Source organism: Lepidochelys kempii, chromosome 2 (assembly GCF_965140285.1).
Source record: "Lepidochelys kempii isolate rLepKem1 chromosome 2, rLepKem1.hap1, whole genome shotgun sequence".
Taxonomy (NCBI): domain Eukaryota; kingdom Metazoa; phylum Chordata; order Testudines; family Cheloniidae; genus Lepidochelys; species Lepidochelys kempii.
Window position 1 is genome coordinate 55,940,554 of NC_136381.1, and position 144,179 is coordinate 56,084,732.

The window sequence follows — 144,179 nt, forward strand, 5'->3', positions numbered from 1 at the left end:
ATTATTCGTGCAACCTGTATGTATACAGCTGACCCACTGGAATAGAATGCAATCCCAGATTCTTCATCTGTTATCCTGCCTGACTCTAATGACAGAAGGTTGCAGTAAGAAATGAATTCCATTCTTCCCTTCCCCTGCTTCCCCTTTGAAAAGCTGAATATCACAGCATCATCTCCTGGCTCCCCACTTCATGTAGCCTTGCATAACGTAGGGAATGGAAAAGTGAGGCATGTGACCCATTAACTGTAGCTGCCTTGCATGCTACTGAAGCTAAACCTTAGATGTGATCCAGTGAAATGGACTTTTGATTAAGCTTTTCAAGGAATTTTCTATTTTTAGAAGGTCTGATGTCCTAAATACTAAACAAAAGAGACATACAAGTTACTGATCATATTGAAATGGGAAGAAAAAATATGAGGGAAAGACAAATTGTATTCATGGTTTCCTAAGAGTGTCACTTATGATGCAAATAAGTACCTTTTGACTAGTATTGCTATATCATTCATGCATCTTCTGCTGCCTGAGATAACTGATTACTTTTCAATAATAGAGAATGTGTGGAACAAATTTTGAAATAAATATATAGGACCTTGTGTGTGTCTAAACTAAAATGGTGACCATAGTCACAGAGTTAGGACACTTCAGAAAGCCATTGACTATTGGTGGGAATTGATCAATGAAGCCGATAAGACACTCTTCATCTCTCTGCCCAAAAAATGTAAAATTAAATCTAGGTTCATTTGGTGGACTTAAGTAGAAGAAACTACAGGAAGAAAAAATACACATTTTCCTAACACCATCCCTTTATATGCAGTAGCTTTGATAATGAAAAGTGACTTACTGTGCAATAATTTTCACATCTTATATTTTGCTATAGAGTATGCATAATATAAACTCTATTTTATTTCTCTGTAAATGTCAGGAAAGCATAAATCAATAATAGAGTGGTAACTATACAATTAACTCACGTCTCTCCTATACCTTCACATTAGCATCACTGAGAGCGGTATCATCTTTTCAGTGACCTCAGTGTAAGCAATAACATCCTTTTCTGTTAAAATTATTTTTTTTAAGTGAACGTAATGCTCCTGAAAGGGGATGGACTGACAGCCCTGGAAACTGAAGTTTGGGCAGTAGTAGTACACAATTCTCCAAGCTGTCCACCCAACTCTGTCTCAGAGGGCTGCAAATGAAGTTTACCATCCATTTTCCTTCAGTAAGACATAGAAGCATCACTGGCATCTTTGTTATGATATATCTATAGTCAATTAGTAACTAAAGTAAGAACTTTTAGATAGGCTCCCACATTCCTTTAATTAGTAGTGACATAAGTGATATTTGAACCATAGTCCTAGAGGTGAAAGAGTCTTTATCCCATTTCCAGTCCCCTGAGCCACAATTTGTAAGAAAGTGTTGTTTAACTAATACCAGTTCACAAGGACCTTGAATATGCAAAAGAATTAAGGAAGTTGTATGGTAAATATGATATAATGAGAGGCCTCTAACAGAGTAGTGAGATCCTAGAAGAGTTATGATTTCTATGGAAAGTGGAGGAAAAACTATTCAGTGAATAGTTCAAATAGAGTTTCTTAAAAAATAATATTATTAATATTACAAGTACGTTTTCATGTGTGTGTTTTTCAACATGGTACAGTACTAATGGAGTCACCGTGGGTCTAGTGAGGGAAGGATGGTCCAGGGATAGCCTATGATTCGGAGATTTGGGTTTAAATCCCTCACAGATTTGCCATCTGTCCTTGGGCAAGAGTCTCTGTACCTCAATCCCCCTCTCAAGTGGGAGATAATAGTACTTCTTTTTGTCACAAGGGTGTTCTGAAGATAAAGACTGCGAGGTGCTTGGACACAATGGTAACAGGAGAGCTGTACAAATACCTAAAATACGGTTGTTCCTGGATATTCCCCTAAGCATAAGTGTTTATAGGGTGCTTCCTTCTTCAAATATGGCTGCAGGAAAATGTTGGGCAATTTCTTAGAGGGGGGCTCCTATTCCGACTGTGATTTTTGATGTAAATGATCTACTACTGTAGGTCCTGATCCTACTTCCACTGAAGCAATGGCAAGAGCAAGTGGGGAGCAGTGATACATTTCCCCTTCTCCCTCTGCTTTGGGTACAGTGCTCCCCTACACGTCCTCCTTTGCATTGACTGGTACGAGGAAGGCGCCCCCTTCCATTTCAGTGTACTCTAAAACCAGACAAAACTGTTGCAGACTTGAATAGGAGCAGGGTTAAGTCCATAGGCATTTTGTAATGCTCCCCTCGCAATCATTTTAAAAAAGATAGACCTTGTGATCTGCAAATAGATTGTTAACTCCCATTCTCCCATGGCTGATACAGGATATTTTGTAATGTGCTGGCAGTACATAGTTAAATGACAGGAACAGGGATTAACATTTGCAATGCTGTTTAGGGGATTTAGACAGATATCCTTCATTAAAGCAATTGGAAGATGTGAGCTAAAGCCCCTGAATGGTTTTGGAAATCTCAGTTTTTCTTTGTTTTGATGTAACCTCCTTGTGACAGGGTGACACTCCTATCTTCTTCTCTGTCTACACAGACTCAAAGACCTTCAGTTGTTAGACACCCCAGTGCAGTTTTTTTTAAGCTGGCTCCTCCCACCACCTTATTGAACCATACACCATAATTATTGACAGTTTCAGTTTTACCGTGGTTCTCTGCCGAGAGAAGAAGAGGAAAGGAAAGAGCTATCTCTACCTAGAGATCTGTGCTGGCTCTGGCTCTACAAGCCTGCCTGCCTCTCCCCTGCACTTCCTTCCTTTGTAGGGTGGGGCAATCCCCTTTTTAACCTCTGTCCCGGGTGGCCAATTTTTTTTGGCAATGCCCAGTTTTGCCAAAAAAGTGGGGCATGCCCCCTTAGTGGGGCACAGAGAACCATTCGGGAGCGGGGAGAGTTGGCAGCACCAGCTCTGCATGGTGGGGTTCGGGCAAACCATGACACCAGGCAGCTTGGGCCAGCCCTTGTGGTGTGTGGGTGGGTCCCCTAAGGTCAGCCTCACATGTTGGAGGGGGCTCAGGCAAACAGCTTGTGCTAGCCCCATGCATGGGAGGGTGGGAGGATTGGGCAAGCAGCTTGAGCTGAGGAGGGCAGGGACTTGTGTGAGCCTCAAGTGGTTTTCCCTTTTTCCCTTTGGGAAATATGGTCACCCTATTCCTGGGTCTTCTTATACCTCCTTTGTTAATGGGACAATTTGCTCATTAGTCCTGCCCCAGCCCATTCTAATTCTCTAGTCAGGCCCTGTCAGGTTCACCCTGTGCAGAATTAATTGGTGTTTAAGTGACCAGAGTGGTGACTCAGCTATTGGTTCCCAGCACTTTGCCATACACCTCTATTTTGGAGAGGGAGAAAGTCTCTGTAAAGAAAGTCCTCTCTAAAATATACACGTTTCTTATACCCACTTTTCCATCCAAGGTAAGAACAGCCTGCCACATGAAGACCAAACCATTGTTATGTCTCCAGGTCTGCCTCAAATCACCTTTCTATACACCCAGATAATTGATCACATCCTGAAAAGCTCACTAGCACCATAGTCTAAAGTCACTATCCCATTAGCTATTAGTACTCCAGGCATCAAGTGCATCCAGTTAGGTCAATCTTCTGAAATACCTTTTGCTATGCCACCTGTATTTCCTCATTGTGGTCCAGCAAGGACACCACTCTGAGGCTTTCAGTTCCCCAGCCATTACCTCTCCTGAATGGAGACATGTAGCTCTCCCTTCTGATCGTGTTATTTCTAGGCTGCACAGTTCCCCTCCAACACTGTGATATTCCCCAGCAAGACAGACTTTCTAAGCTGAACTGCTTTGCCTTCTCTTCAGAGGCACTATACAGCATAATTACTACAGTTATAAGTTAGCACACAGCCCTTTCTAAGCAAGCACATTTATTTTTAAGGTAAAGCATTTCAGAGACATCATATTAAAATGAAGAGCCATAGACATGCTAATAAGCTTACCAGAGATCAGCCCAACCCTGAAAAGGGCTCTGGCAGGTGAACGGTCCTTCAAATCCCACCAAGGGATTTTTGTGTGGTTACAAGTACATAACTGCTTTGGCTCAGAACAAGCACCCTCCTCCCAGAGAATCTGTGAGTTCCTTCTTTATACAGTGGTGGTGAGGGGCGTTGATCTGTCCTCATGTAACAAGTGATCAGCAGAGAAAAGGTCCCCTCCTCATCCCCACTTTACTTTAAAAAGTTCACTTTGCTTAAATTAGTCTTTTAAAGATGATAACACTTCCCAGGGTTTACGTTAGTCAGGTCTCCTCCCTAGAGTGGTTACATATAATTCTACAATAATACATACACATTTTCATTCTTAATACAGTGAATTCCTAAGATATTTAAACTTAATTAAATAAGGTTTAATTTAATTCAATAAGGTTTGTTCAGGATATTGCAGGAAATTGCCATATCTGTCACACAGATTTCCTCCAAGGTATTCTCATGAGTTGCTATCTCCTCTTTCTTTTAAGTCTAACCACTGCTGAGTGTGTCATCTAACTAACAACATACAGGAAAACATAGGGTATATCTACACAGCAACTCGACATCGATGGCTGGCCCGTGCCAGCTGACTCAGGCTTGGTTTGTGGGGTTGTTTCATTGCTATGTAGACCTCTGGGCTCAGGTTGGAGCCTGAGCTCTGGGATCCTCCCACCTCACAGGGTCCAAGAGCCTGGGCTCCAGCCTGAGCCTGGAAGTCTACACAGCAGTGAAACAGCTCCGCAGCCGGAGCCCTGTGTGCCCAAGTTAGCTGGCATGGGCCAGCTGCAGGCGTTTAGTTGCTGGGTAGACATATCCAGAGAAGTGACAGCATAGTGATCTTTGTATGTTTTTTGCACTATTTAGTGATGACCTGGGAGATGACTCAATGAGCTAAAGCTCCTCAGATGTTTCTACTACCTTTTGAATAGTCCTCTGGATTCCACATCCTGCTACAGCTGCTGGGTTTGTCTGGGTTTTCATTTAATTTCATTTAACTTCATTCATCCCTATGTTAGAAACACTCCCCCTCAAACTTTGAGTTCATAAACATTCTGATACCATAACTAACAAATGTGGCAGATGTAGGTCAGGTAGGAGCACAAAGTGGGTCCATAGCAATGGCAGACAACATCATATTTTATTAAAAGACAGCAAGTTAGTGAACTCATTGGCAAAATGTCCTATAGGGACACATGTAATGCTGGCTAAACCTCAATAAGTTTAGAGGTTCAAATTCTGACAAGCACCCACAACTTCTCTGAGGCTCTTGGGGTCATCAAATGTTTTAAAAACATGCTCTCTTGTGAAATTTCTGCTCTTTTTGCTTCGAGTCAGTCCAGAAATGCCACAAGAGGTGCTGTCTCTCTCATCAGAACATCTGCTTCTGTCTGTAACCTGGAAGTGGAGAGGGGAATAGAAACACAATAATGAAAATAATAACGGGGGGATTTAACTATACATTTTTGAATCTGCAGAAAAGATCTGTTTCATGTTTCAGGTGAGGATGTAGACTGACTCTTACTATATTTAAACACATTTGCACCTACCTAATTAAAATCTTAGTATTCCAAAACATTAATAAGTATTGTAGCTAATCTGGGCCCAGTTCCTACTCCCACTAAAGTCAACGACAAAACTCTTATTGGTTGTATGGGGGGCAGGATAAATTCTTTTTTTCTGTGTGGAGGAACCTGAACTTGTCACATTGAATGCACTTACAAATTGTTTGCAGGCATATATTTCAACACATCAGCTATTGGTTTTTATAACCCAATCCTGAGGAATAAATCAAGGCGATTTGGGGCCTAATAAATCAAGGCGATTTGGGGCCTAATAAAAAATATTGGAGAATATGAGAATGTAGGATGTGATTTTTAATGTAGCCAAAGGGGGTTAGGCACCCAACTCCCATTGCAATTCAATGTACTCACCTAACTTCCTTAAATCTCTGCTGTAAGGTATCAATATCCATATTTCAAAAGCCTTCGGAGACCATAATGGTGAGTGTGGTCTGAAAGTCTAGACAGAGAGAGACACAGTTAATAGGAATAGAAATAACTGAAGCTATTAAATAAACCTGTTTTCTAGGAATTTCAGTGTTACAGTCAGGATGGTAGAAATATAAGGCACCATTAAAATATGTTCACAGTCACAGAAAAGCTATGAAAACACTATCAAATGGTAAATAATGTTAGTGAAAAGAAATTGCTGAGCTGTATTTCTCACAATAAGCACTAGATGGCCATATGGGCTTTTTCTTGCCTTTGTCATCTTTTAGAAGATAATGATTAGCAAGTCTTCAGGACGACCATAAATAATATTGTATTAGGAAATTCCTCTCAGGACATGTAATCCCTGTTGTGCTGATTGGTGATATAGCAGGAATTATACAATTGTATACTGGAGCTGAGTATTACATACTGTGTCCCACATGAAATCGAGCAGAAATCATTCTTACGAATATCCTAATATGGAGGGAAAAAAAAAGTTTAAAGAAATATCTATAATTAACCTTCCAAGGTACATCTTGTGCTGAGACATGACTGAGAGATAGTTTTATGGCATGAACAAATGTCCATAGCATATTGGTAATCTCTCTCCTGAAAGGCATCTTAGAACATTAACTCCATATCAGGAGCATGGATGCACTATGGTCATTGTAGTTCAAAATTAAGGGCATTCTTAACTGGTTTCATTATGCTTTATCACATTAAGCAGCCTGTATAATAAAACCAGCTTGCCCAACAACTGACAATACAAATTGGTTTTATTTTGAACGTCTCTTTTTTTTTTGTTTTTTCACAAAGACTGAATTCAATTATTTTAAATATTTCAAATGTCTCGCGTGATTATGTACTATGATCTTAAATATAGTTTTTAAAGTTAATTATTTTAAGATTAATTTAACATAACAAGCTGAAATCAAACAATGTCCTACTACTGTATCTAGAATTTCTCATAATGTTCAGTAAAAAGAAAACTGTTCCCTTGAGCACAAGGAAAAAGGTATCTAATCTGACATTTGACCTACTGTTATTTAACTCATAAAAACCAAATGCAAATAAACACCAAATAAAAACTGATTTAAAAATAAGGATGTATATCTATGAGAAGAGGAAATTAATGAAACGTGTTTTTTAAAATTTCTAACACACTGAGGGATAACAGGGAGAAAACCACCATGAGCTAACCTCCTGCTCCACAGAGTTTAAACAAGTCCTCAAGACATTAAGAAAGCACACTCGGTGTTACAGTTGATGGTTTATTTTTTCATGGGGTAACTGAGCTGTAGGGAATACTCAGGGGATGAAATTGGTTCTGCTGCACTTTTTTGTTTCTTTTATAATCAGGAAAAGAAGCATCATAAAATGCCATAACTTTGACCTTAGACTGGTCAGAAGCCTGGCTGCTCTAATTAAAAAGTGAATGTTCCCAATGTTTTACCGAATAAAGCCCTTTTATAACAAATAACCTTTTGATGGGGAAACCACACTGTTTGTACACCAAAAAGTAATTTCAAGGCTTATGTTGAGTCAGGGCCATGGTAAACACATGCTGGAGCTTCTTGCCCTTCCCCTCTCTTTACCAAAGAATCAAAACAGATGTATTTCAACAGCTTGTACAAATATTCTACTGTACATTTAACTATCGTTTGGAGAGACAACATCTCTTCTAATGATACATTTTTAGAAGTACTACACATGCTTACATTCTGGTGCAGTAGTTAAGAACTCCATAAGTAAGGTTGTGACACATTTACCACTATTAACCCAATTTTTTCACCCCTTTGTGTTTAAATTTCACAGAAAATCTCCCTTAGGCCTAAAATGTCTCATACTTATTCTTAAATCAGAGAGAAGCAATTTTTTAAAAGTTTGAGGTTCCTCAGTGGAGTTATTTTTGAGTTAAGAAACTCAAAAAATACATGGCTATAATCTTTTTTGAAGAAACAAACACACAAACAACTAATGCTAGTAATGGCTCTGGTCCTGCTCCAAAAGAAGCTAATGGAAATATCCAAACAGTATCAGTTCCTAGGTGCTGCTGTATTTATCCCAGTAACCAGGACAGTGCCAGTGCATTGTAACAAAGATTTCAATCCTCTGTACCATAGAAACTGCAGCATAGCAACTTGCAAGCCTTAGTAATGTAATATATATTATATTGCATATATTAATATAATGAACAAGCAAACCTATTTGAAATGGCTAGCCATGACTCTAGGTATTTTATACCATTAAAACATATTAATTTTTTTTAAATATATAAAGTTCTGTCTATAGTTTATTGTAATGGATATGTAACCCACACCCCTTCTGGGTGTGGTGTTCTGTCCCATCTAGTGGCACCAAGACCACTTAGAGATTAATGAGTGTGCTCTATACTACAGCCTTAGCTAAAGGCAATATAGCATTTAGCTCATGCAGTAGACAATAGAGGCACATGTATTTAACTGAAAAGTTCCCAGGGTTGATGCCGACAACTGGGGGTCTGTTGGTGTTACAAGTGCGGGCTGGTCCTTGTTATATTCAGCCCTGGGTTACACCAGAAAGAGCAAATACACCTCTCCATACCAGCACAGCTCCATCAGCTGATTTGGAAGAGCTCTATTTCTTTGTACCACATTTGAGGAGATGCTGGGATCTCCTGGAACTTGTGCTCTGGGAGGGCAATAACCAAGGACTGGGATTATAGTTAACCTCTGTGCAGAGGTGCCAGGGAACTAAAGGGTAATGCTGCATGTGTTCTTTCTCTACTCGTGCTCCTTTGCAGTGCATGGCAAAGTATGACATTTCAAGCCCCGTTCCACAGACATTCCCCCATTTGAATTGAATGAGACTACACTTGTGTGTAAAGTTATGGACAACTTATAGGTAAGCATTTGCAGAACAGGACTTACAGGCAAGGAACTATCACTATACATGGAATGTTATCTGTGCTCCTAAACTCCACTCAGTGGTGGGACGTCAGCCTTTCAGCTTGTAGTCCTCATTCATTGTAAATGTTGATATAATACATTGGGGATGCATGCAGACTTGTACTTTCACTGGGATCAGAAAGACCCAGAAAAAAATGATCCAGAAAATAACTAAAGAACAAGAAGGATTGTCACTGAAATTATTTTTTTTTCTTTTACGATAAAGTTCTCATCCCCTAGCAAAGGAAATTGAACACAAACTAAATTGTTAAAATAACAGTAAGGACCTTACTTAAACATACACACATATGCATAAAAATCAGAGTTAAGAAATTTGAGACCCTGTTGTTTGACCTTACATGCTATGTTATATGTAATCTTATTTTAATACTTGGAACAATAGTGTTAATTAGGGGCAGCTTGGGAAAATGTAACTACATTTCCTGGCTTATGGGAGACTTAAAATCAAATTCAATATACTTTCAGCTTTGTTTGCCTCTGCATATACTTGAGCTTAATTGATAGAAATGGTACTTTATGAGTTTTGTATATGAAAAGTTTGTACAAAGTAATGTAGTGGATCGCTGAAATACAAATATTTTAGTTACAGGCATTTACTAATGAGTATAGACATACTGTATAAACAAAAAGAAAAGGAGGACTTGTGGCACCTTAGAGACTAACCAATTTATTTGAGCATGAGCTTTCGTGAGCTACAGCTCACTTCATCAGATGTTTACCGTGGAAACTGCAGCAGACTTTATATACACACAGAAATCATGAAACAATACCTCCTCCCACCCCACTGTCCTGCTGGTAATAGCTTATCTAAAGTGATCAACAGGTGGGCCATTTCCAGCACAAATCCAGGTTTTCTCACCCTCCACCCCCCGACACAAATTCACTCTCCTGCTGGTGCTAGCCCATCCAAAGTGACAACTCTTTACATAATCAAGTCGGGCTATTTCCTGCATAGATCAAGGTTTTCTCACATCCCCCCCACCCCCATACACACACAAACTCACTCTCCTGCTGGTAATAGCTCATCTAAACTGACCATTCTCCAGGTTTAAATCCAAGTTAAACCAGAACATCTGGGGGGGGGGGGGTAGGAAAAAACAAGAGGAAACAGGCTACCTTGCATAATGACTTAGCCACTCCCAGTCTCTATTTAAGCCTAAATTAATAGTATCCAATTTGCAAATGAATTCCAATTCAGCAGTTTCTCGCTGGAGTCTGGATTTGAAGTTTTTTTGTTTTAAGATAGCGACCTTCATGTCTGTGATTGCGTGACCAGAGAGATTGAAGTGTTCTCCGACTGGTTTATGAATGTTATAATTCTTGACATCTGATTTGTGTCCATTTATTCTTTTACGTAGAGACTGTCCAGTTTGACCAATGTACATGGCAGAGGGGCATTGCTGGCACATGATGGACACACAGATTGCAACTACAGAGACTTAACATAAGTAATTATTCACTAAATAGACTTTTATTATAATTTTAGGGCTCAATTCTGCTCACTTTATGTACACTGAATAGTCTCATTGACCAGATTTCTAAAGGTATTTAGGCACCTAAATATGGAGATAAGAGCCTAGTGGGGTTTTCAGGTGTTAGAGACTAACTCCCACTGAAATTAATGTTGCACCAATGCCCTTCTAGGCGGTTTTCAAAAGCCTAATAGGCACCTATCTACACCAGGTGCCTAAGTACCTTTCAAAATCTGGCCCTTAAACTTCAATAATTTCAATGAAACTTGTGCTCATAAGTATTTTGGGCCAATTTTTTAGACGTATTTAGGTGGATAGGAACCTAGTGGAATTTTCAAAAGTGCATCGGCACCTAACTCCCATCAAAATTGATAGAACTTATATGCTTAGGTGTTTTGTTTTTTTTTTAATCTATTTAGGTCTAGCCGCATCATTAGGTACCTAAACACTTTTAAAAATCTAGCCCTTCGGAACTTATGATAATTTCACCTGTAGACACCTAAATATGGATTTAGGAGCCTAAATTTATGCTCCTATTTTTGAAAAATTTGGCCAGTATCAGGAAATACCTCCTGAGAGTGAGATCAATAAGACAGTGGAATAGTTTCCCAGCTGAAGTTATGCAATATTTAAAATTATATTGGGCAAAGCACTGTTTTGTAAGGAACAAACCTTTATCGTTAGGGGAATGGACTAACTCTAGAATTTAGAGATGGAAAAGACTGATGAGAGTGGGATAGGAAGATGTCATGGCCAACATTTCTCTTGAATGTTTACATTTGATATCTTCAATATTCTATGTCTCAGTTAGCTGGATATTATATTCTTTGTCCTTACAAGTTAGCAAAAGTGTAAGGGTCCAGTCAAGGTACTGACAGCCTCCTTGAGGTCCATGGAAGTCATCATCTTTTAAGAGGCACTCCGCACCTTGCAAGACTGAACTCTAGGTTAATTAAGGAGAGCAATGGTCATACCACTAAAACAGACTATTGCTAAGGTCAAGTGTACATCATTTCTAATTTGGTATGTTGGGGATACACTGCGAAGGTTTGGGTAGACCCAGACTTAGAGGTAGCCCACAACTCATAATATTTATATACTTCTCACCTTTCTGAAGAAGAGGTCCATTTCTCTTACAGAGCTGTAATGTAATTCCCAGAAACAAAAATGCAGTAGGCAATAGCGCCAGTGATGTTGATTTGGCAGCCTGGTGAGTACATGGGTATAAGGGAAGAGGTTGCAGCAGCAAGTATTTTAATATCCACACATCTTTATATGCTATTGGATTTCACAGGCTATACTGCACATTAAACTTCTGATGTCTTATTATCATGACAAGACAAAAATTGAAAATAGCACAGAACTGCAGGTAATCCATTTTCATGACAAGTTTGCAATGTGAATGAGGAATAGCAAACATGAGCCATTCTCATTACTGTCCCAAGTCTGTAATCTCGTTGTCCTCCATAGATGTCATACCTGGGGCAATCAGCTTAGTTATTTTTTTAAAAGGATCATATTTCATATTTCTAGATGTTCTTGAGCAGTCCAGTTATCAGTTCCAGCTACTTCAAAAGTGAATGTAAACTATTCTTGCCCAGACTGTTCAAGAAATGCTTGTCAACAGTGAATAACAGTTATGAATATTTATGATACATCTAAATACACCAGAAAAATTAAAGCTATTCTGTAAAAGTTAGATTATTCAGATCACATTTTGATGTACATGCAAATAAGTATATATCGATGCTATTGTAAAGCATGGTTTTTTTAATGAATTGCAGAATATACATATAAGCCATAATTAGAACTCTTGGGAGCTTCAATACCTAAATCTAATTTGCTGACATGCCAACCATAAGGTCAAATGAGTCTTTAAAAAAAATCCTCAAGTAACTTGAGGTCAGAGACTTGAATATTTTTTTTCAATTTTATACAATTACATATTCAATGAGACTTTGAGAAAGAAACTTATCACTTTTTTAAAATGACAAAGGTGGCTGCAAACACAAGTAAAACCACTGGCTGATGAGGGGTTTCTCATAAATTAATAGATATTTTAAATGTGGTCTTGGAGTTATTTTTGTCAAAACCCTAAAGAAAAATCAATTTCAGGATAAGAGAGAGAAACCTATAAATTGCTAGCTAGGCCCTGCTTCCGATCACTCTTCTGCACTGACAGTTATGAAGTAAATAATTCTCAAGGACATTTCTCATGCAGCTCTATTCAGTTCATAAAAAATTACTCATTTCCTTCTTGTGGTTGCTGTTTATACAGGTTTGTGTTGATAGTGATAACAACTATGGCTATTGAGTATGTAGATGCCTATGGCTATACTGTACAGTGACCACTTTTTGGCAGAGTTGCTTTTTCTTCTGATTGTGGGATCTCTTACTTCAGAAAACAAAACTTTGCAATGTAATTTTCCTTGATTTCCTGTGTGTTTTGCCTAACAAGTCTCTAGGTAAAGTCTGGAAAATTCTCTTTAGGAAAACATTAAGGAATCTAGGTCAAAAGTCTTTAAAAAAATGGTATTTTCCACAAACAATACCACAGAGGGTTGTAGTTCAATTTAGCAGCTGAAAAGGGAGCTCTGAGGTAAAGCATAGAATGCAATTACACAGAAATACTGCATGTTAACATTCCAATTGCACAACCAATAATTATGCTGAGAAATGCTGAGCTGGCTAAAGTCTAAAAAGATGTCAATAATACAAGTTTAAGATTTGGGATTAACAATAGTTCCAGATAGTGGTAGTGAATAAAAATAATGGACCCTTATGTTGTGTTGTTGAGGTATTCACAGCAGAAGATGTTCTTGATAACACATGGAATCAATTGGGTTTACCATTAATTTATTTATCTGGAATATACCGTGTAAATATCTGACATTCAGAATTCATTCACAGCCCTTTTGAATTTGGCAATTGTCACCAGTTTAGAACTTTAGTTTAATAGTTTTCTTTTTAGCATTTTATTTGTTTTACAAGAGTGCCTGTAGGGTCCAGCCAAGATCAAGTTCCCATTATGTAGGGACTGTACAAACACATAGTAAGAGAGAATCCCTGTCTCAAAGAGCTTACAATTTAAATTGGCAAGACAGACAATAGGTGGACGGAAGGAAGATAGTACTACCCCATTTTACAGGTGGGTAACTGAAGCCAAGAGAGATTAGGTGACTTACCTAAGACCACATAAGAAACTTGTGGCAGAGGGGGAGGCTGAAATGTGGAGACTAGCTCAGAGGTTCGAGCAGCCAGCAAAGCACCCCACAGAGAACACAAACAGTCTGGTAAGTTCTGTAAGGGATGTCTATTGTTTGTATTTTAAGTTTCATGGCTGAACATGTTAGCCAGTTGGGATAAAGACATTGCGAGCACTGTGATCTTCCCCATGTGGTCTTGCAAAATCCATGTATTATTTCATCTTTATTTAAAGGATTTTCTGTACTGTGAATGGTTTTTATTATGAATAAACCCCAATAAAAAGCCAATGATAAAGTTTTAATGAAACCAATTAAAAATAATTATCTTTATATTTGGAAATACATTTAACTAACCAATTGTGGTGGATAATCCTGCCCCACACTAGGCTGGAAAGGGTTAATCCCATACTAAGGACTGAGCAGGTCACACCCTTCTCCCCTGTGGGCATACTCCAAATGGAATCCAGTATAAAAGGGAGCAGCTCAGCTCAGTCCGCCGACTAGAGAGGAGAGAGAATGTATGTTGCAGGCTCCTGTCCAGGAGCTGTCAGAGCCCTAGACCACAGAGACCAGACACGCTGAGACCCAGGTGAATACCCAACTGTCCATGGAAACCCACGAAGGGAAGGAGTCGTCAGGAACTTTGCCTTGCGACTACCCCAGAGAACTAGAGGACCTGCAGACTACAGAGCAGGAAAGTAGGGTAGGAAGTTGCCCAGGGGAACCAGACATTGATCCAGTTGCGGTTCTGCGTACAGAGTCAGTGCGTTTCGGAGGGATCCCCACTGACCCAGTGGCAGCCCACCCCCTTTTTGGCCACTAGGCCATACTGCCCAGTGCTGAAGGGCTGGCCTACTGAATCTGGCCAGTAGGCCATACTGCCCGATGCTAAAGGGCCACCATACAGATGTAGGCCATTAAGCCTTGTTGCCCTGACTCTAAGGACAGACCCTCTGTCTCTGACCATTAGGTCATACCACGTTGAGGAGAAGAGCAGTTATTTGGAGTTGGCCGCAGAGCAATAATGACCCACAGGGGTGTTGGGGTATACCTAGGGCACAACACCAATCTATAAAATAACCAACTATATACAAACTTTTAATGAACACAGCAGTGCAAACAGAACTCCAAGTACAACAGTAAGAACATTTCAAATACACCATTTTGGGTGGGGGGAGAGTGGGGCATAAAGTTACAGGTGAGTTTACACCCTGCCTTTTCTTGTCCACATGGGTTCTGGGATAGAGTGCCATGGCTCAAAATTGTCAGGCGCACTGCAGAGCTCAAAGGAGCTGGACTCCCACATGCAAGTGTCCTCAGTGCCCAGAGGTTGGATCTGAGAGGTGAATGGGAGCCACTGATAGCACTGCTGGGTGTATGTGGCAGTTAGGGGTTGTTGCTGGTTCCAGTAGCTAGCATTGTCCAGGGGCTGAAAGACAAGTCTGGGCCCCAAATTACAGGGCCTGCTGGCCTTGCAGGAGCATGTTTTGCAGGACGGCATTCTGACTGAGGGTGGCATCCATGAGCTGCCTCAGCATCTCTCTCCTTTTCCATGCGCTCCTTCACCATGATGATGTTCTTAGTCACTGCCATGCTTTCCCTGTCCATCTAAAATTTTGGATACAGACCAATAAAGGATCACTGTAATAAACAGAGCATGCTGAAGAATTCTCTACCCTCCCTAAAATTAATCACATTACAATATCACTCAATCATTTCACATTTTGCAAGCTTGGCTGACTTTTACTTTGCTACCCCTGTAGCTATAGATCTAAGGGCAAAGTATTTCAATGGTTAAGGCCCTGACCCAAAGCAGACTGGAATGAATGGGAGACTTTCCATTGCCATCAGTGAGCTTCAGGAAGGCCCATGTTATAACTGTCCTGCCTACTATTTCAGTGTTTCATTTAACACGCTCACAACTTCTTGAGTGAAGCGCAGTTCCTTACTCTAATGTGTAGAAATATCTTTTCAAATCATGGAAATATATATAAGATGAGACACAACTTAGCAGTCTAAAAAGTTTTGACGATCAAGAAGAAATTGTTTTTAGATGGAAATGCTATCCCAAAAACAGTGTGGCTGCCTAATGAGTTCCTTAAGAGTAATTTTGACGGATTCAATTTGATTAAAACCAGCATTGTGAAACTAGCCGCATTGCTGAGATAATCACAGTGGTTGAAAGCTGCAGGCTTCCTGTTAAATTACTGTTCATTATTGTTACATAAAATATTTAGAAAAGGAATGCTGCTGAGCCACAGCATGGACCTGGGAATTCTCTGCAAAGCAAAGGTAAAATTCACCTCACCAACCCACAAATCTCCACCACGGTACTCCTCATTTCTTTATTCCAAAAGTATTTACATTAGCTGCACTGTATTTACTGGACTTGGGTACAATTAGGTATTTTTAAAATGGGTAGGCTGATGTGCTGTTTCGTTGAGCTGGTGTGTGCTGTCAGTATGTGGCTCCAAATAGTACCGAGGCTATTCAGCTAAAGGAAAAACTGACAAAACTCCCAGCAAGACAATTGGGACACTTTTCCATTTCTCTCCTCCTCCCACTGCCATCAGCATAACTGCTTTTTACACATCGTTTCAGGAGCACTGGAAAATTCTCCTCGCATAACTCCTGGCAATTGGATTCTCTGGTTGGTAGCATGGATAATTCTATTTGGATTGTGAACTCTGAGGCACTCAAGAAGATTCTTGTGAGGTGCTGTCAGAAGAATCTAAGGGAGATCTTGTTCTCAAAGAGAAAGTGGGGCAAATGCGACGTAGTACCTGTGATAGGACTAATATGGAAATCTATGTCTCTCAACAAAATATGGTGGGAGGAATAGTTCTCTGGGTGTATTTCAGAGAGTCCTTGTAGCATTGCTATAAATTTGGTTTATGCTTTACAGCAAGGGTGGTGGAGGTGGGAAATAAACTTTCTGGAGTTCTTTTTTTGTAAAAACTTACTGAAAAGAGAATTAGTGGGGGGCAAGTAGAACTTTGAAACGTTACTATGGACCATAAAATAAAGCACCATTCTAGGCCCCAATCCTGTGAATACTTACATATGTACTTGCCTACTGCGAACAGTCCCTTTACCCATGTAATCTGTGGGAGTAGAGAGTGTGCATTAAGAGGGAAGAATCTGACCTTTAGTAAGTATTATTTTAATGACATAATTGAAAAATGGCTATATCTTTAACACCGACATCTCTGACTTTTGTTTATGTCATTTTTTTTTATGGCCCAATCCCATCTCAAGGTTGCAGCAGCAACCCATGCATGACTTTCCTGGAAAACAGAACAAAAGTCCCAGATTTGCAGTCCTGTAGGCCAGCTATCTGAGGTGACAGTCAGGTTAAGTGTATTGTTTTAACAGCTTTAGTCGGAGAGAGAATTGTTTTATTAATAAACACAAAAATAGAAGTTTTTAGCAATTTAAAATGAGAATATTTCTGAAAAACAATCCTTATTCAGGGGGAAAAAGTACACTATCTGTTATACATGGCATATAACCTTAGAAAGGATGCTGTCAGATCAGGCCTGATAAAATATAGTTTATTATTCTTATTTGTTAGATGCCAACACTGTGCTTTTGATAGAACAAACGAAAAGGACACATAAAGATCTTACAGTTTAAACATGCAGACAAGATCAATCAATCCCAAAATGCACTCGGATATCCACAACAAAGATCTATCAAAGTATGCTAGTTATTATTTGAGTGGATGACAGGATTTTTACTGACATGGATTAGCATTAATGGACTTCCTGACGTGAGTTTTAAGAAGGTCACTGAATGAAGAGAAGCAAAATGGCACACAGGGCTAGTTCTAACGGCAGATGGCTGCATGGAGGGTGCAAAGAAGATTATACAAGCCACTGCCTTGCACAGAGATATTAAGTCAAGTCTTCAATTGTACCCTTGCATGCAAAATGGCACCCTCTGTACAGTGTGACTTTGTGTGCACCATATATGCGAGAACATGCTGTGTGGAGAACACCATTTTATTTGTGCAGTTAGGGACCAAACAGCATCATTGCATGTGCACAGCTAGTCCTGGGGCATGAATGCATGCCTTGCATATGATGACGGCATGCCACTGATGCAAGGGTGGTGAGGATTCACAGGTGAAACAAAGGAGCTGATATGAGTTACAAGGGAACAACAATGGAGAATAGGGTTGATGTTGAGGCTGAGAAGGTTGAGCTTGATGTGAAAGGCAAGAGGAAGCCAGTGAAGGGAATCCAAGGGGAGAGTGACAAGGGCCTAGATTCACAAAGGTACTTAGGATTGTGACACTCAGGAACATACTGCGATTCACAAAGCCTGAGTTGGGCACCTAAAATGAATGTGGAGAGACAGACATCTTAAATTGTGATTCATAAATACCAACATGCTTAGGGAGCCACCTAAGCTAGCTAGTGGGAAGAGTATTACCTAAGCCCCACTCCTGTCAGAGCTAGGTGTCTAAATCTGGGCTGCAGAGAGGCACCTATCTCTGCTAGCAATTCTCAACTGCAAACCCTCTTTGGAATGGGCACTGAAAGTATATTTTGCAAGAAGTCAGTGGGGAGGAGGAACTCCATCATCACTTTTATCCCAGTGGCCAAGGTACTCACCTGGGAGGTGGGAGCCCCTCCGGTTCAAGTCACCCCTCCACCTGATGAGAAGGGTGCTCTGCCACCTCTCAGATAAGAGCCCTCGCCATCAGGCTATGGGATATTCTGATGTGGGATTTCCTCAGTCTCTCCTGCTGAAACTGTTCCACTGTGGATAAATCATTGTAATGTTATTGGGGCAGGGAGACTGGATCCTGGTCCCAGGTGAGTGCTCAAACCATCAGGCTACAGAGTCATTCTCATACTTGTTCTCTCTCTGACCCAAAGGGCCAGTGTTTGTCCACAGAGGAACAGCTTCAACACGAGAGAGTGATGGGAGCCCCACATCAAAATATCCCATAGCTCAGTAGCTAGTGCACTCAATAGCGAGGTGGCAGAACTCTGTTCAAATCCCTTCTATCCCCTCAAGAGGAGGGGGGAGTTGAGCCAGAGGCCTCGCACATCCCCAGTGAGTACCCAAATGTTTGGGATAAAAGTTCTGATGGAGGGCCTTCCCACTCCCCTCAGCTGTTTCGTGTGACCCGAGGGGCCTGATACAGTGGATGGTCTCTGAGCACACCTTCTGGATTTCTCCCCTCTCCCGCCACCAGTTAGATATCCAAACACCTATCCTTCTCTGGTTCCTCTGGTTTGTGTTAGGCAGGTGTTAGGTGTTTAGATACCTGGAGTGAGGCAGCAGTGCACATGTCCAGAGGCAGAAACATAAGCACCTACAAAAATTTAGGCGCAAGTTTAGGCACCTACAGTGTTCAGCAGAGAGGAGCAGTGGCTCTGTTTGGGGTTCTTGCTCTGTGTTCCCTGATTTTCAACCTTTGACCTCACTCTCATTCCTATTTTTCTCCTCTGTTGTGCCCACTAATCAATAGTAGCCTGGGATTAGTGGTTCCTTTCTTTTAACTGAGGGGGCAGGTCTTTAGTCTTGGGTAGGCCTCGATCCACCTGACCCAGTGCTTCAAATAGTAGAGAGTGCAGCAGGAGTTCTGTGAATCACAAGGTAACCTAAAACTGGGGCTTAGCCACCCAAGTCTGGGGTTTATGTGAATCCAGGCCATAGTCTTTGTGCTGGATGAGAGATCTGATTTTAGTCACTGGATTCTGGATAGACTCGAGGGGAAGTTTATGGGGGAAAGAGAAGAAAGAAAGAGTAATCCTTGTAGATATTACCAAAATTCTCTGTAGATTTTGATAGTCTCTGGTAACGATCAAGTTATTTGAAGAATCGTGACAGTATAATATAGTTATAGGATGGTTAGCAGATGGTTTCTGTGTCAACAAGGAAGTAAAGTATTTGTTTTGTGTACCCTGTAAAATAAAATAATGCCAAGACATCTAACCTACGGCCACAACATTACTTAGGTAATGTTAGAAAAATGGCAGGGGGTTGTTTTTATTGGCTGCCATCATGGAGTGGTTCATGAAGTTATAATAAATTCTATCCCCAAATGCCTTGAAAAACTGAACTGTGGCTTAATCTAGTTTAAGGCCATTTTTCACTCCTGGTACATGAATTAAAACATTCTTCCAATTAGATAAATCTATTCCTTTTACTTTTCTTATGGAACCATAAGTTATAAACCTCCACTGGTTTTAATAATTAATATTATCTTTGAAAAGCTGCAGGTGAGCAGTCAAATAAAGCCAGTTTTATTAAGAAGAGAATTAATGATCAGTGATTACCACTGTTATAAACTATATGCCTGGGTCTATGCCATAACAACTATCATGTATTAAGTTTCTGTGGTATGACTAAGGCACCTAGTTTAGAAAACAGATTGTTCCCTAGCTATTAATAAACCTGGGGCCACTCTAATTGTTTTTGACTGTCATTACTGTAGTACTGAATGCCTGCTGTGTTACAGTCAATTTCATTTTAAGAACAAAACTACAATTGCTTAACTGAAACCCCAAAAGAAAACAGCAGTTTCAGGCTGAATCTTTGTTCTTAAAAAGTGGATTAAAAGGAAATAGCATGACATTGTACCACAATGGTGTAACAACATAGTGGGTTTACATCTATGTTGTCATGACAGATGAAGAGGATTTTCCCTGTCCAAATTAATGGGGCCAAACGAACTAACCCTTGCTCAGCTGAGTAGTCTAACTGAAGTCAATAAAGCTCCTTGTGTAAAGATTAAATCATGTGAGTAACTGTTGGATTAGGTTCTAAATTTGGGATTTAACAGTTTGCAAGCTTCAGTCTAGGAGAGTGAAGACAGACCAAAGTGTTGTAGCAGGCACTTAGTAGTGCCTGTTATATTTCAGGTTTCAGAGTAACAGCCGTGTTAGTCTGTATTCGCAAAAAGAAAAGGAGTACTTGTGGCACCTTAGAGACGAACCAATTTATTTGAGCATAAGCTTTCATGAGCTACAGCTCACTTCATCGGATGCATACTGTGGAAAGTTTAGAAGATCTTATTATATTATCATACACAATGTAAGGAGAGTGGTCACTTTGGATAACCTATTACCAGCAGGCGAGTGAGTTTGTGTGTGTGGGGGGGGGGGTGAGAAAACCTGGATTTGTGCTGGAAATGGCCCAACTTGATTATCATACACATTGTAAGGAGAGTGGTCACTTTAGATAAGCTATTACCAGCAGGAGAGTGGGGTGGGAGGAGGTATTTTTTCATGCTTTGTGTGTATATAATAAGATCTTCTAAACTTTCCACAGTATGCATCCGATGAAGTGAGCTGTAGCTCACGAAAGCTTATGCTCAAATAAATTGGTTAGTCTCTAAGGTGCCACAAGTACTCCTTTTCTTTTTGTTATATTTCAGATTACAGAACAGTTTTTCATTGTAGTTCCCTATATGAAACTTTCATATTAGGGGCCAGATTCTGATTTCACTTACACGGGTGTAAATCTGGGATGACTCAAATCAACACAGCTGCTTCAGATTTGTGGTCATGTAACTGAGATCACAATCTAGCTTTGCTCTCTGGTGGAAGGGAACATCTGTAGAGATGTTTAAGTTTCAGGAGGCCAGGCTGAACTATTTTTGAATGCATATTTGTATAGTGTTTATCATTGATTTCATTGCTGTCTTCTCTAGATTGTCAAATAAGATTTGGTTTATTAAGGTGCTTTTGGACCATTCCCCCTCCCTGGAGTGGAAGACACACTTTTGAGGACGCCACCAGCAGCCTACTTCTCCACTTCCTGTGGTGTGGGATGTCAGTGGCAAACATCTTTCCTGCTGGGAACCAGGTTTCTTCCTGCAAGATGCTCCCTGTAAATATTCCAATTAGAATGCTGCATTTGATTTCATTTTGTAACAGGACATTTTTAGTGTGATTTAATATTTATTAATTTTATCATCCTACATTGCAACTGCTGGTATTGGTTTAATTAGTTCTCTGAATGTCTGTATGTGAAATATACTTAAGCAAATCATCAAGTCCTGTGTATATTCTGGATTCAAAGGGGAGGATACTAAATGTATGAGTTTTTTGATAGAATGTAAGTCCTGAACTTATATCAAAGTATAAAATAATAAATTATAGAGTCAAAAAAGACTACTCGGATCAACTGTGTTCATCACTTGCATTTAGAAGGATTAAGTCCCTTTATAATTCCTTCTAATGTCTTCTAGATCATGTATACTAAGGCAAAATATCTCTTATGTCTTTGAAGTCCAGGGAGGACTTTTATGCTAGTTTGACTATCAAACTTCATTTTGTATTTGTTGCTATAGCTATATTTTCAACTAACGCTAAAAGCTTGCTTTGTCCACCTGATGCTTAAGGGTTGTGTTACCCTTAAGTGTGTGACCATTGCCCTACATAGTTTCTTTAAAAGGGTTTTTACATATGGTGCACATCTGAATCATCTGTTTACAGAGGTTTCACAGTTTAACCTGCTTAAACCCAAGAGAAACAGAGAGGCATTGTGGTGATGTGTGGCACAGTGTTATCAACTGAAATTTTAATCAAATCAAAGGTCATAGAGTTTCATTCCCTTATACGTATTAATTTATTTGGAAAGGGTGATGTCAGTGCTACGGAGCATGACTGCAGTGTTGAAAAGAAATGTAGATTGAGTGAAATATAATAAACCAACTATGTAACTTAAATATTTACAAATTAAGGGTGAATTTTCAAAGGCATATGATGTTGACTTAACTCTGGTCTCATTGATGGCAATGGTCAAACTCTGCTTGATTTCGATGAGAGCACAGTTAGGATCAATGCTGAGTACTTTTGAAATCCCTATGCTTAGGAATAATTACTACAGTTACTTTATAAATTCAAGCTTTCTGCTTTCCTAATTATTACATTTTTAGTTATTTAGTGCCTCATTGCCCACAATGTAGTTGGTTACTCATTTTCCATCTTCACTCTCATTTAACTAAGGGATAAGTCTGCAAATAGCAATCCATTATTTTCAGTTTTTTAATCTGGGGCTGAAATTTCCCATGCTTGAACTCAACCCAAAAGTGATATTTTGTCAAAAAAATGGTAGTATATTTTGAGGAAATATTAAATCATGCTGTTAAAGATCACACTGTAATGCACACATGCAGGGGGCAAGTGTAAAGACTGAACAAATGTTCATCCTGAAATCTGTGTTTGACTTTTGTACGTTCAACTGTACAACCTTAATTTTATGTTGTCATTGGGTTCTGATCTTGCTGCTGTTAAAGCCAATGGAAACCTTATAATTGATTTCCATGAGAGTCGGTGGATTTAACTGAAGGCAAGATTTGGCCTAATGGGTTAGGAGTGGAATAAGTGTTGGCAACAGTAATCAAATGAATTAGTACTATGCAAAGTGCAAGTAGATAGAATCATCATGCCTAGCATTTTCAGTGCTGTGTATAGACGGTATTAGACAGCAAAAGTGTGTTTATATTTCAACACCCAAATATTAAACATACATAAAAAGATTGCTGCTTTTCTTAGAAGATGACATGTCATTTATTTTCAAAGTTGGTGCATACACACTTTTATGAGGCACTATTTGGGACAATTCACATTTTATTTTTTAGCTATACTCATTTAGTAGAACCATTCTTGGTGTCCAATAGAACACAGAATTATAGGGTTTCCAAACTAATATTTACTTTTCTCCAACATAGATTTAAAAAAAAAATCCTCACAATATTATTGTACAACCTATGATTTAATTGGGGATTGGTCCTGCTTTGAGCAGGGGGTTGGACTAGATGACCTCCTGAGGTCCCTTCCAACCCTGATATTCTACGATTCTATGATTCTATCTCATGTAAAATAAATATTAGGTAATGAGCTACACTGTGGGGTACACCTAACCAAGTTTTATACTAAGAATATATATCTTGGGTCAAGAACTTCATTATAAGGACACCATATGTCAGTAGAGGATTTATTATCGCTTTCATGTTAGGAAAGGTTACAAATCAAGGTCCATCCCCAAAATTTGTTCTCACTTGCTCATAATTTTCTTCAAAATTTTCCTTTTAGAAAAAAGTTTCCATGGTTGATGTAAGCCCAAAGATGAACATTATTTGAAAGTTTGAGCAAAACTGAGTTAGTTTTAGTTAGCTGGAAGAGTACATTTTTCCAAATACATTTTTTCCTCCCACAAGACTTAAAATTAGTCCACATAAATAACACTAAAACAGCTGAATTTAACATCTCAAACTTTGTATGTGGCCTGCCATCAGTGAAGAATAATCATATGAAAACTTTGAAAAAAATCCATCCATCGATTCCCATAGGGCCTGATCCTGCATCACCCAGTGGAAGATGATGAGATTTTTGCCATTGTTTTCAGGTGAAGCAGTCACTCTGTTGTATGTCATTACTCCCAGATAAGGCCTGATCCTGATCCTGCTAAGTTTTAAACAAGCGCTTAACTTTAAGCATGTGTATTCTCACTGAAGTCAACTTTAAGTATTCTAAAAGTCCTATTGACTTCAGTGGGACAACTCATGTGCTTAAAGTTAAGTACCTATGTAAGTGCTCACAGTATTGGAGCCTACATTTGCACATAAGAGCTCTCTTTGTTGTCAAAAAGGAGGCTATGACACACAATAAAGTGGAATGAATGTTTTGAAATGCTTCAATGCCAGAGTCTCTAAATACCACAGACCTTGTAAGTGCAGGTATATCTGGGGGATGTGGTTCAAGTACTTTGTTCCCAACATTGTGCTGCCAGCAGATATCAACTTTTTTTGTCCTTTAGCTTATATAAAAATTCATGTACCATCTTCACATTAACAGAAAAGTGGAGTACTAGACTAGTCAGTCAATCTATCAATTTGCTTTCCTGTTAAACGAGAAGCACTCTCATAACTCTGATCCGGGAAGAAGGTTCCTTAAAAATATAGAGTTTATTGATAGGACAGCACAAGGGTCAGCTTGTATAATTTGAAATGGGGAGTGGAAGTGTAGATCTTTTAGGGGATCAGACTGTACTCTCCCCCAAGTTATTTTTGATAATATCATTCAGTACAATCTGGTGCATTCCAAAGGCAAAAAAAAAAAATTTTTTTTAGAAGAGTTTTTATGAGTATCAGGGACCAACTGCTGGTAAGAATAGTTTTTACTATCAAGGGAGTATAAATTCTACTGAAGCCAGTAAAATTGTCCCTATTTTTCTCTTCAATTTAGTGGCAGCATTTTAACAAGTTGCTTCCAGGAACCCCTGCGAGCTCCCTTCAGTCCACCATTCTGTTAAAGCCTTGGATGTATCCAAGCATGGACCACTGAATTTAAAAGAAAGTTATAAGCAATTTAAAATTATCCTTGGTGCATCCTCAGTGTACAATTTCTATTAGTTTTTGAGTTATGTAATTGCCCTATAGCACCATGGAGTTGCTTAATAATAAATTTGCCATTCTACAGTGCTCAGGGACGGGATAAGGCTGAGAATAGTAATATATGATAAAACTATATTCAATTGCTTGTTACTTTCTTAGAAAGTTTCCTTTTTGGCCTGTGTTGTTTTTCACATTAAGAGCAAACAGTGCTTGTATTCAATAGTCTTTTTAGTCAAACATCATATAACTTTAACCCCATGGAAACCAGAGCTACCTGGGAGTTGCAGCTCTCTACTCTGCCTCTGCTGCATGCAGCTCCCTCTTCTAATATGGAGGGTGACCTTTCTGTCTTCATGTTCAAGGCCCTTCATGGCTATCCCCATGCTACCTGTTATCTCTCACTGTGGAGATGCTGACATGTGCCTCTGATTTGTCAATTATGCCAGCTTTCGTTCTCCACTTATTACATTTTCCCACAAGCACCTTTGTGCTTTCTCTCATGCATGGTAGAAGTTCCAGTAAATTTACAAAGGGCCACCTCACTGTCCTCGTATAAATCCCTCCTTAAAACTTTCCACTGCTGTGATGCCTATAAAAGGGTTTGACAATGGTTAGGCAATTGATATCCTGAGACCACTGCAGATCATTCTGACCAACATTGTCTCATTGTGCTCTGCTACCTGTCTGTATCCTCCTGGTGTCTTGTCCCAAACTTAGATTGTAAACTGAGCTGTGCAGAAAAAGGGAACGTTGTTTCAGATTTTGATATTTTTGAAATTTGGTTTTGTTCAGCATCTGAATGAAAACCAAAAATTTCAAGTTTTCCAGGAAACAGAATGGAGCCCTGGCTCCAGAATGGTCCACTTAGTGAGCTACCCACAGTCACAGCCTTTGGAAGCTCTGGAATTCCTAACTCTGGGGCAATCCAAATACTGGACTGTGTAAGAGCTATGGATCCTGGAAGCCCTGGGGTCTCTGAATCCAAGGCAGTATGAGGGCTTCCGTGAGCTGGCAGGAAATGAGTCAGGTTTCCAATGATAATCTGGGTTCCAGAGGAACTTTGTTGAAAATGAATCACCTCGGCAAAAACCTTAGATTTTAAACAGATCAGCACATTTTGACAATGTTTAGTCAGAATTTCTCAGACCAGCTCTTGTAGTAGGAACTGTGTTTTATGTTTGTGCAGTGTGTTGCAAAGTAGAGTGGTTCTTTGTTCATGACTGAGGCTTACAGCGATTACCTGTCATATCTCAAATAAATAATTTTAACCTCTGCAGCCATGCCCCACATCCTTACATAATAATAGCTGCTCCCAACACAACCTAAAAGTGACATTTCCTGGGAAGGTTGAGAAGAATTTGTTGTATACTTTTTGCATGTTGCAGTGATACATCATGTTTGCGCATGCACAAGTAAGAGAAAACACAAGGGAGTAACTGGCAGGTATTGAATGGGAGCTGACGTTATGCTGCCCAATTCTGAGGCACTTTAAATTATGAATCTTAATGTCTGCCTTATTTATAAGCAGCGGATAAGAGGTATCTCATAGGCATGTTGAGGAACTTGACTTATTAATGTCTAAGATGCTTTGAAGCCTTTGGAGGAAAGTTGCTAGAGAGGACAGATGACTATCATCATGCCTAGCTATGTAGATAAAATGTTCTCTTTGCTAAGATAAGAAGGATTACTTATAAAGGGAAATACCTCTTACCTACCAAGTAAAATATAAAAGAAAACGTTGGGAGCAGATTGGCAGTTGGGAAGGAGGCATATACTGACTCTGTAACGGGATTCCTCTAGGCTGGGGAACCCCCAGCAGGGGCTTGTGGATGGCTTTCATTTCAAGTGGAGAGAAATGAGGCAGAGAATCTTCCTCATCAGCTATTCCCACTGGACAGTCATGAAGACATTATGAATAGCCAGGGTATATAGCCCTTCAGATGTATTGTAGTGGTCTAACGTTGTGGACGTCTTACTGTTTCTTAATCTTTCACTGGTCTGAGTAATAGTAAGAGCACACATAACTTTTTAGTTTAAGAGTTGAATTAGTGTCAGGATCAGAACTGCATTCCTTGTGCAGTTAAAACTTACATTTAATTTGTGGTACTTCGGTGCTGAAGGAATACCATATTAGCTCCAATGATGATAAAATTTGGACAGCTGGCAGATAAGGTTGAGGGCATAGAATTACATACTGATAGGTTAGAGAAATGAACTGAGGGAGGGGCAAGGAGAGGAATTACAGGCCAAGGAGGCAAAAATTGAGAAGGCCTTTACAAATGTTAAATGCATACTAAAAGAAAAGAAAAATCCTCAAGTCAGACTGGAATTCCTGGAAAAAAATCAGATTCAGGCTTATGTGTTGGTAGAGTGGTCCTTCTGCAGGGTGAAGAAGTTGCAAATCCATACAATTGGTGAGGTCAAGGCAAGAAAGAATGGCTTCCAAAGCTGGTGCATTCCAGTGTTATTATAGATACACAATTTGTAGAGTAGATAAAGAATTGGTTATTTGAAAGGATCTAAAAGGAGCTAGCAGAGCTATTATGTTTTGACTGTCAGATCTGAAGGGTACAGACAGTTCTTTCTAAAGCTCAGAAGAAAAAAGGAAGTCAAGTGTAAGAGGAAATCAGATATTTTTTTCCTGCAGTCTGGCCAAACATCCAGTTGAAGGGGCAGAACTTTATTCCAGTAAAGATTTTTTTCCTGCCAAAACTGGAGGTGGCTACCTAGCTCCCAGCCAAACTGAGGATGAATTATGAAAATAAAAAGACAGTATATCTACTGGGACTCTATGAGTCATTTGAAGATCTGTTGCAACATGTTGAAAGCAACTGAATTCAGGAAGATCTGGTTTCTAGCTCATGCTTAGAAGGAACCTGAGGACTTTATGGTTTCCTTTTCCCTGACTCCCAATCAAGTTTTATAGCCCCTATTCCTAGTAAAACAATGTTTTTTTAAGTTTGTATGTTTCATGGGAGTGTTGCCTTTAAGAAGCTATTTTAGTTAAATGGCAGCAGACAGAGTGTTCAGTTTGTGACAGGACTCCATTGTTTAGTTTGAAATTATGTTCTTCATTTGATGGCTTCATGGTATCAACAACTATTCAGCAGGCATATCTTCTTGTGCTCCCCCTCAAAAAAAAAAAAAAAAAAAGAAAAAGAAAAAAAGCAGGCAAAATGCATCTTGAATTGATTTTACAATTTACTAATATTAGATATCAACAGGAAGAGTTTCTTCAACCTGATGTTTATTATTATAGACAAGAGTATGACTTTGGCCCCTAACTGTGAAAACATTGGCTGGCTGGGTCCTTTTGACTATGTCACAGCCATGCACAAACTTCAAAGATGCAGGGGTAGAACCTCATCACAAAAAAAGGCTACATTTTATGAAATACTTAGTGTAACAGTTTGGGACACCTTTTAGTTTATGAATTCTTTTGTGTTTTATGAAATATAATTTATGATTATAACCTTTGTTTTTATTAATATTTCCATTATGTAGCAGAAACAGACTATGGCTGAAGATGACATGGGGCCATCTTCATTGAATAGTTCTACCTTGGAGAGACAGCCAGGGTTCTATCAGCAGAACTATTGACTTAACAACTCTCTGCTCAACAGCTGATGGGGGGTTGGAGCATGGAAAATCTGTTATGGAAGAAGAGAAACAGAAAAAGGTGTTAGACTGCTTTTAAAAGTAATATGCTCTAAACGGAAGAGGCAGTCAATCATCAGAAGTATAAGACACAGCTGAAGGAGTTTGTTTTGTATATTTTTGTAACTTGCTTGTGCTCTCGAAAAATAAAGTATGTGTTTAAGAAGTTCCTTTGCAAAGTCGTGTGACATAAGGGTGACCATACTGGGTCAGACCAATGGTCCATTTAGTCCAGGATCTTGCTTTGACAGTGGCCAATGCCAGACGCTTTAGAGGGAATGAACAGAATAGGACAATTATCTAATAATCTACTCCTTGTCAACCAGTCCCAGCAACTGGCAGAGAGAGGCTTAGGGATGCCCAGAGCATGGGGCTACCTTCCTTACCATTTTGGCTAATAGTCATTGATGGGCCTAACCTCCATGAACATATCAAGTTCTTTTTTGAACACAGTTATCATTTTGGGTTTCACAACATCCCCTGACAATTTGTTCCACAGGTTGACTTTATCACATGAAGAAGTACTTCCTTGTTTGTTTAATTTCATTAGGTGACCCGTGGTTCTTGTGGTATATAAAGGGGTAAATTACACTTCCTTATTCACTTTCTCCACACTATTCATTATTTTATAGACTTCTATCATATTTCCTTTAGTCTTCTCTTTTCTAAGATGAACATTATCGATTTAATCTCTTCTCATATGGAGGATGTCCCAGATCCCTAATCATTTTTGTTGCCCTTCAATATACCCTTTTGAAGTCTGATATATCTTTTTTGAGGTGAGGCAACCAGAACTGCACGCAGTATTCCAAGTGTGGGAATACCATGGATTTATATAGTGGCATTATAATATTTTCTCTTATTTTCTACCCATCTCCTCATGGTTCCTAGTATTCAGATATTAATTTTGACTGCAGCTGCACACGGAGCAGACGTTTTCAGAGAACTATCCACGATGACTCTAAGATCTTTCTTGAGTGGTAACGGGTAGTTTAGGCCCCACCATTTTGTATGTATAGTTGGAATTATGCTTTCCAATGTGCACTAATCAACATTGAATGTTATCTGCCATTTTGTTGCCCAGTCACCCATTTTTGTAATTTTTCACAGTCTGCTTTAGAAAGACAGCTAAAGCAAGGCACATAGGTCCCTGAGGCGCTAAACTGATTAATTAGAGAAGCTATCATCAGGTGTGACTTGGGGAGGGTGCACAAAAGCAGCTGGAGAGGCTTGGGAGGTCTCAGCAGTAGCTTTGGGGCCTACAGCAGATAGAATGGCAAATCTTTCATTCCACAAGGAGTGCTAGACAAGACCCTAGGACAGTGCCTTAGGAGTCCCACAACTGGAAGCAGTATCTGGACTCTGTCAAGACCGAGCTGGCTGGGATACATGTGGGAACACAGAGGTTGGGTCTGTTCAACACAGTTTGATGACTGTCCACTAGGGGGACTCAGGCAGGGCTTTGACACCTTTACTTCAGACTAGAGCCCTGCAGCAGGACTGAGATCCCATGGCTCCTGCAGGAGTCCGTCCCTGCCATAATAACGGGAGCGGGTAAAATATACTTTGTTGTGGGCAGGATTGGGTGGGCAAAAAAACCAGACTGGTAATTTGTGGGAAAACACTAAATCTTTTTTTTTTAAATAAAGGTATTCATACTTAAATTTAAGTGAGAGATAGAAAGATCTGATGTCTATTATAATAGGAGTTAAAGTATTTTTACGTGGTTTAAGCAAGATTTATTTTATTATTTTAGTGGTAAAAATTGTGTCTGATTTCCGTTACTATATATAATATATTAACCGACTGTTTTTTTTTTGTTTGTTTGTTTTTGTAGCATGGGGGAATCTGTCTCTCTTGTGGGATTTGTGGGATCTAAGGTTTTTGCAAGTGGGAGCAGGATACAAATGCAAGCAAAAATGGAGGACTGGTGGGAGCGGGTATTGCAGGGTGGGATGGGAGCAGAGGGCTCTATGTCAGAATGCTTTTCCAATATAAAGCAATCCTCACAAATCCCACTCTGCTGTACAGAACTATTATTAACCCTATTTTACAAACAGAGAAGATGAAGAATAATGGTTAAGTTATTTACATGTCCAAAGTCACAGAGACAGGATTGGAATTTAGGAGACCTTGTCTTCCAGTTCCAGAAGTGCTTCACTTAAACAAATGAGGTTGAAAAGCTAATAGATTCTCCCCCACCCACCCTCATTGATTTCAGTAGGAGTTAGACACTTAAATATCCTTGATGATCTGGGTCTTTTACCTTGCAATGTTGAGCAGAGCAATGCCTAAATGCCTTTAAAAAATCTGGGCCTAAGCCCTTTACGTCAATTTGAAAGTTCTACCTCGAAGCATTTGGGGCTTTTTTGAACAAAAACTAAAATTTTGTTTTGCAAGCAGAAACAAATTTGGCACAAGAAGCACTCTGAACCAAGTAAGCCACTGCATTCTGCAATAGTTTAGCTCAAGTTTCCAAGTCGTTTTCAAATGTGGCCCAATGTAGAGAGCAGTATTTATATGAATGTGTGACCGAGTTGCAGAAGTAGTTAACTTGTTTCTCTTCAGCTGTCTCCTTCTTGTCTCCAGGACCCTGTTTACATGTAAATTGAGGTAAACACACATTCCTTTGTTAGAGAGACCTGCCTAATCAGGGCTAAGTGGGTTTGAGCATGTGCTAGCAACATGATAAGGGGGAATTCATAACTTTACATATAATGTTGCTACATACATCTTACTATGATATTATTGGCCAAGTTATTAGTTGTCAAATGATACTTCATAAGGCATGTTTTGCTCAAAGATAGTTACAATAGTGTGTAGGGTGTAAATACACAAGTTCATTGGGTCACAATATCCTGTCTTTTTACAGGTATCCCTTAGCAAACCTACAAGAATCCTTACTGCAATGAAACATCATGGGAAGGATCTCCATGGGAAAACTGCACAGTCTGCATAATATTCTAGACCAGTAATTCTCAAAAGTTCTCTGGGTGGAGCACATTTTTATTGTGAGATTGTGCAGTCATGAATGGGAGAGGGAGGCTTGCCCTGTCATTCACTCTCACGTAGTATCCCTGTGATAACTACAGCAACTGCTCACAGGAGCATTGGAAAGTAGGTTTCGGAAAGTATTTCGAATATTTTAAACTATGGTTAAATGCAATATAATGGCTGGAAACAAAGAAGGAGCCACTACCATGTGACAACCTGCTGTGACCACAAGGAAGTGCTCCATGAATCACCAGTGGTCCAGAGACCACAGTTTGAAAACCATTGTATTAAATCAAGTCAAAGTTTTTCCAGCTACCTTTGAGGTAGCCCTTTCTGTTCAGATAGGAACATCAACTTATTAATGATTTATTTTTCAAGTTTAGGAATTTTTTAACCAATCTTTATTACTCCTGTTTGCTTTATTCTCGGCCATTCACCCGCATTGCATTCTGTCGTCTTCTGGTCCTGGAACTATGCACTGATCCTGTACTGCTTTCAACATTTTCTGGGTTAGGTCCTGACAGCCTTCCTTGGCTATCAGATTCTGGGAGTGTCTTTTCACCATGAGGTGGTACTGAGCCTTTCTAAGATGTTCTTTAAAGTCAGGCCCATTATAGTATTACATCAGCATCTACATGATAGCCATATACTGTACTATATAGGTAAATGAAAACAGTGGAACTAGAACAAATAGCACTGCTTATTTTATGTATTTATTGTTTACCATTCCCTCTTTTAATATCTCAGCTGTTTTTCCTCTTTCTTGCAACATAAGTAATCACCTTTCCCCATCTGAAACAAATTAACTCCTGGGGAGGAGATGTTCTGAGAGCTTTCTTATGGTCCCTGTTACCAGGGAAACTACTTCTTTTGTCAGTATGTGTTCTGTAGCTCACAGACAATGTAGATTGCTTTGTAACATCAGATGACAAGAGACAGCAAGGGCCAAATAGTTTGCATGTGGTTTTTGAGTGAAAAAAATAATTAAAGGATCCCACAACACAGGACATTACATATCCCAGATAGCTCTTCAAAACAAAGAGGTGTACAAAACAGTGTGATTTGTCTATGTATTCTGCTTACTGTAGGTTGGGGAAATAAATGTTTTCCTAATAGTATGCTGTGCAAAACATTGCCCAGTGCTGTGGGACCTCAGCTGGAGGATCATGTGTCATGAAAGTCCTGGGCACAACAGGGTGGAACTAAGGGTAATTTGGCAGCCCTCCTTTCCGCCCCAACAGGAGTAGTATGAAAGCAGCATGCCCAGATCCTGGGGGAAGATGGAGTGCCTCATCTCATTCATTTGAGCATAAGCTTTCGTGAGCTACAGCTCACTTCATCGGATGCATACTGTGGAAAGTGTAGAAGATCTTATTATATACACACAAAAAGCATGAAAAAATACCTCCTCCCACCCCACTCTCCTGCTGGTAATAGCTTATCTAAAGTGATCACTCTCCTTACAATGTGTATGATAATCAAGTTGGGCCTTTCCAGCACAAATGGCCCACCTTGATTATCATGCACATTGTAAGGAGAGTGGTCACTTTAGATAAGCTATTACCAGCAGGAGAGTGAGTTTGTGTGTGTGTGGGGGGGGGGGGGTGAGAAAACCTGGATTTGTGCTGGAAATGGCCCAACTTGATTATCATACACATTGTAAGGAGAGTGATCACTTTAGATAAGCTATTACCAGCAGGAGAGTGGGGTGGGAGGAGGTATTTTTTCATGCTTTGTGTGTATATAATAAGATCTTCTACACTTTCCACAGTATGCATCCGATGAAGTGAGCTGTAGCTCACGAAAGCTTATGCTCAAATAAATTGGTTAGTCTCTAAGGTGCCACAAGTACTCCTTTATTTTTGCGAATACAGACTAACACGGCTGTTACTCTGAAACCTGTCATCTCATTCAGTAGCAGCTTCCCTTGTCAGTTAAGGGATATCATTTACTGCTAGATAGGAGAGTTCTGTCAAGCCCTGGCAGTAAGGTGTCTTAAGGGTGGTGCAGATTAAAAAGATTGGGCAGTGGGGGAGGTGTGTGAAGAAAAAAAGACAGATGTTAGTGTATGAACTTGATGTATTGATTCACTCAAGAACTTCTGCCTTGATGTGTTTAATTTCAGAATTCTTTGCTGTTGTCATCACGATTAAACCCCACTCTTATTCATCTGTACACCAGTTTTCATAAAGAAAAAGTTGCCATATTGGGCTGGTAGAACCAGCCAGATTTTCTGATCTGAGCTTCAGTTTAAATCCAAGAAGACCATTAGATCATCTAGTCTGACCTCCTGTGTAACACAGGCCATTATATAGGGGTATCTAGATGAAATATTAGTCTAACAAAAGTCTTTGATCTTAAGGCATTTCAGTCCTCATGAGACTGAACTGTGTGCCGCAGGCAGAGAACAGGAGAGAGCAAGGTGTAACAATGGCCATTGAGTGGCAAGGAATTAGATGTCTTGTTTATATGAAATATACAAAATATTGCTTTTTAAAGTTCTGAACTATCCAGCAGAAACTACATAGTCAAGATCAGGTTGTTGAAGCCCAGTACTAGAGATTAGGAAATCTGGATTTTGTTTCCATGACACAGACAGCAGTGTTGCTATTGACTTGAATGCAGTCAGGATTTTTCCCTTGCTGTGCAACTTGGGGCTAGTCACTTTCACTTCACAGGGCCCTGGTGTACACTACAGAATTAAGTCAATGCAAGGCAGCTTATGTCGCTCTAACTCTGTAAGTGACTACACTAAAATGTTGCTCCTGACGATGTAACTGGCCTGCTTCGCTGACTTAATAACTCCATCTCCATGAGAGGCCTTAGCACTTAGGTCGATGTAGTTAGGTTACCGCAGTATCAGTGTAGACACTGCGTTGATTACATCGGCTGTTGCTGGCTTTCAGGAGCCTTCCCACAATGCCCCACACTGACAGTTAAATTGCTGCAAGTGCTCCTGGGGAGGACACGCACTGCTGACACAAGAAGTGTAGTGTGGACATGCAAAAGCAATTTAACTAGTGCGGTGGCTGTATGTTGATGTAACTTAGCTCAACATAATTTTGTAATGTAGACATACCCTAAGTGTTGCATTAGGCCAGATGTCTCCAGAATCATTCCACTCATGTGGTGGAACAAGAGAGTCAACAACAAAAAATAGGTTAAAAAAAGAAATAAAAATCAGTCAAAGCAGACCTAGCAAAGTAGGAAGTGGATAGCCATGCTGCATGGTACAAAGCTATCCTACTAATAGCAATATTCCTATGTTTTGCTGCTGCTGAGGCTTTTGAAGCATAAGGACAGCAAGATGGCTCCTGAATGTCCGGGAGGCATTAAATTGAGAAGAGGGAAGCTGTTAGAGACAGTCAGCTTTCCTAATCTGTGCCCGCCACCCCAGTTAATGGGAAGCAGAGAAATCCTTTGCCCAGGCACATTCCCATGTGGTTTTTGAGACACAAATAGGGTCTAGCATGTCTGAGCATGAACTCTCCCCTCCCCCCACCCGAGAGCTGACCCACTTCCTGCTGGTCGGGCTAAACTTCTCCCCACACTGAAGTAGGGAGAGACATTTAGAGGGCTTTGTATCTGGATTTACACCACATGAAATTAGCTAGGTGAAAATGTCAATGAATTTGCAGTGCAAGCTTCAGACTCTCTATTTTACTTCCTAACCAAAAGATGGTGCCTCCACTAGAAAAATAACCCCTAACATCATACCAGGGTATTGGGTCAGAACTGAGTGAATGCAGAGTGCCTTCCAGTCAGTTATCAAAGTCACTGCCTGAAGTAACTATAGGTTCTTTAGAACACCTGCCCAATGCCCTTGTAACAGCAAGAGGGTCCCATCCCTCCTTAGCTTGTGAGAGCTGTGGGGAATCATCAGAGCACCGGGTGGCATGACCTGTCTGTGCACAAGTCTATGAAATAGCCATGCCAGGTGGGTCTGCTTTGGTGATTTCTCACTGAAAATTCAATAGGAGCCATTCCACTGCCATTCAGTAGGTGCTGGATTAATATTGTATATAAAAGAACATAACCTATTTTACTCTTTTGGCCTTCTAAATGTTTTCTCCAAAGAGTTACTTAAAGAAAATGGAAGAAAAAAGTAAGTGCCAACATCATATGAGAATTAATACAAAAGAGAATCAAAAAGTTGTTAACAGTGACTAATTGTGCACTATTACCTCTTCATCAAAATATGGCATGGAAATCAGTGCAGAGAAAACCAAGCTGATGATAAACAAATGTGATGGCATCAGCTCACATATCACTGTCAGTGGACAAGAGCTGGAACTGGTGAAACAGTTCAATTATTTGGGAGCAATCATCACTGATGAAGGATCCAAGGCAGAAATTCGGGCAAGAACTACACAAACAACAGCAGCGGTGGCAAAGCTAAAGCCAATTTGGAGGAATAAGAATATCCCCCTGGAATCCAAACTGAAACTGCTGCACGCATTGGTCATCTCCATTTTTCTGTATGCGTGCGAGACATGGACCATTATGGCAGAACTTGAAAGGAAAATACAGATAGTAGAGACGAGATGCTTCTGTAAAATCCTGGGCATCTCCTACTTCAACCATGTAACTAATGAAGAGGTCCACAACATCATCACGCAATGCGCTGGGTCATATGAAGACCTCCTGACGACCGTGAAAAAGTGCAAGCTGAAGTGGTATGGCCATGTAACAAGATCATCGTCCAAGGGACAGTACAGGGGAAGAGAAGAAGAGGCTGAGAGAAGAAGAGATGGATTGACAACATAAAAGAGAGGACAGGAATGGACATCATGGAGACTCAAGCACTGATACACAATCATCAGAGGTGGAGACAACTGGTTGATTGCTCATCACTGATGGTGCGCCAACAACCAGTGTGGTTGTGGGAGTGATGATGATGATGATGACTTCTTCATCAACATTAACTTTGTCTTGAAAGAAACAGGAAAAAAAAGCAAACATGTTGCTCCAAGCCATACTTTAACAAATAAAGTGACACTGAACTAAATAAAATTAATTCTAAGAAGTCTTCTGAATCCCCGCCCCCCACATACTTTACCTTTTTGGTTTTTGAAAGTATGAACATGTAAAATTTTAACCTTCTCAAGACAGAAAAAAAAGATATTTTTCCCCTATACTTTTTGTTTTGCAACTGGATGACAATTGTGCATCAAACTCATGTATAATATAAGGGGGATGTATGTTTTACTTCCTGATATAATTTAGAAATGGTTCTTACATTTCATTAAAGTCTTCCATTTTATCCCCTATGTAATTGTGAAAGTGAGCCACCAACCAGGGTCTCCCCTGGTGGCTGGGCTTGGCATTGAGGGTCTTCTTGTCTGGCATCCTCTGCCTACAACTGCTCAAGCACAGAAGTGGTCGACTACTTCTCATGACTCGGCCCTCCAGCCAGGTCATGTGCACTGCTTCCGTGGTAACAGAGTCCCACAAAACAATAGCCCAGTGATCCAATGCCATGTCCACAGCCCAGTTCTGGGATAAATGGTCCTTATGCTCATACTTTCATGGCACCTTCCTTGGTGGCAGTTAAGGGAACCTACCACAAGGGACCCCTATAACAAGTAATTAAGGTCTGCTCCCTCATACTCCTTGCTATCTCCCTGGACTACTTCCTATCTCAGCCTGTCTCAAGGCCCTTTTCTCCAGCTGCTTCCTAGGCTTACTCCTTCTCAGACTCTTTAACCCTTCCTAGACTCTACAGAGTTTCTTTCTGCTCTTGAACTGAGCAACTCCTCCCAGGGCTTTCTCCCTGGAAACCCAGTTCCTACCTGCCTCTCCCCAGGCTCTCTGCATGTCTCTTTCCTCCAGAAACCCAACCCTGAGCTGCCTCACTGAGGTCTTACCCTGTTATCAAGGGTGCTTAATCCACTCCTTTGCTCAGTCAATCACAGGTACTCAATCCACTACTGTGGCTTCCCAGTGTCTCTCCAAGGCCTTTGCCAACACTCCCTTTGTGAGAGAAGACCCTCCCACATCATACAATTCTCCTGAGCATCCTTCCTCCCTTCCAAACCCCTGAAGTCACCCCTCTTCTCTCATGTGAAATCCATCCTTAACTCAAACATTCGTCTTCTCCTCAACTGGGTCTAATCCAGTCTCAACTGGGCCTGGCACACCCTCCAAAAGTACTGGATGAACTAATTGTTCTCCAGCTCCAGGTAATTCTTTCTTTGCCTGTGTGGAGTACACACGCCATCACAGCTATGTATTATTTTTTGCGTGATGCAACATTTGTTAGATCGGAAATGTACTCATTCTCTGTTATTTCGTTTATGTCCTTCCAGCATTCAAGGAAAATTCTTTTTGCCATCTTTAATGCTAGAAGTGATTCTTTTTTCTAACAAGGCTCTGCAATTTTCTGTTTAACAAGAAAAAGTAACACCCTGTAAGCCCTTACTAAAAATACAAACTTGCCTTATTTCTAAAATATTTCCTCTTCATAGCACTGTACTTTTGTCACTTTAAACTGCAAACATTCTCACACATTTGAACAATTTTCAGAGGCTGTATCTGCAACAAAGAATAACTTCAGTGAATTAATGTAAATGCCCATTTATTGTATAAGCTATTTCACCACTGGTTCTTATACACCTTGCTAAATATTTTCAAATGCTTTCAAGAGCCCTGTTTAAGGGCTTGATCCTGCATTGTAAATATGGGAGTTTAAAATTAATTTCAGTGGGAGTAGGACATGCCCTTTAATGCTTCCATACAACCTTAAGCCCCTTTTCTGCCTTGTGACCCATACAAATTGACAGCTTCATCCCCCCACAGATTCATGGACTGCAGGGAGGCTCTATTCTGGTGCAACAGTACACCTATATGGACCACAGTACTGATCAAGACCTTATTTTTGGAGTCCCAAAAATCTGACTCCTTTGTTAAAAGCAATCAAAAAAAATCTCCCCCAAAACAGCACAATCTCCATGCCATATAAAGATGTTGCTAAAGGAGGACAACTCAATATTTTCCCTTATTTCAGCCTGGATGGTAACGACACAATGAGTATATGTAGTATTTCTGAATAGCACATATGGGTTACAGGAAATAAACCTATTCTAATTGTACAGTAGCTTGTCCAAAGATATACCTCTATAGTTATGTGATAAGCAAAAAATGATCTACTTCTGATCTGGTCTTCGATTTTCTTGCTCACAAATCAGTTAGCTTCAAGTGACTCTCTTGCAAATAAAACAGTGGTCCTGACTTTGATCTCACTCCCACCAGTGTAAATCAGTGGATTTAGACTTACAAAAAGGAGAACAGAATCCGGCACTTAAATAAATTTAGTGGGAAATCTTGGCTCCATTGAAGTCCATGGCAAAACTCCATACAATGGGGCCTGGATTTCACCCAGGATCTAGATGTGTAGATCTCATTAAACTCCACTATGTTTTATCAGCATTTGGTAAAAAAATGGCAAGTACTATCTGTGACATTCTGTTCCTTGGGGGAGCACCTGTAACCCCCACATTACTCATTTATATACAATTGTGATATTGCATATAAAGCGTGCCATGTGAGGTATCAGGGGAAAGGTCATGATCTGCTGAAAGTCACTGTTCTATCTAAATATGTATATCATTAATGTATATGAAATTATAAGAATGTGTTGTGTGGTTGCCACTAAAATATGTTGTGAGTTTGGGAAGCCCCCAGATACTAGGTCTCCAGAGAAAATGACAAGGGAGGGCACCAATGCCTGGGTGGGTGCTGAACAGACATCACCAGCTGTTATCCAGGAGAGGAGTTACAATTCAGTGATTCACTCACAGGAGACACGCTGAAGTATTGTATCAGGGGATAGCTGTGTTAGTCTGTATCCACAAAAACAACAAGGAGTCTGGTGGCACCTTAAAGACTAACAGATTTATTTGGGCATAAGCTTTCGTGGGTAAAAAAACACTTCTTCAGATGCAACTGGAGTATTGCTTCACCTTGTGACTCAGCAATGCCCACCAGACATGCCTGGACTTGTGTTCTCCAAGCACATTGACTAAAGGTATAAAACAGAACACTGTGGCCCCACGCTTGGCCTTTCACCCTTCCCCACCTTTGCTGCAAGCAACAAGGATGCTCAGAAGACTGAAGACTCCAACAGAGGAGACTGGCCCAGGTTTCAAGGGTGAAACCTGTGTACTCTGAACTGCAATATACAGTGGGATGAGAAAAGCCGCTTAATCTAGATGTTGCCCAGTCTAATAGGGTTGAGAGTTTAGACTGAGTACTTATATTTTATTTTGGTAACTAACTCTAACTTTTTGCCTATCACTTACAATCACTTTAAAATCTTTTGTAGTCAACAAACTTGTCTTACTGTTTATCTTTACCAGTGAGTTTGCCTGAAGTGTTTGGTAAATCTTCTCAGGTTTACAAAGGCTGGTGTATATCCACTTTCCATTGATGAAGTGGTGAACCAATTAATAAACTTGCATTGCTCGCCTTGAGCAGTGAAAGATGGTATATTCCTGAGGTACAGTGCTGGAAGTTGGGGGAATTCAGCTGGTGCCTTTCTCTGTGTAATTCATGAGTGGCTCTGATAGCATTCATGCAATCTAGCTGGGTGTGGCGCTCCACTTGCTATTGTGCTGAGTGGAGGGGTTTGCTGCTGTCACTAGCAACGCATTGTGAGAGACAGCTCAGGCTGGAGAGTTAAGGTAGCACAGTGGTCCCAAGGTCCAGGCTGCACCCTCGGGATCCCGTCACACTGTCATAAGGAATGAGTACCTACTCTTTGTATTTTTGGTGCTCTAGGAAAGACTTATTGGAAAGAGAAAAAAGGGTATTTTTTAAAATATTCAACGCTGGACCTATCCTTGCAACAAAGCCCGTTGCCAACTGTGTCCACATATCTATTCAGAGGACACCATCATAGGGCCTAATCACATCAGCCACACTATCAGAGACTTGTTCACCTGCTCATCTACCAATGTGATATATGCCATCATGTGCCAGCAATGCCCCTCTGCCATGTACATTGGTCAAACTGGACAGTCTCTACGCAAAAGACTAAATGGACACAAATCAGACGTCAAGAATTATAACATTCAAAAACCAGTTGGAGAACACTTCAATCTCTTTGGTCACTCGATTACAGACCTAAAAGTGGCAATTCTTCAACAAAAAAACTTCAAAAACAGACTCCAGCGAGAGACTGCTGAATTGGAATTAACTTGCAAACAACTTAGGCTTGAATAGAGACTGGGAGTGGATGTGTCATTACACAAAGTAAACTATTTCCCCATGTTTATTTCCCCACTCCCCTCCCGACTGTTCCTCAGACGTTCTTTCAACTGCTGGAAATGGCCCACCTTGATTATCACTACAAAAGGTGTCCCCCTCCCCCCCCCAGCTCTCCTGCTGGTAATAGCTCACCTTAAGTGATCACTCTCGTTACAGTGTGTATGGTAACACCCATTGTTTCATGTTCTCTATGTATATAAATCTCCCCACCGCATTTTCCACTGAATGTATCCGATGAAGTGAGCTGTAGCTCACGAAAGCTTATACTCAAATAAATTTGTTAGTCTCTAAGGTGCCACAAGTACTCCTTTTCTTTTTGCGAATACAGACTAACATGGCTGCTACTCTGAAACCTGGTTTAAGATTGACATTGTCAAACTTCTGCTGTATTGAAAAACAAATTGCAATCCAGTTATGAGCTAAAGGAGTTTGGATACCTTTAAATGCTTACTGTACTGAAGAGAGGCTGATCACCAATAGTTACCACATAGTGGTATATGAGATATTTCAGTATTCCCCTAATTTAAAAAATGATATAACTGTGGTGTCTCAGTGTTTTGCTGTTGATTTCATTGGGTGCAGGATCAGGCTTCTGTGTAGTAACTATGGGTAAATGTTGACTTCTTTATGGTGACTACTCTAGGTTGAGTCAGATTATGTTCTGCATGAGAGAGAGAGTGAAAGCGAGAGAGGGAGAGCTCATGCTTTGCTGAATTTTAAACAGGTTCCTAGCCTATTTGTACAGTCCATACTATATTTACAATTTTTGTGAGCTTTGTCATTCTACCTCCCAGCCCTTTGTGAACTTTCCACAATATGACCGTTGGTTTCACTTACTCACTGTGGGTCAGACATCCCAAAGATATTTTGTTGATGTTTTCTTAGGTATGTGGTCTAAAATTTCACTACCTGCCCATCTTTACTGTACCACTGCAGTCTAACCACTAACACTAGGTGTCAGTATAGGGCCATGCATCGCAATTATATCCAGTGTGATAATGCAGTAATTAGGCAAATGTTTTTTAAATTGTTTTTCTTTTCCTTTTTAATGCCTTTGCACCATTTTCTTATTGTTCTCCTGCCAACCCCAGTCTTCTTTATTTTCAGTATTCAGTACTGATGCAAAGTGGCACCCATTGTGTTTTTCTATGTCCCATATGTTGTCAGAGGCAAAAGCCAAGTTGCCAGTGATCAGACTTTCCTTTCACTTGAACTGTATTTTATTACATAAAACTTTCAGCAGTAGGACATGAAAAGGAGACGAGTTAAGTAGACACAAAGAATCCCACTGAAACATATTTCCTGGAAAATATAGGTATACATTCTTCTTTTTTGATTTGGTGTAATAATCTGTTATCTTTTGCCATTCATGTTAAAATGATTTTATGCATGAAAGACTAGATGATTTATTAAGGGAGCTCAATTCATCTTGCAGAGTAGGCTTTGGTTTGAAATTGACATGTTTTTTAAAGAAATACAAATATTTTAGATCACAGTTGTGAAAATATCTGCCAGGTTGCAGCTTTATTAATGGTACTCTTTTAAGAAAACTACAAAAGACCACTTAGTGCTGCTTTATTCACATACTACATAAAAGATTACACTAATGAATGATTCAACCAGGATCATTTTCTGTAGCTCCTGTTCCAGCCTTTGTATTGATTTCCATTATTCAACTGTAATTATGGTACAGAGCATTATTAAACAAGATTTGATTTTGAAACATTGCCTGAAACTGTCTACCCTTCAAAGTTTGAAAAAGTGAGAGTCAATTTAACTACATCAACCTGTCATCAAACTTTTATGTAGATATTTTTGTAGAATTTTTAAACTCATTAAAATATTACTATATTGTGACACCTATGGTTCTGCTCTAATTAACTCCCTTTGCAGTAATGATAAATCACCATTCAGTGCAGTGGTGAGGATATTTCTAAATTGTTAGCCCTGAGTAATTTGAATGCTGCTGCCAAGATACAGCCACACATATTAATGGAAAGCTGATTAATGATGCTTGCTCTGAATAGAAATGGTGAGAGTAGTGGCACAAACCTCTGTGAGTTAATGAGATGGCCTATCTTATTTCATAAAAGTCTTACAATGCCAAAGTCAGAGGTTTTCTCAAGGAACTGGTTAAGATGAAAATAGTGTGTTCCTCTTAAAGAATAGGTCACTGTAAGACGCTAAAACTTAATCCAGCTGCTTTTCTTTTCCTTTTTTAATATTGGGTAGATTTCAGAACAACATGAGTATGAATTGGAAGCTCAAGTGGAAAGGTTGGGTAGTTGTTATGACTCACCCAACCTATACACTTAATTTGTCTCCGTGGGTGGTTGGAAATCCTCAGTCCTCACCTCTACTGCGGTGAAATACAACAGCTGAACTAAGGAAAAGAAACTGCTTTTCATTATTCTATATATTGGACATAGGATGATATTATTTCAAACCCATTTTTGCAAAAAACCAAAACAAAGACTGTTTTTTTCCCTTTCAGTGCATCTAAATTAATCCACAAAGATTTCAACATTTTAAAAATGGCAGGTTTTTGAAAAAAGGATATTTAAGCCAAAGGGAAAAAAAACAAAAATTCTAGGGTTCTAGAGTATGAGCTTTCTAGGATTCCAAAACCCACCCATGAGAGCTCTGAGTGAACAAAGTGGAATAACTGTAAATAACAATAATGGTAATGAATGTAGTGTCTAACAAGTTTTATGAAAGATCACTTTATATAACTGAATTCTTTTTCTAACTTGACTGTTCAGATGTAAGAAATGGTTAATTTATATTTATTCACTGGATAACTGGAATCTGATGAAAATCCAGCTGTCTGGAGTCCATCCCAGCAGGCCAAATTCATCCTTGGTGTAGGCCCATACAAGCTTTAATTTACTTGCACCAGAGATAAATTTTATGGCACCAACATGACTTTTACAGCATCAGCATGCCTTTCATTATTAAATATGATCAGTTCTAAAATAGAAAAATATAAGCCTTTAATCTTAAAGGCTTTATAACTCCACCTCATCTTATACACACACAGACCTATTATCCTACCAATTTAATTGATCTACAAGACATTCAAAAGCCTTTCCAAGGAAATACACCTGGAGCATGCCAAGTGTGAGTCCTGGAAGACTGCTGGAGGGAGCAGAGGCATGGGTCCTGTTCCACTGAGAATATCCTGCCATCAGCCCTAGAGAAGTCCACCTGAACTGGCAGCGAGAGTGATCCAGTGGTTCCTAACTCCTGAAATGGGACAGAGTCAGAGATGAACTTTTACATAACTGGCAATCAGGCAACTGGGGTTTTTAATAACCAGCATCTTGAATTGCGGTTGGACATGAACAGGTGCCAAGAGTACACCACAGAACATTTGTGTTTTACACTTATAGTGAATTGCCCCAGTGAAGAGAAGGGTCACTACATTCTGCGCTAGTGGAAGCTTTTAGATACTTTTCATGAGTAGTCTGCAAATAGGGTGTTTGCAGTCCTCTGGCCTGGAGGATATAAAATCCTGGATCCAAGTGAGGTTAGCATCGGAAAGGTATGGTTGAAGTCCCTACACCAATGATATATTAAAAAAGAGACACTGTGCCACAAGCTGATACTTGAAGTTTCACTCTGACCTCAAGGTGGCACGCTGAACTGACAAAGGCTGAATATACACTATAACACAAGGTGTATGCACCCCTGAATGCAGGTATAAAGGGTGTAGCTGCTCCCAACCACCTTCAGTTCCTTCTTATTGGATAGACTCCAGCAGAGAGGGGAAGGAGGGAGGGCCACGGAATGGACATGTGCAACACTCCTCGAAGAACAACAGTTACAGAAAGGTCGGTAAGCATTTCTTCTTCCTCAAGTGATCATACATGTCCATGCCACTGTAGGTGACTCAGAAGCAGATTGATCTGGTGGTGGTCCCTTTGTCTATTTGAACAACACGCCCGAATCTGGCATCATCCCTCGATTAATGGGCTATAGTTTAAAGAGAAGCAAACATGTGCACTGACAACCCAAATGGGTGCTTTGTAAATGTCCAGAACAGGAATTTGAGCCAGGAAAGCTGCAGATGATGAATGTACATGAATGGACACAAATCAGATGTCAAGAATTATAACATTCATAAACCAGTCGCAGAACACTTCAATCTCTCTGGTCACGCAATCACAGACATGAAGGTCGCTATCTTAAAACAAAAAAACTTCAAATCCAGACTCCAGCGAGAAACTGCTGAATTGGAATTCATTTGCAAATTGAATACTATTAATTTAGGCTTAAATAGAGACTGGGAGTGGCTAAGTCATTATGCAAGGTAGCCTATTTCCCCTTGTTTTTTCCTACTTCCCCCCCCCCCCCGACGTTCTGGTTAAACTTGGATTTAAACTTGGAGAGTGGTCAGTTTGGATGAGCTATTGCCAGCAGGAGAGTGAGTTTGTATGTGTGTGTGTGTCCCCGAAAAAAAAAAGGGGGGGGGTGAGAAAGCCTGGATTTGTGCTGGAAATGGCCCAACTTGATGATCACTTTTGATAAGCTATTACCAGCAGGAGAGTGAGTTTGTGTGTGTATGGGGGGGGGGGGGTGAGAAAACCTGGATTTGTGCTGGAAATGGCCCACCTTGATTACCATGCACATTGTAGGGAGAGTGGTCACTTTGGATGGGCTATTACCAGTAGGAGAGTGAGTTTGTGTGTGCGGGGGGGAGGGTGAGAAAACCTGGATTTGTGCTGGAAATGGCCCAACTTGATGATCACTTTAGATAAGCTATTACCAGCAGGACAGTGGGGTGTGAGGAGGTATTATTTCATGGTCTCTGTGTGTATATAATGTCTTCTGCAGTTTCCACGGTATGCATCCGATGAAGTAAGCTGTAGCTCACGAAAACTCATGCTCAAATAAATTGGTTAGTCTCTAAGGTGCCACAAGTACTCCTTTTCTTATTTGAATGGGCTAGCCCTCTAGCTGATGGAGTGATATTACCCAAATGGTAACACAAACTAATACACGAAGAAATCCAGGAGGTATACCAGGTGACCTTTCATTCTCTCTGCCACCACAACGAACAATTATGATGATGACCTAAATTATTTAGTCTCATTCAGATAAAAGGCTAAACCTCTTCTGACATCTAAAGAGTGGAGCTTTTCTTCATGTCTTTGAGCATGAGGTTTCGTGATGAAAGTCAGCAAATAGATTGTCTAATTGATATGAAAGTTGGAAACCACTTTTCTCATGAACTTTGGCTGAGGGCAAACGTAAACCTTGTCCTCATAGAAAACCATATATGGAGCCTCTCTTACCAGAGTTCTCAACTCACCCATTCTCCTCACCAGAGTAATTGTGATAAAAAGTGCCACCTTCGCAGAGAGGTGGAGTAAAGAACAAGTCATGAGTGGTTTGGAGGGTGGCCCCATTAACTTTGCTAATACCAAGTTGAGATCCCACAGGTTCTTATACTTCTGAGTATATTCTGTCCAGCCCCTTCAAAAACCTGATAGCGATGAGGTTGCAAAAAGGAGATCTGTTATTCACTGATGAATGGAAAACTGAGAGAGCTGCCAAATGAACCTTGTTACAGCTCACTGCTATACCTTCATGCTTTTTCAGTACAGGAGATAGTCCAACATGTGAAGGATGGGGGCTTGCTCTGGATGAACACCTTTCTGGCAGAACCAGGTGGGGAAAAGCTTCCATTTAGCCAGGTATATACTTCTAGTTGAAAAGGCTTCCATTTAGCCAGGTATATACTCTCTACTATTTAGAAATACTTCTTGCTTGTCCTATTAGCCAGGATGGGCAGGGATGGTGTCCGTAGCCTTGGTTTTGCCAGAAGCTGGGAATGAGCAACAAAGAATGGATCACTTGATGATTACCTGTACTGTTCATTCCCTCTGAAGCACGTGGCATTTGCCACTGTTGGAAGGTAGGATACTGGGCTAGATGGACCTTTCGTATGACCCAGTATGGCCATTATAATATCATTATGTTCCTATGTTCCTTGAAGCAAGCCTTTTCTAATAGTGTTAGCCAAGAGGCATCCATGCTGTCAATGGTGGGACTACAGGCTCAGGTGGAGGAGGCGGCCATGGTCCTGGGATGGACCCATCTGGATCCAGTGGGAGAGAGTGGAGATCTTACTGACAGGCGAGGAGGGTTGAGATCCAGTGCTGCTTAGGTCACACAGATGTTATAAGTATAAGGTGAGCATGGTTTTGATTGATCTTAGATAAGACTCTGGAGAGCAACAGGATCAGAAGGAAAGCTTAGAGTAGGGTGTTCTTCCAGGGAAGCAGGAATGCTTTTTTCAGTGAACCTGGGCTGACTTTCTGTTCATCCTTGTTGTAAACAGGTCCACTTGGGGAATCCCCCACAGTCGGAAAATGAATCTGGTCATATCCGGATGTAGTGACCATTCATGGTGATTGGTGAAGGACCTGCTCAACTGAGATTCTGCATACTTTGTGCCCCTGAAAGGCAAGCAGCTCTGAGGTGAATGGAGTTGACTATGCAGAACTCCCACAGGAGAATTGTCTCCTGGCACAACTGGGTGGAACACACTCCTCCGTGTCTGTTTACATAAAAAATAGTTGCTGTGATGTCTGTTAACACTAGCAGATTTTTTTTTACTCGATATGTGGAAGGAAGGCTGAACACACAAGATGGACAGTTCTCAGTTCGCCGACATTTATATGAGCCTTCAGATACTGGGAAGACCAAAGACCCGGAGTCTGCAGTGACCTCATGTCTGCACCCAACCAAGGGAAGGAGGATACACCTGTGACTAAAATGAGCATTGGTTGCAGGGGAGTGAAATGAACCCCCATACAATCTTTCAGAGGGTCTGTTCACCAGTCAAGGGAGGACAATACTAGCATTGGTAATTGAACCACCATGTCTAGGCGATGTCAGCCTGGGGAATACACCTAAACTAACCATCCTAGTAGCCTTTTGAGGTGCAGTCTGGCATGCTGCATTACATAGGAGCATGTTCCCATGTGCCCTAGGTGCTTGAGGCAGCTACATTCTGTGATGACAGGATGTGTTTTTTGTTCCCAAATTAAGCCCCACAGCATTTTGAACCTTGATTGTGGCAGAAATGCTATAACCTTTGTAGATGCCAGGACTGCTCCAATAAATTATATTCTCTGTACTGGTTTCAGAATTGATTTGTACACATTCACTACGACAGGGGCAGTCAATAGGCAGACCAGGGCCAAATCCAGACCACCAGACACTTTTGAATGGACCATGAAATCTTTTTATTTACGTATTATTATTATTATTACTGTTATTGTGGTGTGAAAAATGTTTCTCTGGATTCTGGACCCTTTACTATACCTTGACAAAGAAATCAAGACTTGAGAAAAAATAATTGACTACACCTAGAATAGAAGCCCCAGATTGTAGAAGGTAGACTGGATCATGGCTACACTGGACAGTACCTGAGACTTGGACCAGCCTCTCACCAGCAAGTCTTCAGGTAAGGAAATACTTCAGGTAAGGGCCTGTCAGCAGCTCCTTATATTTTCACCAAGTGCAGGGATGCTGGACATTTGAAGGAACACTGTGACTACCACCATGCACTTGGTGAAAATATAAGGAGCTGCTGACAGGCCCAAAGGAAGCACTGTAAATTGGTTGCAGATCCCCATTGACCATGAACCTGAGAAACTTCCAGTGGTTCTGGTGGATTGCCATGTGAAAGTAAGCATCTTTTAAGCTGAGGGCAGCATACCATTCCTCTTGCTCCGGGAAATGAATAATAGAATCTAGGATAACCATAAGGAGTTCTATTTTCTTCAGGAATTTGTTTCACTCTTTTAGATTGAAGATAGACTTGAGATTGCCTTTTGCTTTCAGAATAAAGATTCCCCTCCCCTAGAGGAACTTCCTCTATGTCCCCCACTTGAAGGAGAGATTGGCTCTCCCAATGATGGATGGTCTTATGAGATTGGTCCCTGAGGAGGGATGGGAAAGAGGAAAAGAAACAAACGACTCCGTATCCCAAATCCACCATACTTAAGACCCACTAATCTGACGTGATGTGGGACCAAGCACTTAGAAACTGGGATGAATAGGGGGGTAGGAACAGATAGTAATCTGTGGACTGGTAGATTGGATTTGATCTATGCATCAAAACTCTTGTTTGGATGAAGTCACTGGATGGGAGGAATCTGCGGTTACAGAAGAGGAGGGAGGTGGTGGTGACCTCCTATAATTTCTGCCCCTTTTCTCAACAGATCTTAGGATCGAGGTCTAAAACCAGATATCAGTGGGTCTACTGTGGCTGGAGCTTCTTGCATTTTGTCAATGGTGTATAGATTCCAAGCATTTCAGCATTTCCATGGAATCCTTTAGACTATGGTGACTATCAATTGTCTTGTCTGAAATAAGAGAAACATTTTCAAATGGGAGGTCTTGGACGATCTGCAGGCCTTTGGAGGTAGGCTGGACAACTGCAGCTGTGAACTTCTTCTCATAGTTATGGCTTGAGCTGCTGACTCAGCTGCATCCAAGCTGGCTGGAAGAGCTGTTCTGGCCACTAGCTTGCCCTCTTCCACCATCGTAGTGAATTCCGGTCTGCAATCATTCAGTAATCTGTCCCTGAACTTCAATACGTTATTGCACAAAGGGAAGTCATAGTGACCAACGAGTTCCTACTAATTTGCAATCGGAAAATGCAATCCCCATGTAGAACAAAGTTTTCTACCAAAAAGGTCCAGATTCTTTGAGTCCTGTTCTCTTGGTGCCAATGCCTGGTGCCCCTGCCTTTCCTGCTCATTAGCTGTGGCAACTGCTCAAGAGCCCGGAGGGGGATGTGTATATATGTGCTCAAATCCCTTAGAGGAGACATAGTATCTCCTCTCGCCCTTTTTGCTGTGGTGGGGAGGGAAGATGGGGTCCCAGTACTGAATCTTATAACTACTATTACCTTAACTATAGACTATCTAAAACTCTACCTATGAGACTACTCTAAATAAAACTGGGTATATTTTACAAGAAATGAGGAAAGACCTTGCAGTAACAAGGCTGTAATTACTCCAACAACTGTTCCAGGCTGTAAGAATGAACTGAGGGAGAGCAGCAGGGAGTGGCTCCACCCTTTATACCTGCACACAATGGGACACGGAAGCAGATGGCACTCAAACCATCCTGATGGGTACCTCTGAGGGAAAAAATCTCTGACAACCATCCACTGGACATGCACTCACTTGCAGTGGAATGGACATGTGCAATCACTCAACGAAGAATTTGATATTCACTGGAAAGCCACGGCAGTGTGTGGAGCACTGTGCTGATGTGCTCACCTAGACAGGTGTTGCTTTCAAGGAAGACCACAATCCTGTCTGAAACCTCTTCAGGGACATCACATTCATTCCAAGATACACATTAAGCCTGAAGATCACAGAAGTGTTAGACTCTGTGACCAGGTCAGAGTCTGTTAGGATGAGGTGCTGTCTTTTAGCTAGCCTTAAGTAGAAGGCAGCATTTTTGACAGCTTTTGCCAGATGGTACAGTGAAGAGTTCAGAAGAACCCTAACTGCACCCTATCTTGAAAATGGAGGGAGTCTGTCCCTTAATCAAGGTTGACATCATAGTGTTTTCCTTTGCCTACCAACATCACCTTCGTTCTCACCATGTTTAGTTCAGCCAGCTGTTCCGAGTCCTAGTGTGAATCTCTCTTAGGCTCTCAGACAGATGAAATGATACTATATTATTGTATGAAAAGTAGATGTAGAGCTGAGTGGCATCATGTCTTGCTAGCATTTCACAATTTCCCACAGCAGTTTCCCATAAATGTTGAATATAACAAGAGGGAAGACAGAGCCTTGCAGATTTCCACATGTGAAAGCTCTAGAGATGCTTCTGTATTTCCACTCCACCATCTTGGAACTGATGGGCAGTTGCGGCTATACTTCTGGCAGACAGTGATGACTAATAGATTGGCAAGATTTTTGGCATCTTCCTCGTCTGGTCCCAGAGAAGTTTCATATGCTGTAGCATTATTTAATTAATTATCCTTCAGTTTTTGTATTTACATTGATAACTAGAACGTATAATATAATTACAATAAAATAGGCTTCTTAAATTTCCCTGTATAAACACAACTTAATGAAAGAACATTCTCTAGATGGCACATCAAGTCGATAGAGGTTAAGTGCCAGGGAGGTTTAGCATCATCACTAAGAAGAGATTTCTGCTTTCTTCATCCACAGACGCAATAAATTCAGAATTAACAGGAGATGAATTGCAATTCCTTCACATGCCATCTAAATTACATCATCAGCTTAGGTTTGTCCTCTCCTGGCTCAGGATGAGGTCTGAACCCAAGCAGAGTAATCTTTAAACATGACAGAGCCAAGAATTGCCCCCACTGTGTAAGATTCAGTAGCATTCTCATAATACCCTGGATCTGAAACTGCCTTAAAGATAGGTTGCAATTATCTTGCTATGAAGCCTGATTTCTGTGAAGGAATTTGGTGCTATGACAAAACAGTATAATACACCTCTGCCAACTCCCTGGTATTGAAACCTTTTACCTAGTTGTTAAATTGTATTGCCTGTGCAAGTGTATGGACTGAACCATGTCACTGACTTACACTGATTAGCAAATGAAAACACTCCACGGAGTTGCTGCTTCTTTTATTAGCGAACGCTTTAAGTCACTGTGCATTCTTTGTTTAGCTTTGTTCTTCTCTTCAAATTACGCATGAAATGTAAAGCTGCTATGCAACCAGATATATTCTGCAAGACAGTGTCCTGCTTATAGCTCTGTGCAACCCAGCGGGATGATGTAATGTTGTTGGATTGTCTCGTTTCACTAGAGTGAGACAGGCTGGAACTGCCCCAGCTTTCAAAGATTTTTGGCCCTTTGAAATGCACAGACAGGACAGACTCATTTGGAGACCAATGGCCAGTGCCTCAGTATTGTCTGGAACAATTTGTTTCAGTTGTTTGACGAGCAAAAATTAATAGCTACCCAAATTCTAAGTGTAACCAATGCCTCAAAACTATATGATAGTCTATACTAGCAGAAAAAAATACTGGATAAGGGGCAGTGCACATCTGCACAGCCCCAAGAGTGGACTAAGGTGAGAAAGCAATTGTGGCTCTGAAAGTGGAGGAAGTAATTGCCACCGATCTTTACCAGTAACGGATTCCTTCCCCTCTGGTGCTGGCTCAGCACTCTCTAGTCCCTGTAGATGCCCACTCCAAATCCACTTCTGGGGGTCAGGGATTAGTGGCCCCACAGAGGCTGCTCTCCCTTTCTGCCTGTCCTATGACCTATAGTGAAACTTTTGCCCCCTTACTTCCCTCCACAGGTGAATAGGCCATCAACAACTTTGCCCTTAGACACTGAATATATGAAACCACTATACACTTCTCATCTCCAAGGGGAACAAGGCATGTGGATGGGAATTCTATCAAATGGTATTTTCAGAGAAGCAGGTAAGTAACTATTCCTCTCAAAGATGCCGTATCAACTGGATTCAGATTGTTGGAGGCAAGAAGCTAAAGGGGAGATTCCACAAACCCACTGGTAATCTCCAGTCATGGAGGGAGACAAAGTTACTGCAGAAATCTGAAGTTTATTCTAAAAAGACTTTACACGAACAAATGATTAGGATCTTCAAGAAAAAACTATAAGAGCCATGGGCTGTGTTCCATTCTCCAGTCCTGAGTGTTCCATTTCCAGGTGTCCAAAGTCAGCCTGCCAAATATCAGGAGACATAAGAGACTGAGAGACGCCGTATCAGAGATTTGAAAGGACTGAGACACAACATCAACAGCATACTCAGAAGAATTTGCTTGTCTGGCAAATGTAAAGGGAAGCTTCTAGCTTTCTCTCTGGATCCCAACAATAATGTTCTTAATAATACACTGTGAGTGTATGTTAACTTTCTCAGTCAGTCTCTCGAAGAATGGAGGCAGAGGCTTGTGTCAGCAACAAATACGAACTGAATTTGCTGGAATAAGCACATTTTTAATAATCGAAAGAAAGGCTGTGTAGAACAGTTTATGCCATTGTTTTGAAACTCAATAGCATCTTATCTATGTTTACATTTAGGGAGCATAATGGCTACCTGCTAGTCAGCTGGAAAATCAGTCCATGAGCATAGCCTACTGGATTTTAGAGAAATTGCACTGAAAGAAATTGATTTTTAAAAGATTTTTGGTCTATAGACACTGATATGAAGTGTTATTTTTTTCCCTCTTGATTCATTTTTCACGTTATCCTAATATAAAATAAAAAATGAGCTGCCGAACACCCAATTAGCAAGCCAGCTCCATCAATAATTACTATACCTTAAATAAAAAAAAAAGTAAGTGTGGTTTAAATGAAATTTGCTTGTTTTATTAGAACAAATAACAGCATGATTTGAGTAATGCATCTATACCAAAGCATCTTCCAATGACCCTATGAGCTCAAAGATCAACTCAACTGTTCTGTCACAGTGCCTATTAAAATAAACTAAGAATGGTAGAGTGATCCACAAACCAAGATTCAGGATGAGAGCAGTAAAAGTCAGACCAATATAATCTAAATAAATTCATTATTAAAGGGAAGTGAAATTGTTAACGGAACCCTAATTCTATTATGTGGCCAAGACTGTAACTAAATTCACTGTCTATGATACTTAAATACAAACACAGAGTATGGAATATAGTGATGTTAGTTCAGAAGTTAGGGATCTGCCAGGATCAGCCTTTGATTTAGAAAGACCCCTTTCTTCTGTGCATGTTTTCTGGGATCCTTCAACTTTGGACATTTCTTAATTCATCCCCTGGGTGAAGCTTGCACTCAGGTAGAGCAAGCTTAGAAATTAGCAAGAAAAGAAACTTCTTCTGCTTTTGAGATGCAGTTTGACCCATCTTGCCTTTGTGATCACGGGTCCTTGTGTTACCCACTATTATCTCTCAGTAACTCCTTGTTTCTGTCTTAACAAACACAATTTAAGGGCCCTATTACCTGTAAGAGATTCCATTGTCTGTTTTAACACTTCTGGAAATTTCTCAGGTGCATCTCAGCTACTGTTTAATGAATATATTGTCTGCTGAGGTGGACATCGTGTACTGTGGGAAGCACAGCCTCAGAAGGCATGCAAATAAAAAGGCAATGGAGGCAGGGGCGATGTGGGCCTCACTGCACCAAACACTAAGAAGACAAAAGAACAGGAGTACTTGTGGCACCTTAGAGACTAACAATTTTATTTCAGTATAAGCTTTCGTGGGCTACAGCCCACTTCATCTGATTTATAGAATGGAACATATAATAAGAAGAAATATATATACATACAAATAAGTTGGAAGTTGCCATACAAACTGTTTTAGAGTAGCAGCCATGTTAGTCTGTATCCGCAAAAAGAAAAGAAGTATTTGTGGCACCTTAGAGACTAACAAATTTATTTGAGCATAAGCTTTCATGAGCTACAGCTCACTTCATTGGATGTATTCAATGGAAAATACAATGGGGAGATTTATATACACAGAGAACATAAAACAATGGGTGTTACCATAGGCACTGTAACGAGAGTGATCAGGTAAGGTGAGCTATTACCAGCAGGAGAGTGGGGTGGAGGAGGGAAACCTTTTATAGTGATAATCAGGGTGGGCCATTTCCAGCAGTTGACAAGAATGTGTGAGGAACAGTAGAGGGGGAAATAAACATGGGGAAACAGTTTTACTTTGTGTAATTACACATCCACTCCCAGTCTTTATTCAAGCCTAAGCTAATTGTTCATATGAACTGTGAGACGCTAATTAGTTAAGATGAGCTATTATCAGCAGGAGAAAAAAACTTTTGTAGTGATAATCCAGATGGCCCATTTAGACAGTTGACAAGAAGGTGTGAGGATACTTAACTTTAGGGAAATAGATTCAATATGTGTAATGACCCAGCCACTCCCTGTCTCTATTCAAACCCAAGTTAATGGTATCTAGTTTGCATATTAATTCAAGCTCAGCAGTTTCTCATTGGAGTCTGTATTTGAAGCTTTTCTGTTGCAAAATTGCCACCCTTAAATCTTTTACCGAGTGGCCAGAGAGGTTGAAGTGTTCTCCTACCGGTTTTTGAATGTTATGATTCCTGATGTCAGATTTGTGTCCATTTATTCTTTTGCAATAGAGACTGGGAGTGGTTGGCAACTTCCAACTTATCTGTATGTATATATATTTCTTCTTACTATATGTTCCATTCTATGCAGCCGATGAAGTGGGCTGTAGCCCACAAAAGCTCATGCTCAAATAAATTTGTTAGTCTCTAAGGTGCCACAAGTACTCCTTTTCTTTTTGCGGATACAGACTAACTCGGCTGCTACTCTGAAAACTAAGAAGACAGTGTAGGCTGAGGGAGCCAGACATATCAGGGAGAGGAGGTATGTGTGAAAAGGGAGACCCATCCTATGTGTGGGGGTTATCAAAAGGTTTGAATAGCTCATCTAAACAGCTAGATGTTTGGGGTGGTTGTCTGAATTGAGCTAGTTTAACATATGACATTTTGTAGAGTTACTAATGCTTAAGCCTAAGAGAGCTATAGTGAATTTTATTTCATTCACAGAGTACTTACTTGAACCTTAAAGTTGTTCATATACTATAGAAGTAAGGACATATGCTTATAAAAATAAACCGTCTCTAGATGTTAAGGGACAGAATTACATACTAACTAAAGGACATTCACAGCTTATCAAAACTCTCAGATTGGATGGGAGGCTGATAACATGCTGGTTGTCTCTGGCTTGTTTTATTTTCCTTAGTTTCAATCTTGTCGCTGATCTCCAGCAGCTTCTCTGCTTGCAATTCTTATTTGACCTTTTTGTTGCGAAGTTATTGTGGAGGCTTTAAATAGTTCTTTATGAGATCTCAGTGGGCATTTCAATCTGAAATTCAGGAAGAGTTCTTGTTATAATCCTAAGAATCAGCATATACAAGCTGACCTGCAGTTTAGTGTTCATTTCAGTCCCAAATGTCTATTGTCTCTCACAGCAGGTACAGAAGAGCACAGTATAAGGAAAAATACTGTTTATTAAAACTGCTGTGAAACAAGAATTAGGGGTTTAGCATGAAACTTCAAATTCTTAAACCAAGATGTCCTTGCCATCATTTTAAACTTTTCAGCTAGTACTAATGCTGTAAAGATGAGGATTCTTTCTTTCAAACCTTTTGCCTATCTCAGTTAATACGATATATTTTAAATCTTTTATGCAATTGTTTCTAAATCCTTGCAATTTTGGTAACTGAAAAACATGAATGGATCCTGATTTTGCTTATAGAATAGGGATTATTCTGTATATTGAAAATGAATTTGTGCTAAGTGGTAAACTAAACATATCCACAAATATCCAATAAGAATCCTGCTTTTATTTTATTTTGCTCACAGTGGGCCAGATTCTGTCCCTCGTACTCCCATTGAGTAGTAATTTACTGGGCTTGATTCTGAGATTTTTACTCATGTTCAGTAACACCTTACTCTGTCCTCACTATGAACAAGGTTATTAGAATCTGGTCCATCGATTTCAGTGGGCCTACTCATAGAGAAAGGTATTACTCAGCCTGAGTAAAGGTGGAGGAAGAATATAATCATAAATAACAATATCAAATATTAGTCAAAGAAAAAGAAAAGACACAAGAAGACCCAGATATTGGTCTACATTTTCAATGGAGACTGCTAAAATTAGCATATATTGTGAGAGTTTGTTCTTTTAGCAAAAAGATTCTGAAAACCCATATTTCTGCACAGCAAGGTAGATGAGCTCTGTTATACAAATAATTGTTGTTGTTGTCACTCTCACCATGTTCCCACTTTTATTTTTATTTTTAAATTGACACCTTTGCTTTTATGTTTCATTCTGTTTCATCTACAGCTCATAATTGCTTCCAATTTAACAGAAAGAGAGAGAAAAAAAATTGTTGTCCATAACAAAAAGTTAAGCTACAGGGATTTGTACTTCTGTTTTGCTCAGTATCGCTTAGACAGAGGCTCAAAGAAATAAAACACAATTTGTATAGAAACATGTATTAGCTCAATATCAGGATGGGATGCAGTAAATATGCTTTCTTAAAGAGCCTTTAGTTCCAGTAGCAACAATGTGAGGATTTCCTTTGCTTTAAAGACCTTCTGCTCTAAGTTTTTCTTTTAGAATTTCTCCCACATATTAACTTAGAAGAGTAAAAACCTTTATTTAACGATTTGCAATGACACAGTGGCAGTGACCCAGGTGCATTGCCCATCAGCTGTGAAATCTCAAATGATTTCAGGGACGATGATGTAATAGGTTGTATTAGCAATGGTCCTTTTTTCCCTGATAATTCATGCTATCACACTTTAAATAGCATTGGGTTATCCAGTGGCAACCACACCCTTAATCGCCATTGTTTTAGCTGCTACAAGTAGGGGTTCTATAACTTTACCAACCATTTCACTTTGTGTTCAAAGAACTCACAGCACTCATCTCATAGTTAAGACCCTCTGATCTATAACCTGGTGCCAAGAAGTTTGAAACTGAAATGCATGCTGCACCCCTTCCCACACATTGTCTTCCTTTCTCCAAATGAGATTGAAAGCACCACCTTTGTGACTTTCTCATTTCTAGCTCCAGACCTGAATTTCCTGAATGGCAGTGCATAATATTATCTGATAGACTTACAGGACAGATTTTATATAGTCTTTAAAATCACTGTACTTTGCAGTTCATTTCTACAGTGATGACCAAAGGGCTCAAAACAGTCTTTGTATACTATAAATTAGCACAAGCTGCCCAAATTTTGGTGCAGAAATGTATGACTAGCAGTAGTGTTTAAACTGAATGACATAAATCACTGGGGATGAGCTTATCAAAACAGGACCATGTGTTCTGCATTATTAACTAAGGGCTGTTTACTCTGATAAGTCAATAGGTAGAAAAAATTCTAAAAACATTTTGTGACATGAAAAGACTTGAACTGAAAATATATTCAAGCTTTAGCTTTCATATTGGTCAACCTTTTGTTTTCATCTTGCATATCAGCAGGGTGGTGGAAATCCCATTTCCCAGATAGCACAAGCTGGCTGAGAGAAATCATTTTCTTCATTTCATTTAATTTCTTGTGCAGAGTGGGCTAAGGATATAGCCTGGAGGCACCCTAGGGTTCAATGTACTAAGATGCCAAAATTGAACAGGAAATTCAGAATGAAAACAAATAGCCACAAAAAAACTATGTGAAATGCACAGACAGTAATTCAGGTATCTTGGAGTACTCAATATTATCTTCTTTCTACCTGATAATAATGTACAAAAAGAAAACATTTCAGCAGCATGAAGGTGGTGAGTTACACCAATCAAAATAATTAAAGATAGTCAAAGGTTATGCTGACACTCACTACTTGTTCTGTTAGATCTACATATTCACCTATATATCAAATAAAATCTCCTATGCTTGGAGATCTCTGCAATCATAGAATCATAAAAATATGGGGATGGAAGGGACCTTGAGAGATCTAGTCCAGTCCCCTATGCTAAGTTGGGACCGAGTATACTTAGATCATTCCTGACAGGTGTTTGTCTAACCTGTTCTTTAAAACCTCCTGTCATGGGGATTCCACAGCCTCCCCTGGGAGTCTATTCCAGTGCTTATAGTTTGAAAGTTTTTTTCCTAATATCAAACCTAAATCTCCCTTGCTGCAGATTATTTCTTGTCCTACCTTCAGTGGCCATGGAGAACAATTGATCACAGTCCTCTTTATAACACCCTGTAAAATATTTGAAGATTGTTATCAAGTCCCTCCTTTTCTCAGGACTAAACATACTCTTTTTTAATCTTTCCTCATAAGTCAGGTTTTCAAAATCTTTTATAATTTTTGTTGCTCTCATCTTGACTCTCCAATTTTTCGTACAATGTAGCACCCAGAAATTGACATAGTACTCCAGATGAGGCCACACCCTGGGTGGAGAAGGTGGTAAGAAGGCACCTTACTCACACTGCTACCCAGGCACTCACTCATCAGCTCCTTTCCACCAACTGTCCTATCACCACACCCCACTCCTCTCCACCAGTCACCCTGCTGACCAATTGCCAGGATGTCTTCAGGTTCCACCACTTAAAACAGCTCTCAGTGACTTCAGCTGTTAGTGGGGAGCCTCACTGCTGTGCACACTAGGCAGTCTCTTGCATCAGAGACACTGTCCCAAAGCAGGTCCAACACTTAGACCTAGATATCAGTGATTTCAGCTCTGCAATGTCTCAGGATGAATCATAGAATATCAAGGTTGGAAGGGACCTCAGGAGATCATCTAGTCCAACCCCCTGCTCAAAGCAGGACCAGTCCCCAATGTTTGCCCCAGATCCCTAAATGGCCCCCTTGAGGACTGAACTGTGTAACAAGACTCTCAATTGAGTCTAAATTAGCTCTTATATTATATAGTGGAGATTGAAATGGTCAAATAGTATCTAGGGCCCAAACATACAAGTACTTATCCCGACCCTCTCTCAACTCACTGGGCTTTAGAAGCAATGTCCCCTGACTAGCGAGTGCTGTTTACTTGAGGGTGAGTCCCTCAATAAGGGTATGCCAAGTACAGTTTGGTTATTAATTAAGATATTGAATAGTATCAGACCCAGGACAGAGTCCTCCCAGATCCCGCTTGATATGTCTCCCCAGTTTGACAGGAAACCATCAGTAACTACTCTTTGAGTATTGTCTTCCAACCAGTTTTGTATCCACCCTATAGTAACTTCATCTAGACTGTATTTCCCTAGATGCTTACACAAATATCATGTGGGACCATATCAAAATCATTTCAAAAATCTATATCACATCTACAGCTTCCCCCTATCCACTTGGCATGATTTGTTCTTGACCAACCCATGTTGGCTATTACTTATAACCCTGTTATGATTTAGATGCTTTCAAACTGATTGTTTCCAGTATCTTTCCAGGTATCCAAGTTAGGCTAACTAGCCTATAATTCCCTGGGTCCTCTTTGTTCCCCTTTTTAAACACATGTACTATATTTGCCCTTCTCCAGTCAGCTGGGACCTCACCCGTCCTCTATAAGTTTTCAAAGATAATTGCTAATATTTCCAAGATTGTTTCAGCTAGTTCCTTAAGTACCCTAGGATGAATTTCATCAGGACTTGCCAACTTGAATACAATCTGAATTTTTAAAAATATTTTAACTTGTTCTTTCCCTAATCTAGCTTCTGTTCCTCCCCCTTTTTGGAATATTAATTGCGCTAAGCATCTGGTCACAGTTAAATTTTTAGAGAAGACTGAAATCTCCCTGATGTCATCCATTACTAGCTCTCCTTCCCTGCTAAGTAGAGAACAATGAGAACATTTTGGCAGAACAGGGATGGAGTGTCACCTTTAACTGAGGGCCTGATTCTCTAACTCTTTCCACCTGTGCAAAATGAGTGTAAAATACTACCAGATTAGACCAGTAATGTTTTACACATACTTTGAATTCATTTTTCACAATATAAATGATGACACGAAGTGTATGGCAGTGGAGAAGCAGGCTGTGAGTGTTCTTGCTTCCATCAACTGGTGTCATATAAACTTGTACTATGATGTAGTTGTGCATTTAACAGTAGCCCTTGCAACACTACCATTTTCTAGGTAGATGACATTTGGAAACAGTGTATTCTGAGGCCAGTCAGTGTATTGGATGAGGGCTCACATCATGGATCTATTGGATGGTTTTGGAAGCTAGGAGGAAAATATTAATCAGGGCACATGTCCAAAGTAGGGGAATAGAAGATGGTTTTGGCAGCTGTGTGGTGGGTGAGATATACATGCTTGGGAAGACAGTGCAGGGACTGGGAAGTTCTGAAGTGGTTTGGGTGCATGGACATTGGAAATCTTTAGCACAGACCAGTCAGGTTACAGCCAAGGGATAAATGAAGATTCCAGGATCTGGAAGTCAGGCAAAATAGGAGTGTATATTTGGGCTGGTAGAAGGAGAATTCTAGCAGCTGAGATGACACCTGGGCCAGGCCAGAATGCAAGTCTATAAAATAGGCATGCTCCAGCAGGAATACACTTGCTGTTTATTGGCATGAATTCAGACAGCTAGGAATGGTCTCACTCACCTATTGGAAGTAGAAGTAATTGGAAATAGGAGAAACTGGAAGATCAGACAACTGAGAGGGAGTGCTCTATGTAAATTTATGATTCTCCTAAGGTGGGAATCCTTAGCTTCTTTCTCATGGTAGCTTCAGAAAGAGGTCTTGAATGGGTAGAAAAAGATAATTTAAAATTGTTTTTTCCAATGTAAAATGATTCGCTCATCAAAATGAAAATGTATGTGGAAAGTCAATCTTCAACTCTATTTTTGGGTTTTCATCAAAAACTTTTGGACCTGGGCTTTTCTGACACAAACCCCCAAAACATTTGAAGACATATTTTGATGAAAGCAAAATCTTCTTTGTTTTCTTTAAAACATTGCACAGGAACAAATCATTTTTTTCCACATGGCTTGATGTAGGCCCCAGTCTAGCAAAGCACTTAAACAAATGCATCATTTTAAGTGTGTAAGGATTCCCATAGACTTCAAGGGGATTTTTGACATGCCTAAAGTGACGCAAATGCTTTAAGTGCTTTGCTGGATCAGGGCCTTAGCATAGACTAGCTTCTGGCCTCATAGTCCACAGGGGATCCAATATTAGTTGAGAACGGATTTCTGATGTATTTAATCTATGTTGTCATTCAATAATATAATGTACTGACAATTAGAATATTATCTATGATTTATTAAAAATATGTGCAATTCCTTCAACAAATCTGTTACAAATATATTGAAAATACATGGTTTTTCATATGGAGGCTAAACCAAAATGTTCTGACAATGTGTTTTTGTTTAAAGGTTTAGCAAAGTTAGGGTTTGTGATAGTAAGTACATCCAGGTACTTTTCAGGCAACCATTGCACAAGCTTCATCACACAGCTGTACCAATGTACATCTACCCTCAACACCACCCCTGTTTTACTTCTACACTGGTGAGCAGTTTCTCACGGGAGTAAATGGAACTATGCTTCTGAGTAACTGCTCACCAAGCCGATAAATGTCCTAGTGCTGTGGTGGTGACAAGAGCCACCTTAATTCTGAATTCTCTGCTGCAATACTCAAAGTTGTTTCATAAAATTTTCTTCAAAGTTTGCTTTTCTTTTTCTTGGAATAATTTTAAATAATTTTTGTGGCACTTTGTTTGGTGATTTTTTCCTGTTATTACAGACAAATTTTTGAAACAAAATTTTGTTGTTTTATCAATGCGAAAGGGAGCAAATCTAATGGCAAAATGAAATCAAGAGGTTTTCATCACCCTTCTTGTTTATTTTCTATTCAATGTCTCAGCATTATTCTAGTAATAAACACTCCCCTAGTCCCTCTTCTATGTGGAATATACGTTTCAACAAATAGTGGATATGAATGTCTCTCTTTGTTTCTGTGAAGTTTTTGTTTCTTGATGTTTACTTTTCCAGTAAGTTATAATTTATTACCATGGTCACGACTGTACAAACCATTCATCAACTAAGAAAGTCCTATTTATCATAGCAAGAATGAATGTTGAGGTAGTTATGAATGGTAAAGATGAGAAGAATTTTTAGAAAGCATGGAAAATAACTTATTATATCTTATACACATGAATACTCTAAGGGTATTCGATGAGGAAAGCAAAAATCGAGAGACGACAGGGATTTGCATGGGGTTGTAAAGGAAGAAATGATTAACTAGTTCCACTCTGTAAGGAGACTATGGAATATGACACTTGCTTACTCATCAGATCTGTTGCCTGTGTGTATGCAAAGTTGCACCTGCTATCTTTAGGGATAATTATCCATTTTTTGCTCCTCCTAGCCCTGTAGACCCAACGCAGCCATGACAGTGTGAACGGGACACAGAAACAATTCACTAAGTAGTTATTTGCTGTTCACTGAATGCACTGGGAAGCCTTTTCAGGATGCAAAGTCCTATATAATTGACAAACAATGCTTTCAAAACTTAAAAGGTGTGCATTAGTAACAGTATTCATTTAATTACTAATGACCCTGTGATGTGATTTCATATAACCTAGCTGTGTCCCCAGCCATCTATACTCAGTGTAAGGAAGTTAAATTAGAAAGAGCTGACACTGGGGCAGACTAGTGTTGTTTTCCCCCTGCTGATTTGCTATGCTTATCTGAGCTAAGGGCAATAGGGCTCAAATAGCAGATGTAGCCAAGAATGGCTTTATTCAATGCACTCTCAGTTCTCATAGCCGCATGAACCATTCAGGGAGAAGAATTAAATCATGGGCAATAACAAGTGTGCTGCGCTGCTTTGAAGTCTTAGGGAAACAGAGGACTTTTTACCTTTACGTTTCCTTGTTTGATTTTTTTTTATTCCTCCCCATCCCTACAGAAAGGCTTCATAAAGCACACAGCATTTGAAACGTTTCTGTGCTTTACAGCCTAAATCAATGCTAACATTAACTGTAAAGTATTATGTCAAGCAAATTCTTTCTAACACCCTTTAAAATTTCTAGAACTCCGGAGCTGTGCTGTCCCCATCCCAGCCCACCCACCCCCACCCTCTTAGAGAGGGAGGTTGGGAAATAAGTACAAGGTAACTGCCCCATGACAGCTTGACTCCTGAAGAAGGACAAGGGAGGGCAGAGAAAGAGTGCAGAAGGGCCAGCCTCTCTTGGGGCAGAGTGTTCCTTTCCCTGGAGGCCTCCCCAGATGCCAGTCAGAGAACACATATTGTGCCACCTTTATGTCTGTACAGCATAATGGAGTCCTGACCTGTTTGGAACTTCAAGGTCCTACAGTAATACAAGTAACTATAGTGAGGCATGCACACTCATTACACTCCCTGGAACTAGCTGAAGGATTGTGACTTGGAAGCACAAATCCTTCCACTGGGGAGGGCCTATCACATGCTGGTACATCTGCACTGGCATAATTCCTTCTGCACTGACTGTATGAAGTAAAATGTATATTGCACACACAATACTGATAACAGAGAAATAGATTCACACAATGAAAAGACTTACTGGATTGCAATTACTATGTGAGGGTTTAGCTCTTTGCTGCTTCTGACTCAGATTATGTTGTGATTTACCTTAAATGATAGAGGAGAAACAGCTGTCCAGTGTGTGCCCACACATGTCATAGAAAGGGAGGATTCGAACCAAGACTGATTTTTTTCATATTTGCAATTTAATACCTTCCTTGTAAAAATAAAATGACCTTTGGTATAATTGTAAAGGATATAAAGGAACTCACTCGTGGATACTTTTTCTTGGATGTGAGAACATTTCAGAAGTAGGAAGATTTCTTGATAGCCATACCCATGGTACTTGTATTCATTATAGCTGCAGAGATTCAAACTGTGGTGAACAAGGTTTCCATCATTTTCCATCTTTTTCCTTGATTTTTTTCCCATTTCCTTTTAAACCCCACCATGCTCAGGGAAGACACTGTCCTCCAAAAACCAAACAACAACAACAAAAACCCCACCCTCTTTTCTGGTACAAAGGGTAAAAAGAATATTCTGTCTCTGTGTGTCTAACCCTTGTAAAATATATGTGAGAAGATTCTGCCCTGCCATGCACTTACCACCATTAAAAATAAGTCAGTGTTTGATGAGAGAAACCACATCATCCTAAAGAGAATAACATGGTTATATCAGATATCACTTGGTGGTTAGCTGTTAGAAAGTGCTCACTTTTTTTTTTTTTTAATTAAAGTAACTACACTGCAGATTCTGCCACTGGAAAAGTAGCACAACACCATTTACTCTATGCTACCTCTGAGGGGAGCAAAGAGGATCAGACTTAAAACAAAGCTACTGCTGAAAGGCAGTGACTTTGGGCTCAGTGCCTTGGACTTACAGGCAAGGGGTGAGGAAGAATATTTTCTCTGAACCCCTCTCCAGTGCAACAAAGTAGGCATGTCGCTCCAGGGCCCTTTGCTTCAGGGCCTATAAGTGCCATCCAACTTCTGACCTCCTTCACTGGGAGAAATGCAAAGAAGTAGCAGTGGCCCAGTGACTTGGAGTGTGGGAGTGCTGACAGCTTCTCCCTGTAGGTACGTGTGGGAGTTAAATCAGTCATATAATCATTGCCAAGGAGCATACAAAGGGTTTTAAGTTTATATTAAAGTTTTGTTTTAATAAAAGATATTTTCAAGCTATAGGTGCACTGAAAAAAAGATGGGATCCTGTTAACATTTTTAATCTAGGCTATATTTACTTATCTCTACCACAAACATTTTTAACCAATTTCCTTCAAACTGAAGGGAAAAAAAATCTCCTTGAGCTCAAGAATGATCTTGCCAATTTTCAGTCCAAAAAGAAGAATTCTAGCCAAAGTTATACTGTATGGCTGATGTAGGCCTTATAAATAGGACCTGAGCTGTCACCTTAATTATGTTGCTGTAACTGGAGTCTCTATTACTTTGGTCTAGATTGTGCTTATAGCTTTTATGTACAGCCCAGAGCAGGAGGTGGTGTCTAAGATGACCCCCCACCAAGGAGATAGCCCTCTGAGACTTTGTGACTCAGAGACAATTCCTCTTCCCCCTCCTTTCTTGCCTTGTCTGCAGATTTTATCCCCATCCACTTTCTCAACCTCAGCTCTGGGAAATATTCAGTAGAAATGTAACCCATCATCCAAGCTCTCCTTTGTGCCAGTTTTTATTTTCCATAGATACCAACTTGTAAAAACAATGAGCAGGGGGTATAACCACTAGAGCTGGCAGAAGGATGTGACAATTCAGTTTCACAGCAACTTTCACAGCTTCAAATTGGTTTTAGTTACACATGGTACCAAAACCAATGCCTTTGAATGTTGTGACAAAAACAGAATTGTGTTGAAATACCCATTTTTGGACCTACGTGTGTGTGTGCGCACACCTGGGATATGGGAGATCCAGGTTCAAATCCCTGCTCTGCCTCATTCAAAGCCAAATTTAGCATGTGATACAATTTTTTCCTCTCTTCCTCTCTTTTTTCCTGACTAAAACGTTGTTGAAGCTGATGTGTTTCAGCAAAACACTGTGGCTTCAGTGAAACAGTATATTTCAAACCAGGTCCAAGAACTACAGACATACCCTAACTTTTGTTGAGCTGCAATGAACTATTTAAGCCTTTTGTGAATCAACATTTTGACTTAAAAATAGGGAACATGCCCCCTGGTTGGTATACATCTGCTGTACCTTCAGAGTAGGATTAGACCAGATCGGTCAGTGCTTAAGCAGTGTCGCTGCTGTCACACTTCCGTTAAAATGATAAGATAAATGTAGCTAAAAAGTCCAAAAATGAGCCTTGCTTATCATGAAGTCTTCCAAGGGCTTCTTCAGTAGAGGTCAAAAATCTAGTCTTGCTTTTTTTTTTTTTTTTTTGCTACTTGTGATCTACCTAGTCTAATCTATGTATTTATACCTTGCTTATTTCAGTGGCATGTGGAGTGGACTACTAATATAGTAATATTTATCACCTTTACCACTTATTTATCACTTTCATCCAGGAATCTCAGCTTTTTGATAAACATAAATTAAGGCTCACCTGTTATTTTTGGTTATATATCTAACAGATGCATAAGTTGAGGAACAGAAAAGTTTGCAGGGTTGAGATTTATAAAGCCAAATACAAGAGGATCAGAGTTGTATAGAAAAATCCCTATATCAGCTTTGAAAATCTCAGCCTGGATCACTTGCCCAACAAACAACTGGTATACAACCAGAGCCAGGAATAGACCCTACCCCAAATCCACTATTCTACCCCCCAGAAAAAATTAACTTCTCATACAAAGTAGAGGTTCAGATTTCATAGTTTACACTTTACTGCCTTCTATAGAGTTGCAAAGGGTGTAATTCAGCATGGAATTTTACTGAATCACAGAGTTCAAGTTTAAGGCCAGAAGGGCCACCGGATCATCTAGTCTGACCTCCTGTATATTACAGGCCACCAACACTACCCAGCACCCACACAATAAAGCCAACAACCAAAACTGGACCAAAGTATTACAGCCCACAGGATGGAAGGATAGCACACACGCATAATTCATATTGTACGAGGCTAGTGAGGCCAATGCACAAAATAGGAGGATATTTTTTCTACTAAAAGCAGGCAGAGTAGATAATTGTCTGTGAAATATTTTTACACTCCTCAGAGGTTGCTGCTATCACTTATCACTAATTAGGCTATAATGACCAATGAACTAGCAACAGACACATAATAGAGTGGCATATGAGCATGTTTGTTGAGTTTCTTAGCAATCACATTGAAATAGAAATTATGAAGTGACATATGGATGAGATTCAAAATACATAACTTATTGGTTAAATTAGCATATGCTTACTTGACAGGTTTACTTGACTATGTTTACTTGACAGGTTAGCACACACGGTTATATAAGAAAATATATCAAACCCAAGTTGGCAGTATGGAGTCTAATTTGTTTTGACTAAGCAGTAATGCATAATGCTATCAGGGAAACCTTCCAAAACTTGACCAAAATACCACTACTAATACAAGTCACCAGTTTTGTTTCAGGAGAAGTTGAATGAATACAAATGAGAGATATAAGATTCCTTTTTTGTTTAGTTTCTAGTAGCCAAGATATATTTTTCCTCAACCTATCTTAAAATATTGTGTTTATTATTCAGAGGAAGTGGCTTTGAATCTTTGTGTCCAGGCAAGATTCCAGATGAATTTCAGCCTTTTAATATAGTCAGTCAGTTTTACAAACCAAAAAGTTTACGTACTGAATTGTTTTTGTGCCCAGATTTATTTGATAAATATGCCTTGTAACTATAGATTATACTGTCACATTTCTAAGCATTATTTGTTAGTTACAGAGAAGAGTCCTATAGTAATTAAGATGTAGTTATGCAGTTTTAAGAAAAATGAATTGGTCATATAATATAGGGCCTTTTGTATGCAGAGGAGCCGATTCAGTATCTTTATTTATAAGCCACATATAACAGTGTACTATCTTTTAGACTATAAGCTCTTTGGCCCGTGTCTTTCATTTACTATATGTTTAAAGAACATTTAACAGAATGGGGCCCAAGACCTGGCTGGCCACTAGGTACTACTGCAATATAAATATTAAAGAACAAAAACAGTAAGAAAATACATATTGCTTTGTGAATATTTTCCTTCATTTGTAATGAATTTCAGTTCTGGTGCTGTTTGGCCTTGACGCTGCAGTCCTTCTACAGACTGACTGGAATGTGAGTCCCACATTCAGAACAAATGCACAACTGGGCCCTAGTGAATTCTGGAGAGAGATGGATCTAGCTGCCCGAAGGAGCAAAGGGTACCGGGGACAGAGCAGTGCTGGGGAAGGGGCAGGCTGAGCTGGGGAGCTCAGGCCTGGTGACTTCCAGGCTGTGGCCTGACAGGAAGGCCTTGAGAGGAACTGGGTTGCAGGGAAAGGCAGCAGGTCCAAACACTCTTTGCTAGTGATGAGTGGTTTATAGATTGCAGTCTGCCCCCGTGAGCGGGGGCTAGATGATGACTAGCAGTAGCCCCTGAGGCAAGGTGGGTTTAGAGGGTTGGGGGCTCCCCTGGGAGGGGAGACCCAGAGTGTGGGGCTACTGCTGGGGCAGAACCCCAGGGCAAAGGGCACTGGGGTCTGGGAGGGACATGGGGCCAGCAGCAGGCAAGACACAGGCCAGTAGGAGGTGCTCTGTATGCTGGAGAGCTAATTCCTGAGACGACCAGCAGGAAGCGCTGTACCGGTGAGTCTTCGCGTCACTACCTGAGACATGATGGAATATATAAGCATTGGACACAGACCTCTGATTTTTTTTCTATTGTATGTAGTGAAAATGTATACATGGAAATGATGCTTCCATTTCAAACTGATAATTGAAAACATTTTGCAATATTGTGACAGTCTGTACCACCAGGTTTACCCCTTGGTTAAATTTTGTGCAAAGCATACACAATTTGAAAACTCATGATTTGCTACGTAGGGCTGGTATAGATTGGGTATGCCGTGACTCAGGAGCAGCAGCACAGTTTTATTTTGATGCTCTTTATTTTAGGGGATAATATTGTTCAGTGTTTTTAGGGTTATCAGTCTTTAAAATCAACAAGTTGACTATTTAATTAAGGGGTTTAGATCAGTTCAAAGCTAGTCTGGGATTGTCTCCAATTTTGGACCATTCAATATTTAATCTTTATATCCTTTAAACTACTGATATGATTTTCTTCAAATTTGGACTATTTTATAGAACTTCATCATTCTGAAACTCACGTCTTATCTTTTGGTCTTTAGACTTTTTTGTGTACTCTGGGCTGACTAATGCCATAGCATCTATATCACCTTACGTAGGGAGCTTGAGCCTGAGCCCAAACATCTACACTACAGTTTTTTAGCTTCACAGCCAGAACCCTGCAAGACTGTCACCTGATACACATCAGCCATGGGTGTTTTATTGCAGTGTAGACATACCCTATATTATATGCCACTGTAATCCCCAGGTCCTTTTCTGTAGAACTGCCGCTTAGCCAGTTGGTCCCCAGCCTGTAGTAGTGCATGGGATTCTTCCTTGAGGACCTGCTCCATGATTTTTCTGGGGACAGAGGTGATGCTGACTAGTCTGTAGTTCCCCGGATTCTCCTTTTTCCCCTTTTTAAAGATGGGCACTATATTTGCCTTTTTTTCAGTCGTCCAGGACCTCCCCCAATTGCCATGAGTTTTCAAAGATAATGGCCAATGGCTCTGCAATCACATCAGCCAGCTCCCTCAGCACCCTCAGATGCAGTGCATCCAGCCCCATGGACTTGTGCATTTAGCTTTTCTAAATAGTCCTTAACCTTTTTCACCACTGAGGACTGCTACCTCCTCCCCATACTGTGCTGCCCAGTGCAGCAGTTTGGGAGCTGACCTTGTCTGTGAAGACTGAGCCAAAAAAAGCATTGAGTACTTGAGCTTTTTCCACATCATCTGTCACTGGGTTGCCTACCACATTCAGTAAGGATCCCACACTTTCCCTGACCTCCTTCTTGTCACTAACATACCTGTAGAAACCCTTCTTTTTACCCTTCACATCCCTTGCTAGCTGCAACTCCAATTGTGCTTTGGCCTTCCTGATTACGTCCCTGCATGCTCGAGAAATAATTTCATACTCCTCCTTAGTCATCTGTCCAAGTTTCCACTTCTTGTAAGCTTCTTTTTTGTGTTTAAGCTCACCGAAGATTTCACTGTTAAGTCAAGCTGGTCGCCTGCCATATTTGCTATTCTGCACATTGGGATGATTTGTTCATGTGCCCACAATAATGCTTCTTTAAAATACAGCCAGCTTTCCTGGACTCCTTCCCCCCTCATATTAGCCTCCCAGGGGATCCTGAGGGAGTCAAAGTCTGCTTTCCTGAAGTCCAGGGTCCGTATTCTGCTGCTCTCCTTTCTTCCTTTTGTCAGGACCCTGAACTTGACTATTTCATGGTCACTGCTGCCCAGGTTGCCACCCACTTCTACTTCCCCTACCAATTCTTCCCTGCTTGTGAGCAGCAGGTCAAGAGGAGCATGGCCCCTAGTTGGTTCCTCCAGCACTTGCACCAAGTTGTCCCTAATACTCTCCAAAAACTTCCTGGATTATCTGTGCACTGCTGTATTGCTCTCCCTGTAGATATCAGGGTGATTGAAGACGCCATGAGAACCAGGGCCCATGGTCTGGCAACTTCTGTTAGTTGTCTGAAGAAAGCCTTGTCTACCTCATCCTCCTGGTCTGGTGGTCTAAAGCAGATGCCCATCACGACATCCCTTGTTTCTCTTGCCTCTAAACTTAACCCAAAGACACTCAACAGGCTTTTCTCCAGTTTCATACAGGAGCTCTGATGCTCACTTCTCTATAGTTCTGTGCCTGTCATTTTCTCTCTGCATCTATCCCTGACGTCTCACATCAGCCCCTTGCATCAGGTTCCCTTTTCCATTGGAGGCTGCTCAGGCTATGTCTACACTACAGCCAGATCGACACTCTGGTGATCAATGCACTGGGGGTCGATTTAGCAGGTCCAATTTAGTGCCAAATTGACTACAGATTGCTCTCAGGTTGACCCCAGTTCTTCACCCCGAATGAGAAGAGTAAGAAAAGTTGACAGGAGAGTGTCTCCTGTCGACCCAGCGTGGTGTAGACATTGCAGTAAATCAACCTAAGCTACATCGAGTCCAGCTACTTTATCCACGTAGCTGGAGTAGCGTAACTTGGGTTGATTTACTGTGATATAATCTCAGTTACTCCTCCAGGTTCTTTTTATGTGATCAGGTATCAACTTGTTCATAAAAGCAGGAAAGCTATGGTTAGCATTATTGTATGAAGAATAATGTTTATGCAGGAGTACTATTTTGGGTAGTGGACTAATCTATGTTCCTATCCTGGCACAATTGCAACTTGAGATCTACTAGAATGATAGGCTACCTTCCAAATTTTACTAGCCTGTAAAACTTCCCTGTAGTCTTGTTGTATGTGGTTGGCTGCCTTCCCCACAGAATGGTTTCTTGCCTGCTGGGTCTGCTTTAATAAATATTATTTAACCTAGATGGAAGTTTGTTTCTGTTTCTTTTCCCATCCCTCCCAAGGTGACTGCCTTCCTGCTTTGTTAAGGGACCTTTCAAATGCTAATTAGGTGTTCTCTGTCCTGGCTTAAGTGTTAAACAAGATACAATTGTTCAGTATCTCTCTCTCTGTGGGTCATAGTTTTATAAAGGACTGTACTTACTTAACAATTCTAGGTTTCAGAGTAACAGCCGTGTTAGTCTGTCTTCGCAAAAAGAAAAGGAGTACTTGTGGCACCTTAGAGACTAACCAATTTATTTGAGCATGAGCTTTCGTGAGCTACAGCTCACTTCATCGGATGCATACCGTGGAAACTGCAAAAGACATTATATACACAGAGAGACCATGAAACAATACCTCCTCCCACCCCACTGTCCTGCTGGTAATAGCTTATCTAAAAAGAAAAGGAGTACTTGTGGCACCTTAGAGACTAACCAATTTATTTGAGCATGAGCTTTCGTGAGCTACAGCTCACTTCATCGGATGCATACCGTGGAAACTGCAGCAGACTTTATATACACACAATAAAGTCTGCTGCAGTTTCCACGGTATGCATCCGATGAAGTGAGCTGTAGCTCACGAAAGCTCATGCTCAAATAAATTGGTTAGTCTCTAAGGTGCCACAAGTACTCTTTTTCTTTTTGCGAATACAGACTAACACGGCTGTTACTCTGAAGCTTATCTAAAGTGATCATCAAGTTGGGCCATTTCCAGCACAAATCCAGGTTTTCTCACCCTCCGCCCCCCCCCCCACACACACACAAACTCACTCTCCTGATGGTAATAGCCCATCCAAAGTGACCACTCTCTTCACAATGTGTATGATAATCAAGGTGGGCCATTTCCTGCACAAATCCAGGTTCTCTCACCCCCTCACCCCCCTCCAAAAAACACACACACAAACTCACTCTCCTGCTGGTAATAGCTCATCCAAAGTGACCACTCTCCCTACAATGTGCATGATAATCAAGGTGGGCCATTTCCAGTACAAATCCAGGTTTTCTCACCCCCCCCCACCCCCATACACACACAAACTCACTCTCCTGCTGGTAATAGCTCATCCAAAGTGACCACTCTCCCTACAATGTGTATGGTAATCAAGGTGGGCCATTTCCAGCATAAATCCAGGTTTTCTCACCCCCCCCCACACCCATACACACTCAAACTCACTCTCCTGCTGGTAATAGCTCATCCAAAGTGCCACTCTCCCTACAATGTGCATGGTAATCAAGGTGGGCCATTTCCAGCACAAATCCAGGTTTTCTCACCCCCCACCCCCATACACACACAAGCTCACTCTCTTGCTGGTAATAGTTCATCCAAAGTGACCACTCTCCCTACAATGTGCATGGTGATCAAGGTGGGCCATTTCCAGTACAAATCCAGGCTTTCTCACACACCCCCCGCGGGAACACACACACACAAACTCACTCTCCTGCTGGCAATAGCTCATCCAAACTGACCACTCTCCAAGTTTAACCAGAACGTCGGGGGGGGGGTAGGAAAAAACAAGGGGAAATAGGCTACCTTGCATAATGGCTTAGCCACTCCCAGTCTCTATTTAAGCCTAAATTAATAGTATCCAATTTGCAAATGAATTCCAATTCAGCAGTTTCTCGCTGGAGTCTGGATTTGAAGTTTTTTTGTTGTAAGATAGCGACCTTCATGTCTGTGATTGCGTGACCAGAGAGCTTGAAATGTTCTCCGACTGGTTTATGAATGTTATAATTCTTGACATCTGATTTGTGTCCATTTATTCTTTTACGTAGAGACTGTCCAGTTTGACCAATGTAAATGGCAGAGGAGCATTGCTGGCACATGATGGCATATATCACATTGGTGGATGTGCAATTCTAGTCTATCAATTTTCCAAGCCAGGGTGAACTATGATTCCTGGGTGGATGACATTCTATCCATTCCCTTACTGTGACTTAAAAATCAAGCCAAAGTCTGAAAAGTGTATTATGTTGTAATAACTGGGCCTAAAAATTTACCCTAACTGTAAATTCAACTGTAAAAAGTATGTATAAATTCATAAAATGCCCCAATAACTAATAATAAATGTTAATGGAAAAAAGTACAAAAAAATCCCCCAAAAAGCAAACCCCCCAAATTAAATTAGTTTAAACAAAAAAGCATACTAATAACTCAATGTTAAAATCATGCTTAGTGATTTTTGGTTTTAATCTTTTGTTTACTAAACCAAAATTAGCATGCCAGAAACTAAGCCTAATTTATGAACAAAATAATAAGGTGGATGGGCTATTCCAGTGGTTCTCAAGCAGTGGTACGAGTAGGGTTGCCAACTCTCCAGGATTGTCCTGGAATCTCCAGGAAATTAAAGATCAATCTCTAATTAAAGATTATGTCAGGTGATGAAACCTCCAGGAACACGTCCAACCAAAATTGGCAATCCTAGGTATGAGTACCTGGGGGCATGCAGCGGGTCTTCCAGGGGATACATCAACTCATCTAGATAAGTGTTTCTCAACCTGGGGGGTCACAAGATGGGTTTAGGGGGGATCACAAGTGCAGGGGTGGCATTAGGGGGTGGCAAGCAGGGCTACTGCCTGGGGCCCCACATACAGGGGGCCCCATGAAATTAAGTTATATGCTTCAGCCCTGGGCGGCAGGGCTTGAGCTTCAGAATTCTGAAAGAGGTACAGTAGTCTGGAAAGGTTGAGAACCAATGGGCTATTCCACCCACCATTGCCCTTGAAGAAAGAGACTTCAGGGAGAAAAACTGGCTCCTGGAGCTAGTTTCAGCATTATGGCTGCCACCCTCACCATCTTGGGTGTCTTGGGTCTTTGTCATCCTGAGCAGACTAGGCCAGAGAGGGACCCAAATGACATCAACTAATGTCTGTTTTCCCCCGAAAGGACAGTTATTACCATCTTTAGTACGGTCTAAAAAGACTACCAGAGGACGGAGTTTTTCCTTTTTTAAAAACTCTCTCTAACTAAAGAGAAACAAACAAGGGAACAAATACCTTATTTAATATTTTAAATTTCAAATTATTTAACTGTTTTTCCTCGTTAAGCAGGGTGAGATCTCTGCTTGTTTAATGCTGAACAGTAACAAAATCATGTCAATACCTTTGGCCCATTTACTCCATCTAAATCACATACTATTTCTGGTGCCCAATGAAAAAGGAGCAGTCCTGTACTGTGACTTACTGTATGCAAAGCTAATGAAAGAAATTCTAGTTTGGATTATAATATATATGTATTAGATGTCAAATAATTTATGATATAAAGAGAAACTATATTTTAAGGCATAATCACAAGAGGGTAGTCTGAAGGTTAAAAGCTCACCTTAATGATATTTGAGTACTTGATTTCTCAATCGTTGTTATTTCTAGGGGTTTTTTGTATGATCAATTTTTTGTGTTGACAGTAATTAGAAAAGGAATGAGATTTTGGCTAGTCTCATCTTCTCACTCATCTGTGTTATGTATGCTGTTCCTAATTTGGATGTATTTTGTTAATGGTATTCTTAGTTTATTATTGTGGTTCACTTTATTATTTAGTCAAAAAATAAAAACTTATTTATTATTTGCAGGGCTCCTATCTTCCCATGCCACAATCTGTTTTGTTGGGCTATATTTCCATTTACACATGAGCCAATGGAAAGTTCATTAACCAGTTTTAAAAAATGTATGTATACAATGAAACCATCAAGATTTGTATTTCACCATATTGGGAAACTCTATTGTCTTATTACACTTAACCCTTTTCTTTTTTCTTCTTTTACCAGCCCCTCTCCTTTATTTGTTCCTCTCTCATCAAACCCACAATTGCCTTGTAATCTGTTAGGGACAAATACTTTGGATCTGTTTGCCCTGTACACCAGTTTTGCATAAGTGCAACTCCATTGACCTGAGTGTATACTTTGTTTACATCATTATATGTGATATCAGAATGAAACAGCTGGTCTTTTAGTCATACTGTAAATTGACTAACACTGTTGGCTGCTGTAAAAAAGAATAATATCATCATTACTCGTAATACTTTGAAGGACAAGCATTGGGCACATCTGAAATAACTCCAAGGTTCATACTGGACAACTATTCAAATTTCTTAAATTGCAAACTGGCTGAACATTTCACAAGAACAGGCTCTGTCATGAGATTTCTGGTATTTCCTGATTACATTTGGGCAGCCTTTCTCAGCATGTTCTATGAACAAAAGAGTTCTGGGATCATGATTTACAAATATTACAAAGAGAGCCACCTATCCATTGTTGTGCTACTGCTGGAGATATAATGAAGACCCCTATGATTGCTGAAAAAGACACCTACAAATTAGTCCTTTCTTATTCCATAGATCTAAAGAATTTCAGCAGCAAAATAATTATTCAACGTGTGAGCTACACCGAATCACGCCCTTTTTCTTAAGATGAATTCAGTTACAATTAACATCTGTATTAAAAATACACAGTACATTGTAATGATTTAGTTCACCCACAAAAAAGTGCAGGCTTCCACACTGAATAAGTCAGTGGAAGAAACTTTATTTGGCTTCTGCAATCTCTGTGGTGCAGAGATTAGGGATTTTTCCCCTCAACTCAGTTCCTAAGAAATTAAATAGCCCTCAAAAATTTAGACTCACTTAGCTTGTTACTATAAAATTTTGACATAAAATGCCACCTGAATTACTCTCCTATTGCAGAGCATTCAGCAAAATCAGCAACATTTTCCTCATAAACGTTACTGAGTATTTTTATAAAGGAGCACATTTGCTTTTTACGTGAATTCTTAAACCAGAATGATAGGTTTTTTTCAGAACCAGTGATTTACCTCAAGTATAAGCAAAGAACATAGAAACTTGACATGATCATTTAGAAAGTTTGCCCTGAGAAACTTAAACCAGTCCAGAAGGTATGGGCTTGATGCAAGAATCATTGGGTGAAATTCTATGGCTTGTGCTATGCATGGATAACACATAATGGATCATCATAATGACATTGTAACATCTGGATTATCATAAAGACATTGTAACATCTGGCTATAACATCTTAAAATCTATGAATCTATACACTTTCAGAAGTGCTGGGTGACAAGGTTGGTGAAAGGGGTATTGAGATAGATATTTTACATGGTGCTTGATGAGGAAGGGGTTAAAACCCTCTCCTGAAATAAGGGCTTGATCCTGCAACATCCTGACCCTGATCCAGCAAAGACCTTAAGCATATGAGCAGCCACACTGAAGTCAGTGTTTTTTAATGGTTTCAGCACATGTGCCCTTCTAACCTAGAGATCAGCCGAAAGCTACTCTTTGCTCCTGCCAGGCAAAGAGAAGAAAACTAGTTGCTCATTTGACTGAAGACTTGCCATTCCCATCCTATATTAAAGTCAAACCAAGAAGTAGAGAAGCCTCCCACTCTCCCCTTGACTTTGCAGTTATGTGGGGGAGAGGCCCATATCTAGATACAAAGAGGTTCTGAAGCACATGCTGAAATTTTAGGTATATTAACTGTCCCACTGGCTTCAGTTTAGTCATAAGTGCCTTATGGAGTCAGGGCTCTAGCGATCAAGGCAAGGAACTCACCTTTCGATTAGCCTCTGCTCTTTCAAGTATTACACAAACCAAATACTTTTGAATTAACCTGCCAATGGTTCAGGCTTGAAATGTTTCTTTTTTACCTTTTTAAGACTTGCCATTGGAATTACTTCCACCTTTGGGCTGTACAAACACACATAGGCTACAGAGTCCTTATAGACGGATATTGACTGAACCGGAATAGGGGTCTGAGGGTCACCATGACATAAAGCAGAGACAAGAGTTCTTCTTTCCAAGAACAACTCTGCGACTCCCAGCCATAAGCATTCTTTCTTTCTCCCCCTCCCATTCTCCTTGGCACACTCTGCAGCCAGCATCCATGGCGTTCCAGGGTTTAAATGACATCGAAGGCCACAGATATTTTTTGTTGGACTGGGCCCAACATTTTGAAATTTATTTTAACAAGGGTATTGATCATATAATTCAATAGAGAGCAAATACCTTGGAACTTTTTTCATTTAATTGAAATAATATGTTTTCTAAATTTGCTAAAGCCCTCATTCCAACATCCAGTACCATGCTACAGTATTAAGGCCATCTGTATTTGTTTATATTCCATATGAAGGAATGTCAAGTTCACAGAGTTAACAGTCAACAGTCAGGAAATGCCAAGTTAAGTTCCATGCATAAACCAAGATGTCTATTCATTATGTTTGTCTTTAATTTCATGATCACACACTATTTTTCAAATAATACAGTATCATATTTTATCTATATCCTTAGATAAACATGTATAGTGAGGTGAAACTTTTTTCATTGTTTTATGTTTACACTAATTTCATTGTCATAAATACTGGATATATCTTTACTGACTTAGGTCAAGATTTTCAAAGTTGGGTGCCTCAAGTTAGACACCTAAATCCATGTTAAGGAACCTACATGAAAGTGCCTGATTTCCAAAGCTCTGAGCATTCACAGCTCATACTGGCATGCCACTTCAATGGTCTTAGTGGACTAGGCTGTGCACATATACATTTAAAATTCATGAATACTTGTGTATGCAGTTTTGAAATTTGCAAAATCAATAGGGCCATGAGCACAGCTGAAGCAAGTTCATTTAAAACTTCACAAGGATATTCAGTTAAAATTGTGAAAAGTCATCCAGTTCTGGTTATTATGCAGCTGTTTTAAATCATACTTTTATCCTATGTGGCTACATGCATTAGTATCAAAGCAAAAGTCTGTACAGAAAGGCTGCAGTGGTAGTTTACCTATTTATGCCTGCCTGTGCTTCATAGTTAGAAGTGTTTAGTGTTTTATGTCTCCAGTTGAAAGGGCCCTCTCATACATTTGCATATTGCATCATTCTGTCTAATTACAAGTTAAGGAAGGTCAATTGTCCTTAGCAATAAAATATGTGGGAAAGAAAGAAAAATATCACACACAAGCAAAATTCTTTCTTCATAAGATTTTACATGAGTCATCAGAAACTCTTTAAAATTCATTCCAGATTAAAACTCGTAAAGTTCCCTTAAAATGTTCAAAAGAAGGGCAATCCCTCTGTCAGGGTAGAAATTACACACTCAGATATATAATTCACTTATCTCCACCCAAATTCCAGTAGCTAGAGGCTTATTGGAAATTTTCTTTTTTGTTAAATATTGTGTTGTCAATGCACTCATCCAGCTATAAAGAAAAATTATCTGTCAGTGGCAAGATGTTCACAAAAGTCAAATAGTTGTGAGGCAAATCCTAACCCCACACTCCGCTCTATGGCATGGAGCTGTCTGGAGTTCCGTAACCCAGTTGAACTCTCTGTTCTTGGCCTGTGTCACATAACAGTCTAGTCTCCTGAGGGCTGTAATACTTTGGTCTAATTCTGCCTGGTGGGCTGGCTGTAGGGGTAGCTGGATGATTTTAGTGGCCTGTGATACACGGGAGGTCAGTCTAGATGATCTGGTGGTCCCTTCTGGCCACGCTTCTATGACTCTAACTCTGCATTTAAGGCCCTGTCTATACAACAAACTGGTATCATGTTTCTGACAGGGCTAGGGGACAACTATACAACGCCATATTGCCCATGTGCAGTAATTTGCTAATTTATGAGAGATGCACATGCAAATTATTTGGACAAACATGTATCCGGTAATATTTTAGATAAGTGGTTCCAACCTTTCTAAAATGCCATCAGGCAGATCATAGATTGTATTAATCTCACACTGGTATGAAAGAGTGTTTGTATTTCTTGATTTACTTTTCCTCATTTATTAGCTGTGTCTAAATTAGAAGAGTTTCTAAAATGGACTCTATGGGCTGATCCAAAGCCCATCAGAGTCACCTGGAGTCTCTCTATTGACTCCAATGGGCCTCGAATCAGGCTCTAAGTGAATTAAGTTTGATTTTAGTAGAATGTGGCCCCTTTAAAAATTCTTTTTTTTATAAAATAGATTAAATAGTTAATAGTAATTAGTAAATAATGGTAAAACATGAGGTTACTCCATTTCTTTCCCCTCGCCTTCAGGCATAATTACTTTAAATCAATGTTCAAATCTAGGATGGCAACTCAAGTCTACTGGCATGTACCTCTTAAATCTCACTTAAAATAGGGTATAAGTGGGATTTACTTGCTGGCCCTCTGCCCAAGGATGAATTTAATCTCTCACAGTTAAGATATTGTAATATATCTTCATAAGAAAACAACCACCTCCGCCCTCAAAGAACTGAGAGAAAACTCCTAAAACCTCTCTCACTCCAGTTTAAGTTATTGGAATTTTTAAAGCAGAACATTTTTCAAGAGACATATTAATTTATCACGATTTGAAAAAAAATCACAATCTTAGTTCAAAATCTCTTCCATTCTAGGAAAAGTCATTCCTTTTAGAACATTTCTTGTAAGCATGATGGGAAAACTGAAAGGCAACTGGCAGCTTGATATAGTTCCTTATATGTGGAAATATTTCTGAATCAGCTTTTCTTTTTAAACTTTGAAACTGAAAAGCAAGCCTTTTGAGCTATATTTTAACACTGCACAAACAAGAGATAACAAAAGTTAACTTTGAAAAAACAGCTGCAAATAAATTTAAAATATTTAAAAGAAACATGATCATATATGGAAAAAGATTATATGCTAAGACTTTTTTCAAATCTAAGGGCCTGATGCTCTTCTGACTTATACCAGGCTGAATAGGAGCAGTCAATGGAGGTATCAGTGTAGAACTGGTGTAAATAAGAGGAGAATCAAGCTCAAAATGTGGTACATTTGCCAACTTCTGATGTACTACGATGTTAGCAACAAAAGCAACATGCTTTTAAACTGTTAAAGACTCAGTTTCCTTTATCTACTTTATGCTTTCCCGAGGATGAAGTAGTCCTAAGAATCCCAAAACCGGAGTCTTTTTCTTTTGATCTTCTGAGAGAGGTAGAATAGGTTTGTTGTAGGCTTTTCTATTGCAGAGCTCGAACAACAAGCCAAAATACTCTCCAGTCTCTGTTTCTTCAGTTAAAGAACTCTAGAAGCTAGGCAAACAAGGTATCATTTTGGAGGTAAATGATTTCCTCATTAAGAAGAAAGCCCCCATGCCAGCAGTACTGAGGTGAGAAATTCTTCTTGGAATGATGTTCTGATTCTGCTGGCACTCAGACTATGAACCCCAGGAGAGAATCACAAGCCTGGCAGTTTTTTATAGGAACAAAAAAAGATGCTTGTCCAACTCTCACATATATTAATAAACAGTCTGTTTGAGAAGCAGGAAGAAGAAGGGAAGTAAAAGAGAAAGCCCCATCCTGGATGCAAAGGTTGCCATGAGAATGGATACATTTTCCAGCCTTTTCTGTATTGGCAACTTTTTTCACAAGAATGAAATCAGGTTTTGGATACATATTAAGTTGACAGAGTGCACAATGCAATCTTTCTCCTTTTCATAGTTAGTGTTTGCATTGGCTGGTGTTTCTCCACCTCTGTGTTACAAGTTCTTGACACTGTACTGCAGTTTTGAGTGGAAAGGTCAATCAAATGCAGAGTATTGTAAGGCTAACATAACATTGCACATTATAGTGATACAATGGGGATTTGGCAGGGAATTCAATTCCTGCATCCCATTCTTAGTTCTTTTAGTACAAATCCTAAGGACAAATTGGAAAATCTGCAGACTTAACTGACTCCCGTAAGAAATTTCTGAATTGAGAGCCTTATCCTCCTCCCATGGAAGTCTTTGGAAAAAACAACAACTGACTTCAATGGTTTAAAACTAAACCCTCAATGTTACTGTTCTTTCTTTCTTAGATGACCATCTCCTGGGTTAAGTTCTTTATGCAAACAGGAGATGTCCTGTTACAAGAATATGGCAAATGAATTGTTTTGATTACAGATAGGTTCAAACTTTTCCATCACAGAGTTTGGGATAGAAGCAGGACTGGTGGTCACATCAATGGGTTTTGACTTGACCCAATTACAGATGGGGGCCAGATCAAGATCCAACATTTTCCTAAGTTTGGGCAATTTAGACTGGGGGCTTCGGTTGGACCCTCTCTCTAAATCCTCATGATCAAGGGGAAAATTAAGGAATACTTTAACCTAACTATTGGCCCCCTCACTCTTCCTATCTTAACCTGGGCAACCTGCAGTTTTCCAGATCTGCGGTCTCATACTCACATGCTTAATTTTAAGCACTTATCTTATAGTAGGATGGGGCTTAGAACAGAAGCTAGCATTGTGGCATTCTCAGAAGCTGTTCTGTATGCAGATCCATTGCTTTTGAAGTTCTAGATACAATATATTTAGGAATAAAAGGTTTGGGAAACAAACAAGCAAGAAAGAACAGGGAGGATGTTCTGAATGTTTTCCTGGTTCTATAGATTGCTTTGTGCATTCAGTTACAGCACAGAAGTTACAGTTTCTTATGCTACTGTAAAGAATAACGGTTGTAACTATTTAGAGTAGACCCAAAAATATACATTGACAGACTGGAACTGTTTCCAGTGAAGGAAAAATGGCAATTTATGCCGCAGTTACTACACCTACTGTAGGCTATTACTGGAAAAAAGTAACTTCTACCCTATTTTCCTTCACTTCTTGTTAATTTTCTATTTTTTAAAAAAATCTATTTGGAAGCAAGTAAAATAAACAAGTTGATCAGCCAAGCGAGGTTCAGTGTTCCTGCTGACACTGGCATATGGAGGAAAAATGATGGAAAAACTAAAAAGGCTAAATGCTGTCTAAAGCAGCACAGGGAAAATAATATGGACAACTGATGTACTTCAAGTAGTTATTTAACATGTGCACCAGTGGTAAGTGTATCGGTGTCAATTAATACTACAAAGAGAGAAGTGTTCAGATCCTATTGATTTTATGTGGAGGGCACTCACATATTACAGTGATGGGTGGCAGTGTAAAACCAATAGATAACACCTAGAGCTTTTCATCAGAGGATCTCAAAGTGCTTTAGAAAAGGAGGTCAGTATCATTACCCCCAACTTGCAGATGGGGAAACTGAGATACAGAGAGAGGAAGGTCAGGCTGCAGGCCAGCCTGCAGGCCAGTGGCAGAATCCCAGTCCTAAGACCCAGTTCAGTGCTTTAGCCAGTTGCCACAGTGTCTAGATTTATCAACACATAGATAGTTAATTTTGGTGATATCATTCATAATGAAGGCAATGGCTTCACTCATAGCAAAAAGTTCAACAAGAATAGCCATTCTTACCTTTTAGAAAAGTGAACCATGACAGTTGTGTCTACCGTGGAGCTATTTCTGTCTGAAAAGGAAAATGTTATTAATATACCATTTGATATTTTCATTAGTTACTTTGAGAATGCAGTGTAGCATATGCTTACAAAATTTGCAGATGACATCATGGTGGAAGGAGTGTCAAGCACTTTGGAAAGCAGGAATAGAATTCAAAATGACCTTGACAAATTGGAGAATTGGTCTGGAATCAACAAGATGAAATTCAATCAAGACAAGTGTAAAGTACTATATTTAGGAAGGAAAAATCAAATGTATAACTAAAAAATGGGGAATAACTGGCTAGGAAGTAGTAGTCCTGAAAAGAATCTAGGAGCCATAGTAGATCACAAATTGAACATGAGTCAACAATGTGATGCAGTTGCTGAAAAGGCCAATATCATGCTGGGGTGTATTAACAGAAGCATCCTCTGTAAGATACACTTTATTCAGCACTGGTGAGGTTTCAGCTAGAGTACTGTGTCCAGTTGTGGATGCCACACTTGAAGAAGATGTGGACAAATTGGAGAGCGCCCAGAGGAGAGCGACAAAAATGATAAAAGATTTAGAAAACCTGACCTATGTGGAAATGTTTAAAAAAAACTTCTCAAGACTAAACATGCCAAGAAGACTGAGGAGGCAATCTCATAACACTCTTTAAATATGTTAATAGCTGTTATAAAGAGGACTGTAGTCAATTGTTCTCCATGTCCACTGAAAGTAGAAGAAGTAATTGGCTTGGTTTGATATCAGAAAACTCTTTCTAACTAAGGATAGTTTAGCTCTGGAATTAGGCTTCCAGGGGAGGCTGTGGAATCCACCATCACTGGAAGTTTTTAAGAACAGGCTAGACAAACACTTATCAGGGATGGTCTAGGTTTACTTAGTCCCACCTCAGCATAGGGTCTGAACTAGACACCTCTCATGGTCTTGACCAGCCCCATCATTCTATAGGTTTTATATGTTTGTTTGAATTTGGCCTTCAGCCATACCACTTTGAGCTCAGGTTGCATCCATTCTCAAAAGCTGAATAGGATGGTTCTTATGTTTGGACTGAAGATCTCCAAGGAAAATACAGGTGCTGATGGTGATTCAGTAGGTGGCACCTTTCTTTTGAGCCAGTACTGAATCAATACCCCAGCAGGGCATTATAGACACAGTTCTTGCTACCAAACCCTACATTTTAAAGGCTAACTTTGCAAGAAAATGAGCTAGCAACTCCCCGCCCCGCCAAAAAAAAAAAAAGAGTGTACTAAGATTAGGACTGAAGGGGGCAAAAGGGGTCAGGTGCAAGTTTTCAAAATTGGCCTTTAAGTCTATTTTATTTTTTGGGTGCCCAAAGCCTGATTCCCTAAGTATCCACACGTGGCCTTGATTTCACTGGAATGGTAAATGCTCTGCACCTCTGAAAATTAGGCCATAGAAGTCAAAAGTTGGACACCCAAACACTGACCCACCCCACTGGCTAGTTTTTAGTGAAATCTTTCCCCGCCAGAGCTGCTCATATTGAGCGAGTGATTTCACAAGAAAATCTTTAAATACCTTCTAATTTTTAGGGCAGTCAGCAGACTATGTTTTTTGAGACAGGGACTGTGCTCATTTCATGCTTTGTGCAGGCACAAGCATATTGTCAGCACTTAATAATGAAATAATAATACTATGGTTTTGTTCAAAACAAGCCTACATGCTATTTTTATTTTATTTATTTATTTATTAGGAAAGTTTATATGTACTTGAGAAGACTTAACTCAGAAAACTAACCTATCTTTTAAGGTATAGAACCTCCCCCCAAAAAGTTAGACCTATTTGCAGAAGTCAGCAATAGGTTACATTTTCACTGCCCTGTAATTCAAAAACATCTGGGCAGATTTGCTTGTGGAAATAAATCCAAGTATACACATTCACACGGAGATAACATATGTTTTTTTTATTAGCAGAATTCCAGCAATTTGCTCCACATTCCAACAGCTGTTTTCTAGAATCATTTTCCATAGTTCTGGGGTTCTCAGGTTACAATGTTCAGATAGCCTTACATGGACATATCAGTACATTCCTCCTGGAACGCTTTACAAGTCCATCAAAGGCTAACAAACAAACCACTCCAGTCTCATCGTCATAAAAAAAATAATCATCATCAGGTTTTACAGTCTTGTAAACCTTCCTCACTGGTCGTCTTCTTACTGCAATTACATATCCTCTTTTATCTTAAATGAAGTTAAGGAAGCCTGCTTTTTGAAAGTTTCTAATGGACTGCTACGACTTGAGAACATTTTTAATATCAGCACTGTCCCTGGAATTTTGGTGTATCTATATTAAAATATCTAGAAGGCAAGATATATTGGTCTTTTCTCCTTTGTTATACTGTCAAAATGCATCCGGAGTTCCTCTGACAAGTTTAATTTCTTCTTTGCCTGTGTTTGCCACCAAAATTCCACTTGCTATTTGAGTTTCACCATTTTTACTCCTTCCTTCTGTAAATCCATCAGTTCGTTCCTGTGCCTTTTTTAAACTTCTTTCAGTCATTCCTTTTCAGTCTCAACTGCTTGAAGTCTTGACTCTGCTTTTGCAGCATGTGTTCCAGCTTCCTCACTTTGGCTGTTAGCTACCTCCTCCCAGCATCACATTTTGTACAATATTGCACAATTTTCAGGTTGATTTTATGATCCAAGTCATCCAACTCAGATCTGAGTGCCAGCTGGGATAATCTTGCATTACAGCTGGTCAGTGTTTCAGCTACTTCCTGCACCAGTTTTCTGAAGACAAACGTTTCATTTATCACATTTTTTAAAAACAAAAAAAGTCAGAACAAAAAGGGATTTTTCAAATGGATCTACGTCTCTGCTGGGTTATTTTTAGGGGGCAGAAGCAGTGAATCAGAAGCATAATTTACTTCCTCACCCACATAGTGTAGCTGAACAGCAACTTGTCATTTTAAGTTTCCAGTTTCAAATACAGCCAAAAGATTTCTGACTCTCCTTGACCATTTTTGCCCCTATTAAACACCTTATCCATCCTCATGGATACTCCCTCACTGGGCATACGTGTAATGCAAACACCCTTTGCACTTGCACATGTGTGCTCTTTTTTCGCTTTGTCTTTTTAAATTATTGTATTTTTTTTTACTAGCTGTTCCTGTACATTCTTTTCTTTCAGCTTTTTATCTAAGTTATGGCTGCTTTTTCCCCCCCTCTCTTTCTCTATGTACCTTTATTCCAGCAGATTTTATGATCTATTCTCCTTTAACTGTTTCCAGTAACTTTAGTATATGCACTATTATCTACAAAGATGGCTGCCTCATATTTCCTGTTAGTTTCTCTTATTCTCAGTAAAGACGGCCACTGCACTTTCAGCTCTGCCATTGGAGACATACAGCAGGAAGCTTTTCTTTGGTATTGCAAATATAACAAGCTCTGTGTAGCTCAAAAGCTTCTCTCTCTCTCTCACCAACAGAAGTTGATCCAATAAAAGATATTAGCTCACCCACCTTGTCTCTCTAGAAAATGTACATATTGCACAGAACAGCTAGGAGCAATCAGTGCAGTTCAACCAATGCTGAGCACTGCATAGTTGGAAATCCGGGCAAGGCCAAAATGCATTCAATGATGGTTTCAGAAAAAGTGCTTGTTTCCTCTCAGATTTTTATTTAAGTAATGGATGCTTTTCTCGTTTTAGTTCCAGGAGCCTGTGTCACTACAGTTTTATAGACTATCGGTTTTGAAATGGTGCTGAACATGATTTGTCCTGGGCTATGCATGTGGTGCTTCACCCAAAACACTTCTAATTTCCCTGCTCAAGGCACTCACTCATCACCCACACTCACCTAACAATTGCCCAAGGCAACCTCTTTCCCAGTCCTGCTAGTTCTCCAGTTCAGCAATCTCGGATACTCATTCCTTCACACAGCTGTGCCAGGCACCCTGTTTCTACCACCCTTCCTAGAGATAACTTCTCTATGGGCATGGCAGCCCTCCCACTGGAGGGAATAGGCTGCTGTGTCTCACTGTCATCCATACTTGCTTCCAGTGTTCTGGGGAGAAAGGGGTGTAAAGCCCTCTCCCTGTCAGCTGCACAAAATCTCATCTATAGACAGTTCCCCCTCTGAGGTAGGTAAATATTATTAAGGACTTAAATATTATGTTATTTATGTAATAGTCAGACACAAGAAAAAACTCCTTTTCACTTATTTATGTAATAGTCAGACACAAGAAAAAACTCCTTTTCACTTTAATGAGCATTTTGTTTGAGAAAGGGCTAAGAAATATTACCATTGATTTCAATGAGCCCAGGATTTCACCCTGAGTGAGTATATCAGGATTCAGCCTGTAATGCCTTTGATCCAAAGCACTGATTATGCTTGACCCAAAGTGATGAGTATGTGAAGAACACAATCAAACCGATCATGAAAAATAACCAATCAATAATTCAAAAATGAGTGGTCCCAAATAAGAACAAAAGCTGACATGTCAAAAAAGAAGCATCGTATTATTATAAGAACAGGAGGAATCCGGGAGAAAATAACATGCTACAATATACTTATTGAAAGCGAAGTTCATTGGGGGAGCAACAACTCTAGGGATATATATATATTTAATGGGTATTCTCACTTTGTCATAATTCTGATACTCAAAGGTCTGATCTCAGAAGTGCACAACTGGCCAACGAATTACACAAGTGTAAGCAAGAGGGAGATCCTGGACCAGTGGCTATAATTATTTAAGAATGATAAAGAAAGAGCAGTTTTATTAAGCTCAGTTATTCCTTGGAAGTTGTATTATCATCATTTCACATTGGATTCTTTAGTTTTGTTTTTCAGTCAAACCTGAAGTCCTAAGGTAGGTCATTTTTGTTTGGCCAAAACTTTGCAATCTTTGCAGATTTATTGTTCCAATGCATGTGGCAATGCACCAAAACAAAACTATTTTTGATTAGATATTTAATTAAACAGCAAGTCCTCATCAACAATGTGAACTACTATATGTGCAGAAAGCCATTTGTTTGCATAAGCAAGAAATAGTCTTTTGAATTCAACACTGCCCAGAGTACAAGTCACCTAATCACACATGAAGCCAACCCCTACAGGTCAGTTTAAATCCTTGCCTTTTTAAAATATGTGAAATGTCTGGCTCTAGTACAAACTTCTAAAACTAAATTTAAAACTGCTGAAAAACAGCATGAAGTTTTGTCTCTTCATTTTATATTTCTTGTCCCAGAGTAATGATTGAGTAGAAGGTCGTGAGGGCTAATGAACACATGGTGGGACTTTATACAGGATATCAAAGCTGAAATGACCCACATACATCTCACTGTAGTACTGTAACTAAGATCAGAAAAGATATTTGATGCTGTCTTGTTCAATAGCTATAAACGTAAAACTCAAAAGCAGTCAGTGAAAGACTCTCTTCTGCTCTCTAACAAAACAGCCTTTCTGTACAGATGACTGTGCATCTGGAAATGTCAGACTATCTGTGGGAGATTCAGATAACTCTAGTCATAGGAAATGTGGAGTATCAATATGATCTTCACACTATTATAATGTGACAACTCTTTCCTCAGTAGGTCACAGTAGGTATGTTAAAAGATTAAAACTTTGTTTCAAAATAATGTAAATTTTACCATCCATTTGACTATCTACTGTATAATTCTGAATTTGGTATTAATGGTTAGCATTCATCTTCCTTAGAAGAATCTTTTGATCCAGCAAGGAGTGCTTCCACTATCTTCAGGTAATGGTGGGTTTCTGCCTATAGAACATGGGCGTGTGTCATGGTAGCTTGCAGAGGACAAAGCCCAGTTTGTTAACACAACACATTAGGGTCTAATTGAACTCCACTGATTGCAATGGGAGTCTCTTCACTGTCTTTAATGGAACTTCCCTGAGGCCCTCAGTTCTTCGGAGCATTCTTATAGTCATCTCAGTGTTTTTCTCTACCACCATTAGCTGATGCAAACTGCGGTATATTTGTATGAGCTTCTCCAAAAGCAGTTGCTGTTGCTAGCTGAAGTTAAGGTAATGAAGAGACAGCTCCTCCATCTTCCAGTAGAAAATGATGTTTCATGGGAGAAAGGTCCAGACTTTGGCTATGTTCAGAGAGAAACTCAGAGAAGGGGGAAATGCATCAGAAATGTAAGGTGGGTTGAGATGTCATCAAGTCCAGCCCCTGGAGCTGAGGCAGGACCAAGTGAGCCTGGACCATCCCTGAAGGGCATTTGTCTAACCTGTTCTTAAAAACCTCCAATGATTGGGATTTCACAGCCTCCCTTGGAAGCTCTCCTCTGGACTCTTCCAATTTGTCCACATCTTTCCTGGAGTGTGGATTCCACAATTGGACACAGAACACACCAGTGTTGAGTAGAGCAGGACAGTTATCTCCTGTGTCTTACATACAACATACTTGTTAGTAATCCTCACAATGCAGTTTTTGCAACTGTATCACATTGTTGACTCATATTTAAGTCTACGAATCTGTCACGGAGGTCATGGGAGCTGTGATTTTACGAGACTTCTGTGACTTCTTGAAAATTCCAATAATTTAGCCTTGGGTAGCAGTGCTTGGGCTTGGGCTTCAGTCCCAGGCAGCAGGGCTCGGCCTTTGGCTTCAATAGATCCATGATTTATTGCTTGTTGCCCGCATCCTGTCTGTAATTTTTAATAAAAATATTCATGGCAAAATCATAGCCTTACTCATGTTCAATTTGTGATCCACTATAGCCCCCAGATCCTTTTCAGCAGTGCTACTGCCATGCCAGTTATTCTCCATTTTGTAGCTGTGCATTTTCCTTCATAAGTGAAGGATTTTGCATTTGTCTTTATTTTAATTTCATCTTGTTGAATTCAGACTAATTCTCCAATTCATCAAGGTCATTTTGAATTCTAATCCTGTCGTCCAAAGTGCTTGCAACCCCTCCCAGCCTGGAGTCATCTGCAAATTTTATATACATACTCTCCACTCCATTATCTGTTTAATTAGTACATTTAAAGAAAAATACTGAATAGTACCAGACCAGGAGTGACTCCTGTGGAAGCCCACAAGATACGCTCTCCCAGTTTGACAACAAACCATTGATAACCACTCTGAGTATGGTCTTTCAACCAGTTGTGCACCCACCTTGTAGTAAAATCATTCAGACTGTATTTCCCTAGTTTGCTTATGAGAATGTCATGTGGGACTTCAAAAGCTTTAATAAAATTAAGATATGTTATGTCTACTGCTTCCCCCATCTGCTAGACCAGTAATATTGTCAAACCTCTCCTCTGAGGGAGGGATCTCAAAGTTTCTTTCAAATTCTTCCATTGTAAGTGTGAGTTAACCATCATGGCTCTCACATGCAGGGATTTGACAACCCAAACTCAGGAGATCTTCAAAGAGACTTGTGGAGGAGCCAGCTGGAGGCTTCCCCTTTGCCCCCCCCCTTACCCCACCCCGCACCCACAAAAAACCCACTAATGAAACAAGACAGAATTTTATGTAAAATGCTATACATTCTCTAAGGACCAGTCCTGACTCTGGAAAGCTTTCATTGGCATTGGGAAGTCTTTCCTTAATATAGGCTGCAGGATTGGATCCTAAGGCACACTCAGAGACTTTAAGATCAGAGGAGACCATAATGATCATCTAGTCTGACCTCCTGCACAGTGTAGGCCACAGAGACTCACTGACCCTTCCTCTATCTGATTTAAAGACTTCAAGCTACAGAGAATCCATTTAACATTAGTTTAAATTTGAAAGTGACCCATGGCCCATGCTACAGAGGAGGGCAAAAAAACCCCAGGGTCTCTGCCAATCTGACATGGGGGAAAATTCCTTCCCAACCCCAAATATGGCAATCAGTTAGACCCTGAGCATGTGGGCAGCACTGACCAGCCCGACACCTGGGAAAGAATCATCTGTAGTAACTCAGAGCCCTCTCCATCTAGTGTCCCATCACCAGCCATTAGAGATGTTTGCTGCTCGCAGCCACAGATCAACTACATGCCATTGTAGGCAGTCTCATCATATGATCCTCTCCATAAACTTATCAAGCTCAGTCTTGAAGCCAGTTAGGTTTTTTGCTCCCACAACTCACCTTGGAAGTCTGCTCCAGAACTTAACTCCTCTAATGGTTAGAAACTTTTGTCTAATTTCAAGCCTAAACTTGTTGATGGCCAATTTATATCCACATTTTGTGTTCGCTTTGGCACTTAATTTAAATAACTCCTCTCCCTCCCTGGTATTTATCTCTCTGATGTCTTTTTAGAGAGGAATCATATCACCCCTCAGCCTTCTTTTGGTTACATAGGTGCCAACTCCAAGGGTGCTCTGGGGATAGAACTCCCACGGAAAAAAAATTGTGAGTGCTCAGCACCCACCAGCCACAGCAGTTCGGTGGCTGGGGGAAGTGCTTGGGGGAGGGCAGAAAGCAGGGAGTGGTGAGTGGGCAGGGCCATGTGGGAGGGGGTTGGAGCAGGGCAGGAAGAGACAGATTGAGGGTGGGGCCCCAGGGTGGAGCAGGGGTGAGCACCCCTGGGGAAAATAAAACTCAGCACCTATGTTTGGCTAGGCTGAATAGGCCAAGCTTTTGAGTTTCCTCTCCTAAGGTAAGCTTTCCATTCCTTGGATCATCCTAGTAGCCCTTCTCTGCAGCTGTTCCAGTTTGAATTCATCTTTCTTACACACAAGGCGAGAACTGCACACAGTATTCCAGATAAGGTCTCACCAGTGTCTTGTATAATGGTATTAACACTTCCCTGTCTCTATTGGAAATACCTTGCCTGATGCATCCTAGGACTGCAATAGCCTTTTTCATAGCCACATCACATTGGTGGTTCATAGTCATCCTGGGATCAACCAATACACTCAGATCTTTCTCTTTCTCCATCACTTCCAACTGATATGTCCCTAACTTATAGCAAACATTCTTGTTGTTAGTCCCAAATTCATGCATGACCTTGCACTTTGCACTATTAAATTTCATCCCATTTCTATTACTCCAGTTTACAAGGTCATCCAGATCATTTTGTGTGATATTCTGGTCCTCCTCCATATTGGCAATACCTCCCAACTTTGTGTCATCCTCAAATTTTATTAGCACACTCCCACTTTTTGTGCCAAGGTCAGTAATAAAAATGTTAATTGGTCCCAAGATCAATTCCTGAGGAACTCCACTAGTAACCTCCCTCCAGCCTGACCGTTCACCTTTCAGTATGACCTGTTGTAGTCTCTCCTATCCACCTTTCAATTCTCATATTAATCCTCATCTTCTCCAATTTAACTAATAATTTCCCATGTGTACCTGTATCAAATGCTTTACTGAAATGCATGTAGATTAGTTCTACTGCATTTCCTTTGTTTAAAAAGTCAGTTATCTTCCAGGTTACTTTTGGTTTGTTTTTTGTTTCTTGTTTCTTTTCTGCCATCAATAGATGGCTGATTATTGATTTACACTTGTTCCTTCCCATCCCTGTAGTTCTATAACCTCAAATATAAATCTCCCTGCTCTCAAAGCACTAGGGTTCATTTTCTTGAAAAACTGTTAAATTATTATTATGGCCTCACTAATTGTCAACATACTTGTATGTGTAATTGAGATTTTGGTTCCTCTCTTCCTTCTGTTGGCCTAGGCTAATAGAAAGCTGTTGGATAATTCATAACCTAGATCAGTTAAGCTTTGAATTGTGTGCAAGAAAAGCTAAGGTGAGTCTGCAAATACTAACAGGATAGTGTAGAATCAAGTCCCTGTTTTGATCTGAATTGAGGCTAGATCATGGCTGGTCCCTGCACAAGTCCAAAAGGGGAAGTGGGAGCATACAACGAATATCCACACACCTACTTTTGCCTCCCCCCTATAGGCTGGTCACAACTGTGACCCTCTGATCCCCTAATTGTAAGGATGGCTCGAAACTAGGAGCACTAGTTAGGTGAACTATGGTCTTGCCCACCCCACACACACACACACACACACACTATGTTTTCAGTGGTAGAAGAGGTAATTAGTGGATAGAAACCTCAGATGGGATTTAAGAGACTTGCGTTCAGTTCCTGCTTCAACTACAGATGTTTTGTGACCTTAAGCAAATCACAAGCTACACAGTGCCTCAGATCCACATTTGTAAATAAGGATAACTTCCCTACTGCACAGGGATTCATAGATATTAAGGTCAGAAGGGACCATTATGATCATCTAGTCTGACCTCCTGCATAATGCAGGCCACAGAATCTCACCCACCCACTCCTGCGATAAACCTCTCACCTATGTCTGAGCTATTGAAGTCCTCAAATCATGGCTTAAAGACTTCAAGGACCAGAGAATCCTCCAGCAAGTGACCCATGCCCCATGCTACAGAGGAAGGCGAAAAACCTGCAGGGCCTCTTCCAATCTGCCCTGGAGGAAAATTGCTTCCCGACCCCAAATATGGCTAACAGCTGAACCTTGAGCATATGGGCAAGATTCACCAGCCAGATACCCAGGAAAGAATTCTCTGTAGTAACTCAGATCCCACCCCATCTAACATCCCATCACAGGCCATTGGGCCTATTTACCATGAATATTTGAAGATCAATTAATTGCCAAAATCATGTTATCCCATCATACCATCTCCTCCATAAACTTATCGAGTTTAATCTTAAAGCCAGATAGGTCTTTTGCCCCCACTGTTTCCCTTGGAAGGCTATTCCAGAACTTCACTCATCTGATGGTTAGAAACCTTCATCTAATTTCAAGTCTAAACTTCCCAATGACCAGTTTATATCCATTTGTTCTTGTGTCCACATTGGTACTGAGCTTAAATAATTCCTCTCCCTCTCCGGTATTTATCCTTCTGATATATTTATAGAGAGCAATCATATCTCCCCTCAATCTTCTTTTGGTTAGGCTAAACAAGCTAAGCTCCTTGAGTCTCCTTTCATAAGACAGGTTTTCCATTCTTCGAATCATCCTAGGATCTTTAGTTAAAATCCATTATGGTTTTGAGGTGTTCAGATACTATTTTGATGAGGGTCAGAGGATAGCTAGAGAGGTAGATGACTAGCTGTCGAGCACATATTCATATTCATGGATTGCAAGGACAGAAGGGACCATTGTTACAATCTCATCTGACCTCATGTATAACACAGGCCATTGACCTTCCTCAAAATCTGAATCTTCTTAGAGGGTGGTGCTGTCATAATGTTTGCTTGTGTACCTCTCTACTGTCCCAAATGCACTGCGGTTACTTAACTGCACTCTTTAGACATACATAAGGCAATGAAAGGCACATGTTTGTAACCTAATAATTTCACTCCTTTCCTGAGTTATGGTGCTGCACTAGTTTGTTTGTTTTTCCAGCTAGGAGAAATATAACAGAGTTACATGCAAACCCCTATATAAATGTAACATGATGGCTGAAACTTTAAATGCACAAGAGTTAAGAAACAGAGTTGCTGTGAGAACATAAATTCAACACTTCTCTTATTCATATGTACAGTATATTGTATTACTACATGTTGTGATAACTTTTATTCCTCAGTATAAAGTGTACGTATAGTATTGGCCAAGTTATAGCTACTGTGAAAGTGAATAGCATTGAATTTCCTGACTTTTGTGGGTACAAAACATCAGATATAACACTGCTTGTCTTTAACATAGCTTTTGGATTTCATTTCCTTAGCAGAGGAAAAAGAAAAATGTGATTGATTTTTGTGCAACCTTCAATTAAGATAGGCACATGGGCCTTTTTGTTTGAATATTAGTGTATTGAAATACAAGTTAATATAAAAAACCTACTGTTATGAAGAGCAAGATTGAGTTAAGCTCACTGAGCAATAATGTTTATGCTTTGACATATGTAAGATCTGTCATTTAAACTAAGGCAGTGTTTCCTAATGGATAGAGCACTAGACAGCCTGAAGACCTGGGTTCTGTTCCTGGCTCTACCACTAGCCTGCTGGGTGATCTTTGACAAGCCCTGTCACATCTCTGTGCCTCAGTTTCTCCATCTGTGAAATGTGGCTAGCAATACTGACTTCCTTTGTCAAGCATTTGAGAGCTACTGATGAAAAACATTATATAAAAGCTTGTTTTTTTCACAATAATACCTATCTGAATATTATTTATTTCTGAAGTAAGTACTTGAAATTGAAAGTACGTGTTTTGCTCTGTGTATATAGGAAAACATAACAAAAATGCCTTCATATTCCTAACTCTAGTAATGTTAAATTAATGATCAAATGATCTGCGTGCAGGGAGTTCCACAAGTTACTTATTCCTTTCCTTCAGAGTGCCAGATCCTACCCGCTGTTCTACGTGGGCAAGTGCTTGTATCCACACAGAGCCCTCTTGATGTCAGTGGGTTTCCACACAAGGGCAGGTGTTTGCCCACATGAAAAAACAAGATCGGGACCCATGCAAGATCGGGACCCGAATCATCATCCTTCTCTATCAACTAATACCCCTCCTCTGATTCTCCTGTCACTCATTTTCACGCTTTCTATCTCTTACCTTAACCCTTCTCCCTCATTCTATTGATATATGTATACCAGAGCACTATTGGACTGGCCTACTCCCACAGAGCTGATTGGACACTTTAAGAAAGCCCTGATCCTAACAGATAAGGTTTCCTTCAGCGATAGGTGGGCTCAAGAGAAAAGAAAAGGCCAACAATTGAGCCTAAGACACAACTTCAAATTACATAAATGTGAAACTGCTAACGTGATGGTTGAGTGGAAGAGTATATACAGAATTAGAGTGCAATTTGCCATTGAGCTCTCTCCATAGCATGAAGTACTTACAAGGGACAGTATGATGCCAAAAAAATAAAAGGAATGACAGAAAACAACTCTGTTTTTAAAAAGTTATTTAAAACTCTTTCAGGGAAAATCTTAATATTTTTCTCTTGAATAAATAATGCAATATGGCAAAGGAACCTCAAAACAGAAGTAAAACTATAACCAACCAGAAAACACATCCTGCCCCATCAAAGATACCCATCCACAGACAGCAATAGTAACAACCTGTAAAACAAAACTTGGGCTCATAAAACACATAATTTCAGTCACAGTTAGTTATAGAAGTTGAAACAGAAAAAATGCTTGAATCAGGGCAGCGAGAACTTCCATTCCCTCTCAACATATGTGTTATAAAAGGCTCCCACATACTAATTAAATGCAGTATTTCTATGGTTATTTTCCATACAGGAGAGGCTCATTTCTTTTGTAAGCTGTATTTGGTCCCTTTGGTTCAGCAATCTTATGAATGAGCCAATTTACCAGGTACCCCTTCACTGCCACAGTAGTCCAGCATATTGTTTATTATTTTATATTTTCATCTAGAAACATGGTGTGGGTGGCATGATACAGAGGGAATAAAGACTCAGAGCTAGTTTCAGATGCAAGTCTAAGGAACACTAAAGCTGATGTAATTTACAACTTCCCCAGCCCTTACGTGTGCCACACATTATAACTTTGTTTTCTTCCCTTAGGCTTAGACTCACACTCACTTACCCACAGCCACTTACAAACCACCTGAGAGTGCAACTGAGGCTAACGGAGCCTAAAATGTGATTATTCTCATGTCAAGGTGACAGAATAGAGGAGTGCTGTAAGAAAAGGAACTAAGAGGAGGGTGTAAGAATGTGAAAGTAGCTTCACTTCCTACTTTACTCCTCCTTACCCCATTTTCAGGCTCTTCATGTGTGACTCACACCAGAGCCAGATCATGACCCTGGCTGTACATTCATGCAGGACACTAATAAGGAGCTCCCTTACTCTTCTGTGTTTGTTACCTGCATATAGCAGCACAGGGGGTTGGACGAGATCAACCACCACAGGGTTGATACTCACCCTCCTGCATAGTTTTGACTTCTCCCTAAATGCATTGGTCAGTACAGCTAAGCTAGCACTAATAGTGAGGGGGAAAGTAAGTTGCACCAGGAAAAGGGCTAGCACAGCTCAATCCTCCATCAAGCAATGGGGAACCAAAAATCAAACTGTGACTCTACATCAGAGTTTGGTCCTTGCTTAACTACACATTGCCCCTTACTCAGGGAAGACTGTAAGTTTCCATTGCCTTGCACACTATACCATCTCTGAATTCAGGGCATGGTTCCTGCCTCTGACCGTCCAGGAGCTCATGGGAGTTGTCCCTAGTGTGCTATATGGATGAAAGCCCACTTCGTATCTTAAAATAGGGGTACACCACTTTAAATTTTCCATCAGGAGTTATAGCATTTTGTTATTAAAATGCATGCCATTGTTCCATTCAGCATTGAAAATAAGATCCCTATTAGCACAGTAGGTGGAATATTCCAAAGTAAACTTTTTTTAAAAAATTGAGACCTGCAGTATATTTTGTAAAGTTTGCTTATCCTGGCTTTCACTAAATGGAGAAAGTGGTTGATGAAGCAGTGGCATGCTATTCATGGTTTGAGCTTGTTACACAACAAGAAGCTTGATTTAAAACCATGCAACTGCCACTAAACCTAACTAGAATCAAAGCTATTAAATATATTATGGCTAACAAACTTACCATGTTGGTTATTATTCCTCCTTTCATGTTGCTTATTCCTCTTTGCCATTCTATATCCCTTACTCCATTTCTAAAGGAAAGCAATCAAGCCTTAGACAATAACTGTGGATTCCTGTATTCTCAAATGTAAAAACCTCTCTGCCTCTTCCAGAGCTAGCATGGTTAAGTGATATGAACATGGAAATGTGAGATAGATTTTACAAATGGAAATATTTTTCATAAAATCAAGAACACTAGAAATTTGCTTGCCTCAATTTTTTTTCACAGTAACATAATGCTATGTCTACCCTTTGAGCTTGGGGTTGATTCCCAGAGCAAGGAGACATACTTGTCCTAGATCTGATCAAGCTAGCACATTATAAAGAAAAAGGGTAGTCATGGCAGCACTAGCAAGGGGTTGGAGTGGGGGACTAGCTGTTCAGACTACCTGCTGTCCCAATGCTAGGCACCTCCTTTGGCAGCTAGCCAGGATGCCATTTCAGATTTTGGTGAGGGGGGGCAACTTTAACCATGATTCCCAGAGCTATTTGCTACTGCGTCAATAGTCCACAGTCACTTAAAAACTAGCCCAAAAGTAGCCCAATCTATTTATTTAAACAATTTTCTTTATTAACACTATGGTCTATACCAGGGTTGGCCAACCTGAGCCTGAGAAGGACCCAGAATTTACCAATGTACATTGCCAAAGAGCCACAGTAATATGTCAACAGTTCCCCCGCATCAGTTTCCCTGCTCCCAGTGCCTCCTGCGCACCAGCAGCCCCACTGATCAGCACCTCCCTCTCCCTCCCAGATCAGCTATTTTGTGGCAGGCAGGAGGCTCTGGGGAGGAGGAGGGAGGAGCGAGGGCACGGCAGGCTCAGGGGCGGGGGTGGGAAGGGGTGGAGTGGGGGCAGCCCTGACCCTGCTCTTCCACCTCGGACCCTTCCCTTTTGCGGCAGGACCCTCCACCAGCACAGGGGGTCCCCCGCTTGCAGTCACCACTCCTGCCCCACGCTGGGCAAGGGACAACCCCATCCCTCACCTCAACCCTCTGCCCTAGCCCTGAGCCCCTCCCACACCACAAACCCCTCATCCCCACCCACACCCCACAGCCCTCACCCCTGCACCTCAACCCTCTGCCTGAGCCCCTCCCACACCCCAAACCCTTCATCCCCAGCCAGAGCCCTCATTCCCCTGAGCCCTAGCCCTGAGCCCCTCCCACACCCCAAACCCCTCATCACCAGCCCCATCCCACAGCCCTCACATTTTTACATTATTTTAAAAAATATAGAAATTGGCTTACAAGGCAGGCGTGGCGGGGGGACAGGACTTGGACCTGTTCTGGGCACCACCAAAAATTATACAAACCCCCCGCCCCTAGGAGCCGCATATTAACTTCTGAAGAGTCGCATGTGGCTCCGGAGCCACAGGTTGGCCACCCCGGTCTATACTTTTTAGAAGAATCACTATTTAGAGTATAATTAAATGACAGATGTTAGCAGCATAGATCTATAACAAACAATTTTTGGCAGCCAAATCATACAAATTGTTCAAATTGGCTTAGGTTTATGTTCACTGAAGGCTTTATACAAATAGTTATGATAAATACAAAGGATTAAGTTGGAAGGAGGTTTCTAGTGTGTTGCTATAAGGATTGGTAGAGTAAACATCACCTCCATGAAATTCACTGATCGTACTCAAGTTTGTGATACTCTGCCACACTAAGAGATGTTAAACAGTAAGTACCATGGGAGATAAGAATATTTACTAGCTGGAAGAGGAAATATAGGAGAAAGCTGCAAAATGGCTGCTTGAGGGCAGCAGTTGAGGGGCAGCAGCTCCTCAAAAGGTATCTGGGAAAGAGGTCCTAAAAAAGTGCAACCCCACTCTGGGGAGATTTGCTAAAAATCCAGGCAGTCACAGAGGAATTGGTGTTTCTGTGTCACAGCCTATGGACCTGACCCAAAGCCCACTGTTGGCAAAGGAAAGACTCCCACAGACAAGTGGGACTAAAAACGGTAGAATAAATGGCCACACTGTGTATTGCCATTCCCTGCAAAGTTAGAGAGTTGGAAAAAAATGTAAAGTTTTAAGTGTAATTTAAACAATATTTGTGGTGGTGGCAGCTCATGCTTGTTTCTTCACAGCAGGGAAAAGATTACAAGTTTTCTATTCTGCAGCACTGCTCTTGCAGCCTGGCTGTGCTTTACTTTCTCCATTTATCTAAGTGTAGACACTGACAAAAAATCAGTTCTACAACTTTTAATTCATTTCAATGTAAATATCCTAGTGCTCCAATGTTTGGCTTTCAAACATTGCCCAGGAATCTTGGTCTAAGAACTATTTTCTATCAGATACATAGCCTTTTTTAAAAGGTTCTGGAACCTTTTTTGTAGTCTATGGTTTTATAACTTAGTTTTTTAAAAAAACTAAGTTATAAATGCTGGAACTAGGGATGCTGGGGGTGCAGCACCCCTGGCTTGAAGTGGTTTCTACAATATACAGGGACACACAGTGGTTGCATGATCTAGATTATTTTTGGGCAGGATATTTTTGGAGATATTTCTAATTCATCACGAAAGAATTTTTCAGATTATGTGTTGTAACTTGATCTTTCACCACTAACATAAATGAGCTGATGCTCAACTATAGGTGTTAAGATGAATATTTAAAAGTTTGTCAAGGGGGAAAGTAGTATTAGAGACAAAGTATGTGCATAAATTAACAAATGAAGGGGGGATGAAATTAATGATGGCTCAAAAGGAGCTGAGGTACCAAATTTTTTTTAAAATCTCTTAAAAAGTCACTATATAGCATGTAATTAAAGGATGGATGTTAGCAGCATGGATCTATAATAAATTTTGGGTTCCAGATTGTTCAGACTGGTTTGGCTTTATGTGCACTGAAGGGTTTAAACAAATAGTTATGATAAATATGTAACCCTTCTGCCCGTCAGAGTTGGCAGCAACAAGGGCCGGGTTCAGTATCTAGGGGTTCCATTCCAATACACAATGCAAAACCGGCTCAAGCCCCCACCCAGTGACCTGGGACAAATATATACCATCCCCGCTGGGCGCCTCTAAGAGGCAATACTTCCCCTCTTGCAAGCACAGAGTCTGAGTGTAGGAAAAGCCTTTTAATAACAGAAAGAAACAATGTGGCATTATGTTGGGGAAACACCACCAACAGGATTCATAACACAACCCATGAGCAAAAAAACCACCCCAAGCAATTTGGGGTGTGTCCTTTCCCTTTAGTTCTTGAGTCCAGCAACCCAAAGTCACCCAAAGTCCAACAACACAAAAGTCTCTGTCCCTGGTCAGTGAAGCACCAGAGCTCAACAGTTTATCTGCAGAGTTTTACCTCCCAACCTGGGTGGAGATGGGCGAGGGGGTTAAGGGGCACCTTACGTGGTCCAAAGTCCATTGCCCCACCTCTCCATGGGGCTCCACTCCACCAGCCATCCCACAAATCGCTCCTCTCTGCCAGCCATGCCCCATGACCTGCTCCAGCCATCCCACAAACCACTCTGTTCTGTCAGCTGTCCCACAAACTGCTCCACAATATATCTTCAGGCTCCCCCACTACTTAACAAAACACTCAGTGATTTCAGCTCTTAGTAAGTTTAGCTCTTTTGTGATTTCAGCCTGTAGTAGGGGACCCTCAGTGCTGGTGCACCATTATCCCAAAGTGAATTCAGCTCAGCAGCCTGTAACTAGACTCCTAATAGAATCAAAACTAGCTCTGAGATTCCACAGTACAAAGAGGAGACAATGCAATTAGCATGTAAAACCCTCCCCAGAAACCCCATACCTGCCCCCAGCCTCTCTCTATTCACTGAGTTTAGGAACCCATGTCCCTTCCCTAGCGAGTGCTCCGTAGTTGATGGTGAGTCCCTCCATCATAACGAAAGGCCAAGTACAGTTCCACTGTCCTTGATTCACATAATCAGGATAATTACAATTTATTCTTCCTGCCCCAATAACAGAGAAACTGGGGATCCCACAGCAGCCAAAGTGACCATTTGGGCAGCTATGGGCTCATGCTAGGTGGGGTGGGTGTGCCTATGCAAATGAGATCAGCCCTGAAGTTCTTTTCCACAACTTGCCACAACTCACCACCAGATGTCAGGGTGGAGCTCATCCTGACTACTTACAAATACAAAGGATTAAGTTGGAAGGATTTGAGAGAGTAAACATCACTTCAGAGAAATTCATGGATGACTCTCAATTGTGTAAGACTCTACCACCCTCAGAAATATTAAAGAGTAAGTAAACAGGAGCTAAGATTACTTACCATTGCGAGGAGAAGGAGATACAGCCCAGCAGAACACAGCTATAAAATGGCTGCTTAAGGGAAGCAGTTGCTTGTATCATTCTGCACATGTAAAGGAGCAGCAGCTCCTCAAAAGGTTTTCTAGGGAAAAGATCCTAGAAAAGTGCCACCCTGAGGAGATTTGGTATAATCAAGGCATTCACAGAGGAATCAGCATTTGTGTGTTACAGCCTATATGGCCCTACCTGGTAACCTGACCCAAAGCCCATTATAGGCAAAGGAAAGACTCACAGACAAGTGGGACTAAATGGTAAAATAAATTGGCATACTGGGGTACTGTCATTCCCCCCAAAACTGGAAAAAATGGGAAAGTTTTAAGTTTAATTTAAACAATATTTGTGGTGTGACAGCATATGGTTGTTTCTTGACAGCAGGGAAAGCTCTCAGGTGGTCATTCTCCAGCACTGCTCTTGCAGCCTGAAACTTCCAAAGCTGGGCTATCCATGGGGATAATTATCCCGAATGTGCCTGAGGCAGCAGCAGCCCCCTCCCCTTCCCAAGCAGTCCTGTGTCTACTGGCGTCACACGGGGCTTGCTCCTGCCTTTGTAACATGTTACCATGTGAAGGTGAATGGCAGATCGTGATGAAATCTTTTTTAAATATGTTTCAGAGTAACAGCCGTGTTAGTCTGTATTCGCAAAAAGAAAAGGAGTACTTGTGGCACCTTAGAGACTAACCAATTTATTTGAGCATGAGCTTTCGTGAGCTACAGCTCACTTCATCGGATGCATACCGTGGAAACTGCAGCAGACTTTATATACACACAGAGATCATGAAACAATACCTCCTCCCACCCCACTGTCCTGCCAAACTTTGGATGGGCTATTACCAGCAGGAGAGTGAGTTTGTGCGTGGGGGGGGGTGGAGGGTGAGAAAACCTGGATTTGTGCTGAAAATAGCCCAACTTGATGATCACTTTAGATAAGCTATTACCAGCAGGACAGTGGGTGGGAGGAGGTATTGTTTCATGATCTCTGTGTGTATATAAAGTCTGCTGCAGTTTCCACGGTATGCATCCGATGAAGTGAGCTGTAGCTCACGAAAGCTCATGCTCAAATAAATTGGTTAGTCTCTAAGGTGCCACAAGTACTCCTTTTTTTTAAATATGTCTCCAGGAATGTTTAGGGAATATCAGTTAAAATATACCACCTCCCCAGAATACACCATCTCCCCAGTAATAAGAAAAGAAAAGCATAACAGATTCCAAGTAAAAGAGACAAAGATGCAGCCAGTCAATGCAAGTTCCAAAATTGTCGTTTTAGCACCACAGCTGCTTGGCTCTTCTAAATTTAAATGGAAAACCCCAGAAAGGCATGCAGGATGAAAATTTCCTATAAGAGGGAAACCCTGCACTGGGGAGAGCTAGTAGGTACCAGGAATTCACCACATGCTCCTGGGGAAGGAGCTGCTTTAGAGTTGTGTCTATCCTGGTTGTATCACATTTGTATTTCCCTAAGAAGAAAACGTTTCTCAAACTGTTTGTAAAATTGAACTGAAAAAAAAGAAAGGATGTCACACAACTTTCCAGAAAAACTGACTTTAAATTTGAACACCACTTTCTGCTCTCTGAACTATCTTTAGAAAGATATAGAAGAGATGAATCTCTTAAGTTATTTGTAGTTCAGTTTTTTCCTTTCCTACAAACATACCTTTTAAACAAACAATGCCAGAAACATAGACCCAAACATGATCTTTCTTAACCCTATCATGAACTTTTTAAATTTAAAGTGTCTGCTATGGGAAGGGCTCAGGATTTCTGACTAAAGTTTCTGCAACATGAGAAAACAGATATTGTGTTGGAAACATATGGTTAGCTTCACCCATGACTGTGAAATTCTTTGCTTTCATTGTTCTTTGTCGGAACCTTAACATTCTTTTCAAATTGTGTGTGTGTGTGTGTGTGCAGATTTATTTTTTTCTTCCCTTTCTAACTAAAAGGATTCATTTTAAAAAAAGAAAAGAAAGGTCAAACTACAACCTGTCCAAATATTACCTTACTTCTCAGTGTGGACATATATATATATATATATATATATATATATATATATATATAATTGAAAAATGGGGTATGGGATGATTCTGAGGGTTATTAATGGATACAGAACTTTTCCCTACTGGCTCAAAAGCTAAAATTCTACTCCAGATTAGCAACCAAGTGTTGTTACCATTTAACAGATGTCAAATGGACCGCCTAAAGTTGGCACCAACTCATTTCTTGGTAGACTAGTGTTCATATCACCATAACTGGCAAGAACTGACAGTTTAGTACAAAACCCAAGGACTGAATAGATGTTAATTGAATTAATTACCCTACAACTCCTAAATATGAGGCTTTCCCCCCATTCTTCCTTCCCAGAAGCACATCCTTGCATCACTGGAAGTCTCAGCTGCTTTATGGCTTTCCTGTTCCTGAGCCTCAGCCATTGTCTTCACTGTCTAGTAACCTAGCAGGCACAGCTGTCAGCAACCCTTTCCAGAATCAATACATCAAGCTTTCTGGACTCTTCCTCCCAGCATAGGAAAAAGATTTAAATCCTTCCTGGTTCAGTCAGACATAGGGGATACACACCATATCACAGGAAGCAAATTGGTTAAGTAACCAGGACCTGAAAGTGGGGGGAGGGGGAAGCATTTTTCAATGAGGCCAATTCTTAACTGAAGCCTAAATCTAACTGAAAAAGGAGAGAAAAATACTTACCAGGCTCTCAAGGAAATCAGAGTTAATTGCAGTTACCAGGGGGTGGAGCACAGCACTAGTTAATTAAAACTAAAGAGTCCTTAAGTTCAACTTCTGTAGAATCTATTGTAACCTGACCTCTAGACATATTTAAAGAAAAAAACACTTAACTATGTTCTGGAATCTTTCTGTGCTTGTACCTCTTGAGACAGAAGTTATTTAAAAAAAAGTGAAGTGGGGATTTAAAATTGAAATCTGATGGGGGCCTCAAGCTTGGTTCTAAGGGCCTGAGTATACTGACATATTCTGACCAAATTGCTGAGGTAAAACTTTTGTTACCTGGTGTGACAGAAAGTGATTGGTATAGATCCAAGTCTATGTAGCATTCAAACTAACAGGCAAAATACCTGATATATTTATCTGACCACTTGAGCCACAACAGCTTTCATTCACTAGACACATTATTTCCAAATAACTTGGCCCATTTGACTAAAATAGTTTTGTGAGATTAAAGTAGTAAATCTTTGGTCTTGAAAGGTCTAGGTGAAGCTGACACGTGCTCTGTACATATGGACCTACATATTGTCCTTTCTAACACAGAAAACTGAGTTTGCAATACTTCAAGAATCAGGAAATAAAAACACCTGGTTACAATTTATCACTGTTTTCTTTGGCTAGGCTAAATTGCTAGTCTTGTGATCTTTTATTACTGTTGAATTCCCTCATTAACTCTTTCAAATATACTTTTTATTGCATTTTTTGAAACCATGACAATATACGTCTGATATTATACGTCTGATATTATCACTGATTTATAAGAGCAATGTTTATTATGGGGGACCAGACACCCCAGTTTTTCCATAACAATATTCTAACCAAAAACAATATTCCAAGTAAATTAGGCCCAGGCTGTGCATTGTCCAGTGTTGTTTCTTACTGGGAGGTCATATACAATGGGATTGTGTTTTTTGAATACCAGGGGCAAAGAGAGCATAGTCCAAGTGACCTCTCTTTTTCCCAGGGCCTATAGGAAACTTTGAGAAACAAAGCGTAAGTTAAAGCAGACCTGAAGCTACTAAAATTTACATTGGGTATTAGGCAGACCCCTGGCTGCTCCAGAATATCGGGAAATGTGAAGGTGGCTTACCATTACCTTGCCCTCCTCCCCCCCCCCTGCTTGTTCCTGCACTAGTCGCAGAATTGGACCATTGGCATACTGGACGGACAGTCAGTCTAACCTAGTTCAGAATCAGCTGCTTTCAGATGAACGTGCAAGATAACCCAAAATGGACAAACCTGGAATTGTAGTATCTTATGGATGCAGACTGGTTTCATGATAAGCCTTGGCTGAGAATGGAAGCTACGTACAGAAGTAAGGTAACAGAACTTCCTACTGTTCTCTAGCTGTAGCCTGTGACCATCCTGTTTCTATCCCAGGATGCACCACCCCCCAGGAAACAAATAACTACATTAAAAGAAAAGGAGTACTTGTGTCACCTTAGAGACTAGCAAATATATTTGAGCATAAGCTTTTGTGAGCTACATGCATCCGATGAAGTGAGCTGTAGCTCACGAAAAGCTTATGCTCAAATAAATTTGTTAGTCTCTAAGGTGCCACAAGTACTCCTTTTCTTTTTGCAAATACAGACTAACACGGCTGCTACTCTGAAACCTACATAAAAAGAGTACAGGAAATGTGGCATCTCTACACTTCCTGAAGAACTTACTCTTAGTAAACGGAATGACCGGCCCATAGGAGTACTTTCTTCCTAACCTCATCATTTAGCAGTTGCATTATGTTCTGAGGTCTAAAGATTCATAATCTTATCTGGTCTAATGTAACTGTAGATCCTCTCATTATCTATATACCACATATACTTGTTCATAAGCCGAATTTTTTTGGTAAAAAAGTGAAGCATCAAAGAGTGAGGGTCGGCTGATCAACAGGTCTACACCAAAATTTGATGATTTTAAGCTCTATTGAATTGAATATCTAATACATTGTCATTGTAGATCAGGGGTCAGCAAACTTTGGCTCCCAGCCCACCAGGGTAAGCTGCTAGCAGGCCGGGACGTTTTGTTTACCTGGAGTGTTTGCAGGCATGGAGCCCTCAGCTCTGAGTGGCCGCAGTTTGCCGTTCCCAGCCAAGGGGAGCTGCAGGAAATGGTGCAGACTGAGGGATGTGCTGGCCGCCACTTCCCGCAGCTCCCCCTGAAATATAGGGTCAGTTTATGAAAAGGTCATACAGTTTTTGCCATTTTTACCTATCCATCTTCGGGGGTTGGCTTATAAACGAATGAGCTAATGAACGAGTATATACAGTAAATATCACGTCCTTTTATGAATCTTACTAAGGTCTCAGCCTCAATGTAAATCATATGACAGTGAGTTCCACGGGTTAAATATGTGTTGTATAAAAACTATTTCCAAATTTTTCCCTACATATTTCACTGAATATGTCTTCCTTCTTGCATTATGAGAGAGTAAATATGGAAGCAACTATTTATCTTTCCTATGCTATTCATTATTGTGTATAACTGTTATGTTCCGTGTCATTAATTTCCTGTGTACACTAACCAGTTCCAACCTTTTCAGTTTTTCCATTATTCTTATCGTCAATCTCTGGACTCCTATTTTTCCTATATTCTTTAGAGACAAGAATATCAGAACTGAACATAGCAGTCCAGGTGAAAGCACACCATTTATTATAGAATGGCATAAAATATTTTCAGCATTTTCTACCTGATTTTTCATATGTATATAGAGCTGCCCACAATATCGCCTTGTTCTTTTCCCTGAAAGGTTATATATAATTTAGAATCCAGCAGTGTGGAGGCTAATTCAAATTATTCTTCTCAATATGCACAATCTTGCATTTCTCAGCAATGACACTGAATTCCATCTGCCTTTATGTTATCTGTTCACCTAACTTTGTCCCTCCGCAGTTCCTCACAATTAGTGCTGTCTTTTATAATGTAAATACTTTTGGGTCATTGACAAGAGTTGCCAACTGGCTGCTCTCCTTGTTTTCCAGATCATAAATATATTAAACAACCTCAGTCCGAGTACAGAATCTTGTGGCACTGCACTGTTAACGTTTTGCCATATTGAAATTTGACTATTTATTCCTCCCCTTTGTCTTCTCTCCCTTAGTTTCTAATCTTAGATGTTACTTTGCCTGTCACCCCATGACCCTGGTTTCATTAACAGCCATTTATGAGGATTTTATAACACCACCCTCCATCTCCAAAAAGACTAAGTAAATTACATCAACCAGTTTACCATTATCAACTCTTTTGTTTAACTCCTGAAAGGATTCTAATAGATTACAGAAACTGTGATGGTTTGTCCCTATCATATCATGTTCACATTGGTGTTTTACAGCTATAATATTAGTATATACATATAGCTAGTATATTATTGCACCAAGAGGGTGCAATGCACATTATAGCATTTTAACTCCTTAAAATATCTAAGCTTATATCAAATAATATTTTTCCTCATGAGTAACACAAAAATAATGCACCTTGCAATGAAGTTAGTCTGTATACAATAGTCTGACATATTCCTTACAATTATATTTTCCCTTACATATGACATGCACTGAAGCCAGCTGGCAATGCACTTATTTGCTATTGGGACCTCTGAAGTTCAAAGTTAGCTTTGTATGTTTCTCCACAATGGAAGTTCTCTCCCACTTCTGTCTAGATCTTATAATTACCACTGTATCATTTCAAAACCTATAGGCTCCTTATTAAGGAGATGGAGAGTTCTCCTACCAATAATGATCCTTGGAGTGAGTTATCTATCACATGATGAATGGGGAAAAAGTGGCCTTATTTTACAGAAATAATTGGAAGTAAATATAATGCTGTTTGGCCACTTATGGTAAAGTTGCATTCCATAAATATTTTGCTGCACATGATCTATTCCGTTTGTTTCCAATTATGTTCCTGAGGCCCGGCTTACCTATATTTTATGGAGGTTGCTTCAGAGAGTCCCTAAATAATGCTTAATAAATTATTTTCAATAAACCTAATTTGTTTTTGTCAGTGGGAAGCCAATTTGATATTGAGAAACTCTGTTTAATGCTCACTTGATTTTCACATGCAGAATGGTTTCTGGTGTAACCCTTCTGCCAGGGCCGGGTTCAATATCTAGAGGTTCCTTTTCAACAAAACAACACAGAACCGGCTCAAGTACCCACCCAGTAACCTTGGAAAATTACACACCACCCCTGTGTGCCTCTGAGAGGCAATACTTCCCCTCTCGCCAGCAGAGTCTGAGTGTAGAAAAGAAACTTTTAATGAAAGAAGGGAAGTCAACCAACATAAATTAGAGAAAACGCCACAAGCAGGATTCATAAATATAAAACTGTGAGCAGGGCACCCACCTCAGAGTGCCTGGGACGGAGTCTTCTACCTCATGTTCTTAAGTTCTACAACCCAAAGTTCCTTTACTGTGTCCCACTCTGCTCCCTCACCACACCCCACTCACAGTGGTGGTCCTCAGTCAGTAAGGATCCGAGGTTCCAAGATGCATATGTGTGAGTTCACCTCCCACCTGGGGAAGAATGCACCTTGCTTGCTCTGCCATCTGAGCACTTGCTCTGTTCCTTGCTGCCTGTCCGCCCCACCAGCTGCTGTTCTTTGCTGCCTGTCCGCTCTGCCAGCTGCTGTTCTTCGCCTCCTGGCCGCTCCACCAGCCGACTGCTTGCCAGTTTCGCCACCTGCCACTCTGCTGTGACCTCTGTAGGTCAGTCTCTTAGTGATTTTTTTGACAGGTTTCAGAGTAGCAGCCGTGTTAGTCTGTATCTGCAAAAAGAACAGGAGTACTTGTGGCACCTTAGAGACTAACCAATTTATTAGAGCATAAGCTTTCATGGGCTACAGTGATTTTTAGCTCTCAGCAGGCTGGGCAGAAACACGGCCCTCACCACAAGAGAAATCACTTACTGAGTGCTTGAAATAACAAAGGGCTCCTAATAAAGCCCCTTTATCTCTATCTTTGAACAGTGGGGAGGAACAGGTTAAACCCGACCAGGGACTCTTAGGGAGAGTCCACACCTCCTGGCTGGGACATCTGTCCCTGTCCCTGTCCCGCCCTTACTTTCACAGGAGTCTGGCATTCGAGCCCCTGGTTTAACAAGGTCCTTTCAGCTGAGGGTGACCCGCTCATTTGGCACAGATTAAGCACAGTTCTGCTCTCCTTTATTCATACAATAAAGACAACAACACTGATAACAACATTTCACTACCCCTGCATTCAGTAATTTGTAACCCAACAGCAGCCAAAGTTGATCAATTTGAGCAACACCGCTCTATCTGCTGGATATCCTGGCAGAGTAGGTGTGTTTGCTCCTGATGTCTCTCCCCCGCCCCAGCTAGCTGTCAGAGGAGAGTTCATTCAGGCCCTGCTTACACTGGTTTGGTAGCAAAGGTTACAGTTCAAAGGCATAGCTCTCCCCCGCTAAGAAGCTCAGCAAAAGCATCTGAGCTTGAACACTGTCAGCCACCCAAGCAGAAGTTTTTTTCACTCTGTTGTTTCTCTCAAGACACTGTTGTCAAAATTGCCGTGTATCCCTGTCTCTTACCATCACCCACAAATGTCAGACTCTTCATGTTAAAGCTGTCACTCAGTCACTTTGCTTATCACAGGCCCTGGGGGGCTCAAAACCATCTCAGTGCAGGGCCTGATTCTGTGTTGCCTTGCACCCGGTATAGATGTTTGCACAAGTGCAAAGTGGAAACAAAACCTGTGTAACAACTATGGTGGGAATGCCCTAAGATAACAGCATTTTGGAGGAAAATAATAAACAGAATAATAAAGGTTATTGTCTTGGGAAAGGAACCATTGATATCACAATTCCTAATCTCACCCCTCCTGACTTCCTGTCTCAGTTTCCTCCCACCTCCAGTCTCTTTGCCCAGCTAGTCCCAGTTCCCCTCTTCCCAGCTCATGATTTTATTTTTCTATATCCCCCAACCTGGCTTCTAGCCTCTTCCTCTCCCATCTATGTTTCCCATCCCCACTGGGTCCTAGTCCCAATCTCAATGTCCCTTCAAGATCTTTGTCCCTGTCTCAACTCTTTGCTTGTACTCCGACTTCTCATCAAATGTATCTCCCCTTCTTTCTACCCTCCCCCTTCCTCACTAGTCCTCAGTCCTAGTCTCTGCCCAGCTAGTCTAGGCTCTCCCTCCTCAGCTTCTCATCCAATCTCAGACTCCCTCCCCCCTCACCAATTGGCTCCCAATCTACCCCAATTCCCTTAACTTTCAGTCCCACTTTCCCCCACCCTCATCTCCTTGCCCCAGTCTGCTCTCCTATAGGTCCATAAGTTTCTTTACCTTTTTTCTCAGAAAGGGCTGAACTCTTTTGGCTAAAATTTTTCAAGGAAGCAACCAAAAAATTCAGCCTGTGTCAGACCATCCAGCATGGAAAGTTTCAGCCCAAACAATTAAAGGTTGGCAGAGTTATATGCAACTGAAAACAGGGCCTTACCATGGGAAGAGTCAGGCAACATTTATAATAGGCCGTGCTATTAGCCCCAACTATAATAACCTATGAGAACACCTACTGGACCAGATACTCGCTTATATAAATCAGTGTTGCAACATTGACTTCATTAGCGCTCCTCTGATTTATACCAGTTAGGAATCTGACCCTTTAAATCTAAATAAAATTATTCTTTGAGACCTTTATTTGAAAGTATATCCTGTAAAATTTATTCTTGTACTTTTTGAGAGTGCCAGTGGGCTTACTAAAGATAATACTCATAGCAATTCTCCTTGGACTGTAAAGCAAGTCTCACAAAAGGCATCATAATCCATGTCGTTATTGTACTTCTCAGTCCTACCATGGTGTAGCCATTAAAATATAAAATAGTGAAATACAATTTTATATACTACATCCTGCAAATGGAGAATGTTTTTTTAAAAAAGACTAAAGAAATTCTCCAGAATGAGCTTCTTAAATCTATGTATGGCTATTTTTATGAAAATTAGACCTGTAAGGTCAAGAGTACAAAAGCTGAACTGAAAATATTCAATTTTTAAAATCTAAGCAAGAGAGTACAACAGACTTCTCTTGCTGGGGGCATATAGTCTTTTATAAATTATACGGAAAAACATCCCAAACAAAAAGATTTAAAAAAAAATATTCACACATTTTGATCTAGTAACTTTTGTACAAAAGATGGTCAAAGGGTTCAATCTATGGACACAGTCCTACAAGTATTCATACCGAAATGGAGCGCTCACTTGCTACCTTCATTAGTCCCAGTGAAGTCACTGGGCTCAGGAGCTGAAACAATAAAATCACAAGTGAATGAGTTGGGGCCCCAAACTCTTAAGCAGACCAACCATCCATTACTAATGTAGTAATTACTTATTATTCACATTGCTAAGGTAATAGCAAGATGCAGTAAGGGAGCTGAGGGGACAGTATTTAGTTAGGGGTCAGGAATGGGAGCTCCATACTAAATATCACAATTTAATGTGTTCTTAGAACTTTTTTCTATCTCATTATTCAGTTATACTCCCTAAGCAATTCCCATCCCTCTTTATTGTTTACAACTTTCAAATAACTGTAAACAGATTCTGACATACCTATACTGGTAACTCCCCATTGTGCTAAGCACTGTACAAACAAAGTGATGGTCCCTGCCTTGAACTGCTTGCAGTCGAAGTATAAGACAAGATATCTAACCAAGATTTACCCATTGTATACAATTTGATTTATCATTTCCTGTTTTAACATAAATGACTATTTTTGAGGGAGAAGCCAGAGTTTTTCATGACACTGGACTATCTCTGAAAATTCTAAACAAAGTGCAAAACTTGTTTGCACACTTCAACTATCCCCTTAGTGTTGGTAGCGAGGAACTGGTTGCTTGTGAGCTTCCCTCCTCCATTTGGATTGAGGCCGAGGTGCTATCTGCAGAACTAGATGATTACTGCCAAAATTATTCAAAGCATATTTTAAATGATTTCACTTCAGATATGATAACACTTCTTTGGTCTTTGGCTTCTCTGAGCATTTGTGCAATCGAAGTTGACAAACCATGAAGACTGAATTTTAAGTGTGTGCTCAAATACTCCTGTTTTCCATGAATATTCACAGCAACAGTCTTGTTAGAATGATGCTCATCCAGTCAGAGAACAAAAAAAATGCCATACGAGTTATGTAACTGTCCCCTAAACCCACCATCAGCTCTCAATTCTTTCTGGTCATGTTGGCATCTGTCCAGGTGTTTGCCCTTTTGTAACACATCTCATTGAGCATGCATCCCTTTACCCATATCTTATTGACTGAGATGAGCTAGGGTGTCTAGGTCCAGAACTCTTTGCCCTTTAGGTCTCTCTTTGAGGTCATCTGGGTGCTTTTCAGTTCTGAGATGCGACTAAACAAAACGTCTACATTCACAGCCAGTCTTACAATAAAAGAAGTGTAATTAAAAAGTAGAGAAAAAATATTTAACACAAAATAAATGGTTGTTTCAACACACTTGGTAAAAACTAAACTGGGTAAGATACAGAAAAGAAAACTTACATTTTCTTAAACACAAATTCCCTCTTTCACACTAGTCCCAGTTCTGAGCAGCCCAAGTTGTCTAGGAAGTTAGGCCTTGTCTACACACAAAAGATGTACCACAACCCCACTAATGTAGATGCAATTATACTGATATAAAGGTGCTTATACACTAGAGCTTTTCCAAACAGGAAAGGAAATAAGCTATACCAGTATAAGCATATTTATGCTGGTATACCTACAGCTAGGCGTTGTACCAGTATAACTGCATCTGTAAAATATCATATCCCCAACCAAAATAGCTATAGTAATACAAAAACTGTGTGTAAACTACAGTTGAGTGATATTAGGAATAGCCATTCCATGGGAAATTCTGATACTTCAACATTTTTTGTCCTAAATTAGGATGAAAAGTTGAAGTATTAACATTTTTCATGGATTGAAATTGTCACCAGGCAGGGCTTCTCCACAGCCTCTAAATGCTCGCTGCCACACGCAGTCTCCTTTAAGGAGGTTTATTCTCTTAAAAACAGCCAGGTAAACAAAGAGAAGAGAGTCTTTGAACTCACCCTTTTTCTCCCAGGCTTCATGGCCACTACTCCCTAGGGTCTTTGGCGCTCTTGCTTCTGGCAGCTTCCTATTTCTATTCAGCTCTGCTTTCTTCCTGAAGCAGTAGACCCAGGACTGCTTCCCTGAGCACCTGCTCTCTTGCTCCAGGGAACCATCAGAGGAGTTAGCCTCACTGCACCCCGGCTTCTCTTCCCCAGGCACAGCCTGTCCCAATCACTTCCTTCCATCTCCCATTTCCTACCCTCTGGCAGTCCTTTATAGGCCCAGGAATACCCCAGGCCCTTCAGTTGGCTAGATTAACTAACTTGCTCTGACACAGGGGAGATGGGCTCTGTTCTACTCACAAGAATCAGCTCTCCTTAAGGTTGCCAACTTTCTAATTGCACAAAACCGAACACCCTTGCCCAGCCCCCCTTCCCTGAGGCCCCACCCCTGACCCCACTCCTTCTCTGAGACTCTGACCCCCGCTCACTCCATCCCCTCCTTCACTCACTCTCCCTCACCGTCACTCACTTTCACCGAATTGGTGCAGGAGAGTGTGAGGGCTCCACCTGGGGGGTGCAGGCTCCAGGGTGTGCCACAAATGAGGGGTTCGGGAAGGGTTCCGGGCTGGGGCAGGGGGTTGGGATGTGGGCTCCAGCCAGGCGGCGCTTACCTCAGGCAGCTCCCGGAAGTGGTTGACATGTCCGACTCCTAGGCAGAGGGGTCATGAGGCTCTGTGCACTGCCTGCACCCACAGGCACTGCACTCACAGCTCCCATTGGCCGCAGTTCCTGGCCAATGGGAGCTGTGGAGCTGGCGTTCAGAGTGGGCTTAGCGCGGAGCCCCCTGGTTGCCCCTGCACCTCAGAGCCGGACATACCGGTCCCACTGCACCGCTGACCAGACCTTTAGTGAAGCCACCAGGGTCCCTTTTCAACCGGGCGTTCCTGTCGAAAACTGGATGCCTGGCAACCCTTGCTCCCCATGTGACAGAAATATTCCAAAAAAATTCACTTTGGACTGTCAAAACTTTTCAACATTTCAAAATAGATAAGTTTTGTTTCGGTTTGTTGAATTTACCTGTAACATTTTGTTTTGAGTCAGTTTGCCATTAAACTGCATTTCCTTATGGTGATGCATTGTCTCTTAGGAACTGTAGTTTGGGAGCCCAATGCTCCCTTCTCTACTATGGGCTGGGTTCCCTGGACAGATTCCCGTGATGCACCACAGAGTGTGGTTTTGGTCAGTGGGGAGCCTGCACTACATTACATCAGACATAGTCCTCCAGGAAGCCCAGTACATAGGAGAGAATGGAGGTAAGAACTACCACTCCCATGAGGTAATGCATCACAATTGGATATGCAGTGTAATGTTGAACTGATACAAAATAACCATTTCAGATTAGTTCAACAAAATGAAATATTCTGACTGAAGTTGAACTGATCCTAAATGAATATTTCATTTCAGTATGCTTAATGGAAAAATGAAATTCTAGCAAAATCCAACTTTTTTCATGGAAAATTTTGATTTTCTGGAAACTGCATTTTCTGTCAGAAAATCATTCCAATGGAAAATTCCCAACCAGTTCTAGTATAGCCCAGGCCTCAGTCTGACCTCTCTCCAAACTGTCTTAACCCTTGTCTTGGGATTCATTTTCCCATTCTGAAATATTGTTCACCACCCTTCATGAAACCATTTCCCACCAGCTTGGTAAATTCCATCTCAGCCATCAAAGTGTAATGGTATCAATGATGGCTAATCCATTGGGTTTGATGGCTCTATTCAGAGTTCTGATGGTTTCCCTCTGTCTCCATAATATCTGTGTGGAACTGGTAATTCTAGTGTTTGAATCTTTAGTTTATGCACAGGTCAAGCTGGACTTCCTTGGCTTGCTGAATTTCAGGTTCATTCACTGGCATGATTATGCATATGTAAACTGATGTTTAGGGAGATCAAAATTTAATTCATGTGACACCTGAATGTTATGGATTACAAAGCATTTTACAGAATCGCACTGAATGAGGTGACATGCAACTTTTTGTCCTAACACTTAAAACTCAGAATGAGAGAGAATGATGACATGTAATTATAGCTAGTCAATGTGTTCTTTACTTAGAAAGTTCAGCCTTATTGTAGAACCAGATTTTTTCCCCTCAGGTGTATACATAAGCAGATGTTTAGAGGAATAGGTGTAAACAGTATTCATGAAGATGGAAAGTATCAAGGCATTTAATCTTCCTTGCCTAAGCTACCAGAACTGCAGCAGTGATTTTTTACATTGAAGTTCACAAGCAGTGTGGTGTTACCTTAGCTTCTACAATGTGAGTGTGAAAGCATAAACTTAACAAATAGAATCAGTTTAGAATATCATTTTACTGGCTCATTTGTTTGACACGTCCAATACTTTCCTTTGGAGATTACAATATACTTTACAAAAACAGTGCTCAGAGGATAAGGTGAATGAAAAGATAGAAGGAAAAGTGACACCATGATGTTCAGCATAGAGTAGAGCATTATCTATTCAGTGCTAATTAAATAGGGCTAATAAGACACTCTCCTCAATAAGTCGGTATGAAGAGGAACACTGTCAGAAAGCAGTATTCTCTACCATATCCTGTGCACTATGGGAGGCTTCCATTTCATAATTACTTTCCTGATTAAAATTCAGAGTACAATGTATGCTTTTAAGCCTTTTTTGTGTGAGCCTTTCAGTCTCTTTTGCACATATTAAGCTTCCTTTTTCGGCTGTGTGAAGATAACTCAGCTTGAGATATTGCAAATAGCGCAGATGTCGAAACTTAAACAATAATAGAAGTCACATATACGGTCATCAGGAGGAAAAGAAATAATTTGGACCAAATTATCTGCTCAGTTATAGCAGTGCAGCCCATACAGCCTACTGTCTTTGAAGAGCGTGAATATACACAAATGGTGTGCACGTGAATTTCAAGCATGCCTTTTTAGAAGACTATTTGAAAATTTGGCCACAATTACACTACTTGGGAAGGAAAAACAAGGCAATTACTATGAAGATAGAACTTTCTTTAACATATTAAATTGATGTTTTTCATGTATTTTAACAGTTGGAATATTTTCTACCCATCTATAAACAGGCTCTCCTTTCCTCTCCAGGAAAGCCCTAGCTGGTAAGCCGTCTTAGTGAATTAAGCAGCATACAGGTCCACCAAGGTATCTTCACAACATGTGGTTATTGTTTGTCTCCTTCTTAAGCTTCAGGTACAACACAATCATATAACAGCAGTTATAACAACCACTTTCCTGCTCCCTGGATCAGCCTTTTACTCCTGAGGAAATTCTGCTTAAAACAAAACAAAACTGTGCACAATATTTTAAAATTCTGCAAAATTCTGCATATTTTATTTGTCAACAAATAAATATGGAGACTCCAGCATGGCAGTAGGGAGCACAGGCCACTGGCTGGATGGAGGTGGGAGATCACCCTTCAGCCTACCCCCCAGGACACAGACTTGGCAGTGAGGCTGCACATGACCCTGACACAGCACAAGGGCCAGGCCTGCCCCAGAAATAACCCGCGGCCCAGCCCCTCCATGCCAGGCACATCAAGATAGGAAGTCAGAGGGACAGAGTCTTGCACACACACCCAGCCCTGGCCCTGATCCAGGTGTGGGGCAAGCAGGCTCAGTTCAGTAGAATCCAAATGTGGAGGGGCTTAGTGTGGGGATTGGCTCAATGTGGGGATTGGGTTTGGGGGGCATCTGGATGCACAGGGGTTCATTGGAGGGTTGTGGGTGTAGGGAAAATGGGACTCTGCAGTGGGGTCCAGGTGAAAGTGGTTGGGACTTATCAGGGGGGTCTGGGTATAGGGGTCTGGGTCTCAGTGGGGAGTGATCTGGGTGCAAGGGTGGGGGACCAGATGAGTGGGAGGGGCTCAGCAGGGAGGTCTGGGTACAGGGGGCACCTGATGCCAGGGGTGAGGCTTGGCAGGGTGGGGTTCTGGGTGCGTATGGGGGTGGTAGGGTTGGGTGGATCAGGGAGCAGCTCCTCACACAGTGAGACCTCCTGCCATGGCTGAGGAGTGATGGGGGCAGAAAGCATTGTTGTGGGGTGGGGTGGAGCTTCCTGCAGCTTGGGGAGGTTTCTGGAGCTGGGTCTGATCTGGCCCTGGCTGCTCCTTGCATGGGAAGAGTAGCTGAGCCCGGCGCAGGGTAGAAGCCACCAGACGGGGCATTCCCAGCAGTGATTTAGTGCTCTGCTGGTTGCTCTGGGTGCCCAAAACTGCTGGGGAGGGGCACATGACTGCTCTTGCAGCTTCTCTTTGCTTTCCCATCAGAAAGTAATTTTCTGGGTGCGGGGGGGGGGGGTGGGGGGTGGGACAAAGAAATCTGCAGGGGACATGAATTCTGCACATGCATAGTGGTGCAGAATTCCCCCAGAAGCAGCCTTTTATACTGCTGGCTTTCTTCTCAGAGTTATCCAGCTTGTCAGCTAATGACCTTATTAGCTCATCAGGCTCTCTACAGGTGCAAGTGATCCCTTCTACCCTTCCAAACCCCAAATACCTATGTCCCTCCTACTCTAACTACATCCAAGGCCATAGGTGTTCTAAGTGATCAGGGTGCTGGCTTCCACAGGGCTCAACTTATAGCTGCTAACAGCACCCTGGCAAAGCATACAACTCTTAAATTGCATAAAAGATAGGGACAGCTGAGCACCAGCAAATTTGACCCGTTTGTCTGATTGTAATTCATTTATTGGCAAAGGCCGCCATTTTAAACCTGAGTACTGTGACCCTGGGAGCCCATCAATGCCCACTGGCAGAGAGCCCACAATTCTATAAATCATATCAGCCCTGACACACTCATTATCCCCAACACACTGTATCTAAAAGGTGTCATGTAAAATATCATAAGTAAACTGATGACACGCTGTCCTGAAAACCATTATGTGATGTATGTACGAGCTGAGTAAAAAGTGTTCCAGACTTTTGCTGGAAATATGTTCTTAAAATGAGTTTGGGAGGTAGTACGTACACCCAGCCTGCTCTAGACAAAGGAATGTGTATTTACCTGTCTGACCAACTTGATTACTGGCAGAGGACCATGGAAGCACATTTACATATACAACAATAAACAATATACACTATAAACAGGGCTATCAAGCTTACAAGCAGCAGCTTAGTGAGCACACCAGGGGACAGATTCTTCATCCCAGGAAGCCTTGAGTTGGAGACAGTGGATTTTGGGTAATAAAAGGGGATCAAAAAGTCATTTTAATTATCCATCACTTAAAGGGAACAGCACCTTTTTGATTCTGTGAACATTGGGTCACCTGGCTGGAGGGCTGAGGATGCTGGTAACTTGATGTGAGTAAGAAAACGGCTTAGACAAAGATTGTAACTTGTTAAAATTAAGTTTTAGTCACTAGAATGTGTGATTTATTTTGATTTGTTTGTACCCATACCTCTTTTTTTCTTGCTTAATATCACATAAATCTCTGTTCTTTGTTAATAAATGTATTTTTGTTTTATTACAAAACCATCTCAGTGCTGTGTATTAAAGTGACGTGAGCCTTCAGTTAAGCTAACAAGCTGGTGTGTGCTCTGTCTCTTTGGAGGCAGCAAACCTAATAATTTCTGAGAGTGTCCAGTGAGAGGGACTGGACACGGCAGGGAGACATCTCTGGGGAACTTGGGAATTGGGGTGCACTGATTGTTACCTGTGAGACAAGGTTTAGACTGGCAGTCTTGAAGAGTTTGCTAGGAAGGCAGACAGGGAGGTGTGTCAGGAAGCTGACACACTGCTCAGCAGCAACAAAGCTCTCGCTCTTGCTAAGTCAGAGGGTAACACAGCGGTTCACAGGTCTGGGTGTTCTGAGCAGGATGTCACAAGTACCTATAATTAGCCTCCTAATATTTCAGCATTTCCCAAAGTCCACTGGGGGAGCTGTGGTTGTCCAGTTCCTATGAAAAATCAGGCCCTCTTTAGGTGCCTAAATATAGATTTAAGAGGCTTTAGATTTTAGGCTTCAGATTTGAAATTTTGAGACAAAGTGTCCACATGCCAAACTAGTCTAAGAACTTTTGGAAAGGTACATGAAATTAGTCTACTTAAAAATGTCATGGTAGACTGTAAAGCAATTGATACAACATATTACTGAAAAGTCAATGCCCAGCTCAGGAAATGGGATTTTTATTTTTCAAAAAAAATTCATGAGATCGAAATAAAAATTTTATTGGATTTCTTTACTCAATTGGTTGTAAAAATATTTGCATTGTACATTGGTATGTTAATATTATCCATATATCCTGATGTGAAGTTTGGGCTATATACCAAATTATTAGTTGAAAGAGTAGAACGCACCGGCTACATTTTAACAAAGAAAAACAAAAACAAAAAATCCCCTGCATTTATTGAATCTATCTTTGAGATTTCACTTTTGGGACAAGTCTTGTGTTCATGAACTTTACATCTTTCCTGCTGCAACATAGCTGGAGCCCATTTGAATGAATTAAAACCACTTTATGAATGCCAGAATTGGGCAACACATTCATTCATTTTCATGCTCTTTTGACACTTTGCAGAAATATTAAAGTAAGGGAAAATAGCCCCGAATCAACCACCAAGGTCCTGTAAAATTAAGTTTGTTTGCATACTTTGGCTTTAAGATGGTAATTTTTAAAAGAAGATTTATAGAACAAAAGCAACATGAGCTACTGTGCAGCAAGATATACCGGGTTGCAGATAGGTTTTCTTCAGCAATAAATTTAATTCTCACTCAAAAGGTGTTGATGATGGATATGTCATAGGTCAGCACTTCTTGGATATTTGAGTGGACAGAGAAATTTAGAAGTATTGAAACTGGAACATTTTGGTGATTTTGATACCAAATCAAGTATTATATTTAGAAGTGTGCAGGGGATGGCTGCATAGGGTTCTGGAAAGGTTTGATATTTAATTAAGGGCCTTGATAGTTAACCCCCTGTGTTGTTCTACGTTTCTGGGATGAATGTAGGAAACCTTGTAACATAAATATTGACCATTTATTTTAATGTAGGAAATCTGTTTGTGAGGAATGACCACAAGCCAAATAATATCAAAGCAGTGGATTTTGGCACTCCGAAGTTGGAAGTATGTCTGATGCATGAATGACAGGTCAAGATTCAAGGGGGGAAATGTACTTTGAAGCAGCACAAAAAATATTGTGTTTCTAGATATTGACGTACATCCCTTTTTTTGTAACAATTTTCAAAGAGGTCTCAGGGTCACTAAATGCTTCTGATTTTATGTGAAAACAGGACAATAAAACAGAATTATCCAATCTGTAACCTTATGATGAAGCTGCATAAATGATAAATGGTACGGCTGATGTAGAACAGTGGTTCTCAACCAGGGATCCAGGGCTTCCTGGGGGGCCGTGAGCAGGTTTCAGGAGGTCTGCCAAGCATGGCGGGCATTAGACTTGCTAGGGCCCAGGGCAGATAGCTGAAGTCCTGCCACATGGGAATGGAGCCCGGGGCCCTGAGCCCCACCACCCGGGGCTGAAGTCGAAGCCTGAGCAACTTAGCTTCACGGTGCCCCCTATGGTGTGGGGCCCCAGGCAGTTGCACTGCTTGCTACTCCCTAACACTGGCCCTGGCTTTTATATGCAGAAAAAGAGTTTTTGTGGCACAGCTGGGCTGTGAGTTTAGGGGATGGGGGGAGTGGGCTCAGAGAGAAAAAGGTTGAGAACCCCTGATGTAGACCACCCCTTTCGTTTTCCTGCTAGAAAAACACAGGGCACCTGCAACTCACACTGGATTCAATGGGAGCAAAAGATGCTTGCTCAGTATCTTGTTGGATCAGGCCTATGAGGTGGTGCATGCAGGAGCACTTTGAAATGACTTTGAAATTTCTCAAGTTCCAGAGACCTTCTTGAATTACTGCGCTAAGACTCAGCATTAAGGTAACTATCCGCTTCATTGAACGCATTAGGGAGCATCTATAGTTTATAGTACCTCCTAAAACTCCCAAAATCCTGTCACAGCCTGCAGTAGTTCTTATCTATAACTGGGATGGAATATTTGGTTGCAAGCCTCTTCTCCACTTGTTCCAAAATCTCAGGCAAGAATCTAGAAGGAAACTTCTCAGAAAACCATCGTCCGTATTTTAAAATGTTGGAAACCACTATTAAACTCTTAAATCCATATTTAGGCATCTAAATAAATGGCCTGATTTTTTCAAAATTGCTATGCACCGCATTTTGAAAATGTTGGCCTAAGTGAATAACCTGAACATTGTAGTGTATGTTGTGGATCAATGGCATATCACTTATGTTAAAATGTCCTTCGCCCAGTCAGAGTATACTTTCCCTTTTTTTCAGATCAGAATCAGATTTGCCAAGCCCCCATTTCTGTCTATTATCAGGCCAACCTAGACGACTGTAGACAATGTCTGTAATAAAACTGCCTGCTATCAGATGATTATTAACAACAGTATTGGGAAGGACTCTCCATAGCTAGTGCGCGGGGGGGTGGGGGGTGGAGGGAAGAGACAAATAGAATGAAAGCTGAAAACCAGAACCTAAAATCAGGAGAGTGAAACTCACCACTCCTATGAATGAACAGCATATACAGACCCCACCATTGTGACACTTACACCTGCTCTGAAATTTTCCATCAATTTATTTATTTACCATGAAATGGCCTACTTTTCCAACAAAATTTTTGCAGAAATATTTCATTTTGTTCAAATTTTCCAGTTTCTCAATGGAAAACCAAAATCCCCCAATTTTATTTATTTTAGATATGTGTGTGTTTGAAATTTTTTGTCTACCAATGATCAGATTTTAAATAATTTTATTTACTTCAAGAAAAATACTGAGGTTTAAATGTCCAGGATTCAGCACCACAGTGACCTTAAATCCAACCCCAGAAGTGAGGTCACAGTATATCCCAGGACTCTAATTATTACCCCCATTTTATACATGAGGAAACTGGGAATGAAAGAAATTAAATAATTTACCCAAGGGACACACAGCAAGTAGGTGATAGATCTGGGATTAGAATTTAAGTGTTCCTGGCTCCCAGTCCCATACTTATTCCACACTGTCTCTCTCAGTGGGCTGTTAGTGTCAGGAGACTGACATTAATATCTTGGCCTTAGTACTCTTCCTGTTCAACTTTTTATTTTCTTAGCATGTAATAGGTAGTTTCTAAGTATAAACCCTGGTAGAATTCCAGAACTTGAACTCACAGAGGACAGCATGTTTTCCTTTTTGTTAATGCTCCTTTCATAATTCATATAACTGAAAATCCAAATGCAGATGATCCTGTGCGACTCTTGCTTCAATAATACAAGCTATCTTCAGTTGCAGTTTGGTTTATGCAAGTGTGGTTTAAAAATAAACTGATTTTAAAGAGAAACGAAAGAATAAATGTTTTGTGGCACAAGTTCAAACCAGAGTGCTCTACACTCTGAACCTTCTGCACGGTTTTTCAGATGCGTCAAAATGGAGCAGGCTTTTTAATTTAAATCCAGGGATTTAGCAACACTTCCTTCTGAATTTTAATGTATGTTAAAAATAATTGTTTTCCATGACCAATATTAAACTGTGAGATTTATAAACAAGAGTTTGTTTAGTGGCTCTTCCTCTTGCTTTGTTAGGGGACTGTAGTTGTGCTATTTCACCTCATTCATCACTAGGGAAATGAGATGCTGTTTATAATTCAGCCTGGGATTTTATTATTATTTTTGGCTCAGTGGCGCCTTTGTTATGCTTTCAGCCATGATCCCTATATAATATGCTATGACTGGCTCAATTATTTTTCTTCCAATCTATACCCCCAAATATATAATACATTAATAAAATATCAGAGGGGTAGCCGTGATAGTCTGGATCTGTAAAAGTGGCAAAGGGTCCTGTAACACCTTATAGACTAACAGACATATTGGAGCATAAGCTTTCATGGATGAAATACCCACTTCGTCGGACGCATGTAGTGGAAATTTCCAGAGGCAGGTATAAATATGCAAGCAAGAATTAGGCTAGGGATAACGAGGTTAGTTCAGTCAGGGAGGATGAGGCCCTCTTCTAGCAGTTGAGGTGTGTACACCAAGGGAGGAGAAACTGCTTTTGTAGTTGGCTAGCCATTCACAGTCTTTGTTTAATCCCGAGCTGGTGGTGTCAAATTTGCAAATGAACTGAAGCTCAGCAGTTTCTCTTTGAAGTCTGGTCATGAAGTTTTTTTGCTGCAGGATGGCTACCTTTAAATCTGCTATTGTGTGTCCAGGGATACTGAAGTGTTCTCTTACAGGTTTTTGTATATTGCCATTCCTAATAACTGATTTCTGTCCATTTATCCTTTTACGTAGGGACTATCCAGTTTGGCCAATATACATAGCAGAGGGGCATTGCTGGCACATGATGATGTATATTATATTGGTGGACGTGCAGGTGAATGAACCAATGATGGTGTGGCCAATCTGGTTAGGTCCTGTGACGGTGTCGCTGGTGTAGATGTGTGGGCAGAATTGGCATCGAGGTTTGTTGCATGGATTGGTTCCTGAGTTAGAGTTACTATGGTGCAGTGTGTAGTTGCTGGTGAGAATATGCTTCAGGTTGGTGGGCTGTCTGTGGGCGAGGACTGGCCTGTCTCCGAAGCCCGTGAAAGTGTGGGATCGTTGTCCAGGATGGGTTGTAGATCACTGAGATGCATTGGAGAGGTTTTAGCTGAGGACTGTATGTGATGGCCAGTGGAGTTCTGTTGGTTTCTTTCTCGGGCTTGTCTTGCAGCAGGAGGCTTCTGGGTACACGTCTGGCTCTGTTGATCTGTTTCCTTATTTCCTCGTATGGGAATCGTAGTTTTGAGAATGCTTGGTGAAGATCTTGTAGATGTTGGTCTCTGTCTGAGGGGTTGGAGCAAATGCGGTTGTACCTCAGCGCTTGGCTGTAGACAATGAATTGTGTGGTGTGTCTGGGATGGAAGCTGGAGGCATGAAGGTAGGCATAGCGGTCAGTGGGTTTTCGGTATAGGGTGATGTTAACGTGATCGTCACTTATTTGCACTGTGGTGTCTAGGAAGTGGACCTCCCTTGTAGATTGGTCCAGGCTGAGGTTGATGGTGCGGGGGAAGCTATTGAAATCATGGTGGAATTCTTTCAAGGTTTCCTTCCCATGGGTCCAGATGATGAAGATGTCATCAATGTAGTGTAGGTAGAGAAGGGGCGTGAGTAGACGGGAGCTGAGGAAGCATTGTTCCAGGTCAGCCATAAAAATGTTGGCATATTGTGAGGCCATGCGGGTGCCCATAGTGGTGCCATTGGTCTGGAGGTATATATTGTCACCAAATTTGAAATAATTGTGTGTGAGGATAAAGTCACAGAGCTCAGCAACCAGTTGTGCTATGGCATCATCAGGGATACTGTTCCTGACAGCTTGTATTCCATCTGTGTGTGGGATGTTTGTGTAGAGAGCCTCTACATCCATGGTGGCTAGGATGGTGTTTTCTGGAAGATCACCAATGCATTGTAGTTTTCTCAGGAAATCAGTGGTGTCACGGAGATAGCTGGGAGTGCTGGTGGCGTAGGGTCTGAGTAGAGAGTGCACATATCCAGACAGTCCTTCAGTGAGAGTGCCAATGCCCGAGATGATGGGGTGTCCAGGATTTCCGGGTTTGTGGATCTTGGGTAATAGATAGAATAACCCCGATCGGGGCTCTAAGGGTATGTTGATTTGTTCCTGTGTTAGTGTAGGGAGTGTCCTGAGCAGATGGTGCAGTTTCTTAGTGTATGCCTCCGTGGGATCTGAGGAAAGTGGCCTGTAACATTTGGTATTGGAGAGTTATCTGGCAGACTCCTTTTGGTAGTCAGACCTGTTCATGAACAGCATCACATTTGACAGAGGACACTAAGAGTTTGCTGTATTTTGATATTAATTTTTATCAATTGTTGGATAACGTAGTGAAATGTAGATTTACTATTTGCCCCAATAAAGCTTGACATATCCATTGTTCTCTATTAATGTTAACTGCTAGTACAATACAAGCTTGTGGTATAATTATAGCACCAAATAAATAAAAATTCCAAGAAGCTATTCAAACAATAAACCAAAAAAACAAAAAAATCGATTAAAGAAGTAGTACTGAATCAATGCAATTATAAATGTACGCATCAATCACACTCCACATAACAGAGAAGAATAGCATTTTCTTAATCACAAAAGATGGCTACAGAAAATAGGAATAAGCCATCCAGCAATCCTGCTATTGAGACAATTAGTGGTGAAAAGTCTGTGCTATTCCTGCTGGTAATCCCGCTGCTACGGAAAGCAGTGATGGAAACGGAGTTTGTGGGGGTCTCAGCAAAAATTGATAATTCCTCTGCAGGATGACTAGTTCTAATATTACCTCTTCAAATCGAAAACCTAAGAGTAAAAGGAATATGTGCAACACAATACTGTACAGGCAGTAAGGCTACTGGCATTCAGGACTGCATCAATATCTCATGCGACATATGCCTCAAATACAAATCAAAACATATGGGGTTAGATCCTCAGCTGATGTCAACTGGTTTAGGTCTATTAATGTCAATGGAGCTATATCAGTTGACACCAGCTGAGGATCTGGCCCTTATTCTCTTCTTAGAAATTAGGATCTATGGGGGAAAAGTGTATGCAAGCCCCTGAAGCATGACAGCCAATGCTACTTTCTACATGAGGTGTTGTATTTGCTTTAGGCCCAAGTGATTGCCAAGTCTCCGAAATATGAGACCTCAGAGTACCCATCAAGAGTGTGGAAAAGAAAAACTTTTGCCAGAAGCATACAGTGTATCGTGTCTGGAGTACAGTGTCCAGTTTAGAGACACTTCAATATAGGGCAGCAAAATAAAAGGAAAAAAGAACAAAATTAGTCTTTAAGGAGGAATCGCACTGATCTAAATGACAGCAAAATCTGACTCAGTGTTTGGAATTGGATCTTTGAGAAAAATGTCCATAGATATAACCATCATATATCTCGTCTCTTAGAATTGGGGCATCTGCCACAAAGCTCTTGTGGGGAAAGCAGAAGAAATAGCTTGCTGTGTTGCAGCAATCAATCCTGGATAGGTTTTAACAGTCAATTCAGGTCCTAGGCAACTTTAATTATGTTGATTTATGTTGCCCTCTAACCAGAAGGGAGCGATGGGAGGAATATACAGACAGAGAAACAGGTAAAAAGCTGAACATAATTGTATTGCAATAAGACTAAGACACCTATAGTAACTTCTCCTGGTTCGTCCTTAACATCTCTGGCTCTGCTTGACTCTCCTGGATGTCTAGAGCACTTCCAAACTCTGATTTGCAGACTCCAAAGCATACTCCCCACTCACCATCTTGTGTCCCAGTGTGGTGCTTCTGATTGGCCAGACAGCAGCCAGAATGAGTATCCTCCCACAATGGTCTAGCCTGGAACTATATCACCATTTTAATTTTCCTTCTAGGATATGAATATTCCAAACCTCTGTGTATACAAACACCAGTATTGAACAGATGGTCTCATTCTTCCTCAGCAGTTACAGTTACCTTCCAGCAGCTGGTTACGTAAGGACACAATTACAGAGGAAAGACTAAGGTGACATAGCTCGCTCCAGACTTTGAGGACCGCATTTTTAAAATGTCAAGGTGATTTGTACCTGCCAATAACTTAAACCAAAAATAAAAGAATGATTTGACAAAAGCATGGTCATGAAAGCAAATGGAGAGAATGGGGCAGGCACAAATGAAATAAAATACTGAAATAACTTAGTGGACCTCAACTGTAAAGAAACTATATGGATTTTATGTGCTAAAAGTTACAGTACATATTAGTGTTGTTACTGGAAAGGTCCAATGGTTTATTTGTCATGAAACAAATTCTATACTGATCTTTCTCTCCTCTAGCATTTTTGGTCATTCTGCATTGTTATGCTTTATTGCAACTTTAATTTAAACATTGCTTCCTTAATTAAAATGTCAAAGCATATTTTCCAGCCCCTAAAATGGTCCTCATTACCCCCACCCCCCCACCCCCCGAGATGTAGACTTTATTTGGAAAGTTAGCAGGTGTTCTTCAGCTGCACAGTGTATTTCATTTTGTTTTATTTCTAAACTATATTTTTGGGTTGACAAAAACAAATAAGCAATTTAGTCTCTTGAATTCTTTTGCTTAGCTTTTCCTTCATATTATTATTGCTCTTTCATCAATGAATATGCCATCTAAAATACAGTGTAGACAATCATGACCCATTCACTACAGGAGACATGATTAGCCAAATTTCATTGCCAAATCTATTTACTAAGAGCTTGATCCAAAGCCACTGAAGTCAATAGAAAGACCCCTATTTGACTTCAATGGTTTGTACAGTGCTACTGTAATTCGAACAATGAAGACATCATTACGTCTATTATTTAGTATGACAACTGTGTTGATAGTTGTACATTTACTACTTTAAAGTATTTTATTCAACTAAACCATTCACTTTTTCAGATGGCATACATATGTCAACACTGGCTTGCCATGGTTTCTCATTTAAAATGGCAATTACATATCTCCTAAATTCATGGTTTTGATGGAAGATTAAAGTTTATCCACTGAGCAGGCAGATGACAACTATTTTCCTTGCTTTAATTGTTCTGTAAATAAAAGCTTTAAGTAAGTAGATAGAAAGACAAGTCAGTTGTAAGACACTCTTATGGGTGGTGTTGGGATGATATAAAATTCTTGCCAGTTGCCCAGCTTAAGTTTCCTATTAGAAATTGTGAAGCTTGCTATGTTCCAGTCACAATGTTTATACTACATACATAAATTTCACATAGTGCTACTAAACTTAATTTTAGAAGCAACATAATCTACCAGCATATTTAGAATGACAAAGGAAACATTGTGTATAACTGCTACTGCAATAGCCACTCTATAAATAAATAAATGTTCTAGGAAAATAATATCTCTTGCAGTTTCCTTGGTAGGGTAACTGAATTTATACAAATTAAGGTTCTGAAATAAATAAATACATGTAGGTGCAAATATGCCCCTTCCTTTGAAGTTGCTGATAATCTCTTGGGAATAGAAACCAGCATGATTCCACTGCACTGGGAAAGGAAGGATTTCAGAAAGCCATGCAAGCGATGTTTACCTCCTACGAATACCAGAACTCAGCTCCATGTCTGATTGCTATATGCAGATCCTAGAAGACGGCTGGAGGCAGAGCCTGGGTTCTGTGCAGGATGAGACTGGAATCCTCCTACTTTTCTTCAGTAGGACTTCTTCTGGGATATGCACCTCCTTCCTGGTGTCACTGAGTTTTATTCTTGAAAAGTAGTGCCCACTGAGTTCTTCTGAACATCACTTCACAGCACTGAACATTTCAGACCATGTGGTTCCAACCACCTTTTTTACTGGACTGGCTGGGAACTGAAGGCACTCAGCATCTACCAGGAACAGGTCCTTAGAAAGGATGGCTTTTGGCAGAAGTTGTTCTGTATGTGTGTTGAAAAACTGACTCTGTGTTCATACTACTTAACATATTAATCAATTAATGAAAAAGCATGCAAATATCTTACAATTTTCTGCTGAATTTTTTTTGCCAGAATATAAGGATATGATACTGATATTCCTGAATATAATCTTAGTTATCAATGAATACGAGATTGTCCAGTTGCTTTAAGAATAAGTGGATCATGTTATTACTGATTTTTAATCTTGTTGACTTCAAGTGGAAGGAAGGTTGAGGTTTTCCATTATCCGAACTTTATCCTTAAGCTTTCTTCCACATATGAGAACTTGTAGAGTTAGAAGAGTGAATGCTTTCAATATTCATTAGTAAAAGTAATTTGTTAATTTTGCTTAAGAAACAAAAAGGACAAAATGTATCCTGTGTGTAACTCCACTGAAGCCAACAGCATTACATCCAGAATGGATGTATCTTTTTGATTACAATAGGCTTACTACCAAGGATCAATTTACCCAAAGTCTTTACAGACATTATTAAACAAGTATATGTGTATTAATCTTGCATTTTCTTCAGATAAATGAATTGAGTTTAAAGCAGTTTCCATGACACCGTTATTAATCATCCAGCTAGCAACCCGCTGTTCCACTGAGATTGATGTGTAAAGTCAGGAACATTAATTTGAATGAGAGAATGAAGCCTTCCTGACTGCAGATGATTGGGAGTATAGTGGGACTTTAAACTTTGTGCCTGCCTAGGATTATTTGGGGTAACAGCCATTATAGCAGACCATATTGCATTTGGGATTTTATGATTATTTAACAATTTGTTATTTCTGCTACTTCTACAGAGCGAAAGGACACAAACATGGAGATCCCAGCTCTGTCCCAGCTGCTCTTCTATTCTACTTGCAACCCAGTGATGCAGGACTGCAGTACTCTAGCAGAGATCAGCACAAGTGAAAAACTTGCTGGGCCACAAGTAGAATAAAATTCTGATCTCATGAACTGGAACTTGCAATACTGGCAAAGGGTATCTAACAACTGGAAATAGAGGAATGGGCACTGCTGAGGGAGTAACAGGACCACCTTCATATTTGTTTTCTTCAGATTACTCACCTATGGGTGGAGAGACAAAATTACTAGGAAAACTTACAAACCTAGTCATGAGAATGAATGGACCAAATTCTGCTCCTACATACACCCCGAGCAACCCATTGATGTCAAATGGGAAACTATCTGAATTTAAATTGGTATGTTGGAGAGAAACTTAAATTCACATAGTTTTTGAATAGTACTTAAATGGAACAAGCTTAGTTATTTACATCTAGAACACCAGGGGTAACTCCAGGTTGTTCTACTTCCCTAATTTTCCATGACATGATGAAACAATAATCCAAAAATATATAAGAAAGACAGTTTTATATGCATTATTTTTGGCACATTGGTTTAAAATCACACCATACAAAATGTTACATGAAGGAATCTGACAAATTATGGTCTTCCACTTTGAAAAAAATAATTTTGCTAACTAAAGTACTGTACAATGGATAGCATTACAAAATAGATATGCTGCACTATGAAATTTTCACCTACTCTGGTATTTATGATATTCTTTATACTCAGAATGGGAAACATCAAAGTATATTTAGCAGTTAAACGTTGCAAATATGTGGCTTTTTAATAGTGTCCACTCTGCATTTTCAGAGTCAACTGTGGTACTCCATAGCTTAAGCTAATTTCTATGCTTACTTCTGGGTCCCTATCAAATGGTTTACAGTAGGTATATCAGCATAGAAACTGTAAGACTACAACGCCTGCAATAAAATTCTGCAAAATAGGGTAGCTTCAGTTTTCAGTAGTTTCTTTGGTTTTGATTCACATGGACCCATATCTGCTGGGGTTTTACTTTGAGTTTTAAGTGGGAACACACTCCAACTCATTCAAATCCACTTCTTCCACCTAGTTTCTTTGTGAAATTGCAGATCACTCCAGGTTTGCTCAGGCCCACTTTCACTTGAAAAGATTTTGCAAAGTTTAGTGAACCTGGGTAAGCTGTCAAGTATGTAATGAAGCCAGGGAAGTTTCCAGTATCTTGGGGTTTCTCTCATTATGACATCATTCTGAGCCTGGAGGAGCTGGGAAGACTAGACAAGGGGCAACTTGCTGTTCTTTTGGATTTTTCTGGACCCTCTAGAATTTTATTTTTGAGTTTTCAATGGCGCAAACTTTGACAGTTTGCAAAATATTTCCCACCCTTAATCTGAAGGATTGTTTTTTCAAAGGAAATTTTCATCATCATCTTCTATGGACCTCCGTAGCATATTTTATCCAATATAGGTGTCAAAGTACTTTATAAGCATTACTGTAAGTGTCATTAGAAAACTAAGAGCAGATTTTCCATTGCAATGCACTGCATGTAGTCATTTATACAAGGGTAAATTGGATGCAAGGTAAAAACCCAGATTAAGTTTCTTCAAAATTTAACTAAAGCAGTGTTGCATAGTTGTGAATGATTACATTAAGTCACATGATATTCTCCTTCCTAGTTACCTCATTCCCCTGTCTTTGATACAGTCTAGCTCATTCTGTAAGTCTAGCTCATTCATATCATTGATACAGTCTAGCTCATTCATATCTTGCTCTTTTCAATCTCTATTTCACTTTGATATCAACAAATATAATCCAAGTCCTTTCCATGTTAAACCTGCTGTATGACATGATGGAATACTTCTGGAGCAGAAGATACTTCAAACATCAGGCATTTGCACCTGTACAAGCGCTTAGGGAACACAAAAGTAGGGATCCCCTTGGATGGGGATGTTGGGTCAATCTGGTGAAAATGCCATTTTAAATTAAATCTACTAAAACAATTATTGCATTCACATTTGGAAGGAAGTCTTAAAATGTAGGAATCAGGTGTCACTCCCAGATTATTGCTTTATTAGCCTAATGTACAAGTGCTCATCTCTGACCCTTCTAGGACTAGCTAGTATTTTAATCTCTTTATTGGTTCCAGGGATACTCTCTCCTCAAGTCAGTCAATTTATTTCCTACTGTTTCTTTATCCTGCAAGGAATCCTGCATACACTCTGTGGTACTAGTTTTATACTGGAACCTGCATGGATTTCAAAAGGAAAGTCTTGTAGTGTTGTTAATCCCGCAAATAACTCATTTAAATTCCTCTATTATAGCACTTGAGTTTCCTCTTTGAAGGAACTTTCCCTACTTTGAAGAACTCTCTTTTGCACTGCTGTTTCCTGTCCCAGAAAAGCTATTATTTTCCTTTGTAGTACAAGTAAATGTGTCTCACATGGAATATCTTTGTTTCCAAAGCCTGTAATTTGCTTAAAATTCCCCTAGCATAGGCTTTTTATGTACTGTTGTCAGCATGTGTTGTCAGCAGTGACAAGGACCAGGTTCAAGTAGATAGGAGTCCCTCTGAAAATGAAAAAGCATCATTGGATTGAGCCCCTACCCAGAATTTCTGGGACCTCCAATAGGGAAATGTTCCTTTACCACATCACTTCCCCCTTCCCCATTCACGAAACGCCACTCTCATTTCGGTGTCAGTGGGTAGCACAGTCTCTAAGTCCTTTGTTTCTTGACTTTAGCAAAGCTTTTGACACGGTCTCCCATAGTATTCTTGTCACCAAGTTAAGGAAGTATGGGCTGGATGAATGCACTATAAGGTGGGTAGAAAGCTGGCTAAATTGTCGGGCTCAACGGGTAGTGATCAATGGCTCCATGTCTAGTTGGCAGCCGGTATCAAGTGGAGTGCCCCAAGGGTCGGTCCTGGGGCCGGTTTTATTCAATATCTTCATAAATGATCTGGAGGATGGTGTGGATTGCACTCTCAGCAAATTTGCGGATGATACTAAACTGGGAGGAGTGGTAGATAGGCTGGAGGGGAGGGATAGGATACAGAAGGACCTAGACCAATTGGAAGATTGGGCCAAAAGGAATCTGATGAGGTTCAATAAGGATAAGTGCAGGGTCCTGCACTTAGGACGGAAGAACCCAATGCACAGCTACAGACTAGGGACCGAATGGCTAGGCAGCAGTTCTGCAGAAAAGGACCTAGGGGTGACAGTGGACGAGAAGCTGGATATGAGTCAGCAGTGTGCCCTTGTTGCCAAGAAGGCCAATGGCATTTTGGGATGTATAAGTAGGGGCATAGCGAGCAGATCGAGGGACGTGATCGTTCCCCTCTATTCGACATTGGTGAGGCCTCATCTGGAGTACTGTGTCCAGTTTTGGGCCCCACACTTCAAGAAGGATGTGGATAAATTGGAGAGAGTCCAGCGAAGGGCAACAAAAATGATTAGGGGACTGGAACACATGAGTTATGAGGAGAGGCTGAGGGAACTGGGATTGTTTAGCCTGCAGAAGAGAAGAATGAGGGGGGATTTGATAGCTGCTTTCAACTACCTGAAAGGGGGTTCCAAAGAGGATGGCTCTAGACTGTTCTCAATGGTAGCAGATGACAGAACGAGGAGTAATGGTCTCAAGTTGCAGTGGGGGAGGTTTAGATTGGATATTAGGAAAAACTTTTTCACTAAGAGGGTGGTGAAACACTGGAATGCGTTACCTAGGGAGGTGGTAGAATCTCCTTCCTTAGAGGTTTTTAAGGTCAGGCTTGACAAAGCCCTGGCTGGGATGATTTAACTGGGAATTGGTCCTGCTTTGAGCAGGGGGTTGGACTAGATGACCTTCTGGGGTCCCTTCCAACCCTGATATTCTATGATTCTATGATTCTATGATTCCTGAGGTGCAATCAGGCAGGCTTGTGTCCAGTTCTTGGGAAGTGGTACCTGGTTCTGTCTTGATGCTCCACTACCTAGTCTAGCTATACTGATTTCAGTTTTATTTAGGAGATTTGGTAAGAGGGGCCTCACTAGACCACCCTCAGCATCTTTAGGAAAAGCCTTCTCTGCTTTGCATCCCATCAAAGAGTCTTCTAAATGCCATAGGCTCCTCAGTGGAAGGGAAACAGTAGGATACAGAACCTTTGAGCAAAGTCTTTACCACAAAGTGCTTCTAGTTCTCCTGCCCCTTTTCAGTTTAGTTGCACTATCAAACCAATTCTGAGTTCGTAAAACAGTTATGGTGACTCCCAAAATGTCACTGAGGGAATTCTGGATACAAATTTATGCAAATGAAGCACCCTCTGTGGCTGTACTTTCTCCTGTTCACCAAAAGATGGAGGCAGAGGGCTCCTTCCTCTCTAGAGCTTGTCCATCTGTAGTTCTGGGGAAACAGCTTAGGTAGATGAAGCAGCTGTTTGGCTATTCTTCCCCCCATCTACCAACAGATGAAAGCCAAGAGCGTCTTATGCTCTAGAGCTTCAGGCTGTAAGGCTCCATGTGTACACATTTCTTCTCTGCTAGATCTCAGCTGCAATTTTTTGGCACCTTTATGGTATCCTGTGATTGCTTGTCTATATTACAGCCTCTTTGATCTGTAAGACACAATGTTCTCAAAATATTTTATACCAGAGCATCCCCCTAATATGAATGGGGTTTTTATCATTTGACTCCACTATCACATCATATTGATTTTCTTTTCCTCTTCCTTTTCCAATTCTCTGGCTCTGAATTTTCTTTTGCCTTTTACCGTTTTTTTTGCAAACCATTGCAAACTGCAGTCTTTCCAACGGCATTACAATATTGCCTTTGTGCAATTTTGACTTGTGTGCCTTTTAAGCCATATTTGTAACAATTCTGTCATTGTGGGATAGACGGATCATGCTGAACCTTATTATACTCTTGAGCTCTTGACTGCTGACCCACATTCCTTTTTAAAGCATTCACTGAGATCACCTTCTTTTCTATGAGCACCAAGCCTCACGAATCGAACTCTAACCCTTGCAATCTGGAAAAAGTGAAGTTGTTCTGCTAGTAATCATTGTCTTAACTGGGATGAGCTACAATTACCCATTATTTCATTTGCAATTATATCTTCTGTAAGTGTCCCATAATCACATTTTTAATCTTTTAATTTTGTCTCAAAGGAATCTAGGGACTTTTCCTCTCCATGAATTGCCTTTCTAAAGGGTATGCTTTTCAAATGCAACCTTCCTTTATGCCAATCACGCTCCTCCCTAAGTCTCTTCTACTGTTTGAAAAAAAAAATCTGCACTTCTGAACCAAACACAATAAGTTATGGGCCAGTTTCTCTTCAGATTCTACTCTCCAGTAGCTGTAATATAAAAAAGAAAGACCTGTCTCAATTTTACCAGTGCTTGGCTGATACTAGTTTGATTTCTAGAAACAAGGGGTCCAGTAGAAGATAAATCCAGGAGTTTGGCTACCCTTACCACCAATGCAGGATTTATAGCTCAGAAATGACTGCACACACATGCACAAAAAATTGTCCCTAGCATCTGCTTTAGACTAAGCTTGGCGTGGCCAGGATCAGGTTGCAAACGAGTGGTAGAGCACTGAAGTATTCAGTATCTAGTACTCTACAGGAGTCCTGTGGCTCTTCCAGCAGCACCAGAAGAACAACCCTGCTGTATGCAGAACTTGCCCTGCCGGAAGTATGGCAATGCAATCATGCAATTTAGGAGGAACTCTACCGTAGCTCTACAACAGGGGTGGAATTAAGAGCAGAATTTGACCCAGAGTCTTCTTGTGAAGAGTCTATAAATCATGCAAAAGCTAAAACTTTTCCTAGGGGGTGTTTTATTTTGTTTGTTTGTTTTGGCATACGTATGTCAACGATTGTGGAATATCATGCAGACACCAAGCTACCAGCCTCCATATATCAGTTAGGCAGAGCAGACACAAATGGGTAAAACCAACTTAATCCAAAGGCCATTTCTTTGAGAAAAAACCATGCCGTGTGTATTTTCCTTGACTTAGTCAGCAATAGGTATTGCTGTCAATAGTGTGCGAGCCAGTTTTGCATAAGTTGCTTTCAAAAGAGTACCGTCCATTAAAAGGGCTATTTGTTTCCATTTTGGAGGTAGCTATATAAGCATTCTTTTAATAGTATTTACTTATTAATGAAAAGATACAGTCATCTTAAAACTGACTTTTATATATATAAGTAAAATGTTGCTGGGCAAAGCTAATTTTCAAACATAGAGAAGGCCAAGGTCCAAAACACCTTAGATCCTGGACTTGGAAAATTTGTGTTAACTTATTATTAGCTGCCATAAAATTAGCAACCTGTATTTTCCAGTCTGGCTTCCGAGAAATAGAAATGCTGCCTTGTAGCTGAACAAGTCACCCGCAAACATATATATATATATATGCCAATGAAAGTTAGGGGGGATGTTGTTGATCTCCACAATAGCATTGGGATTTACTGAGGATGTGATTAGTTCTTTATATCATGATCCAAAATGTCCAGATCCAGTGCTGGAAGATTTCAGATTTTGATCCGGGTTTTCTTATTTTTAAATTCAAGCTTTTGAGCCTTAAAAAAAAAAAAAAAGAATTGGAACATGGTTGGGGAAACAGAATCTGGCTAGCGCTAAAAAAGGTGTCCTAAGTGCCAATTGAAACAGGGAAAGTTTTTGAAACTTATGTTAAAAACATTTCCTTCCTCATTAAAATTTTTACATTTGTACCAAAGCAAAACACTACTTCTAGAATGGGTTAAAAATTAAATTAGTATCTGTTATTACAGATTGCAGCTTTGTTCCCCAAAACAGTTTTCAGATTAGCTTCAATCAAAGGCCCTACACATTCCAAAGACAATATTTTCACTTGCACATTTCTTTAGCAGTTTGCAAAAATGTCTAGACTTATATTTCAAATATACTACTTGCGTTCCAGCTACATGAACAAGCAGAATTTTTTGCTTGTACTAAACATTTTCCAACAAATTAGGCATGTAGGAATGTACAGTGTTCCACATTGACAATAAATATCCCATTCATAACTTCCTAATACAGTAATTACACTAATAATGTATTGCAATCCTTGCTTAATATCAAATTATAAACACTGACCCAGAAATAAACACTTAAAATAATTGAAAACAGGCAGAAGAGAAAGCCCCCAAAAGGAATGTGTACTTTTTACACCAACATTAATGTATGTACACAAGCCATTAGAACGGACACCATTAGCAGGTGAAGCCTTATTCACCACCCTAGATACTTGCAGTATCCCCCTATGCTTAGTTAGGGAAACACCTGCAGAAATACTGCAGAGTGGTGAGCACAGGTACAGCACAAATGGAACAATGACCTCAGAACCACCAGGATGAAATTCTAGCTCCTACACCATACTGGTAGCTCATTAAGATAGGTCCCTGAAAAGAGAGACAAGGTACTCCTGATATGTTGCATTCTTCACAACCTAGCTTTCCCTTACAACCAAGGGGAAGGATGGGGGAGGAGTGGTATGAAGAGCAGCAGGAAGGATTAATCAGACCAAGGGAGCTAACCCAATAGTTATGTAACCTGAGCCCCAGGACTGTCAGGGAGTAGCTTTGCAGATGGGCTGTATAGAATGTTCTTTGCAGAAAGTGCAGCAGTAATGCGAAGGTGCAAACCCATGGACGCTGTGAGTACTGTGCATGTCTATTAAAGAAATTAAACATTGATCTAAAGCTGATCATCCTGAGTGTCTGTGAAAAGTGAATGGCTTTGGGTTGGTAGGTCAGGATAGCTCTACCCTGATTGGTAGTGTCATTGCATCAGAGCTGGGTGAATAATTGATGTTTTGGGGGCACTGGCAAATGCAATTAAAAAAAAAGTTCATGTCAAACCAAATCCAAAAATTGTGAAAAAAAATGGTGAATGCCAAAAATCCATTGCAGGTCAAATAAAACATGGTTCATTTGACTGAAAATGGATTTTTCCAGGTAGAAGTAGAGGATGATGACTCCCTCTTGTAACCTTTAGCTTAAGGCACACACTTGGGATGTGGGAGCCCTGGATTTAGGTACCTCCCCCTGCCTGATGTGGAGAAGGGATTTGAACTTGAATCTTCCACATTGTAGGAGAGTGAGTGCCATGGGGTATTTGGAATAGGTCTCTTCTGTTGATGCTGTTCTACTTTAATTAATTAAGTAGTAATTGGAGCAGGGACTTGAACTAGGTGAACACCCTAACTACCAAGCTATAAAGTTACCCAATGCCTTTCATCATCATTATGTATTGCCACTGTGAAAAATTCTCATGACCACAAGCTACTGGAAAGCATGTCCTTACCTACAACTCCATTCATTTATTCTTACTGACTCCTTTGTTTCCTGTGTTCTTTCCAAACCTTTCATTTTACAGTTCCTTGTCTCCCACTTGCAGCCTCCCTCCTTCTGTCTATCATTAAGGCATCATATGAGTGCTACCTTCTCACATAATAAATCATACAAACACCAGAACAATCCTCAACTCCTTATTCAAACCACCTCTCTCTCTTCCTTCAGATCCTTCCTTAAACGAGTAGCAATTCTTCTAGTCAATCTCCTTACCCTCCCCTCCTCACTGAGAGTCTTCACACTGTGTTGTGTATGAACTGTTGTCCTATGTCTTGTCTTAGTCTTGTCTCTCTTAGTCCCTGCTCAGGCAAAACTCGCACTGCTATCAATGGGAGTTATACCTCAGTAAAGTTAGAGTAAGGACTGCAGGCCTTGGTGTAATGATAACCAATAAGTGATTGGTTTCAGAGTAACAGCCGTGTTAGTCTGTATTCACAAAAAGAAAAGGAGTACTTGTGGCACCTTAGAGACTAACCAATTTATTTGAGCATAAGCTTTTGTAAGCTACAGCTCACTTCATTGGATGCATACTGTGGAAAGTGTAGAAGATCTTTTTATACACATAAAGCATGAAAAAATACCTCCCCCCACCCCACTCTCCTGCTGGTAATAGCTTATCTAAAGTGACCACTCTCCTTACAATGTGTATGATAATCAAGGTGGGCCATTTCCAGCACAAATCCAGGGTTTAACAAGAACGTCTTGGGGGGGGGGGGGTTGTAGGAAAAAACAAGGGGAAATAGGTTACCTTGCATAATGACTTAGCCACTCCCAGTCTCTATTCAAGCCTAAGTTAATTGTATCCAATTTGCAAATGAATTCCAATTCAACAGTCTGTCGCTGGAGTCTGGTGAACCATTTGATGGTTTGTTAATAGACAAAATCCAAAAATCAGTCCTGCAAAGCTCAGAAATGGACAGCAGTTTATACAGTATTCATTTAAGCTGAAACATGGTAATGGCAGGAAATTATTCTCTACACATAGAACTGTGTATATTGCTACAATAGGTCAAAATAATATACAATATACTCCTCAGCTGGAATTTAAAACTCTTGGGAATGCATCAGGTAGCACAGGTTTCACTGTATAAGGGAGATATCAGTTTTCACAAGGAGGGTGAATATGGAATGTTTACTGTGTACCAATATGGAGAGGGAATATATATATCTCCTAGTAGAAAGAATTTTAACACCACAAAGTACCCTGCCCCTACCCACCCACCATTTCTTTCCAAAGCTTATTAACTTGTTTTGACTTGCTATTTATTTTCTGACATTTATGTGGTTATTGGTGGCTGAAGCACCTCTACAGTAGTGAACAGAAGGAACACACCCAACACATTTTCTGAGTGCGGTTCTAAAAAATTCAAGACTTGTGCAGATTTTTAAAGTATTAGTTACTCTATAATTTCCTTCCTTCCCCCCCATTCCAACCCTTTGTCTAGAATGTATCCATGCCAGACCTAATTTTCAGTAAAGAAAGCATAGAATTTGCTATGGGAATAACTGCACAAGAATATAATATATATTGCATGTAATTGGCCAAATATTTAGCGAGTAGCTGAGGATCACTTGCAAACATATTGGTCAGTTACTCATGTAAGTAAATACTGTGCAGAAAATTATTCAGTTTGCACATGCAATGAGAGTTCACATACATTTGCTACATACAAAGCTTTACCTCTACATTTACAAAGTGCAGTCCTATAATAACCAGTAATACAGATACGAGTTCTTTACCTGGAAAGCGCTCACCTTTTTAAAGAAATGTGCTGAGCATGCTCATTTCCCACTGACACATTCAATACCTTGCAGGATTGGTCTCTGGTCAACAGGGACTAATGAGGGCTAAGTCCCACCAGTAATGTGTCAGATAGGTGGTGTAAGAAGAGGCAGCACAACTTACTACCAAAGGGGATTTTTGGTGAGGATGGGAGTGGTCCAACCCCTGAAAGTTAATAAATTCATATAGTTTAAGGCCAGAAGGAATCATTAGAGCATCTCATCTGGCCTGTGTATCACAGGCCATTACATTTCACCCACTTACAGAAGGGTCTGGGCCCAATATAGAGGTCTGACTAAAGCATATCTTCCAGAAAGGCATCCAGTTTTGGTTTGAGGACATCAAGAAATGGGGAATCCACCACTTCCTTTGGTAGTTTGTTCCAATGGTTAGTCACCCTCATTGTTACAAATCAGCCCTTACTTCTAATTTTAATTTGTCTGGGTTCAGCCCTCTGCTGCTGGTTGTCATTAGGCCTTTCTCCACAAGATTAAAGAGACCTTTAGTACCTGGCATTTCTCCCCATTGAGGCACAAATCAAAGTCACCTCCCAATTTTCTTTCTGATCAGCTCAGCAGATTGAGCTCTTTCAGTCTGTCACAGGGAGGTATTTTCTCCAGCCTTCAAATAATTGTGGCTCTTTTCTGCACCCTCTTCAGTTTTTCAACGTCCTTTCTAAAATGTGGACATCAGAACCATATACGAATTCCAGTAAAGTTCTCACCACCAATGCCACATACAGGGTAAAAATCACCTCCCTACAACTACTTGTTGCGCCCCTGTTTATACATCCAAGGGTCACATTAGCCCTTTTTGCCACAGCATCATAGTGGAAGCTCATGTTAAGTTGCTTGTCCCTAAATTCTTTTCAGAGTCACTGCTTCCCAGGTACAGTCCCCCATTTTTAGGTATGTCCTGCATTCGTTGCTCCTAGATGTATAACTTCACATTTGGCTGTATTAAAACACATTTAGTTTGAATGGGCCCAGCTTAGCCAAGTGATCCAGGTATATCCAGAGCTAGGGTATGACTGCTCTGTCCTTATTATTTACCTCTCCACCAATCTTTGTTTCAGCTGAACATTTTTATCAGCAGTGATCTTACATTTACTTCAAAATCATTGAGGAAAATGTTGAATGAACATGATGGAAATGTTTAATAGAACTGAAGGTATGTGAGTGCCGTTGAGTCAAATCAAGTGAGAGCAGTATGAAGCAGATGTGACTGGTTCTGATATACTGGCCTCCATCCTGCTAATGAGAGGGACACCTCAGTGTGAATTAATTTATTAAGAATATTCTGATTATCGTCCACAATATTTATGTTTACTTTTGAAATACCATTTTTTTAAAAAATGAAACATCCTTGTTATAGTGGATTGTTCTATCACCTCACTGTTTCAGATTCCCTGGTCTTTTCATATATATTGGTACATAGCAGGTCACACTTAGCAAAACTGGAGTCGTTCTGAACTCTGGGGATGCTTGATGGCCAAAGAATGGGTGAGAAATGTATAACTAGGACTTTACCACACTTCTGAATTGCTTTCAATGAAATAACACAATGAACCTGAAACAGGATGTTTTTTTAATACTGACTCTACTGTACCAAGTTATCAGAGACTGCAAAGAAAATACAGTTTCATGTGTGGGATTAAAGATCATTTTAAAACTGAATGGCAAAGGACAGAATTATTTTTGGTTTGTTTCAAGTGACTGGCCTGGGATTAGTGTTTGGAAAAAACTTAATTGGACCAGAAAGTTTTTGGTGATCCATGACAGCTTTTATTTTTAGTTCTGGAAGGTCCAATGCTACTTTTTCTTACAAGAAAACCCACATTATTCTGATAAGTAAGCTTTGCTATTTTATAATCAGGGAGGACTAGAAATACAGTTAGTAGCCCTTAGAAGCCAAGAAGCCCAGCTATCAATTGATGTAACACATTCATATAGCCCCTATGATTTGAGGGCCATTAGAGTTCCCCACTCCCCCTTACCTTGATATAGCAGGGGGAAAAACTAGAATGTTTGGCACACTGAAGCCCTCAAATCCTCCTCCCGCACCCTTCCCCAACCTCTCCAGGAATGAGGGGATTAAAACAGTCAGTGGTCCCTTGGTCCTACAGTATTTTCTGGCACTGGTCTAAGGCTGAATGTAGCAAGTCTTTGACAAGTGTAATTTTCACCTCTAATAGAAGTTTAACCTAAACTCAGCATTTTCTATCACGAAGAGGTCTAGTTCACAGGGATTTCTGTGAATGTTTTATTTTGGACTCATGAAAGGATGAGTGCGTCGGAGGAATTACAAAGAATACTCCATGTTACACAACATGGGGATGGGAAGGGTTATTGGAATAAAAAAGTTCATGACTCCCTAGGCGACTGTAAATTATGACCTTTCAAACTGAAATGTGTCCTGTAGGACCCCAAAATTCAACCTATTTCTCCTAATGAGAAGGGGACTGCTGTTGCTACTAGCCAGCAATCATCTGATGTGTGATTCTATCTTTTTCTTTGATGTATGTGCATTAAGTTATATAAATGGAGAATATCCCTGAATAACATGAGAAAAAAAATCCCTTATATTGCTGTTATTTGCCTCTAGTATAGCTAGTTATTTAATAGCACTTTAGAAAGAAAACTATACAATTGATATATTTCTTTCATGTTCCACATTCTTGATGTAAATAGTTCAGAGCGAGGTTATGTCATTATCAGTCACTAAGAGGAAGGATCCAATTTCAATCCAAACCAAAAACAAAACAAACAAAAAACTTAAAATATTTAAAGGGAACAAGAAAGCAGGGGAGAGTGTGTGGAGAGGAACATAAGAACATAAGAATGGGCATACTGGGTCAGACCAAAGGTCCATCCAGCCCAGTATCCTGTCTACTGACAGTGCCAATGCCAGGTGCCCCACAGGGAGTGAACCTAACAGGTGATGATCAGTGATCTCTCTCCTGCCATCCATCTCCACCCTCTGACAAACAGAGGCTAGGGACACCATTCCTTACCCATCCTGGCTAATAGCCATAAATGGACTTAGCCTCCATGAATTTATCCAGTTCTCTTTTAAACCCTGTTATAGTCCTAGCCTTCACAACCTCCTCAGGCAAGGAGTTCCACAGGTTGACTGTTTGCTGTGTGAAGAACTTCCTTTTATTTGTTTTAAACCTGCAGCCCATTAATTTCATTTGGTGGCCCCTAGTTCGTATATTATGGGAACAAGTAAATAACTTTTCCTTATTCACTTTCTCCACACCACTCATGATTTTATATACCTCTATCATATCCCCCCTTAGTCTCCTCTTTTCCAAGCTGAAAAGTCCTAGCCTCTTTAATCTCTCCTCATATGGGACCCGTTCCAAACCCCTAATCATTTTAGTTGCCCTTTTCTGAACCTTTTTTAATGCCAGTATATCTTTTTTGAGATGAGGGGACCACATCTGTACGCAGTATTCAAGATGTGGGCATATCATGGATTCATATAAGGGCAATAAGATGTTCTCCATCATATCCTCTATCCCTTTTTTAATGATTCCTAACATCCCATTTGCTTTTTTGACTGCCGCTGCACAAGGTGTGAACGTCTTCAGAGAACCATCCACGACGACAACAAGATCTTTCTCCTGATTTGTTGTACCTAAATTATCCCCCATCATATTGTAAGTATAGTTGGAGTTATTTTTTCCAATGTGCATTACTTTACATTTATCCACATTAAATTTCACTTGCCATTTTGTTGCCCAGTCACTTAGTTTTGTGAGATCTTTTTGAAGTTCTTCACAGTCTGCTTTGATCTTAACTATCTTGAGCAGTTTAGTATCATCCACAAACTTTGCCACCTCACTGTTTACCCCTTTCTCCAGATCATTTATGAATAAGGTGAATAGGATTGGTCCTAGGACTGACCCTTGGGGAACCCCACTAGTTACCCCTCTCCATTCTGAAAATTTACCATTTATTCCTACCCTTTGTTCCCTGTCTTTTAACCAGTTCTCAATCCATGAAAGGATCTTCCTTCTTATCCCATGACAACTTAACTTATGTAAGAGCCTTTGATGAGGGACCTTGTCAAAGGCTTTCTGGAAATCTAAGTACACTGTGTCCATTGGATCCCCCTTGTCCACATGTTTGTTGACCCCTTCAAAGAACTCTAATAGATTAGTAAGACATGATCTCCCTTTACAGAAACCATGTTGACTTTTGCCCAACAATTTATGTTCTTCTATGTGTCTGACTATTTTATTCTTTACTATTGTTTCAACTAATTTGCCCAATACCGACATTAGACTTACCGGTCTGTAATTGCCAGGATCACCTCTAGAGCCCTTCTTAAATATTGGCATTACACTAGCTATCTTCCAATCATTGGGTACAGAAGCTGATTTAAAGGAAAGGTGACAAACCATAGTTAATAGTTCCTCAATTTCACATTTGAGTTCTTTCAGAACTCTTGGGAGAATGCCATCTGGTCCCAGTGACTTATTACTGTTAAGTTTCTCAATTAATTCCAAAACCTCCTCCAGTGAAAC

The 144,179-nt window shown here is 40.4% G+C and overlaps 1 long non-coding RNA gene across 2 annotated transcripts; it reads right to left on the bottom strand.

Moving 5' to 3' along the window:
• Positions 1–5,164: 5,164 nt before the first annotated feature.
• On the bottom strand, positions 5,165–101,507 carry LOC140905889 (uncharacterized). 2 transcript variants are annotated; one of them, XR_012156973.1, is made up of 4 exons: positions 101,425–101,507; positions 82,649–82,700; positions 5,955–6,042; positions 5,165–5,418 (listed from the first exon to the last, which is right to left on the bottom strand). It is a non-coding gene; the product is annotated as an uncharacterized LOC140905889 (long non-coding RNA). The 2 variants fall into 2 exon arrangements; XR_012156974.1 differs by lacking the exons at positions 5,165–5,418; positions 5,955–6,042 and adding an exon at positions 14,727–15,248.
• Positions 101,508–144,179: the final 42,672 nt, after the last annotated feature.